At 44.1% G+C, this 113,207-nt stretch overlaps 4 protein-coding genes across 10 annotated transcripts; 2 read left to right on the forward strand and 2 right to left on the reverse strand.

Annotated features, from left to right (window-relative positions):
* Positions 1–30,990: 30,990 nt before the first annotated feature.
* Positions 30,991–31,701, reverse strand: LOC101921249 (tetraspanin-7-like). Its single transcript, XM_013304535.2, has one exon. The coding sequence runs from the start codon at positions 31,699–31,701 to the stop codon at positions 30,991–30,993; it is 711 nt and encodes a 236-aa protein (XP_013159989.2).
* A 15,869-nt stretch (positions 31,702–47,570) lies between these two features.
* Positions 47,571–82,119, forward strand: TRABD (TraB domain containing). Of its 3 annotated transcripts, none has more exons than XM_055808446.1 (10): positions 47,571–47,694; positions 59,069–59,131; positions 61,409–61,487; positions 64,122–64,288; positions 65,253–65,393; positions 69,931–70,041; positions 71,452–71,591; positions 73,863–74,035; positions 75,870–75,981; positions 78,880–82,119. In XM_055808446.1, exons 2-10 carry the CDS (start codon positions 59,108–59,110, stop codon positions 79,055–79,057), a joined length of 1,125 nt encoding a protein of 374 aa, XP_055664421.1. In that variant the 5' UTR covers positions 47,571–47,694; positions 59,069–59,107; the 3' UTR covers positions 79,058–82,119. The 3 variants fall into 3 exon arrangements, with proteins under 3 accessions (XP_055664421.1, XP_055664423.1, XP_055664424.1); XM_055808448.1 differs by having other exon boundaries at positions 47,578–47,698; XM_055808449.1 differs by lacking the exons at positions 47,571–47,694; positions 59,069–59,131 and adding an exon at positions 63,848–63,984 and having other exon boundaries at positions 61,471–61,487.
* A 3,112-nt stretch (positions 82,120–85,231) lies between these two features.
* Positions 85,232–91,645, reverse strand: LOC114013994 (uncharacterized). 5 transcript variants are annotated; one of them, XR_008747819.1, is made up of 2 exons: positions 91,581–91,645; positions 85,232–87,718 (listed from the first exon to the last, which is right to left on the reverse strand). XR_008747819.1 is itself a non-coding variant. In XM_055808444.1 (2 exons), exon 1 carries the CDS (start codon positions 91,388–91,390, stop codon positions 89,969–89,971), a length of 1,422 nt encoding a protein of 473 aa, XP_055664419.1. In that variant the 5' UTR covers positions 91,391–91,541; the 3' UTR covers positions 85,232–87,718; positions 88,104–89,968. The 5 variants fall into 5 exon arrangements, 3 of the variants coding, with proteins under 3 accessions (XP_055664419.1, XP_055664420.1, XP_055664418.1); XR_008747818.1 differs by having other exon boundaries at positions 91,573–91,608; XM_055808444.1 differs by lacking the exon at positions 91,581–91,645 and adding an exon at positions 88,104–91,541.
* Positions 91,646–91,815: 170 nt separating this feature from the next.
* On the forward strand, positions 91,816–108,051 carry SELENOO (selenoprotein O). Its single transcript, XM_055808450.1, is given in 10 exon segments — positions 91,816–92,416; positions 93,881–94,084; positions 95,038–95,218; positions 98,958–99,088; positions 99,496–99,776; positions 100,109–100,270; positions 102,429–102,463; positions 102,465–102,616; positions 103,703–103,859; positions 104,522–108,051. Coding segments are annotated over 10 exon segments (2,076 nt in total). The 5' UTR covers positions 91,816–91,838; the 3' UTR covers positions 104,717–108,051.
* The last annotated feature ends 5,156 nt before the right edge of the window (positions 108,052–113,207 follow it).

Consider the following 113,207-nt stretch of genomic DNA (forward strand, 5'->3'; position numbering starts at 1 on the left):
GCAGCTTATATACTCGGCATGACGCCATATGACTAGTTCAGGTCACCTGCCCTGGCTCTGTCCCCTCCCAGTCTCCCGTGCCCCTCCACCCCTCTGGCTGGCAGGGCCCAAGAAACTGAGAAGTCCTTGATTTGGTACAAACATCACCCAGCAACAACTAAAACCATCAGAGTGCTGTCAACACTTTTCTCACACCAAATCCAAACCACAGCCCTGCACCAGCTACTAAGAAGAAAATTAACCCTAACCCAGTGAAACCAGGACACCTGAACAGCCAAATACCAAACAGGCAGCAAGGCGCAGGGCACGTACGGCAGGCAGGGGAGGGGGTGCTGGGGACAGTTGAAGGACCTGGCTGTAACATCTCGAGGTCTCAGCACAGGGTGGTGTGGAGCTAATGGCGGCCATGGAGCTCAGTCCAGGGCAGCTGGGAAACGACGGCTGCAGTGGCTGCTGCTGGCTTGTCTGCTCCAGCCCTGGGGACATCAGTGTCCCCCTAGCAGAGCTGTCTGCGTGAGGCAGCTGTGGGATGAGCAGGGATCTAAGCAGTTCATACGCTGCCTGTGGCTCCAGGGCCATCGGTTGGTCACCTCTCTTCCAACCCGCTCCAATACAAGCTGCAGGGTGTTTGGCACCACCGCCTGCATGACTGATAGACTGGTGTGACTTTTTAAATAACAAATCTGTACCTGCATAGCCAGGGCCTCATTCCACCCCAGGTGCAGAAGGAATCTTTCTGCAGTGAGGCAGCCTAGAAGTGGAGCGTCACCTGTGACAGGACTGCAAGCAAGCTGTCTGCCTGGCCTGATGGACAGCTGCCATCCATTCAGAGTCACCTGAAAGCAATGGAGACTTTGGAGGTGAGCCAAATACCCCACTATATCCTATTCACTTAGATGAATACTGTAGTTATAATTAATTTTTCTGGAAAATTAAAAACATTATACTTCAGTACTTGTTAAACACCAATAAATAATTAGAAAAAAATATGGAAAATTGCCTTAAGAAAATCAGCAACCTATTAACAAAAGCAGAGTGAAAGAATAGGACCCTGAGGCCAGATTTAGGGAGATATAACTCCCTTATGCCACTGTACTTTCAATTGCCGGGAGGTAGCACGGTGGATTTCTTCCTGGTTGCAGCAGCTCAGCCCACAATGTTACAAATGCATGGGGAAGTCCTTGCGGTTGCCTGTTCGCTCTCCGTTTGGATCACACGTCGAGCAATAAATATCAACCATGCAGGTCTGTAGCTGAAACGATACATACCAACATATGTATACACCAGTGTCAGGCAAAGCAGACTATGTCTAAAAACCCAGGATGTGAACTTTGTGTAGTACATTGGAAAGAGCAACATTCAATAGCTAGAGGGGTCTTCATTATGCAGCAAACGGAGGGCTGGGTTCTCAGGCAGGTACACGTACCAGTCTAACGAGGGTGGTGTTTCCTAGGATGGTTTGCCCACTAAGGTTCACGTCCCCTATTCCTTCAAGAGCAGGACTCGAGTCTGTGTGGAGACACTGTCGTTCTCCATGATACTGCTGGTTTCTGTTGATTTAGGACCTGTTGGTGCCCTTGTAGAAATCAATATTAGATTTGATTGGATCAGCGTAAAGAAAGAAAGGAAAGCATATAGCTTTCCTCACGCCTGGGACAAGCTAAACCTAGAGAACACCCACTTCACCCAACTTTACCTACTGTGTTACAGGAGCGTTGTGCCATCCTCTTTCACAAGCTGGAGGCTGCAGATGTCAGGCCCCCATCCCCGAGTGTTAACACGCTAACTGCTGCTGAGGGCAGGATGGGGGCCTAGACACGGTATTTCACTGACCAAGCAAACAGAGAGCGCGTGCGGCTTGGTCTTGGCTGACGTGGGGTAAATAACTGATGCAGGCACCTAGCAAACACTGCCTTGCTGAACTGAAGGGAAAATGTTGGTGCCCTACCCACCGAGAGGAGCTTACCTAAAATGAATGAGCAAAGATGAGGAAGAAAGCCTCATTTTTAAATGTCCCTTTAGCCTGAATCGCATTAGCATTTCCATCTGCCTTGTCTCTGCCTAATGGTTTTTCAGCTTGACAGATCAGATGACTCACATTCTCCAAGGCTGCTTTCCCATTTACTTCACTGGGAAAAAGACCACATGCTGAAAGCACAGAAACTCCTTTCTTCAGCGAACTCCTATTCAGAGTATGTTTGACAACCGGAGAGGCAAGTGTGTCAGAAACATCTTTTGGGCTATATTTAGGTTGTGCAAACCCAGCAGATCAGCCATATCTGTCTCACAGCCAGCTAAAGTGCTTCTGTTGGGATATTTTTAGCGCAATAATGCTTTCTAGTATTGACATTACTAACGTTTACCTGTACTAAGTAAATGTACGCAAACACACACAGATTTATATACACTTAACTGTATACCTACAAATTCTATGTATACCTGTAAATTATCTGTTGCACAGAAATGTTCATCTTCTCGGTTTTGATTGTAAATAAGCTATATTTATTTCTTTTTTCTAAATTTCCCATTATGATGCATTAGACCCAGCCCAGCAACGTGTGCATCTTTCTTACTCCACTGGGATTTTCTGATACTCGGCACGCTGATGAAGATGCTCTATTCCCTGCAAGTTAGGTGTGCTGGGTAGTTTATACTTTTGTATTGACAATGAGTCAGGCCCTGATCTTGGGAGCTTTTTTCTGCACAGTGCTTCCTATGACTCCTTAGCACCAAACCACAGGACAGAATTTATCTCTGTGCTGGGGACGTGGTTAGTATAGCTGACAGCTGTTCTGCACACCCTTTGTAGCTCCAGAGCTGGCTCCCAAAGCCAGCATTGGACGCTAAGGCAAGCCAAGCAGAGCTGAAGTTCCTCTCACTTGTTGCTGGTTACCAGCCACCAGGTTGTCTGCCAGCAGGGACAGTGCTCACAGGCTCCGTGTCTGCAGGAGAGAGATGCTGCACTGAGGGCATTTCATCGCTAGCTTTAAGAAAGCTTGTCACTGCCCTTTCAGGCTTGCATCAGAAGGAGCACTAATGAAAAAGCAAGTCTGAGGGCATGACCCCAGGCTCCTAAAGCCACTGACTCAGTGAAAACTGGAGACAGCCTTAAACACACCTGACCTAGCACTGCCTAGGGGAAAATTCTTCCCTTCATATCACAGTCATAGAATAGTATTAATAGGACTAGTGAAAACTCCAGCCTTAACCTTTTGGTCAGAGGGTCCCAGAAGCTCTAGAGGTGCTTATCATCATTGTCCCCACCTTACGGATGCAGACACTGAAGCACAGGAAAGTGAAACGATTTGTCCCAAAGCTACTTAGGCTGTGTCTAGACTATCTAATCTAAAACTGAGAACATGCCCTAGGTAGGGTGCTGCCTTACCTGCCAGCATAAGCAGGTGAGGATGGGTTTGGGTGCTGCAGGAAGGCTCTCTGAATTGTTCTCCTAGAAGAAAGCACTTTTTTTTTTTTTTTGATTCTACCAGAAACATTTTGGATTATGTTTTGCTGTAAAGAAACAATGGGTTTTCTCATTAAAATCGTTCTGCTAAAATACAAGCCACAGAGCACACTGGGAGTTCTAAACAGGACAATTATTTTTCAGACACCTTCCAATATTTTCTGACTCTTAATGAGGAATATTCCACTCTGTCTGTAAACAGACTGTAACTAATGGGAAAACATTCTGTGCACAATTATTTACAAGCAACACATTTTCAGCTTTTCCTATTCTCTGAACAGTTTTAAAGCATTTCTTAGCTATTTTGCAACATTGTACAAACAGAAAAATTTATGAATGACTCTGCTACACCAATAAGGATTTCAGGGCTCGACAGGTCAGATTCAAAGAAATTCTGGCTTGCCAGTCCTGTTCTCCTCAGTGGTTATTGATGCTTCTGCCTTAATGCTTTACTAACTTGCTGTTTGTTCACAGAATGAATTTGCCCAGAGTCAGAGCCAGCTGAAGCTGAAAGAAGTTGTTGTGCCTCCTGCTGGGTGTCAAGAGCAAAGAAGTTTACTGACTGTTTTGGTTCACCAGAAATAATTTTGCTTTATACTCTCAGGCCTCATAGCATTCATCACTCTAGCTTTCCACAAACACATCCAGGGAGTGCACAGAATACAATAAATCCCTGGAAAAGGAATGCATGATTCACAAGGAAAATCTGATGTCTTGCATGAAATGAGACAGAAAACCGCCCCATAACCTGCGTTGCAGATGCTTGCCTGTAAAGAAAAATTGCATTGCATGCTTAAAAGATTAATACTGTTTCCCTCTTAGAGCTTTTATACTATGTCAATACATCCATGGCAGTTCACCACAGTTACTGCTCTGGGATAACAGGCCTGTGCCCAGACCCTGGAGCACACAGCACAGGAGACAGATGGGTACATTTTGTTGCTGAGGGAAAGAGCTTCTGAGAGCAGTTCAGGAACTTCTTTTGCAAAGTGATGGATGTGTTCATCCATGCAAACTTGGAAAAAAGGATATGCCACAATGGGGGCTAAGAAAACCCTGCACTCTTTGTCCTCTGTGTACAGTCATGCGGATTTCACATTGACAGTTTTATCCTGTTATTGGAAAGGAGTGACTAGATGTAGAGAAGAAATTAATAGCCTGGAGAAGAGAAGGCTGCAGTGAGACCTTATTGCAGCCTTTCAATACTTAAAGGGCACTTATAAGAAAGATGGATTCAGACTTTTTAATAGGGCCTGTAGCGATAGGACATGGGTAGTGTTTTTAGACTAGAAGAGAGTAGATTCAGCCTAGATGTAAGGAAGAAATAATCTAAACCAACAGAGCTGAGAACCTGAGGAACCAGGTATTCCAGCAGAGCAAAGGGGTGCTTCACATGACAACAAGAATGACAGAAGAGTCAAAGGAGCTTCTGGGAGAAGCTTTAAATATCATGAGAATGACTCCAAGGCAGTGTCAGAGAATATTGTAACACCTGGGAAGAAGACATGGAGTGAAGGGCCACAAAGATAACACAGGTGCTGAAGCATCTCTCCTATGAGTAAAAGCGGAGGCACTGGGACGATGTATATAAGCTAGGAAAGTGGTGGCTGTGAAAGGACTGGCATCCAGCACCCCCAAGGTCCTTGCCATCATGCAGACTCCTGACTCCAGGCCCCCTAGCAGCCTGGCTGCTCTCCTGCAAACTCCTCTCAGACCATATGAAATCAAGGGACTCTCTGCTGTGAAAAGCAGCATCAGCCTGAGAAAAGGCAGCAATAAAATATATATGCAGATAGGTATTTTCCCCTCTATATTCTAAACCAGGGGTGCTCAAACTACAGCCCGCGGGCTGGATACGGCCCCCCAGGGTCCCCAATCTGGCCCCCCGGTATTTACAGACCCCCCCGCCGGGGGTTGGGGGGGGAACCAAGCAGCCGCAGATGGCTGCCTGCCGCTTCATCCGCGCGCCGGCCCCCTGGTTAAACAGTTTGAGGACCCCTGTTCTAGAATCTTTGCAAAAGCCTGTTTAACTCTCTTTCCCACAGATTTGTCAGAATGTCCCACAGCAGCAGTCAAAGTATTTCTCTGCAGCCCTGTCTTTACTTATAAGAGTTGCTGGCTTGGCCTGCCACTACCTAATTTGCTCCAAACCATATTTCTACTCAAGTGCTGGGGAGGCCTGGTCTCCTGCCATAAGTCCTTTTGTTTTAATGAACGCTTACATTAAAGTAACCACAGGATGGGAACTGAGGGCAGATCCAAGAGCAAAGTCTTGGAAAGAGTCACTTGGACCTAAAGCAAGAGATATTTCTTTTCCTTATTTTCCCTTTTACCATCTAAATGCAGGTTTATGTTACACTGCAGCTCTGGGAAACACTAGAGGGCTGGCAAATGAGATGTCCTCCGCAAGCATGCTCCTCTTTTTCCCAGCAGACCAAGTATCTCTTCTGGAGGTTCTGGCCTGGACTTTATGCAGTTATAATTAAAACTTTATGTGTTTATATTGTGCTGGCTTCCTCAGCAAATACATACTAAAATTTTCACTGCAAATGGAAATTTGCATTTTGATTTTTACCCTAAGCAGTGAAACCAAAATCCATAAAAGATTATCCAATTTCTGCAAGTTTTGAGCTGTATAATTAAGTTTTGTAAGTTGTGTACTGAATTAAGATGTCTAAATCACCAGTTTTTTAAAAAAATGTTTCTTGTTTGGGCTAACAGTAATTTGCAAGATACTTGATGACAGGTTTCATGTGCAAAATCAAGGCAGGAGACCTCAAGATGAGGTAACTTGATAATTTGTTATGTGTTACTACCTAGTATTTGGGCAGCAGGACCACTGGGGAGCTGCTGTCATAGACCAGTAATACAATGGCAGCTCCGGCCAAGAAGCCAGCAAGCCTACAGCCATTGTGCTGCCCTTGCACAGGCAGCTTTGCCTGCTTGCCTGGGCATAGGGCTGCCCCTGCTTGGAGGGCTCCTGGGCAAGTGCTGAGCAGCCTCAACTTTTTAGGCATTAAAATGCACCCTGTGCTCCGGAGGGCTGGCCACTTCTTTGTTTCTGCAGGCCAAAATATTACCCGCTGAGAAATGAAAGCCCAGCGATCTGCTGCCTTGGCTATACAGTGCATGGGGGCACCAGAGAGACCGCTTGACCTGCTCGCTTCTGCAAGAGAGCAGGCGATGAGCAGAAAGTGCGTGAGTCAGAGCCCAGAGCTACCAAAGACAACGGTCATTCTCCAGAAATTCATCACAGCCAAAGGCTGTGCAGCCAGCGCTTGTCTTTTGTCAGGCAGGACACTATAACTTATTTCTGCTCCCGTCCCCTTCACCCAGAGTCCACAATCTGCGACATCCCTGCCGGCTGAGCCCTCCTCTGAAATTCTCCCTCTTTCTCTACCATATACCTCGTTGCACATAAAACCTGTTCTTCTAAAGCCGGTTCTTACAAATACTGTGCCTAGGTTTCACTGGTTACTCCTTTGTTAGCCAGTAATGCAGGGCCAGAGGGGCCAAGCAGTAAGCTGAAGCAGCTGGTGCCGGTCTCCTCACTGCTCCAGTACATGTGGTCTGGGAGCTGAAATTCAGGCGACATTTCGTGGGCTGCCCTGGACCAAACATTCCTACCAGGCGTTGCGCTGAGAGCTGTCATGTGTCTGAGCCCTTAGTTCTGTACCAGGGCTTAGTTTGTACCACAGGTGAGGCCTCTGGGGCTGTTTTCTCCCGGAGAAGCTGCGATCACAACAGATCTACCTTGCAAAACATACCGGCGCACAGCTGGCGGGTTCATCAGGGAATTTGCTCCAAACCCACACTGTTCCTCCAAGCCAAAATGCTGGAGCTGACGCCCTTGTTTTACTCTCTTCTCCCGTACTGTCCCTCCCGCAGCCACCTTACGCCGAGGCTACAGATCGTATCTTGGCTGTGCAGCACCTCGTCCGCCTCTGCCTGGCCTGAGCACCCACCCGCCTGCAGCACACCACCACAGCTGCCACAGAAGAGGCTGCAGAACTGTTTCCCCTTCCAGCAATGAAGAAAAGAGGCAGGACCGGCAGCTGCTAGTACTGTTCACTGGATCTGGAGAGCCAAACTCAGTGGAATTTACCAGTTCATGTGCAAGGTGAATTCTGCCCAGAGGGTAAGATTATGCATATGAGCCATCATGATGTTCAGCTTTGCCCATTGAATGTGGTAATGTTCAGCTACCATGAAGTAAGATTCAACTATGGATTTATCATGTGTTAACAACCTCTGTGTGGCAACTATGCATGTGCTTACTCTTGCCCCATGCTAAATGATAAATAAATCCCCCATTCTTTCTGAAGAACAAGCTTTACCTTACCATATGATAGACACATATGCAAGACTTGTTACCCCAGAGTACCTTAACACCTCCTAAATCCATGTCCTAACCTTCCCCCCCCCAGCTTCTTGTATTCTGTGGAGTAGACTCCACATTAGGAAACTCCTTAGAGACAGGAACACTTATGTCTCCATTGCAATTTTGAAATTTTAAATGTTCATTTACTGCTTTTCCTTAGGAAGCCAAAGACCATGTCACATGATACAAAATGTGTCCAAATAAGTTATGATTACGTTGAGCAATCTTATCAGGTTCAGAGTAAGAAATGACTACACAAATAGCTAGTTTTAATGATGTTTCCTCTGCAGATTTGTAGCAGAAATAAAGCCCCAAAGCATCTGGCTGCTGAGGAGCATTGTCAAGACTTGTTTAGCATGGATAACTGATACATACAAAATTTATGGCATAGAAGTTTCTATATCTGAATGCAAACTGAGAATTTAATGGTATCATTTCCATTTTCTTTCCCCTGAATGTTAATCAAGCAGCAAATGTATGAATAAGATAACATTGATTCTGTTAGCAGGCTGGCAATCAGCTAATTGACTTGCTCTGTGCGCTAGGTAATGCGTATGTGCTGGTCCAATTATCTAGTACTCCTGGAGAAATAATTCTTAGTATTTAGCAGAACTTTTTTCCAAAGATACATTACCTCCAAATGTCTCTGTTAAAATATCTTCCTCTTGATAGCTCCTTTAACTGCCTTCTGAAATGTTGATGTGTATCCACCCTTGTGCCGATATATTAAATCCTTTCCTTTTAATTAAAGAGTTCAAAACAAAAGCTTTACAAATGAAATGAAGTCAACACTCCTCTACATTAGCCTGTACCATTTGTTTTGTAATTACTTGGGTTGGACCAGGACCTGTTCCTGCCGTCTTGCCAAGCGTGAGTCCTGCTGGACAGTCAGGATGGGCTCGCTTGTCTTCAGCAAGACAAAGGCAGCAAATGTCTTGGCCTTTGTCCTCAGAAAGGCTGTGACTGAAAGGCTACCTACCTGCTGCGTGCTCTCCACCACAGCAATTTTGATCGGCTGGAGCCTGTGCTTCAGTGGCATAACTGAACCACTAATCCCAGGCCATAGAAATTCAGATGGAATTTAACGTAAACTGCTTTATTCAGACATAACTGGCACAGGACTTTTTTCATAATCTCAATTATTTTCATAATTTGTTAAGGTTAGCCAGAGATCTGAGAGATCATTACTTTAGTACACGTCAAGAGAAGAAGAAAATAAATAAAAACACAATTGTGTGAAATATTTTCTCAAGTAGTGCTCTTTCTCTGTCTCCTGCAAAAATGTTGGTATGAAAACACCTGATGTGTATACAGAAAAAGGGATGTACAGGACTGGAAATGAGAGGACAGCAGGTGTACGCATGAAATTACTAAATGAAAACTCAGTGATAACAACCAGCTTGCATTTTCCTGTCATAAAAGCAGCCTGTGCAAAATTAGAAGTTCACCTCTTCTGTTAGACTGTTAAGACAGGTAAAATAAAGACATGCGATATGCTGTCAGTGTCTGGGGAGCGCAACAGAACTGTCAGACAAGGTTTAGTGGTGGACTTGGCAGTGTTAGGTTTACAGTTGGACTCAATGATCTTAAAGGTCTTTTCAGACCTAAATGATTCTATGATTCTATAGCTAAACTGTCAAAATCAAATGCCAGGCTGCAACACTCCTCTATCAAATAAGTTTTTTATTGACCTTCCTCCTGCATCACCTCTCAGTTCTTTCCCCCTTCAACCCAGTGCTGAACAGTGTGGATAACAGGTGCTGCTTTTGGGAAAGGGGGTTGGGGGTGGAGAGCTCAGTGGGTTTTGATGGGGTATTAAGATTGTCACCTGTCTGGTGACAAATATTCGTTTATTATGAATATGTCTGTTGCCAGCTGAGTTTCCGTACACAAAGAGATTCATCTGAGCAAGTATAACTGCTCCTTCTCCGAGGGGTTTAATGTTTATTAACTCAAAGGTAGTAACACAGGCTAAGGCATACCTGCACTCTGCATCCCCATCCTCAAAGCATCTCGTTCAGTCAATAAATGGCATGTGCAAGCCTGCAGAAACCAGGCTCCTGCCAGGCTGCTTTGGGACTCTCAAACAAGGATTAAATACCTGTCTTACATGCAGGAGCCACTCCAGTGATGTTCTGGCTACTACCTGAGGCTGCATAAAAAAAAGAGACAGTCCTCCACCTCCGAGACTTTTAGGGTGGAATATATGAATAGGCAGGCACAACAGTAGTTACAATTCCACTCCCTTCCCATGGCTGATATGAAGCAAGGAATCCAGCTAATTAAGTTTCCAATAAAAAATACAATTAAAATGTACTTGGCAATTTTGGATCGGTGGATAAAAAAATTAAGTAGAGGGATTTTCTCCCCTTTTCTTAGGGTCCAGTGTTTTGAGGTAGGGTGGGGTTCATTCTTTCAGCGCCAGCTCTGCTTTACTGTTAAAACTCTCCTGATCATTAAGAATCTTGCAATAAGAAAGATTTTCTAGCCAGTAAGTCTGACACCGTACTGAGCTGGAGAGCAAGCCGAGGATCTGCAGTATGAATTGTATTGAGCTAAAAGGTGCTGTTCAATATTCACTTGCTGCCTGACGGGAGCTGACAGGTCTGCTCTGCTCAGCCGGAGGCTGGCTGGCCAGTGCTCTGTCCGTGTGGCAAGTATAGGTAACATAGCATTTCCACATACAGTACATAACAAGCATTTCTAATTAGCTTATGCCAGCTCCTTCCCCGCCCCCCACACCCCTCCCCAGGAGACTTTAATAGTGTTAACAGGAGCTACCTTCAGTACACACGTGCAAATGTCTCCATTATTAACTTCAAAATTGCCATTGATCACAATCACGGGCTGAGGTAGAAATGAAAGGTTCAGGAAGGAGCCACTTTCTATTCCCTCTGATAAAAAAGCTGATATTTCATATGTGATTTAACCAGTCCTGAATAGACTCACGAAATGTCCAGTTCTGTTGGTTAATATTATCACCGAATCCATTACTAATATCATTAGAGAAGATAAAATATTACAATATGTTAACTTGCTTTTGAGTGATTTTAACATCCAGTACCAGTATTTGTAACAATCTCAGCCATTTATCCTGGTAACTAATATCAATAACAGGCTTCCTAAATGAACTACAAGAACAATTAATCAGACAATACCTTAATTGTAGATTGCATTAATTATACATTCACCCAGTGACACCAATTAAAATTCAAGCCTTGTCTGAAGGTAAACTTAAGAATCAATAAATAAATTTTTAACATCTTAAAGCTAAAATCACCTTGTCATGGTTTAACCTCAGCCAGCAACACACCTTTTACGTTTTTTCTTATTAAGAGAGAATCACAACATTGGACTTGCAAGTAACTTGCAGACATGGTCATTTATCTCATTTTTTTCATACATACCCATTTTTTCTTATTACCCATTTGTAATCAACCAATGTACTTACACATCTTTGCACATGTTGTACAGTCTTGTCTACCAAGAGGTTTATAATCAGTTTGTCAGGAAGAAATTAATTTTTTTAAATTGCAACATCAAATGCAAAACTACCACAACGGCAGATGACAAAAATAGAGACAATATGTTTCCACAAAGCTTGTTTAATAGGATCTGAATTAATCTCAGTGATGGACAGGGAGTAGAAATTCTTCTATTAAGCCTTCTGCAAAGAGACACCCTCCTAGCAGTAAGCAGCAATGTTTATTCTTTCACTGTCACAAGTCATATGTAGCTGAAAACATTCCTTCCTCACTTGCAAGCCTTCACTCACAGCTTTGATAAATAACGTATTAAAATTGCACAGAAAGAACTTGGAACAGTTTTCCATGTACCTATCATGTGTGCTTTGTGTTTATGCTAATTTATTTTATAGGTTTAGAGTGCTCTCAGTGGTACTGCAATGAAATCAGTGCAGTTATTGTAATTGGATTTACCTTGCCGGAGGAAAGGTCAGGTTTCAAAGAAGAAAGAATTATTTTACCTTTCCCTTCATCAGCCAGACTCCTCACTGATGTATATGCATAAAGCTTCAATTTCCATCTCCTTTGTTGACTAACAATTTTACTGCATTCTGTCTGGAAAAAAAAAAAAAAAAGCCAGAGTAAGCTTCAGCTGAAAGCATTTTCAAGCTGCATTTAGAAATCATTTCACTCTTTTCTGAAGGGCAATCACCCCGAGTGAAGTGAAATGGCTTTCCTAATAGGGAGCAGTGACAATTTCAAAGCAAAATTTCAGGGGGAATGGAGAGAAGTCAGGCTGTAATTACACCTGGTGAAAATTACCCAGGACTGAAGGCTAATAGAGCATCTCTTTTTAAGTCCCACGGGAATGCTTAAGGGACTGAAGGTAGCAGAGAATTCCCATTATGGGACAGGAGTGGGTGATGTGGAACAGACAGACAAGAGCAGATACGCTGAAAGGCCAGAGATGGTGTACAGGATTTGGGCAGTCACAATGCAGATGCTGAGACTGGCTCTGTGTGAGCTACCTCCAAAATGCCAAGCAGGGTAACTGCTCACTGAGACATGATGCTGCAGCTGTGGGTTGGGCTGCTTTGGGGCCCAAGCCCATCTCTGCGGCCTCGCAGGTCCCTGCTTGCCCACATCAGCCCAAGCCAGCACTCAGGAGTTTCAGCATCTCTGTACAGTCTCACGTTCTCGTGCTCTAAAGTATCTGAGTAAGTACATTTATAGATATCCAGGGACCCCAACGCTTCCAGGGAAATTAAACAGCTTTTTCTAGGAAAGCTTTGTTGAATCACTCTAAAGTCAAACTTCCTTTTTTGAAAATACTGACTTTGCATAAACCAAATTTCTACCAATGTGCTAGGAGAGCAGTTTCACAACTGGCATACGTGGCTCCAGGTGAGGTAACTGAGCACACCTGGCAGCACAGCCGTGTGCAGGATGCATCCACAATGTGCAGCAAACACATTGCTGCTGGAGCCAGTTTTTCCCTCAGGTCTCTGTGTCTCTGGCTGCAAGAAGGATTAAACATTTTTTACTTGTATATTTTCTGATGGGCAAGGTCAGACTCTGAAAGGATGGGTATTGGATCACGTCACGCCTGAACACAAGCGTAAGTGACCCATGAAATTAAAGGCCATTTTCTGGCATTTGTTCAGGACAGCTCGAGTTTCCCAAAGGTAGATCAGCCTGGAAAGTCCTAGCAACAAAGAAACGATATTCATCTCTAGGTGGAAGAAATAGCTGAAGTAAAAATACATAAACAGGAAGAGCCTAACATGAGTCCAATGAAAGAGAAAAGTGGTGGTGGTTTGGTGGTTGGGTTTTTTTTTCACATCAGAGAACAAAATACAAAACAAGGAAAGAAAAATAATTCTATAGAGGTGCTATATCTTAAAATCTTTAAGGAACTGATATCATATAACATCAGTGATTGGGGCAGCTTATAGGGAGCATCAGACAACAGTATCTGCAAGTATCTCGAAGGATCTGGCTGCTGCTTAGGCTTTGGCAAGAATTTCAGTCATCCGAGTCTCCATGAGGAGGGGCCAGCCTGTGCAGAATCACCTCTTTCCACAGCTGTGGTCACAGAGGAGCTCCTCTGATACTTCCCCTCATTATAGGGTCCGAGACTGTTTACTCTGAGATCTTGGAGAGTACAAGTCTGCTGCCCTCCAAGTCTGAATCCATCCAGATTTGGTGACGCACTGAGCAAGGGTCTACATTAGACAGCTAGGGTCTGCCTCTGTTCTACAGGGTTTTGGAGGGGCTTCCCAGAACTCGCAGAGGGTATGACGTGGTACCCAGCCACCTAACCTACCCCTTGAAAATCAACTTGCTAGCTTGATATCCACTACCTTTTGGATTTCATTATGTCCACTGCATTGTTAAAAACTTGTTGGAGTGCCTACAGACATACAGGCACTCCTGTCTTTTTAATAACACTAATAAAGACATTTTCAGAAAATCAATATAACAGCATCAAGCTTAACAGCCCATTAGATAAATACCAAAAGCTGCGCAGTCACTGGGTGACTAAAAATTGCTCAGCCTGCTGGTCTCTAAAAAGGGAGACGAGAGTTACTTTTTAAACACAAAATCTGCAGATCACTGATGTTTGCATCACGCAAAAAATTAATGTCAACTTTCTAATGTCTAATACAATGATGTCAAGCACTGACTTCTTTTTTATCCTGTGAAAAGTGCCCTCTATGAAAATGTGAGCATGGACCATTTTAATCTGAATGACAAGCAGCGCTGTCAAGCATTGCAGTGATTTCTCCAACCTACCACACCTGCCTGGTATTTGGAGCCTTCAGTTATATCCGCAGTATCACCACAGGGTACAAGGTGGAGATTTGCAGGAGACAGAAAAAACAGCTCAGCATAGTACCTGCATAGTACAGTTCTTGTTGCCAGAAATGGCATTAATAATAGTGACATATCTGCCCTGTATTTTCTTCCAGTCAACTTTATAAACACGTAAAACAATCTGCCCAGAAATTAGATGCCTAGGAGCAAGGTAAACAACCGACTTCTTGTCTGTTCTTTACATAAGGGGCTTTATGTGCCCTACTTAGTGGGGAAAAAAAAAACAAACAAAAAAACCCCACACCACAATGATTTTGAAGCTGGTAATTGCATGCTTTAAATGGAGAAGTTTGTTTAAAATACAAGCAATAAACCAGGAAATCATTACAAAAGGGCATTATGAAAAGTTTTCTGGCATTAATAAGATAAACTTAAGTTACACAATATTGACATTTTCTCTAGTGTTCTCTAATCATGTTTTCAGAGAGATGTTCCACTCAACTATTGAATTACTCTATTTGTTCCAAATTTTAAATAGTGAGCTAAAGTATTTATCTTCTCCCACTTCTTACTTCTTACCAAAAAAGTGCTAACTGGATTTCACAATTTAGCTTTACTCACGCTCATTGAACGCAACAGGACACTGTCAGACAGTAAAGAAATTAGGAATATACTGCCTTGTACTTTGAGCTGGTTTCATTTCTAAGCATCCCAGCTTAATAAGTCTGTCAGGACAACTCTGATTTTCAGTAACCTCTTTATTCATCCCAGGGAGATCTGTGGCCCAGAACAGCCAAGCCTTTCCCTCTTGCATTCTCAGCATCTTTGTAGACCACAACAGCTGAAGTCTAAATGAGACATGGGCATGTGCCTGATCTGCCGTTTCTGACAGAAAATGTCTCTCACTGCTCTTTCTGCGTCCTTTACGCCTCTGGCATAGACCTACGAGTGAGGTAGGAAATGTCCATATTACCAATCCCTTTTCCTAACAGGGACTTGAGACATTATTAGCCAACAATGTACTGGTAACTTAGTACTTACTGTCTTTCCAAGTTATTTGTCAATTCACAAAGCCCTCTAGCTGCTAATCTCATTCATGTTGGAGATACAGCTCTGCCACTTGCATCACTAGACAAACAGCAAGATTAGGAGTGTGCAGGCTGCCGTTCTCACATTGTACATATTCCGGCCAGATGAAAACTGGTTTAGAAATGATTGACCAGTTCCAGATATCAGTGATTTTTTTTTCCCCCATGTACTGCCACTGTAAAGTCAGTAATCTTCACTGAGCATTTCTTAGAATCACAGAATGGTTTGGGTTGGAAAGGACCTTAAAGATCATCTACTTCCAACCCCTCTGCCATGGGCAGGGACACCTTCCACTAGACCAGGTTGCTCCAAGCCCCATCCAGCCTGGCCTTGAACACTTCCAGGGATGGGGCAGCCACAGCTTCTCTGTGTCAGTGCCTCACCAGCCTCATCATAAAAAAATTCTTCCTTATTTCTAATCTAAATCTACCCTCTCTCAGCTTAAAGCCATTACCTTTGGTCCTATCGCTACAAGCCCTTGTGAAAAGTCCCTCTCCAGCTTTCTTATAGGCCCCTTTTAGGTACTCAAGGCCACTACAAGGTCTGCCCAGAGTCTTCTCTTCTCCAGGCTGAACAACCCCAACTCTCTTAGCCTGCATTCACAGGAGAGGTGCTCCAGCCTTCTTATCATCTTTGTGGCTCTCCTCTGGAGTCACTCCAACAGGTCCACGTCCTTCTTATGTTGGGGGACCCAGAGCTCTAGGTAGTACTCCAGCCAGGGTCTCATGACAGTGGATTAGACAGGGAGAATCACCTCCCTCAACCTGCTGGCCATGGTTCTTTTGAGGCAGCCCAAGACATGGTTGGCCTTCTGGGCTGCAAGCGCACATTGCCAGGCCATGTCAAGCTTCCTATCCACTAGTACCCCCAAGTCATTCTCATCAGGGCTGCTCTCAGTCCATTCTCAGCCCAGCCTGTATTTGTGCTTGGGATTGCCCCAACCCACTTGCAGGACCTTGCACTTGGCCTTCTTGAACTTCATGAGGTTCGCACAAGTCCACCTCTCAAGCCTATCAAGGTCCCTCTGGATGGCATCCCCGCCCTCCAGTATGTCAACCACACTACGCAGCTTGATGTCACTGGAAAACTTGCTGAGGGTGCACTCGATCCCACTGTCCATGTCACCAAAAAAGGTGTTGAACGGTGCTGGTTCCAGTACAGACCCCTGAGGAACACCACTCATCACTGGTGTCCACTTGGACATCGAGCTGTTGACCGCAACTCTCTGAGTGCAACCATCCAGCCAATTCCTTATCCATTGAGTGGTCCATCCGCCAAATCCATGTCTCTCCAATTTAGAGACAAGAATGTCACGTGGGACAGTGTCAAATGCTTTGCACAAGTCCGGGTAGATGACAGTTGGGTAAAGTGCCCAGCAACAAAATGACAGCTATCTAAAGTGCCTGGCACTGAACATGTGAGAAAAGGTGACTGTACCACTGCCTCCTCTTTTGCATGTGTACACAAATGTATACATGCAAGGTATGAATGTCTTCAGGGAAATGTTTGTCCTCACAGGGTCAAGCTTAATGCCAGTGTTCAACTAAAACGTGACTTCATGAATTTGCTTGCAGCCCGCTGCTGCGCAAAGGACTTAACTGAAAGGAAACCTTCCTGCAGCGTCTGTAAAATTCCTGTTTCCAAAAAAGCATTGCCCAAGCAGGCAGTGTACTTCAGCCTAAGGGTACCTCCTGAGATGATACCTTTGGTCTCCTGCTTTCCAAAATGTGCCCACATGAACAAAAGTGCTCAACTATAACCTGAAGTCACACTGCTTAGTAAGTACAGTACCATGTTTTGAGCATCCAGTCATTCTGCTGAAGCTTACTGTAAACAAAACGTAGCTGAAATGTGCCAAAAATCAGTGTAGCATATTTTCAAGATCAAGTTTCTCTTATCAGGTTAGAATTTATAACACATTTGTAATCAGCTTTTATCCTGACCTCTTCAGAGTGCGTAACACATTCCCATGATGCAGAAAATAAAAATGCAGGACTGTGTTTAGCCACATTCTAGTCCAGAAGCTGCTGCATGCCAAGGCAAGGCCTCGAGAACACTTGACCGGTCCCGCCACATCTGTTACTACTTAGTGACTATTGTTTAACATTTGGTTACATTTTTCAAGAGGTTTCATTCAAACCTTCTATGAACCAGCGGTTTGACTGATGTACACAATGAGTACAGACACATCCAAGTTGGTAACCACAGTGAGTAAATCCCAGAAGCGGCATCCACAGATGCTTCGGTTAGCACTGTGGGAGCCATCACTGCAACCAGAAGCAGGCTTAGCTACGCCAGTGTGCGCTCTGCCCCAGCTGGATGGACCTGCCAGGAAGCTTCACGACCCAAGCTGGCAGACTTAGGTGGTGCTCTGCTGAGCTATAGGGACTCACCAGCCGGGATGTTTACGGGTTTCTCTGGGTTTCTGCTCCTGGCTGTGCCATGGTTCTTCAGTCCCTTCTAGGTGGAAAGCTTCCTCAAGAACGGGTGAATGAAGGACAGCTGCACAATAGGAACTCACACCACTTCATCCCAAGTGCCTCCACTCAGCACAGCTCCCAGTCAGTCAGCCCAGCCTGAGAATAAGAAATAGAAGATGATGAACAATGTATGAAATCTCCAGATATAAATGGAGACTGACTTGTCCTGAAATGGCTGCAGAAGGCAGTGAGAATCACCCCTGCTTCTTGTCTCTGACATAGCGGGACTGAAATGAAACACTCATCTTCCTGGCAAATACAGATAGATTGCCAGGATCTGTCTGGAGGTGCGATGAAGCGCCTGCCCAGCAGCAATATTCTGCACATGGTTTTTGCTTCTATAATGGTTGTTCTTTGCCCCACGCTTTTGCCTCAAACCTAAAGTGTGACTATCACGTCTCAGTTCCTACAAGTGACCGCTGTATGATTAAACCCAGGAGTGCAGGATCTGCAAATGTAGAGATCTGTGATAGCCAGAGAATTGTATATTTAGCATCCTAAAATCATGTCATGAGAAGGTTAAGACAGAATTTTGATGCCCCACCGAGCTTTTTCTTCTCCAAGCAGAACAAACCCAGCTCCTTCAGCCTCTCCTCATATATCATGCTCTCCAGCTCCCAAACAGGCTTGGTGGCCCTCAGCCAGATTAGTTCCAGCTGGCTGAGTCTTTCTTGTTTGAAACTGGAGGCTACTCCAGACACAACCTCACAAGTGCTACAAACAGAGAATTAATCTTTTCTCTGGACCTGATGGCTACAGTTTTGTTTACTACGGCCCAGAATGTGGTTGACCACCTTCGCCACAGAAGCACCCTGCTGACTCATTTGACTCACCCGCCACCGCTGCCAGGTTCTTTTCTGCAAAGCTGAAAATGGAACAAAGTACTAGAGCAGTGGACTTCAAAATTAATACCAAGGAGAATAATTTCACGTTTTATTCTTGTCCCTAGTATCTGTGCTTTTATGAATTGATAACCTCAGTTACATTCCCGTTTCTGATTAGCTCCTTATTTCTGAACATATGCTCACCCACACCAGCAAACAGCTCCTACATCAGCTATGATCGCTCATGATACTAGCACGGCGCAGCTGACATTGCGCTGACCCATTCTGTATGGAATTATCTGTTTATACAGACTACAAAAATACAGCACCAAAAGCTGTAAAATCACTGGGGGGACACTGCTTCCAGAAGCCCAGCATGGATTTGGGCAGCTGTGGTTGGATGGGCGGTGAAGTCTGCTTTCTCCTTGCTAACCAGCAGATGGGGGTGAGTTCTGCACAGCATCTGTCTGTTGCAGCTCCCTCCAAACTATCAAGCTGCAACAAGGTCTTTTACCATCTCATACCAGCATACTCTTCATACAGTCCCTCTGCTGCCTTCTCCTCATCTCACCTCATCCAGGGCATGTGTTCTCTCTCCTCTTGCTTCTTCCTCAGCTGCTCTCTCTTCATTGACTCTCAACCACTTAACAGAACCAGCCACAGCTGCACCTTATCTACATCGGCCAACCTGACACCCCCAAGCCAGCCCACAGCTGTATGTTATCAATGCTAATTAACCCAGCTTCATTCCTCTACATCTGTCCAAGGCAATTCCTCCGTAGCAAGATAATGCAAACACTTTCTTTTCCTTGTTGCCACCTATGTACACTCAGTAGGACTGCACTGCTCTGCCTGAATTAGGACAGACTGAAGAAGAGCGTTTTGCTTTGACCAGCACTTGTCAGCGACAGAATAAGAAGAGGCCGTTTCTCCCTTTCCTTCTTTTTCTTCTTCTCCTACTACTGCATTGTATCACAGCCGGCTGCTTTCAGAGATGCCAGCTGTTCTGTCAGATCAGCTTTATTGAATGAGGTGTCGAGAAGCAGGTAGGAAAACTCCCCCCACTTTTAACTGCAGAAAATTTCCCCCAAGAATAAAAAAATCTCAGCTTAGTCCAGTCAGTTGTGTAGGCATCTGCTCTCATAAGTGGCTTGCTTGGAGTCGCATCCCAGGAAACACCACGTGTCACAACCAGAGAGCCCTACAGGTCCCCTTTCTACATCCTGACCTCAGCCATCTCCCTTAAATGCCGTTGCAGCTCTCACAGGCCGCTGCTGCCATATGCCTGGCACTTCTGACTCGCCTCTGTCCCTCCCCAGCTCCTACCCTGCACAGAGACCTCTGGCTCTCCCCAGCAGCAGGTTTAAAAGCATCTTCTTGTCTCTGAGAAGGATAGCGGTATGCCATGGAAGAACCACAGTGTCGTGAAACAATGATGATAAATGCCAGGGAATCAATATACGTTTTATTTACTAAAAACACATCTTCAAGACACAAGGGGTCAGAAAAGTCCAAACAACAAGTCCCCAGAATGGCTCAAAATTGCCCTTTTACCTCTTCCTTTACTCAGTGGCTTGCCAAATTTAAACTAACATGGAAGAAAAAGCTGTAACATTATATCTAGGTCTTCCACAAAAAGTGCAAACCTGAAGTGCCCTTGAACAGCTTTTTGAAAAGTATAGGGGCACTCCTCAATATTGGAAAATCTGCTGACTTCTGGATGATAAGCACTAACACAACAATATTGAGGTCCAAAAGAAATTAAAGCATTGGCCTCTGTTAAAGGGTGTTTAACAAAAAAGGCTTGCTTGCTTTCTTTCTTTTTTTTTCTAGTAAGAGTACAGCCTTAGCAGAAAGTTGATAGTGCAATTTCCACAAGGTAAATACTCTTGGAAATAGAGTATCTTTTAGATCTACGAAGGGATAACTTACAAACCAGGTGCATAAAAGAGTAAATTTGATGGTTGTGGTTATGTTTTCTGTAATGACCAGCAAAAACATGTAAAATGTATAGTGAACCCTAGAAGTACATTTTTTACAGATTGTCCAATCCAACTGAAAAGAAATTCTAACCTATCTTATCTCAGATGGGAGGTGTATTATAGCTAAGGATGAGATTGCAAGGCATCTCATAAACTGCAGGAATTAGTGCTATTAACAGATGGGATAAAAATATTTGAAATTCTGTATTAAACATTAAGGGATTTTTTTTTTTCCTTTTGGGTCAGAACACAGCAAGAATTTGTTTCAGCTGCTTATGTTACACAGGGCTTTGTGCTAAGCTATGCTGATTATTGGGAACTCAACACCGAATGAAGCCACCCTCTGACAGACACCTTTGCTGTAATCATAGAATCATAAACTCATAGAATCATTTAGGTTGGAAAAGACCTTTAAGATCATCAAGTCCAACCATTAACTTAACACTGCCAAGTCCACCACTAAACCATGTCCCTAAGTGCCACATCTACACGTCTTTTAAACACCTCCAGGGACAGTGACTCAACCATTTCCCTGGGCAGCCTGTTCCAGCACTGGGCAACCCTTTCAGTGAATAAATTTTTCCTAATATGCAATCTAAATCTCCCCTGGCACAACTTGAGGCTGTTTCCTCTCATCCTATCACTTGTTACCCGGGAAAAGAGACTCACACCCAGCTCGCAACAACCTCGTTTCCGTCACAGTCTATGCCCCGATCAGAAGCAGGGACCTTAACAGAGCCAGGCAGCAAATACCACAGAAAGATGCTGCTCTCCACAATAAGCTTCTGTTTGAGCAAGGAGAGCACAGAGCTCACAGAGATTTTCATAGCACGCTGTGTAGGCACGTGTATCAGCAGCAATGCCATCTTCTCTGTTCCCATGCCCAAGTTTACAGGTTCACGTGGGCTTTGCACTTCATGTTTTCATTAATTCCTTCCGCAATCAGCAGTGCACAAGCCACTGATAACAGAGCACACCACAAACCTTCTGTGGGCTAATACCTGATGGGTTAGTGCCAGTGGCTCCAACCATGCACCTTTTACTGCGCTGGCTGGTCCACGTGGCCCTTCCAGGCTCTGGGAGGATAAGTGCCTTCCAAGAAAACACAGAGCAACTGTGGCTGATTCCTTGTATTTTAACCTGAATTAGCGCTATCCTTGGTGGAATTGTTCAGTTTCCAGTGATTCTGGCCGTACTGTGGAAAAAAGAGCAGACCTGATCAGAATTCCGGAAGGCACTATCTCTTTCTGCCAGCCCAGTCGTAACGTCTAACGGCTAGGCCTGGGGCAAATGGTATAAGGATATGTGCACACACTAGTGTACAGGTTGCAAAATCATGCTTTCTATGCTCGTGTATATAGGTCTCCATCAATAGTGCTATAAAATAAAAGAACCAAGGGGACCTGCTTCTGCAGAAAGAAAATTTTAAGTTCCCGGTGGCTTCCAGCTTTGTGCCAACCAGTTCTGAAAAAGAATCCCAGGACTCGGTATTGTAATAATTTGGATCAAGTTAAATATAAAAAAACCAATCTGACATTCAGGGTGTCAAATGCTTTTTACATCTCATTTGAAACAGAACAGTATGTCCTGAAAACATGTAAATACCAGATAGAAATAATCAATAGGATAAAAGCCAGGGTAAAGAACAAAGAAAATGTTGTTCCCAAAAATGTAACAATTAAGGAGCTGACCAGCAGTCTGCTGATTGTACTGCAATGTCATAATTAAAAGCTGGCGAGGAAGAAGCATCAGGGGAATTACATTAATAAAGCTTAGATGGCACCATTGAGCAAGCTCAGAAAAAGAAATGGCTTAAAGGCAAGCAATGCTTCTTATGTGATAGAAGGCTCTGCAGGCAAAAAGATTCATCTCTGTTTCATACAATAAATTAGAGGCAAACAAGATATTGCACAGTGTAAACTCAGCAAAAATTATACTGTCTGTTTTTTTAAAGGGTGAAATATGTAAGAAGCACTGGAGAAATCTTACTGGATCCACTTGCAGAGACAGAATAGTGTTTCAACACTGCTGCTAAGCCTCCTGCAAAAAGGTGATGAAAACTGCCTTGAGACAAAAATTAAGTAATAAATAAATATGAATGTCATAAGCACAGAAGAAACATCATGTAGAATGGAAATAAAGGATGACATCCCTAACACACTGGAAGCATGACATATACCACATATGCTATAAAGCTGGCTTCAAAACAGCACTCATCTCCATTTCTACTTCTTAGGGAGAGCTGTATTAATCAGGTGTATGTCTCCATGCACTCTATCAGGAGACTTAAAATTAATCTCTCAAACCATGAAACTAATTTTCTGGGAGTCTATCTGGAAGACAGATCTGAATTCTACCTCTGCTGTCTCCAGGAAGTATCTGATCACAAGTTTATTTTCTGATCAGTTTGCTCAATGGTACCTTCTAAACTTCGTTAATTAAATTATTAACATCGTCATTACAGCTGGTTCAAAATCACTTATTTTGCTTGTAAAATAATTAGTTTAGCTTCTACCTAAGTTTCCCAGAGTATTATCATTCTAACAAAAAAACCAGCAACAACAAACAATACTATCAAGCCAACAAAGACTATATGTAAGTAGTTGTAAGAAACAAATATTGTCTAATAGAAAAATATCTATCTGAAGTTATTGTTCTATTATGACTTTCTGCCATTCTTTTTGTTTAATTAAATTAAAAAAACATTGACTACTAGTGCTAGAAAGCTGCTGTTACAAAAGCCAGGCAGATGAAGAAGCTTCTTTTCAAAAAGCTGTCCAAGCAGGAGCTCAGACCTGGAAGGACTGCCTGACTCCTGGGGTGGGAAGCCAGAAAAGAAAGAGGAGTTAGTTCAAGGGACCCAGAACGCAGCAGAAAACTAACAACTGAGATAAACATTACAGATAGTAACATTCTGTGAATATGAAATTAAGTTACAGAGATACGTGGAAGGGCAAAACGGACAAGAAAGTGTGAGCATGCTACACTGGTGGGAAATTTTGCAGTATCATTGAGTTTTCAACTCTAGTTATTACCTAGCTAACCTGGTGTTTTCTTTACTCATTTCAGTAAAGAGAGCTATTCCAAATGATGAGATAGGTATATTTAGCTGTTGGATTTGTGCTTTTCTTTCATGAATATTTCGTTTGAACTCTGCACTAAAACTTCAGGTGCTAGTGTAGGTGGCAAGCCCCCACCTCTATCCCTTCTGAGAGTTCCTAAGCAAGAATGACAGTACCTAGGATTACTGGGATGCAAGCACACTATGTCAAGGAACATGACAATACTGCAGCACAAGAAACCAAACAGAAAGAAACCAAAGAGCAGAGAAACAGCCCTGGAAGATGCACTCAGAATAGTAATAAAGCAGTAGGACTACTCTAATTGATGCTGGCATTTTAACCAAGATACTATCAATCCCTACTCTCCAGTCAGTCCTAGAACTGACCAAATATGCTCCCAGCACCCAATCTTTGTGACCTGGAAGAACTGGAGCTATCAGAAATGATTAACACTAAGCATGAAAGATCCCTTTTCTTAGGTTTTATTATGAGACCTTATCACTGCTTTAAATTGTTGATACCTTAAGATGCATGCATCTCATGTAGACAGAGTAGAGCTGTAGAACTGTTATTTTAGGCACTCTAATAATGTGAATCACCAAGCAGTATTTGACATATTTGTTGCAAAGTTGGGATGTAATAGGATACAATTCCAAGAATCTCCAGTTCCAAGAAGTTGCCTGTCTTGGTCAATATGAGCATTGCTTTTCCCTTTATTTTGCTGTGGTCTTGCCTATGTGTCAAGATAATTGTTCAAAACCAACAAACACAAATGTTATATTCACAATGTATCAGTCTGCGTACTCTAATATGCTAAACCAGGAGTCATACATACAAAATGTGAATAGTCTGAGATCCCAACTTCAAACACGACTTCACTCAGAACGCTGCTGCTGTGAAGCTAGCCTGAATGACTCCAGACATTTGCAGAATGAGAGAACAGGAGAAGCAAGGCCTCACAGAAACTGCTTCAAGCAGCTTGGAGAAATCTTTATAGAATTAGAGCATCTGAAATAAAGTTTAATTTGATTATTTTAATCCTGTAGCCTGGAAAAGAATCTCTAGTAAATTCTATTACATGAATTAAAATAATTAACAAAAGATTTTCTCTCCACAATAGACACAATGAGTGTTCATTGCAAATGAAAGCTGATGTCAAGGACAGAATTATATGTTCCTTAGATAGATCCTTTTATTTCTGTCACTGCCTCATCACAAGCAAATCCACATACCTGACCAATAAATACAGACCTTCTGAAAAATGCATGTCTGTGTACTTGTGTTCTCTTTGATAACATGGGAGACTATATCCTTTGATATTTGAATTTTACTGGCCCAGAAAATAGGTCAGGACAATAGAGGGCACAAGAAAACAGGGTTAAATTGTGATACTTTAACTAGTTTCTCAGCAAACTACAATGGCATATTGAACAAATTGAAATTTATGGTTTTCAATCAAATCGATTTGGGTAGAAGCATGCACTTTTACCACTTTGAAGCATAGTGAGTGCCTGACCAATGAAGTATAAACCGAAGTAGAATTACACAGATCCGTTTAGACAGTTAACATTCTGGTGTCAAAAATTTTACCTTTCAAAGAGGGTCAGCCTCTGACACAGAAGGAAACAGTGAAGAACCACAGCAGATCCTACCGCTAGGTTGTTCTACACTCTACACTCTAGTTTGTTTTGCATGTCTTCCCATAATATCATCCTGAAAAGCTTAATATTCAAGGATATAATGTGACCCCCATTGACTTTTCAAGTTGCACAAAGTGGCATTAAAAAGTAACCACTACACACATCAGAAAGCTAATGGCAAAAGGCATTCACCCACAGTTAAATAATTTTTGTAGTTTATGCTAAAATTCCACTCAGAAAACGGTTTATGGCAGTGCAGAACTTACCACTGTTTTCTCCTCCCTTACAGTCTCACTGTCACCAAATGTGCCCTCACCTTTGGGCATTTTCTTTGGGTTTTTTTTTTCCCCCCCCTCCTTCAGGTTTCTAGTCAGATCTAAATTCTTTTACCTGTACTTCTGTCTCAAGCTATTCCTTCACACCCTGACACTGGACCAAAAAGCCCAAAAAACAATATGGCCACAAAACAAACCAATGTAAACTGTCTGCTTTCCTAGTGAAAAAAAAAAAAAAATATCTCTTCCCATAGGTAGATACTTTCTTCAATTGTTTGAAACAGAATTTGGGATGTTACGGGGAAGTGACTGTGCCTTTAATAAGCTCCCTGAGGTAAAGGTGTCTGGCTGGACAAAGGGGAAGGACTGGAGAAGTAACATCTATACAGATGTTCCCCTGATCCTTACAGGTATCTTTAGAAACCACAGAGATGTTTTTAAGTTACAAGTATCCTTCGACTTGGTGTGTTCCATGCTGATGCCAGCAGAGCTCAAACAAGTACAGTATCAAAGCCAGTGCTACCTTCCTGATGATTCCCGCTGTCTTCTAGGCTAGAGAGATTTCAGATGAAAAGAAAGTCTCAGACCCTGTAAGTTGGGTGACTTATGTTTTAAGTTTCTAACCAATATTTTGTGGTGCTTCAGAACAAGATCATGGTAAGACTTCCTAACCCGACCACCCAAACTTTCCATGGACATGCCTTTTTTATTGGAGCCCAAAATATTTGATTGGGAAAACACTGACTTTCCAGCTCTGCTCCCATGAAATCTGATTTATCAAAATCTCCTGTAGGTTGCTGGAGTTATAAAAAGAGCATCTTTACTATAATTCATCTTTGGAAATTATAGATGAATACTTTTCTTGTCAAGGGCTTTATATAATATCAGCTGCTATCAGCAAAGTCATTGAGGTCAAAAGCGACTGTATTTTCTCCAGAAGAAAGAAGTTAATGTTATAATAGGATAAATACATAAGTAAAGATGAGAACTACTTTTTAACATAAGAAATCTTCTTTCTTCCGTGATTCACCCAATCCTACTGCTATTGTTTAATTTTTCTGACCCTAGGAAAGCCATCTCTTCTCTAAAAATTCACAATCTGTTATAAATGCCACTTTTAGTCCTGGTTATCTGTAATGTGAAATTCAGCTACACACCAGTCTGGTAAATAAATGATGGTGGACAAAATATCAAAACACTTTTGAAGTTTGAAGGAGTTATATTCTTGGCATTCTAGATCAATGTTATAAAATAGTCCTTGTTTCATAAAAATGGTCTGATTTTACCACCCTGTTAATCCTAAATCTCAGTTTGTCCGAACAACAGAGCTATCGTATCTCCAACTGCTACACAGCTTGCCTCTACACTTAATTTGGTACGTTTTTAAATTGATTAAATAACCAGTGAAGTTAAAATTGAGATCAGCTTTTATTACACTATACCATTTTGATGAGTGACTTTACCCTGAAGAGGATGATCGAAAACAAATACATATTCCAGCAAGGGGTAGATGGTGCTGTCTAGTGCAACATTTTCCAGTTACAGCCATTCTGACCACCCAGAACAAAATTAACATTGAATCTAGGTAACTTTAAAAATTAAATTTAAATTTGGTCACAGAGCACGAATAATTCCAGACAACTGAAACAGCTACTGGGAATCTGCTAATCTGGGAATTAATTAGAGAAAAATGACATTTCTTCCACACATCTACAAAAGTTAATGTCTATTATTCTAGGAACTGGCAAAAAACATTCAACTAAAACTCACAGCCAGTCCATGAAATCTTTGGTGATATAAGTATACTTAATATTTATGGGGTCATTGCCAAAGTTTATCCTTTTTCAGTGAGTGTAGGCCAAAAGTGCAGAATTATGGCTTATATTTTTAATTATTCATTAAATTAAATCGGTGTCCTGAGATTCAGGTCTGGCCACCATAAAAACATGCACTTGTACACTAAAAATTTGGTTTATCATTCCTGTTTGATACTCCTAGCAACTTAAAAACACAACAAATCCACAGAAGTGGATATCTAAACAAGGTTTTGGTTGCATGTATTTTAACAGCATTCTTCATTCTACGTGTGAAGTAATCAGGGTCAGGATCAGAAATCATTTTAGTCATCCAGTGGAGCAAAAAAAGAGCAGTGCCATTATCTTGTAAATTTTCATAGCTTACTGCTTCCCATAAAGAAGGCCATTACAATAAACTCAGTGCAACTCCATGTCCCTTTCCCACACACTCCACAATGCCTGTTTTATTGCTTCTTTAATGGATCTTCTGAATAAAAAAACCTGCAATATGCTTCTGTCTTTACATTTCAGTGTACACTTCATTTCACTTGCACTTAGTTGAACCATGTGGAGACATAAAGAAATACAAACATTAAATTGGATTCGAAACAATGGCCTGTTTTGCTTGGAGCACTCCTTAAACTTTATTTCTGAAGTACCATTTCCCATACAAACTACACTTTTTGCCCTTTGTTAAAACTGTACAACATGACATTAATTTCCAGAAAATAACAGGAGTTCCACTAGTGCATAAAAGTGGTGTTAATACAAGGACATTTACAAACAAAAATAAAAAAATAATATTCTCTAGAACAATAAACATCCACGCTAAAAAATTAAGCATTGTTTTCTCTATAAAGAGAGTTTCCAAACACATTTCCAGAGTTCACCCATGCAGGTGAATAGCCAAATGACTGAGAAGCCTGTTTACATTGCACTCTTTACCTGGAGTGTGATTATCATAGCTATATAGCCACCTAATACCTGAAAAAAATGGACAGTTAAGATAAAACCACAGCTAACACCCAAGCACAACTTAACTGTCAATCCAGAATCCTAAACTCCATCCATGCAGACTAGATTCACTCTCCAAAAAAGGAAAACCCAGTTTCTCATCTTATACTTTTGACCTTGTGAGCTTTGGTTGAGAGAACTGACCCCGAGAGAATTATTTCCATGAGCAAAAATCATTTTTATGAATTTAGTAAAATCAGTTTGTGTACCTGGACTGCAGTGAGTGCTGGATAGTCTGTGCTGATCCTTGTAGATTTTTGCCTGTAAATACCATTCTGGATACCACAGTCCTCAGCTGAAACTTCATTTAAACTTTAGACTGTTTTGCAGATCTGGAGAGTAAAATGTCAGTTTTCCATGGAAGCAACTATTTATATGCTTTGGTTTGGGGTTTTTTTTTACATTCTCAACTACCATCAGGCTTGTGCAATTGCTAATATAAGTTGGGGGAATTCTCTTTATGTTCCCTGAAGAGGGTTGCTTCGCTCTGCAGGAATATTGCACCTTTATGAGGACAGTCCAACAAGTCAGGGGCTGTTATTAGCAGGCCAAATTGCAGCACTATCCCCACTCAGAAATAGTTAAAATCCTGCAGGTGGAACAAATTCACCATAGAATTGAGCAATCCCTCTCCCAAAAAAGAAGGCTGGTGGGAGGGAAAAAAACAAACAACAAAGGGCTTCACTATCACAAAAGACAGCGAAGTGGTAGCATTTCCTAATATTTTTAAATGGTATAAACGATTAAAAGCACTGAAGATACCTGAAATCAGAATCTTTCCAAGTGAATACGTTTGCCCTTGTTCAACCCCCAAGAGCATTGTCAAACAAAATCCTAGAAGCTTATTTTCAGAGGGAGAAAGCACAGAAATACCAAGGCAGGGTTCTTTTAGGTACAGAAACTGTGAGGATTTAAACAGTGGGACGAGAGTTAGCTCTGCATTTGATCTGCTGTTCCCCATGGAGAGGCAGTGCTGCCTCCCTTTGCTCTGCCTTTGCCTGCCTCACCAGGGTGAGCAGCTGCCTCAGCTGGCAGGGCCAGCTCCGTCTCCCAAAGCGAGCGGGAGAAAAGGCTCTCACCTTCTGCACAGGCGGGACGGACACTCTGCCTGACTCATCCTTGCAGTTGCTCTTCAGTGAGAGGAAAAGAGAAAGCCAGAATGCAGTCAAAAGTAGTAAAGGCAAGGAAGGAAGAAAATAAGCCAGGCCTTCCTCACTCCATGCATTCATTGCCCAGGTACCAGGGCTTCACTGCTAATCTCCTTTCCCCCAGGGTTACTCCACTCTTCACGTGAAGCTATCAGTCATCTTCATTCAAGATTTCCTGTCCTGCTCCTGTTTCTTGGCATTTGACCATTCTCCACAGCTTTGCTAGTCACATTCCTAAAAGACGCCATATTCTGGAGTTCCTCTGTGGTTCCTGCTTCTTTTCTGAAGTCCTCCCTTCGTAGTTTGCTGGGTAAGGAGGGGTATTCAGCAAGTCTTTGTGATGCGAGTCAGAGAAACATGTAGAAGTTCAGATCACAGGTTTTAAGGAAGTGGGAAGAAGCAAGGGTGAAGCTCTGAAAGTTCAGGATCTTCTAAAGTGTAGGGCTTGCTTTTCCTAAAGCTTCAAATGCAAGCCCAGCACTGTTGGGGGGAAAAAAAAATAACCTGTAGACTTACACAGCTGTCAGACTACACAGCAAGTTTTGCGATCCTCTGTTTAGTCTCAGGTTGTATAGATCTGGCTCCAAAAACGTCTCTTCAGAGACAGATCCTTTGAAAAAGTAAAAATGTCAGTCTGAGGGCTGGCTTTTAGAAATCCTTCTACAAAACAAAGTCTGTTCCGCTCACCCTGAAGGTAACAGCACAAGTCCAAAAGAAACTTCCGAAGGGCAACTCGCCCTTCCCTCCTCTTGCCACTCCTAGCCAGGTCTGATCCTAGAGCTTTTGCCATCCTCCTGGTATGACAGGGATCTGGGTTTAAGATCTTCTCAGCCCTGCAAAGACATAACCAGCAACGCACTGGCTAAGAGGACATCCTAAAGGAGCTGCAGCTCCACCTTTAGATGATGATCAGCACTGGAAACAGCACAGCGGGAAGAGCACTGGTGGCAGTCCGACAGCCTGAATCAGCACAGAGTGAAGGTAGGAAATCTCTGCAGCAGAGGGGTGCGTGCTGCTGGGCAGTCCCTCAAGCAGCCCTCGACGGCAGCTGCTGGCAGGGCGACCTGGGTGTCCCTGAACCGGGTCTGCCCCTTGTGCACTCCAGCAGTTTTCCAGTACCATCATTTTCCAGTCTCAGAAGAACACTCACCCAGTGTAATGCTGAGAAGCACCTCTCTTGCTCTCCCAGACCCTCTTCTCTTTCCTGGCCCCTATTTCAGTGTCCCAGGATGTTTACATCACCAGAAAACTGGTCAGCCTCGACCCAGGTGTCCCTGCTGCCCCAGAGGGTGCCGTCCGTCCACGCTGCCGGCACCTTCCACTGAAGCAGTCTGGAGGCTCCCGGGGGCCCGTGGGGACCAGCTCTGAGGGGGTGTGGGTATGTATGCCTGTGGCACTGATGCACCTGCCACAGGCTCCGGAGGAGGAACGGAGTCTGGAGGAGAAAGCTCAGATGGAAGGGAGGAATACGAAGGCAGGATTTTCCCAGTCGAGTGCACTCAGGTACGGGGGAAAGAGGGGAGCTGGGGGGATGAGGGGTAGGCCCGGGGGGACCTCAGCGAGGGGTGGTGATGCCCAGCAGGTGGGCAGGGATGCGGGCAGCCAGCAGGCAGGCCAGCACAATGCCGATGAGCTGCAGCAGCGCCAGCCCCAGGGCAGCCGTGGCAATATAAAACATGTTGCCGCTGACGAAGGCCGACACCTTGCTGAAGCAACCATCGCGGTGCAGCCCGTCGGGCAGGCCGCGCCGGCAACCCAGGCGGGCCCGGCAGCAGCTGAGGGGCACCGAGCTGTTCTGCTCCAGCGCCCAGGGCGAGGTGAGCCAGTCGCGGTAGCTCTCCACACCGCAGCAGGACAAGGCACGCTGCAACGCGTCCAGGGCGTCCGCCACCCCCTCGTCCTGCCCGTAGGCGAGCAGGGCCTGGCGCAGCCCTTCCTGGAAACCCCGCGCAACGTTCTGGCGGTAGAGAAGTGCCGAGAAACCCGCTGTCAGCCCGGCCGCCAGCACGGCGGTCAGGAAGGCACTGTAGGCACGCAGGAGGCCGCGGTGCTCCGTGGCAGCGCCGAAGCAGCCCAGGAAGCCCCAGACCATGGCGGCAGCACCAGCGGCCAAGAGGATGGCGGGGGCGCTGGGGTAGTCGTCGGCTGACAGTGCCAGGTAGCTCCCCAGAGACAGCTTGGCCCAGAGGCCGATGATGAGCATGGTCAGCCCCGCCGCCCAGAAGACGAAGCTGAAGGCCATGAGGGACAGCTTGAGCACCGTCATGGTGCCTCCGGGCGCTGGCACCGGTGGCCCGTGGTGGCGGCGGGCAGGCTGCGCCGGGCACGGTGACGGGGTCCTGCGGCCGTCGGTGCCACCGCTCCGCGAGGGAGGGAGGACAGAGCGCGGCGCCTCGGCGGGGTGCGGGCGGGGGCCGCCCTCGGTGCGGGGCCGCCCTCGGTGCGGGGCCGCCCTCGGTGCGGGGCCGCCCTCGGTGCGGGGCCGCCCTCGGTGCGGGGCCGCCCTCGGTGCGGGGCCCAGCAGCAGCCTCCCCCCCGCCGCAGCCAGCACCACTCGCGCCGCTCTTCCGCCCCGTCCCTTTTTCTGAGCGCCCGGCGCGGGGGCGCGGCCGCCGGCGGCGTGGGACGGGCCGGGGGTCCCCTCCCCTCCCCTCCCGTCCCCTCCCGTCCCCTCCCCTCCCCTCCCCTCCCCCTCCGCAGGGCAGCCGCCCCACGCCGGCGCTCCCCCCGCACGCCCGGCGCCGCAGCCGCGCTCCCCGCGGGGACAAGCGCGCGCGCCCCCGCCTCAGCGCCCCGTTCCGAGGTTTGGGGTGCAGCAGGGTGTGCGGGCCGGCGCTCCCCGCTGCCCGCGGCACTGCGGACCCTCAGGTGAAACGGTTCTGCAAACCGAAAGCTCGAGATTAACTTTTACTGGTATACGCTGCAGCCAAGGTTTGCTCTGGGCAAGGGACCGAACTTGTCCTCGGAAGCATTAAGTGAAATTTCATGTAGCGCCTAAAAGAACCCATAGATAATCCGCAGGAATCATAAGAGAGCTATTAAACGAGAGGTGTTGGGGTTTATTTCTTACACTGCATCAAGCTGTGCTATTAGGACACTTTGTAGAAACAAGCATAAATCTGTACGTGAATATTAACCAACTACACAGTCACTCGGTCCCGATTTTCCCAGCTGGAAACTTATTTTCCAGATAGCTTGACTCTGTTAAATATTCACTTGATTCAGCCCATGATAACACTGAGCCACAGAGAAGGCATTAAACGGCCGTGCAGGAATGTCCACAGATAATACTGCTGTATTACAAGTGGCCCAGGAAGGTCTGACATGAGATTCCACCGTCAGTGCAGTCTCATTGCAAAAGATAAAGTATTCCTGGAAGCCAGGTAAGCAAAAGATGAAAAGGAAACCATAAATGAGGCAGGATCTCAGGCAGAGGAAGAATTAGCATCTCCAGAGGTAATTCATTGCTTAGTGAGACTTTGACCACACTAAACAACCAAACAACAGCAACATCTTTAGCATTTCTCGGCAACACTGCAAGAGGTGTGTAGTACTCTTGAGTTCAAGATTTTGTACCATCTTCATTACTACAGGTCTTGGCACTGAATGCAGAAACTACTCAAAGGCATTGTGAGTTGGCTTTCGTATGTCTTCAGATGCTCAAGAAACAAATTTTGTTATATACTAACATACTATCAGACTTCTATGAAAAGTTTATATTGCTTTTAAAAAATCTTTTAATAAAACTTTTAATATTACAGTTTCATTAGTTGGTGAAAGAGCTTTAACCTGTGCAGTTTACAGGATCACTGTGCACTTAAAACTGTCAGTCATCCCCCTCCCCCAGCCTGTAATTCCTTATCCTAGGACAATGCTACTCTCATTTAAATTTCCACTGATACAGCTTTGGGTGAAATTGGGGGGGTTAGTTTGTATATGCAATAGTCACACCAAAAAATCAGGTCAGAGTACCCTGTTGTTCACATCTTTATCAAACTGCTTTGGGACTGCATTCTGAGGTTTAATTGTGTTCCAATGGTAATTTTCGTGTGGAAGTTTGAGAAAAACCTTTTGTTGGTTTCTTTCTGTTACAGAATCATGGAAGGAAAGGAGGTGCTTTATGTGCTACATTTTAACACATACATTTAATATACAACTGGAAACTCGTAGTTGTCAAAGCATTAATACAGCATACTCGTCATTGAAACATCATCTGTTCTTTATTAGAGGCCTTAATAATTTAATTAGCAGGAGAATGTTATCATTCCTGCATTTTATAGATTCCCTTCTTTTGCTTTCTAAAAAGATCAAGCTGTTCATCAGTTTCTTGACAGGCCAAGCCTGAGCTAGTTCCTTTGATTCTCAGATCTTCTCAGAAGATTCCCAGTTCTTCATGTCAAAATGATTTAGGAATGATGATTTCCAAGCTCTAGAAGTACTCCCCAGTACATTGCATTATATTACCCATTTTGGCACTAAATCACATGACTAATATCCACAGTGAAGAATAAAAGCTCATGGCAAAGACAGACTAGAGGTCTGCTGGTATGGAATTTCATAACCAATTGCTGAAAGGTGATGGTTTTCACGGTTTCACACCTAAGTGAACACATAGTGTTAGAAGGCTCTGAAGGTGACATTCGTGAGGCTATGTTTCTTCTGAAGCAGCCAGTCGCTGCCAGCCAGGCGGTTGTCAGCCATGAGGGGAAAAGTCCTCACTGTCCTTGGAACGGGCTGATCATTGCTGTGTTGTGATCTTCCAGCCACCTCTTTTTTCTCTTAGCATTTTACACCTTTTGGTAGCAGTGTTTTTTCCTTTTGAATCTTTGAACTGCTAACTATCCACATCTCAAAATTACCCACTGCCGTTTTGCCTTTCTTAACTTGCATGATTCTGTGTACTGTCTCACGATGGAGCGATTTTTTCAGAAGTTGATGCTATCAGAAGTAGGTGTTGGATCGCAGACAGCTGAAACCCATGGGAGAAGGGCTAGACTAGCTATCAGCCAGTGCTAATGAGGGGCTACTGCCCCTCTCACAGGACAAACCTGCGAATGCTCTCTCTGGATACTGTCTTAGCTACACTCATAAAAAACACAAAAAAGCCACCACTAAGTGGTGTTTTCTCTTACCCTTGCCCTTCCTTACAGTGAAAGCAGCTAGGCAAAATAGCTTTAGAACAGGCTTGTACAGCTATCCTGGGATGTATTACGCCAGGTGGGAGAGGTCAAAATATAGGGCAGATGGGCAGATCTGTTGTCACCCAGTTTCCTCTAGCACGTGTCAGAGATGAAGGATGGTGCTAAAGGTGCAGAAATCTAAAAGTATTTCTGTAAGGATGTTTTATGATCCAACAGTGCTGTTGTGAAGTATTTGGTGCATAGTAACTATTGGTTTCACTGGCAGTTAAGTGCTGAACTTCCTCTAAAAATCATGTTAAGCATTCAGTGTTAGAAGATGCCAGATGTTATCAGTATTTGTGCTTTTTTTAACCAGGGTGAAACAGGGATACAGGGCCAAATTCTGCCCATTCTCATAAGCTGTGCCACTGGAACTGTTTGGGTAAGTAAAGGAGATAGGACTGGGCTCCTTGAGTGTACATGAAGCCATAAACAATGAAACAGCTTCAGTGTCTGAAAAATAATCTTACTAGAATAGCTTGATTTTTCAGACATTGGCAGAATCATACAATTTGTTTACATCTTAGTAAGAAAACTGTTACAGAATTTCATGAAATGATACTAGTGAATAAATGTTCATGATACTGCAATGTAATATATGGACTGACAATTTGATGAAAGAGAAGTGACATTCCTTTACATGTCATTTTGGAAAGCAAAGTGTCATGGAATGATTGTAAGAAGTGAGGATTCAGAACTGCCTAACCCACTAGCGAGAGCAGCAATACCGATTATGAAAAAGTGGTTACAAACCTGGGCAGCAAATGCAGTGAAGCTGACCTTGGAAAATGCAAACTAATACATCTTAGAGAAAACTGGTACTTAGTGGCAGGAAAAATCCCGCCAAACAGTGCATCTGAAGGATACGTGGGTGATAGCAGATAGCTAATTAGGCAGCCTTTTGCAATACTATTTGGCAAGGAAAAGCAGTCTGCCTGAAGTATAAATTTTCCTCTTTCCTTACTGTTTTGGTTCGGGCATGCCGTAAGTATTACATTTATTCCCTGGCAGAGGTGTGATGATTTTAATATACTTTTCCATCTCCTCTTTCTGTGATTTTTTTTTTTTTTTGCCTAAGTTTACACTTGCAGTTCTCAAGGGACTACTTCCAATCAGTCCGTAACAGAGAGGAAAACAATGAAGGGATTCTTCATGGCTTCTCAAGGAAATGGTGTCCTTTTGTGGTCCCCAGTTCATGGCTGTTTAAGATAGCTCTGGCTACAAGAACAAGTGGCAGCACCGGCACAGAAAGCAAGATCAGGTAGTTAGGAGCGTTACCATAAAAATATGGGTAGCAAGAGAGGCTTCAGAAAAAGCAGTATTAGTTTAGTGTTCACAAGTGTGCTTTCCTTAGACACCTGAATGAGATTTCCATGTCATGACTCACAGAGAGGTACTATAGCTGCCAAAGCACCTGCATTTACTCACCTTGAGGAAAAACAGAACTCCTGTGATGTCACCATAGTGTCCTGCTGATGCTGTACTAGTGTACCGCTATACAATGTACCTGATGATGTAACTTACTATTATTGGTACTTTCTTGTCTGGTGATATGCCTAAGAGTTCCTCCCATGGACAAGAAGCCTACGGGGTGAGATCCTTGTAAATACCAAACAAAAAGTTTTCTTATGTTCAAGTATGATTTTGTGATGCTTTGTCATGTTGAGTGATCTCTTACACCATAAATTCAAGCCCATTGAAATTCAATACAACTGTTAATAGGAAAAGCAGTTATTCAGTGCGAGGGAAGTTAGCAAAATCCTGTTCAAATTCTTTTTATGGGAAATGGAATGGTATCTTTATTCTAAATTGAATCAAATGGAACAGAAGCCATAGTTTTACACTCTGCTGGTGCTGTGCAGCATGGATGTGGTGCAAGTCCAGGCTGGATTAGAAAAAAGATGGACTTGGAGAAAAGGAAAATTTTGCCTTAATCTCCTCATTAACTCTGGGAAGGGAATGTGTTAATGTTTCATAACACAACTGACTTCCAGCTGCAAATCCCTTCAGGGAAAAATCAATAGATTATGAAATACCACCTGCTCTTGGCCCCTTCACAAACACTTGATCCAAGAGGAAATCTTGGATAAACTGCTTATGCTCTATCAGCAAGACTGAGGGATGCAGCCTGAGCAGACCAAAGTGGCATTGGGGTTGGATTCCCACCAGCTTGCATAGCTGAGCAGGAGACATCCTTGCCAGCAGCAGGTATGATCCTAAGGCAGAACTCAGCCTGCTCTTTCTTGGAATGTACTTCACCAACAGTAGTAGCACAAGTGCTATTTTTAGTCACACTGAGTTTATTGTAGGAACTCAGGGATACAATCTCTTCTAGATCAGCTACTTTACTATTAATATCTATGATCAGAGCTTTTTGGGGTTAATGATTTACTTCTAATGTGTTTTTTAACCTTAAAATAAAGCACAAAATTTAATTTTAGCTGTAGCTTCCCCATAGCTACAGAGGATAATATAATCCATGCCTTGAGCAAGTCTCTCAAGGAAAATTCAATGCACTTTCCAGTTACCCCACAGAAAATTATGTGCTGAATATCAGATATGTTTCAACACTAGTATATCCAAATAGCATGCAGGCTACATAGGTGGGAAAGACTTCCAAAATACCAGGTCAGAGGAATTAAATAAGAAGTAGGTATTTAGGCTTTTCATTTCAGGGAGCAATGGAAAGACAACACAAGGCTAAACATTGCCAAAATTTATGCTTGATCTTAAAAATATTTGAATATATTACTACTAATTCTCAATTTCCACTTGTCGTTTTAGGAGTGGGTATTTTTTCACGTATTGGGAAAAAATTGACAGCAGTTAAGTGTACTTAGCAAGTCACCATTCATATAATGCCACATTTATCAATACAGATTTCCAAGACCTGCGGTAGCAAAAATCTATTCCACTTTTCATTTGGTTGGTATAATTTTGTATCACCTTTGCTGGTTTTGAAAGTTAAAGACCTTGCTCCTTTAAAACCCCTTTTTGTTTCCTAACTTACCATAAACAAATGCCATTATACTAATTGTGCACTAGCCGATCCAAAACAAAATAAATTAGGGTAAATTGGGAGTAACGTAGCAGAGCACAACGACCTCTCTGTAATTTTATCACAATACTGGAGGCTTCCAGTTCACAAATGCTGATGCAGGGTAGTGGTGTAATGGAGAAGACTATTCCTCTGTGGATGCACATGATGGACCGCAATACACCATGTAATATTATTTTGGTATGTTAATCAATGGACGGTAAACTTTTTTTGTGAATGCCCCATCCCTGGAAGTGTTCAAGGCCAGGTTGGATGGAGCTTTGAGCAACGTGGTCTAGTGGAAGGTGTCCCTGCCCATGACAGGGAGGTTGGAATTAGACGATCTTTTAAGGTCCCTCCCAACCTAAACCATTCTATTAATTTATGATTTTTAGTAATACTGTAAGTGTAGTTTTATAGAACGAGCATCTGTCATTGCTGATTGTATTAAAATTATAATGTATACAACCTGATATATAGAGGTGATTAATATATTGCCTTTAATGTATACGTATTTATAAATATCTACCAGTAGTCCCTTGCTTCCTACTAGTGCTTGGCACATGGTTAGTGGGGAGAAGGAATATTTGGTTACAAGTGAGCTTTGTGCTTACTGGGTGCCCGGCTCAGGAATTGGGAAATCTCATTAATAATTGCCACACCTGAAGCATCTAGCAGAAAATTGAGGTCCAGTAAAAAGGTAGGTATTCCACATGCACCAGCTGATTAATATCTGCTCATGTATCTTCTTTATCTCTGCCACTTTTCCAGATTTTGACAGATAATGCCATCACAGGTAGAGGACAAGGTGACCACGCACTGTCTGGACTGGTTAGAGAACACCATGGGGCACAGACTGTTATCCTGGGGTCACTGAAACCTGTGTCCTTGCTGAGGTGAATGGTCAGGGCATTTCTATAACACAACAACATTACAGCACCAGAGGATTTTCCAAGCCTTGGGGTCTGGATCCATGGTTCTACAGCTTCCCTGAATTACTCACATAGTGTGTGCTGTCCTCAAGCAAGCATCACTCTTGCCTGCTGTAAAGGTCATGAAAGACTTATTTAAAGGAAACAGTCTGCATGCCAACAACACACCACACTGATATCGTGGCCTTAATCAGGGCAATATCTGTCAGCCTGCCTGCCTTCTCTGATACTCTCAGATATGAAGAATCTTGTTCAGTTCTCCTGTGATGGTAAAATCTTAAACACTCTTACTATGATTGTCTTTGAAAAATTCCTGTTGCACTATTCATTAAATTACATAGCTTGCCTGTATGCAATAAAGCATTAATCAGCATGACATTGAACATGAGAATTACAGGCAGTTTTCCTGGAGTTTCATATAGGAAGGCCTGTGGAATACTTCTTTTCTTTTTTTTTTTTTTTTTTGAGACAATTGTCATGTACTTTTAAAGTTACTGGTCTTCATGGGTTCATGAGGAGAAAGTCCTGCTTAACCAAACTGATTTCCTTTTACAACAGTCACCCATCTAGTTGACCAAGGGAAGCCAGCAGATGTAGGGGTTTTTTGTCTCTCACAGTATCCTTCTAGACAAAACGTCCAGCACACAGCTAGACAAGTCCATAAGGTGTTGGGTGAACAACTGGCTGCTGGGTAGGTCTTAAAAGGTTACAGTAAATGGGGTTACATCAGGCTGGTGGCCAGTTACCAGTGAGGTTCCCCAGGTCTCAGTTTCAGGGCCAGTGCTTTCATGTTTCTATAAATGATCTGGATGCAGGAATTTAATGTCTCCTGCTGATAGCAAGGTTAACTACACTAGAAAAGGAGACCAAGCTCAATATTAGAACACTTAGAAGACACGGTTCTTAACTCTGGTGTGCCATCTGTGAACATTGCTTTAAAACAATTCCTTTTGTATGACGCCCAAGTCATATGTATCATATATGTTTATACTGTTGTATACTGTTGTAGTTTTGTATTGTTTTCCCAAGAGCAGCAGCAAATTTAGGCAGTAACCTGGCTGGGGACTATTTACTTTTTCAGATGGAGGAATTTTGTTGCAGGGCACAGGTAGCCCTTAAGCAAGTGGTTTAGGAAATTATTGCTGTTAGTTCCTAGATTCTCATCAGAGATGGAGGGACAGATTACAAGAGTGCTTCTAGGCCACTGTCATGCCAGGTAGGACAGATTTGCATAAACCCTCATTAAGTTCATTAGAGGCACTAAACTGACTGAAGGGTGGTAACTCTTTGAACCACACTACCGGCACCACAAGCCCTAGTGCAGGTGGATGCAAGCTGTCTGTTGTGATAGTTTTCACCTCTCTTTTTCCATAACCGAGTCCTTTTCAAACTTGTTGCCCTTGTTTCCCTAGCAAGTTCACCACCTTCTCAGAAAACATTTAGCTTAAAGTGAAATTGCTGCGTCCAGATCATAAGCATGTCCAAGACCTCTGTGTTCCACACCTTCAGCTCAAGTCCAACAAAGCAAATAAAGAGCATTTCTCTTTCTTGATGATGTCTCCTTTCTCTTCACTCTTATCCTTAGGTGTAAGGCCCAGGATTTTCTGCAGAAATTTGAATTGGTTTTATTTCTTGGAGCTTGTACTTCCTTGTTTCAAGGTCTGTTAGAGGACACAGACACAGGAACTGACATTTGACATTTTGGCTCAAATCCATGGAAAGTCATCAAATATTCTGATATGCAATTGGTATGACTTTGGATTTATGTTCTGATTCTGCATTATACAACTATTCCCTACTACTGAAACACGTTCACAAACACAAAGTAACATTAAGGCAGCCTAATGATTTTATTAGTCAATTTTTTTCAGGAGAAAGGCATTATGAAAGGAAAAGTGCTTAACTTCTGAAAGGTCCCATCTAATCTACGAAGACAAAAGCATCTGGGATTTGTGAATCAGAGTATTTCTAGGTATTAGTAATAAAGGGATTGAAATCACATGTCAGGCTTGACTTTTTTTAATCAACTGACAGAACTGAAGGAAATACAATATTAATGGTCTCCAGCCTTGGCGCACTCACAGCAAGCTCCTGGAGCGAGGTCCTGGAGCCACTGAAGTGTGGCTACACAACTTTGCCAGGGACTTCAGCTGGCCAAGCCTTGTCCTTAAACGAATGCATGTACACATGAAGAGTCTCAGAGCTTAGGCAAATAGGCGAGTTGATGAGCAGGCAAGATTATTACAGCACTTTCACTGATTCCCCATATGGACATTGTATGGGGGGAAGCCACTGCACCACCTACTCCAAGTTAACTTACTGTTTACTTTGAATGATCTGCTGGGGAGTCAGTGGAGAGCATGCAGCACTCCACTTGTTCAACCCCCAACTCACTTTGTTGCAGGACAAGCTGCCAGTCTTTATGTATGCCCCAAGGCTGGCGAGAAGGAAGGAATTTAACAGAAAAGTCCTGTTGCTAAACCAGGGGTTTCAGTGCAACTTTAAACCAAGGTTCTGGACTCATCCTTTTGTCTGCATTTGACTTTGACATCAGTAGTGATTTTCAGTCCTTCGTAGCCCAGCCTTTATCTTCAACTTGTTTCTTTATTTATTCACAGGGTTTACATCCAAAGTCTCCCATCATGCCATGCAGCTTTCAAATCTGAAGCAGACTAGTGTGCGTTAAGGATTGCAAACCAGCTTTAACCCAGACTTTTCTGCTCTGTAGCTCTAGTCCAACCTGATATTAGTTGAAGACAGCACTGTGTGATCTAATTGTTCCTGTATACTAGACTGTATATCACAGCTCCATTTTCTCTCGTTGTCTTCCAAAGCCTATAGGCATTAGGCTCTGCTGCAGGACTTCTGGTTTCCTCTGGCGAATAGAAACATTAACTTGTGCAATCCTAGGCTCCCTCACAGGGGCACATCTCTGATGTGCCTTCTTTTTCCAGCCTTTCCTGTAGAGAAGCACAAGCTCTGATTTGCCTCCTGGGTGATCCGTCTCCCTGGATGACGAAAGCCCAGAACGTGCCTCTCACATCCATCTGGCCGTCACAGCAGCACTGCATTGCCCGCTGCACATGCCTGCCACACAAACAAACCCAAAACCAGTCCTGAGCTGACACAGCTTCTGCTACCCAAGTTACTCACAGCTACTTCGAGTGCCTCTACATTGCACAGCATTGTGCTGTGCAGGTCAGCTGCAAATTTAATGGAAAGAGGGAAAGGAAGAGGATGGATGCAGAGCAAGAACCAGGGTGTTGTAGCCCTGCCACTCCCTCTGCCACCATCACCATCTTCCCACGTGCACGCTGCCGGCTGCACGCCTGCCTGCACCCACACCGACGTCTCCAGCACGGCAGCTGGAGCTGGACCTGGGGTTCCAAAATCTCGCTCACAGCCATCAGCTTTCCACAGTTTCCCTTTGCAGCAACCACTCGTGATGGGCTGACCCCAAGTGTCATGCAGATTTTAAGGATAAATTATAAAGTCCAGAGGCTGAGTTAGTCCAGTGTGCGGTTTGGTTATTCCAATGTGCCAGGTCAGCTTTGTTGGAGCCAGTTCTAGCCACCGTACAGCAGCTCAGTCATCAAAGCAGTGCTAAAGGAACAACTCTGAGACCTTCCCAGCGCTGCTGCGGGTCGTAGCCTTCAGGAGCAGATACGGGGATGCCCCGCCGGGCATCGGGTCTGGCTGGCAATCTCCATACGGCAGGCTGCGGCCACTGCCCTGCCCACCTCTGCATGAGCAACCAGAAGGCTGTTACCGCTTCTGCTCACAGCAGAACTGTGCTTCAGTTTCCCTCTCAGCACGTTGCATGCAGTTTAGATGATGCTGTTTTGAAGTAACATAAATATACTCCATACTCTCGACCTTAGCGAAATGAAGTATATTAGAGCTGGCCTGCGGGTGCTTTTTTCTGAATGATACAAGCAACGCAGTGAGACTGACATGACATAAATCTGTCTCACTCGCAGGGAAGCTGGTCAAATAAATCCTGTGGAGCTACTAGTCGTTCTACCCGTCTTCTTTTTTCCCTACTCACAGCCTTAAATGGATGGCCTCTCCGAAAATCACATTAGACAAGAAAAATGAAGGGGGGGTGGGGGGGTCCCCCGCTGCTCCGCGCGGAACTGCCGAGGGGCGCTGACGGCGGGAGGCCGCCAGAGGGCGCCGCAGCTCCGCGGCAGCAGCCCCTCGGCTGGCGGGCTGGCGGGCCGGCGGCAGCCGCGGGCCGGGCGCTCGCCCTGGCAGGCTCCCGGGGCTTGCAGGGCCGGGCAGCAGCGCCGGTGTCTCCCTGCCTCCGGCGCGGGCGGCCCCAGCCCGGTGGCGGCCGCAGCTGGCTGTCCTGGCCCGCAGGACGCTCCCTCCAGAAGCCTCCGGCTCTTGTCAGGCGCGGACGGACAGAACGGCGGCTGGCAGGGCAAGTCTTTGGTCACCACAAGTGACAGGAGGGGGGGTGGAGGAACGGAATCACTTTCATAATCAAATAAGCATTTTTAAGATCTTGCCCTTTATATTTCAGAGAGAAATGTCAGAAACGAGCCGGGTACCAAACATGGCGCATGCCTCCTGAGGTCAGGATTAGCCGGCAGCCACGACGCGGGGGCCGCGGTAGGCCGCCAGGTGTTGCAGCACTATCAAAACTGGCTGCACCAAGGCCTCTACCACCCCATACCAGGCTGACTTCAATAAGCAGTTCCCGTGCCTTGCCCTGGCACGGCCACCAATCCCCCACAAGGTTTCAAAGGTTCATCTACTATTCATGGTGTTTCTTCATATTCTTCAGGCCAGTCCACCCTGCTTCTTGCTTCTCCTCCATCCAGAGCACACTCTCTCTTCTGCATCCCCCAGGTCTCTCTTCATTGACTGCCCCTCTTCCATACCCCTTAGAGCTATTTAACCACTTAGCAGGAACCAGCCACAGCTGCACCTTAACCACATCAGCCAGCGCACCACCCCTGAAGCCAGCCCATAGCTGTATATGATCAATGTTAATTAACCCACCTTCATTCCTCTACAATTCCTCTACAGCCAGGCTTGTTTCCTGGCCTGTTTTCCCTGCTGCCCAGCCCACCTGTCCCGCCCGTACCCCTGCGGGCACCTGTGAGCTCCTGCAACGCAGACGGCAGTGGTCACACCGGGTGGGCAGGGGTCACACCACCGCCACCCTGCTCATGTGCTTGAACCGAGGGGTGGCCAGGATCCTGCTGAACTGGGGAGAGCCTTGGCAGAGATGGGTTCCAGTGCATTTTCCGGGCTGTACAGCCTGGTACCCGCCTCCATGGCCCAGAGCTAGGACTCAGAGAGAAAATTTTCAAACTCGCTAGTCTAGAGAAGGCAAAAGGAGACATGAAAATGTTTAAACAGGCGAAGGCTGCTACAAAGACATAGGGGAAAAAGCTGCCCTCCAGACCCACAGTAAGCAGGGCACAAACTACTGCGCTTGGCTGCAAGCAGTTTAGGTTGGATGCTTGAACAGCCTTCCTAACGCTCAAGGTTTTTTGTCATAAGGTGGTTTTGCGTGGTAATGGTGAATCATTTGTTATTGCACATTTTTAAGAACCTGTTGTGACAGGGACAGACATCTGCCCATCCAGGAAGCAGCCTGGTGACTTCCCCAGCAATCTGTTCAGGGGCCAACTCAAACGTCACACCAGGTCTCTATTCAAACCAGAGATCACTGAAGACAATTGAGCAACTCTAGCTAATGTCACCATCACTGCTATCAGTTCCTAAGAAACCTTATGTAAAAATAACTTGTCAAGAAAGAGAGAAAGAAGAGAGAGGATGGGATGGAAGGATGACGGAGGGATTGAGGGCAGGATAGAGGGCTGGCAGAAGCGCACTTAACTCCCCTCCTTGCCCCTGCCCCACCTGGAAACACCTGCACCTAAGAGTAGTGTCATGTGCATAAGGAAAATTCTGACTCTACACAATAAAACTACCTCATCTATACTGTGCTGTGGCTGGTAACTATTCAGTGAGGCTCAGTTTCAGGTTCTTGTTTTTTTTTTAAAAAAAGCATTTTAAATAGAGTTGAAATGCTGAAGGAATCTGTGAACCACCTGCCAAGCCCTCTTTTCACTACTGGCATCTACCGTTGACCTGAAAACAATCCCATGTCAATGGTGACATTTAAAGAAGAAGATACACAAAGTATTAAAGAAAAATGTTAAGAACTGGATTTATGTTACACTAGACCACTTAGCAGACACCAGTGACCCATCTTGCAATTGCTAATTAATAGGGCACTCAATTACCACAACCCTCTCCAAACACTGGAACACAATTTGCAGTTACACACACTCCTGCAGTGAACCAACAGCTGTCAGTAGGATCACTGGCACAGTCCTGGCAAGAGAGCACCTCTAATGATACCAGCGCATCTGCCCCCAGCAGAGCTGCAGAGCCCTGCGCCCCTGGGATCACCGGACACGGAAATGCCAAGGTCTTTGCAGTTTGATAAATTTCCTCCCATTTCAGTGCTTTCTCTCCACTTTCAGAAGCATTGTGCACCACAGACCAGGCTGAAACAGTGCAGGCAGAACCTGCAGCCACACTGTTTCATGTCAGTAGAGTACCTGCATCTTCCTTTGGTCCTTGTAAAGGTATGTTCAACCACTGCAGCTCTCGCTAAGCCAGCAAAGGAAACACTCCCTGAAGGTAACCATACACGAAAGCATCAACACTATTGACATAATCAGGGTGCAGCATCATGAGCTAAAGGAAAAACAGGCTAGCAAGATTCACAGTATTCCCATAAGCAGAGCAGTGGGCTTGCCAATCTGATCAGGTCAGGTGAGCTTTCCTGCAAGCTAAGGCAGTGCTTCCCAGTTCTAACCAAAAACTATTGCACCGTTGCAGCTGCAGCAGTGGGAAGCTTGGGGCCACATCTGTAGTCTATCAAGGAGCTTACAAAGTTTGCACAAAGCACCAGCACTGGTGTAGCAGGGGATGCTGCAGCTCAAAAAATTCTGGACTGTCACTCAGGATCTACAGCTTGAACCCAGTGCATTACACTGCACGTAACAGGTGCTTGAGCATGAGCCTGGCACATGCTGGTAGTTGAGCAAATCTGAGTAAGAGAAGATAAAATGTATGAGACTGGCTGTGTAAGGAACACTACTGTGGCTTAAGATTCAGGTTGCTGAGCAGTGGGACCTCTGTCACACGCTGCTTAGCCAATGCTACACAGTGTTACATTCGCTACCTGCCACGCTACAGCCCCACGGTGGATCCAGTGCCATGGAAAGCTCGTGGCTGGGCAAGGCCAATCCCTAGAAGAGGTGGGATTAGAAACAGACTCAGAAGCAAGCAGGTGTGGTCAACAAGGAGCGGCTGCATCTGGAAGCAGCAGTACTCAGAAGGGGGATGTCCTTGGATGCCAAGAAAACCATATGGTGCAATCCCCAAAAGCAGCAACCAATTTGCTCTTGCCCACTACAGTGTCCCATTTCTCTCAGTGACCTTCACCCACCAGTTGTGGGGAAAAAAAGAGGGGGGGGGGAAAGGTATTTGAAATCAGTGTACAGTACTAGATAAAAATGCCCAAAGTGGATTTTTCTTCTGTATCTGTCAGACCCTGGATGATTTGGGTTTTTTTTCCCAGAAGCGAAGGTCTGTATAGCTTATACCTTTACTTGGTTATATGTATTTTCAATGTTCACGTACGAAATGCCTGCTCTGTGCTTTTACAGAAAGTTGAAGCTATTATGGCATGAAACGGGAAGTGAGATTCCCAACTGTCTCAACATGCCTGTACTTGATTTCTACATACCACGTACTTCCAAAGCTCAGCCCAATCCTAAACTAATCCTGGCCATGGCATAAAATGTTTAAGAAAAGATCAGAAAATGTACCCTCAAGTCAGTTCTAATGAAACTGTATTTATATAATAAATGTGCTCAGACTAAACAGATGTTTTAGCCTTACTATTGCTGAACCTATCGGAAACAGAACAGAGAAGCAGGAAAAGGGACAGAGATGGTTTCAGAAAATAATCGGTAGCTATAATTGATTCTTGACACATTTTCTTGAAACAAAGTTTTCTTGACCAATAAAATACTTGTATGTGTCAGCTGAGTAATCTAAAGCATCATTGAATGCCGCTTCTGCTTGAGCAGGTTGTACGGATTTTTCAGGTTTCGTAGGTAAAACATTAACTATTCTCCAGTAGAAGAGGAAATGTCCACGGAAAGAGAGAAAGCAAATGCCGGAACAGCAGCGGTGAGCAGCAGGGCTGCACAGAGAGCAAGTACGTTCACAAGCGGGTTTGGAGATGGCGGAGCTTGATCTCCCTGCGTCTTCCATCTCCGCTAGACCCACGACCCACACCCCGTGCAGTCCCAGGCCCGAGGGTGCTCTCCTGCCCCCGATGCCTCTACACAGGCCCACCGCGCCTGCGGCGGCCAGCACCCAAAGCAGCCGCCCGGGCCGCCCTTGGGAGGTCGGTACCAAACCGTCCCCCCGGCGCCGAGCTCGGCGGGCCCGGGTCGGGTGCGAGAGGCTCCACAGCGCGGCTACAGCTGCCCTGGCAGCCGCCGCCTCAAAGCGGCCGCAGTTCAGTTCCCCGCCCGAAGGCCGCCTGCTCCCCAGGGCGGCTGAAGGAACTCGGGCACCCGCTGCCGGCGCCGCCGCACGCTCCCCGCTCCGCCGAGCCTTTCCCCGCGCCGGGGATCCCGCAGAGACGCCAGTACCCCCGGGCGGCCCCTTCACCGGCACAGACCCAAGCGGCCTCTACGAGCCGGCACACAAACCGGGCCGCAGAGCCGCCGGCCCGGGACGCGGCGCGGCCAGGAGGCGGGCGAGCGCCCGCGGCTGCCGGGCCCTGCGGCCCGTGCGCCCGCCCGTGCCCCTGGGAGCTGTAGTCCGCTGCCGCCCGCTGCCGCCCGCCGCCCCTCGCCGCCGCGGGGCCCGGAAGCAGCGGCGGACTACAAGGCCCAGGCTGCCCAGCGGCGCCGGGCCCGCCTCCCTTTATGAATGACTAATGCAGCATGTTGTCCGGCTGGCGTGCCCCTGGCGCCGGAGCTCCGCGGCGCCGCTGACGCCTCCTCCCGCAGCGTCCCGGCCAGCGGCGGGACCCGCCGACCCCGCCGCCGAGCACGGCAAGTGAGCGAGGCGAGGGCGGGGGGCGGCCGCGGTGCCCCGCTTCCCGCCGGGCCGGGGGGCGGCGGCGGGGCCATGTTGGGGCCGAGCCCCGGGGCGGGCGTGTGTGAGGGGGAGCAGCGGCGGCGGGGGGGGGGGGGGGGGGGGGTTATGGGGTTGGGGTGTTGTCGCATTTCTCCCCGAGCCCGGGGCCCCGCGGGAGGGGGAGGCGGCTGTGAGCGGCGGGGCCGCCTGCCCTCGCCGCCCGTCCCCTCACGTACGCCCGGCCCGGCCCTGCCCTTCCCGGTGGCCGGCGCGGAGGCGCCGTCGGGCAGCGCCCCGTGCGGGCGGGCAGGCGGCCGCTCGCGCCGCCGGGAGCGGTCCCCGGGCCTCGCGCCCGCGGCGGGCGGGACCCCAGCGCTGCCGGCGGCGCCTCGGCGGGCGCGGGGAAGGGCGGCCGGGGCCGGCTCGGTGCTGCCCCGCCGGTGACCCTGCGGGCTGAGGGGGCCCTCTCCGGGCGGGGGCGGCTTCCCGCCGGGCGGGACCGCCGCTCCTGAGCCGCGCAGCGGGGAGGCTCGTGTAAATCCCCGCTGAGGGGGAGGCTGGGAGACCGCTGCCCGCCCCCTCCCCGCCGGAGCCCTGCGAGGAGGCCCGGGGCAAGCGGGCACGGAAGCGGGGGAAACGCTTTTTTGGGGGGCCGTGTTTAAGGTCGCGGACCCGTGAGTGGATTCCCCAGCGGCCGCACCTTTCCGCTCGCCTCGTTGTGGCCGTGCCCTGGTGCGGGGCTGCGCGGGGGTGGCAGCGCGCCGCCGGCCGTGTGCGCCCGCGGGGGCTCCCGTGGTGAGGGCGTGGGGTCGGTGGTGGGCTTGGTTGTGAGGGTGAGCTGGAGAAGAGAAAAGCGAAGACCTGCAGGTTTTGTCTTCTTTCTTTTTCTGGTCTCTCTGAACAGTTGTGACTTTTTCAGACTGTCCATATTAGGCATCACACGCAGTAAACTGAAATAAGGATTTTGAATTCACCTCTAAAAATAGTTCCCATTAACCAAGCTCTCGAAAATAACTCGTGACCCAGGTGTAGCCTGAGCTTTTCTCTTGAGGAAAATACACGTACTGATGATCCTGTGCTCGGGTATCCATACAACAAAGGTGTTTATTTTTTGCTGGCTTTCAGAAGAAAGTGTTTTTGTTTGCTAAAACTTTGCAGAAAGTTGCAACAGCAACAGAGTGGTTGCTGCTGAGTTGTAAAAGCAAGGAGATGTGCTTTAGATGCTGCCTTGCATGTGTGGTGGTGTCAGTAGTAGTCCCAAAAAATACCAAAGGTGCCTGGAATGGCTTCACTTCTCCATTTTGTAGAGATGTGTATCAGCGCACCTACTGTTCAGCTCGTTAATGCACATATTCCTTCTTGGAAGGGTAACAGAGTAAAGCAAAAAAAAAATAATTTAAAAATACCAACCCAAAACAACAAGCCACAAAACCAAACAGATTTCAGGTGTTTTTCTGCCGTAGCAGGGAGTAGACCTTAGAGTAGGGGAAAAACACATGTATCTTTAATTATCCTAAGCTATATGAGTTTATTAATTGAAAATACTGGGTTATGGCTGTGGTATTGGTTTGTGCCCTGCTGTTTGTGGCTTTCAGTAGACTTTCAAGTTTCAGTGACTTTGAGTTGCTGATTATAAATTTGTCAGCTGTCGCAGTGTCTGGCACTCTTTGTTTTCTTAGCTGTAGACTCAGATATTCTTCAATTCAGTGTTAGGAGAGTTACATTTATTTTTCAGTGCATTCTTTCTTCCATATGGTGAATATGATGCAACATTGCTGCTGCCAGCACCACAGCTGTGAATAAACCAGTGGTATTGGCATCTTATTTGTGGAAGAGTCATGTGATTTTTTTTTTTTTTTTTTTTTTTTAAATAGTACTTCCCAGAAAGCATCTTCTTTTTCCTATTTGCTACTTGGGAAAAGTGAAGAAAGAGATTTGGGGTGGTCTTAGAAAATGAAAAAATGAGAGCAGGCCAGAGATAAGTGTGCTCCAGATTTAATGGGAGTGGTGTGTAGCTACAGCTGTCTGAAATAATATCGCAGCATGTGCTTTGCCAGCCAGTGCCAGTAGGTAGGAAGGATTCTGCAGCTCTCCTTGTCCTGTGAGGGACAGTCCATGCTGGTTAGCTGCACCAGTTGTCTCTCATAAGACAATTTAGTACAAGATCTCACCAATATGTTCTGTCAGTCATGGTTCTTGTTAGATGGGTTTTTGCAAATAGGTTTCCCATGTGAATAATCCCTGAGGTCACACCTTCGGTTATGAAGGTTTTTGTAAAGGGCCACTCAAATGTGAAATGCTAATACTAAACACAGCTAATACTGTGCTTCTGTATTTGAACTTTTAAACTCTGTGAGTGGGACTGAGTTTTTCCTGCCTGCGAAGTGACTCGGGGGCATATAACTTCAATAATAACTGCAGTTTATAGATTTGTATGAAAACATGCATGCACTTGGTGACAAGCTGTCTTCCTTTCCACTTCTTTTTCTCCTTCTGTCTCCTTCCTTTCCCCCTCTCATGTCTAGTTGACATGCTGTGCAGTTTGATTGAAATCACTGAGGAATGCAGGGACTTAGCATGTCCACATACAAGAGTTTAAGTGTCCTGATGACACCACATATCAGGCTGCAGAAGAGACTACACTGGCGCTCCAGGAGTTCATATTTTCCAGTGGTTAAGCCCTGCAGGCTGTCTGCAAAATAACCTTGTCTGTACGGACAGTGCAAAGTCACGCACATGTGTAGAGGTGCGTCTGTGCAGGAAGGGTGTGCATGCTTGTGAGAGGGAGCAAGAGCACAGCAACATGAATGCTGATGAAGTTGAAAACTCTAGTTACCTGTTCGGTACATCTGGAGATCCTGATCTTGCCTTGGTAGGATGTGTTATCCTATCAAGTGTTGTGCAACTGGGAGCCGTTTTTCAAAAGGACGGGTAAGGCAGCTAGTTACAGGGTAACCAATGAAGAAGGCCTGTGTGTGAGGAACCAGGATCAGGAGTTGCTGAGGGCTTTTCTCATTTCTTTGGAGGGTAGCGGATAGCAATGGAAACAGAGATAATCTTTTGAGGGAAGATCTGGTTTTAACTACTGAGCTGCTCAGGTGCTTTACACGTTAGATGAGTGGTGCAGCAGCTGGATGGAGTTGCAGGCAAGTTGACTTTCCTGGTTAGTGTGAATGTGTCTGTAGACTGAACAGTTAGTGCTAAATAGGGTTCCTGTGTCTGCAGCCCTCCAGGCTGGAATTAGCTTGCTTTCCTGCAGCTTTGTCTCTCAGGTCTGTCTCGAAACCTGACCCTCTTTCTTCAGTTCCCTGCTACAGTAGAGCTGTGTGTCTTTGCTTGTGGCCAGCACATAGGCCCGTGTCATGTAACAAATGTTTTCAGCTTTTTGATCAGGTAATGATTCAGATCGTTATAGGTAATGATCATCATAGGTAATGAAGTAGATCATCTTGCTCCCAGCTACTGTTTGGAGTCTAGGATGGAAGGGGCAGGCAGAAGAGCACTGATAAATAATGTGTTTGGCAGTTGGGCAAAATTATCTTGTCCTGCAAAGTCCCAATTCTATCATTGTAAGGACTGCATCTGAAAGTGTTCATAATGAGTGAAGGTGAGTGTTTGCCAGTACTCGACACCCAGCTTCTGCGTATCTCAGCAGACAGCCATTGACATATGAAATAAACGTGGGGTTTAAGAAGAGTTCTGCCACAGTTTTGTGGACCACAGTCAGGTATCTTCCAAGCCACTAGTTAGTTGTCCATGACAAAACTTCTGTACGCATCTCATTTGCTGGCTGCTTGTAGGTTATGAACAGAGAGTGGAGAATGTGCTTCTGGTAGAACTCCATAGACACTTTGCATGCAGCAGCTATGCTCTTTTACTGTTACTCTGCTTTGCAGAAGGGTTCCCCAGAATCAGAACTATGACTTGGTTCATAGTTTTGAATGGCCTGGAGGGAGATGTGTGGAGTGGATATCTCACCCCAGTCTGCTGATTGCAGGAGAGTCTAATAAAATTATTTCAGTTCCTAATCACCACTAAATTCCCGTGACTCTTGTTAGAATAAAATAGGAAGATGACTTGGACAGGTGTGTAGGTTGTAAACCAGCATGAGTTTCTGAGTGGCTGGCCAGACATGGGGCCCATGTCTCTTTGGTCTTTCTGCCCCGTGTTCTAAATTTAGCAACCACTTCACAGTCTCAAAACAGTAGGGATTTGACCAATTGTAAAACAGTAGGGATTTGACCGATCCTTTGTTTTCAGTTGTGCTCTGCATTAGCATCCTGATTCACCTGTACTTACTCATTTCATCTAGTAGCCCTAGTCAGTGTAATAGCAATGATTTCTAAAAGCACAAAACATGTATAAGAATACCCTTTTTTCTTTCACTGATAAACATATTTGCAGTGCATCAGTGTCCCAGGCCAGATATTCTAGTGTTCCAACACTTCCCTTTCAAATAGAGTTAATTTAGTTGCCTGTGACTTTTAGCTTTCAAAGTATGCAAATGGATGTTGGCTCCAATGTGAAGGTACCTGTATTTAGGCTGCATATATCAGCACAGTTTGTATTGCAGGAACACCTCGTTGATGCTCAGAGCGTAAAAATGTGTTTTGAAATTTATGAACTTCTGAGTCATGAGAAACCAGAGCCATGATCTACAACCATCTGTGATCACAGAACCAGTTACTCAGTTAAGTTTCAAAGGCGTGGGTTGTGTCAAAGAGATACATGCAATACGTACAGTAGGCCACCTTGGTGATGGTTTTGAAATACATTCCAATTTCTGAATTTTGCATTAATTGGCAGTCAGGTTTCAGCTGTTGCATCCTTCTGAGTATGAACTGTCTATAAACAGAGAAGAGACACTATTTGGAGCTGATGATTGTTTGTGAATGTTTATAAGATTCCTGTGCATAAGTGTGGAAGAAGCCTGGTCAATGTTAAATACTCTGCTTCCTTTGCAGAGGACGGTGCTGAGACATACTTGAATATCCATTGGTTTGGTTTTGCCTTGTTAGTAGGTTAAACATTAGGCATGGAAGATACTTTGTTAAGTATTCCAGATAGTGAGTAACGAGTGCAGTGGTCAGTGGGAGAAAAGATGTGTCTGTATTTTCTGAAGTATTGATGTGCCTCTTCTGCTTACATAAAATAAGTGGTCCTGTTAATTGGTAGCAGCATTCAAATGACATGAGCTTATGTAGCGCATAAGATGAATCTGAAGCGCACAGGCTGTACCAGCTAAACCAAATATCCATTGCTGGTGAAACTGCAGGTTTAGAGGATAAAAGGAACACAGCACACTTAGTGCATGTAGATGTAAGTAAACTTTTATTGCTGCATCTCCTGCTGGAGAGGATGGAGGCTGTGTTATAGCTAGGGATACTGGTATTAGAGAGCTGGGTCAGGAGGCTGTTGATGAAATAGTCACTTGCATGTGCCTTGGCTTACACCCAAGTGCAGGTCAGTTCTGGCTCAGTTACAGCATTACCTTTGTGAGGTGTGCTGTATTCTCACTGGAGAACGCTCACTTGATTGTTTGACAGCTTGCTCTTGAATCAAATCTAGTCCTTAGCCTACCTCTTCTCTTTCCCACAGTGACTCTAGGGTAACAAGGATGATGTTGGCATGTGACTGAGGAAGTGCTGTCTTGGGGAGATACAGGGAGATCTTCTGAAGGGCCAGCGATTAAAAACAAAAGGAAGATTCACATTGCAGAACTGAAATGCTTTGAAAGGTCCAGCAGCCTCCAAACTACTTTGTTTAGATACCAAACAACAGGTTCATACACCTTAGTTCCTTATTTGTAAAAAGGGAAGTACATACAATCCCATCTCGGAGGTTTAGTACTCCAAGTACTGAGAGATGATACCTTCTGCAATGGTAGTGAGTATTGTAACTGTTGAAAGCAGTAATACATGCATTTTGATTTTTGGGGGGGTGGGGGGGTGTCAAACATAAGAATCATACACTTTCCATTTCAATAAAAGGTGAAAGAAGTTGTGGTAGTTTTGGTGGCTCCTGATTTCCTACTAGTTATTCTGATGTGCATGCTGCAGCGTGTAGAAAATACAGAGCAATTATAAGGCTATAGAGAACTTTTTTTTTCCTCTTGCGATGTCAGTGTGTTGAGGAAAGCAAATGCTGCTTCTGAGTTTCTGTATAGCTCAGACAGAAGAAAACAACAAAAGTATTTTTAAAGAGTAGCTGACTAGGTTGTTTTGTAGGTAGGAGCAATGAGAGTTTTTAAAAAAGCTTTTTTATTGATTCAGTTAAATCACTGTCTGAAGGAAGCAAATTTAGATAAGACAATAAAGGAAGAAATTCAGCCTTACCATAGGAGGACATCTTAATGAACTGCCCATCCATCCATCCTCTGAGTTGTGGTTGAATTTACTCACTAACCTACCTAGTTGAGATAAAATGAGAAAGAGCATTTGTTCTTTAATGGTAGCTCATGTTTTAGTGCCTGTAACTTGCCTTATTAGAACACCTGACCTGTGATGTGAGTGTACCTCTTGTTGCCTTGAGACTGTGAGCTAAGGGAGTTTCAGATGCCTCGGTATGCAGCTAGGACCGAAACACTTTGGTCAGCTAAGATTACCCAGTATGCTAAACGAGCCAGTAGTTCACAAGCAGATTTCACACAAAGAGGAAGCTCTGCTGAAGCTGTTGCACATCGGGAAAGCTGGAGGACTGATGCCAAAAGCACAGCAGGGAGGTCTTTCTCACTCTGCTTTTGTCAGCCACTGTGCAGGATAAGTATTGCTAAGATCATGTGCTTACCTGTGTGTTCCTTTCTGAACTTGTGTTGCGGGGAAGAGAATAATCCCCAGAGTGTAGGTGAAAAGTATTGCCCCTGTTTCACTGCTGTTGTCAGTGTGGATGGCTGTCCGGCTGGTGCTGTCAGGACAAGATGACCTTGAAAGGAAATAAGTGCCTATCAGCGAGATGAGTAATGGCTTAATTTTCAGCTTCCAGTTCATTGGGTGGTCTCAAAAATTGCTGTTTGGTTGCCTACCTATCTTAAGAGTTGGGGAAAGGGCTTCACTTGTTCACGTGTGTACACATGAACAATTTTTAATCACCCAGTGAATGGCAGGCCCCCTAGGACTAGCAAAGATGAAAGAAGCGCAAGAATTGCACTTGCTGGGGAAAAAAGGTGATTGAATTGGGGCTTCAGTCATCAAGGAGTCCTTTCAAGAAAATTCCAGGGGAAAACCCCAGTCTTGGTGGGTCATACGGAGCCAGATCAGACCTCCTCCTCGTTTCTTCTGGCTCCCAGAAATTTCTTGGTGGCACTCCTAGCAGGAAGAATGAATGCCAGATTAAGACAGTCTCCTGGCAGATAAGAGAACAGAAATACTTTATAGTCTCTCATCTTCTCATCTAGAAGCTGTATCCCCCAGTTTGTCTGAAAGAAATGCACTGTCATATCTGAGACTTTCATTATGTGATTTATCTCATGAGGGCCTCTTAACAGGCCTTTGAAGTAGCTGGGAGAGGGATTTGATTGGTTTCACATGTTTGTGCCAGATCCCATGGTAAGTAGAACTTGAGGTTATGAGATGTTGTGGTGTACGTATTATGGAACACAGTAATTGTCTGAACAGCTTCTTTTGCCTGTGGCTTTACAACTTGGGGTTTAATTTCCTTCTGTTCCCTGTCAGGTTCTGCCAACATCCTCTTTCACACACACCACCCCCTGTAATCTTCAGTAGTCTTTTTTTTTTTTTTTTTTTTTCCTGGAGGAGCAGTGCTGTGCTTTGCACCTCTGGATGACTGTGAGACTCACCTCCCTGCCAGGTTTGTTTAAAATTCATTATGGGTTAGCAAGCACAGGCAAATAAGCTCTGCCTTGTTACCTTGTCTCACTTCTTTAGGAAGTTTACCTTTATTTAAAAAAAAAACAAAAAAACCCAACAACAACAACAAAAACAACAACCAACAACCCAAACCCATAAGACTGAAAAATCAAGCTCTAAGAAATCTGCAAATGCTTGGATTTAAGTTGCCCAGGTGCTTGCCAGGATTTGTTCTGAATTAGCACCTCTTCTGGCTGTTGGATGCAGTGGGAGGAAATGCGTACAGATTCATGTGCTTCAGTTCCTTGTCTGTGTAACAGCAAGGTATGCTCAGTCCTCTCTCAGAGGATTCAGGATTAGTGTTACAAGTATTATGGGATGTGGATGTCTGCTGTGAATACACTGATGTACAGGGACGGCAACTTTTCCATGTGGATGAGCTAGGTCAGGCCTTGAGTCCAAGGTATTTGACTAGTTCTCAGAATATGTATACTTTCTCCACTGTTGTCGATGAGGATGCTGAGTAGCCAGTCTTGTCTGTACTCTGGTGTTGACGTGCTTTGTGCCTATTGTTACTCACACTAAGCAAGGACTTGAACACATGGATTTTCATGGCAGTTGTTTGTTGACAACCAGTTTAAGAACATTCTTAATATTGATTGAACAATTAGAATTCCCAGTCGTGTTCTAAGTTAAAAATAAAATCCAGGTCTTCTGCATGGAACATTTCACCTTCAGTGGATCTGGAGCAGATCTCAGCATCTGAGAACAAGATCTCCTAGAAGAGAAAGCACTGGCAGACTTGCCTATTAATGTGCTGCGCAGTCTCTCATCTGACCATTGTGGTATTGTGCTGTGGGTTCCCTGAAGAGGCTGGAACCCCGCTACGGTGAATCTGTGAACCACACTGAGCAAACAGCTTTACTTTCTCCAAAGGTGTAGAGGTCAGATAAAAAGCAGTGCTAGTTTATGTGAATAAACATTTCTCTCCAATGTCAGACACAACATTTGCCCCGTAGTGAGAATGGGATGAGGTTTTCTAAAATGTCATTTGGTGGAAAAATCACTCTGTGCTTCTGAAGAAGTCTATAACTGAAACTTGCAGTTTACTATTTTTAAGAGCACTCCCATAGATAAAGAGACATGTTTTCAAACCCTGGCAGGCTTAACCAAGCTTAGAACTTTAGTTTGCATTTAGGGCAAGATGATTCACTGGCAGAAAAACACTAGTATTTTGCACATGAACCAGTTGAGAGCCAAGCCCAGAGCTGAGCATCAGAGTATTGGTGCACGCCTGACTGATGCTGGAGTTGGACAAATATTTTCTCAGAGGGCAGTGTTGGTTTCAGCATCTCCACTTTATATAGTCTCTTCAGTTTTGCCACCACAGTTGTTCCTGCAGCTGTTTGGTCATCTGAGCTTAAAATGCCTTGGTAGGGTGGGGAGAAAAAAGGTTGTTTTTTAACCTGAATCTGCTCTCTAGTCTGGTTTATTGCACAAGTCAACAAATAGTTAAACCAGTCTCTCAGAGACACAGGACTGGATAAAAACAGGCGCTGGGTTCACTTAAGCCCACGAGGCCACCAGATAGCTCTGGCCAGGCTGTCTGGGATGAGGTGTCAGTGGGCTGCTCTGTCCCCACGGAGGTTGCAGGTCTTGGGGCTGTGCTTCTGCTGTGCTTATTTGCAGCTGTCCACACCACGTGTAAATTGAGGAAACAGTGAAGCAGAAAAGAGAAGTTCGGTTCGCCTGCTCTTTCAGTTTACCCTGACATCCAAGTTTCTTTGACTTCTTGGAAGGAGGGAAGGCATGGTCCTGGTTTTAAATGTATATTATGCATTGTAGCAAAAACAACGGAGTACTTACGTTGCCTGTGCAGACTTCTTGCATGTTTTTGAATAAACAGTTTGTTACTGAACCTCTTGGACTGTTCGAAGTGTGTAATTTCTGTTTTAACGAGGTATTTGCCTCGCAGCTCAGGAGCTGTGTCCGTAGCTGGTGCCTGCTCGAGGCATGGGGCTCCTGGGCTTTGTGGGATTTTTGCTCCAAGGAGCACAGAGAAGCCGGGCTCTCGGCCACTCTGCATTTTGCTTGCCCAGCCTGCAGTTGTGATCTCTGGTTCTCTGGCCAACCACTAGCAGTGGACAACGCGAAGGCATGAATTGCTGAAATCCTGCTGTATCTGTGCAGAGGGAGGTATGCCAACTGTCTGAATTACACTTGCATGCTTCACGCTGCTCAGGCAAATGCTTTTTATAGAAACATATTTTAAGCAAAGCTAGAAAGCAGAACAACTAACTTGAAAACAAAGAAACCAGGATGCAGAGTGCTAATCAGACTCGAGGAGATTGTTGCATTTGGGGAAGTGGAGGAGGGGAGCCTTTTTTTCATGACATTCATGTGCTGGAATATGCTGTCACCTAGGCACCAGCCAGCTTGCTTTCCTTCAGCCTCACCTGGGTGGAGGGCAGGAGCTGAACCTGTCCCTCTGTTCTTCAGAGCAAGGCTGCGAACTTGTACGAATACATTTGTCAGGACTGCTCTCCAGCCTAATAAAATACAACAGTGTTCACACGTACTGTGAAACAGGTCAGTGGGAGGCAACCTAAAATGCCATGGTGAAGGAGCAGCGCTTTCAAGTGCTTCAGTTTTAGTGGGATAGCAGTAAGAATAAGCAGAATGTGCACAAGTCACGTGTTCGGTGTCTTGTGCAAGCCTCTTAGCATCAAACTCAAGTCATAGCATGCTGTCAGCTTCAGGGAGGAGTTTTGGACTTGGAAAATACGGATGGAAGAAGGAATCTTACAACTAGACAGGAAACCATTCCCAGGGTTTTTCACACAGGCATGATCTTACTGATGTTCTGACCCTGACATATTTGAAAACATACGTGCATGATAACATGGTGCAGATCAGATAATAATGTGTGTGGTGCTCTAGTTGGATATTAAGACCACAGCTGCTTTCCTGTTCTTTGTAGCAGTGAAGTCCTGGAAATACAGATAATCTCTAAAATTCACCTAAAAATTGTCTTGATGTAGTTTGTTCGGACAAAACAGAACTACTGATCTAGTTGAGCAAGAATTTTGCTATTGCTGAAACCATTTTGACAGTGATCCTGTATCAGTTACTTACAAGTGATCTAGAGGAAAAAGGCATTTTGCAGAATCTAAGACAGCAAAAGAGAAAAAAAATTTCTGAGTTCCTGTGAAGTCCACCCTTGTTTACCAAGATATTCTCAGTGTGTGCAAAAACAGGACTATGCTCTGTACTTAGAGCCAAGCAAAGAACCGGATTAAAACAGGGTAGTTCTACCCTACTGATGTGGGTGGTGGGGGTTGTTTGGTTTGGTTTGTTCTTTTTTTTAACAGAAGCAGAGTTGAAAAGGTGGCAATTGTGCATCTTTAGTTTGCCACTTTTATTCAGTTTTTATTAGAGATTGTAGAGACACGTGATTTCTGCTCGCCTCCCCCAGCTCCTGAACGAATATCCTGGGTTATGCCGTTAATTTTTAATTCTCTTCCATTCCTTTTACTTCTTGCAGTTCTTGTGTGGTTGGTGAAAATAAGCCTACACTGCAGGGATGCAAGAGGAGCAACAGCCTGAGGTAGGGCTTGGATCTGAAGTTTGTTTCTCAGTAGAATTGCAGGGAAGGTCAAGACTGAATCAGCCATGTACTTCCACTCCTCCTCAGGGAAGATCTACTGAGTCGGAGGGTTGAGACTACCAGTGTGGGACCCCTTTTAAAACTTGGGGTGGGCGGGCTGAATGCTTTTTTTTTTTTTTTTTTTTTTGGCCACATTTAGGTTCTTCTTTTCAGGGTCCTTTCCCTCCAATTACAAAAGCTAAAAAAGGTCTTTTGTGTTAACCTACTTGCCAGTGAGGAATTATAGAAAATAATCTAACCTATGAAAAACCTTGAGGAGGAAAAACTGTTTTGTGAGTAAATGACACAAATTGATTGTATACAAATGATCTCACAGTACACAGGTTTCCTTGCCAAATTAAGCTGAGGTGCATTTTTCTGCATTTGCTGTTCCTTTTCTTCTCCTTTCATATCCATGTATCTCAAAACCTTTTTCTGGTGTAGTAAGTGAAGAAGCTCAGGAGATTTTTTTTCATCTGAGATAGAAGAATGTAGGTTTGTGTGTCCTGTTAGTTAATTTGAGGCGGGGGCGGGGTGCAGAAGAGGAATGGCAGATACTTAATGCGGTGCTTAGTGCTTTTCCCACTGCAATGTTGTAATGTTACGATGACAAAGCCAGCATAAGTGACAGGATTAATTCCATATGTTACAGATGGATACATTTTTCCAAAATATTTTTGTGACTGGAGTTATGTATGCAAGCAGTAGAGTCAAGCCATATGTTGTGATCAAAAGCTGCGCTGGTGCTAAATTAGATTTGTGAATGTAATTGCAATTTGCGGTGTAATTGCAGTTTGCAGTTGTCAATGAACAGACTTTTGCTTTATAGTGAAAGGATGATATGTTGCTGTGAATGTTTTAAACTGCACTGTAAAGCTGGTGTACTTTTTGGTCTTACTCCCATGAAATGTATTCCAAATTTTGCCTTACTTTCAGTGGGGCCAAGGTAAGACACCCAGGATTTATTACCTGAAAATTGCAGCTTGGAACGCAAGAAAAAATTAATTAATCTTGAAATCTCTTAACGATTAGATGGGCTTTGTACAGTCCTGTTTTAAATCTTACCAGGTAAAGTACAAAGTAAACCAGTCATTCCAGCTAAAAAGCTGACATCCTTCAGGAGAGCTCGGCTGTCTGCTCTGCTTGCTGACTCACTAATACTTTTGTTTGGATTTATAAAAATTTAGTTTGAAGGTACTTGAATGTAGTACCTACATTCAGAATGTACTTGAATTACAGAAGGTAAAACAAGAATTTAGTTTGGAAGGTACTTGAATGGTGATAGATTCACTTGTCTCTAACTTTTTGACTTAATGTTGTTCAAGAATTCCAAATTCTCCCAGTAATAATCCTGATTCAACTTGGAATTACTGTAGTTGCCTGAAAATAGGTTATAGTTGAGCTTTCCCTGGTTCTTAAGTCTTTCTTTTCTGCACTAACTCTGTCTCTCCAGCTTGGATGACACAGGCTGGATGACAGGGATTGTTTGAATTCTATGCACAGGTTTTAAAACTTGCCTGCTAGTTAAAAATAAGGTTTTGTTAGCCAAAGACCTGCCTCATACTTCTAGTGACAATATTTAAAAGTCAGTCTTGGGGAATCTTTTCAGTTACCTTCAGATATTTTAGAGAAAAAAACTATGCAGATGCTATGCATCCTTTTGATTTTGATTTGATGTATATGAAGTCAACATACACATAAACTTTATAAGATTGGATGTCCATATTGTGTAATTTCCTTACACTTATTCCAACAGAATAATCATCTTGAGCAGACTGTTCTAGAATGGATGTGTGTATTCTTGTGAGTGCTGATTAATTTTTTCAGACTAATGGTGACTGCTAGTTGAGGCAAATTTGTCACCTTATAAATGGCAATGGTATAATAATCAGTGCACATTCTAGTTTCAACACAGAAAATGCTATGGTAGCATTAGAGGTAAATTTTTTTCTTTTTATTCTAAAATCAGATAATTTTTTTAAAACTCCATGTCAGGTATATATATTGCCTTTTAAAATAGGCATGAAATAGTTTTTAATGTGCACTTTCTCATACTTATCCAGCTAGGAGAAAAACAGTTGTAAAACTGCAGATGCTTTGAACTGTTGACACTTGCTTAAATTATTTACTTGCTTGAATATTTTATGTAGGTTCAAATCGAGCAAACTCACAAGGGGAAAGATGTATTAAAGCATTTCATTGTAATTTCCAGCCTCTTTTTGAATTTGTTTCATACAGGCTGCTGCAGATCCAATGTCCTCCTCTGATGCACCAGAAGATGGCCCAAAGGAAACGTCAAGTGTATCGCAGAATATCTGTATGTTTCTGGTTTGACTGGGGAGGGTGTATCACATTGGAAGTGTGTTAAGCTAAACAACCATGCCTTTTCCTTACCTAATGAGGATGTGGGTGTTAGCACAGAAGGGAGATGCAAGTGAGGTCATATCTGACTTCAGCTGTTCATGATTTGTAGAAAGGCCCAGTTGTGTAAACCAAATTTGGAAGGAGCAATGACATATCAATTGTCAATTTGTTGCTCCCACACTTTCAGAAGAAAGTAAATGTTTTTTGATTTAATAGATATACTCAGCTATTGTCTTAAGCTTAGTCATGCTCTCTAAGCCAGAGATGCATGAATACATGTTTGCTTCAGCATCTGGCATGTAGCATTATGATGTTGAATCAGTTGTCCCAAGTGGAATACTTTGCCCATGCTAGCATGACAGTGTTTTGATATGAAGGCCAAGACTGCAGGATGTTAGAATAGAAATGTACCAGGCAAAACTGTCTTACTGAAGCCCAGGAAGAGTATCAGTCCTTACCTTTTAGTGGTAAGGATCCGATAATGACAGACATTTCTTTCTCTGGAGGAGAAAACAAAGGCTTCTTAGGATTTGCTTTGTGTTTGTCATATACCATTGTAATGTTAATATATACAATGCTCATTTTGAATAACAGGAACATTCAGATTGTGTTTTCTGGCAAATGATAGGTTCTGAACCACCTTTGGGCAAATTAGCTCTTAACGGCAACATTAATATAATGCTGGAGTTGCTGAATAATCCCTAGGGATAGCAGCTTTCAGAACTAACAATCATGGGAGCAAACAGAGCCTTGACCAAAGCTATGGGAAAAGCATTCAGACCTAAAGAAGCAGATTAATTTTTTGTTGCTTTTTTCCTCTGGGTATAGAAGTTGGTTTAATAAAAACCATAACTGCTCCTGAGAATGTTTTCGTTGATTATGTCCCTAAATTATAACATCTGGTACTGCACTGTTAGCAGTTTTTCTTCATGTGATACAACATTCAGTCCAGTTCTGAATATACATATGAGGTGAAAGCTTGATAAATTGAAACCTTTTAAGGGTTACTGAATATGTGGAAACCACTTTCAACTGGGGGAAATCTGAGCCATAAATGGTGGTATGGCTTTAGGCTAGGAGAGTATTTGGGGAAGGTATCATGCACACTTCCCCTTTTCTGATATTATTCCTTAGATATCCACATTTGACCATTGTGGGAGGCAGGATATTTGCTGTTTTGCAAGTAGATTTTGGTTGATCTGCTATGGCTACTTTTACGATTATGTGACTGAGAGTGCTACAAATGCAATAGCCCTACCTCTTCTTCCTTTTACAGTCATGTTTTCCCCACCCCCTCGTTAGCATCGCCATCTGTTTTGGAAGACACGTGGTCTTAGATCAGACTGTACTGATGGCAACACACCATGTTCTTGGGTATTAACTGTGAAGTTAAGCTGCTAAAATGCTAAGGATGTTGGAGGGTGGCTTTTGGTTTGGGTTTTGGTTTTTTTTGGCAAAATTCTTGTGAGATAAGTATTTGTGGGACAGATCTGGGGCCAGAGCCACACAGTCAAACCAGATTAATGAAACGAATGAATGAATGTGTGGTAGGAGGCTGTAATTTATCTGCGTCTTTGACATCCTGCCTGAAAACTGTTCACTAACCTTTTTTTTTTCCCCTGGGATTATGATCCTGTTCCAGGCTTCTGGACCACTTGAGACCTCTGCTAACTTGTGCAGCAGCTTGCCAGAGAAAGAGAGTTGGTTGGAAACAAAACTCTGCTTTCCTACTTGATGCCATTTTTTTTCTCCTCCCCCCCCCCCCCCCCCCCAGATGCATTGCAGCTTAAAGATGAGTCATTTAAAGTTACTATTATTTCCCATTGATGTAAAACTGAAGCTTCTCTATCTCAGTTAATGAGGCTTTCTGGCATTTAACAAGCAGCTGCGATGGAACTGATAGATCTTCCTATTTTCCATGGCAAGCTGGACATAGATGGGCTGAACTCGTACCATTTTGGTCTTAAATGTTTGTTATTGAAACTAGGAAAGAATGGTTGGTTTCCTGACCTGAATACCTCTTAAGGTTTAATTTTCAGTTATATCTTGATCCTTGGTGTGTTAATCACAGAAAAGGCTAAGATTGGTACTGTAGGTATCCTATATGTGCCAGTATGTGCAAGTGACTTTACCAGCATACACCGGTGTACATGTGTTGCTATCATTTATACAGATAAAATCCCAAGAGGGAACGCTTTGATTCTAGAACTAAAGAAATGCTCTATTTTTTTTTTATTTTTTTTTTTTAATATATTTAGTGTATACCTTTTCTAAGTATTCTTTGCTTCTCTATCCACCTCACCTGCCACACAGCTTCTCTCTTTCCCTTACTGAACTGCGTGGACAACCTGTCCCAGTGTCCACAGGGTAGGAAACCTGGACTGAGACCCATGCTTGGAGGCAGCCTCTCCAGTGGTGGCACTCTCAATGATGTAGCCTCAGAACTGAATGTAAGATTACAGTGGTAAATCAATGGCCTTTTAGCTCTGCTCTGCTGTTTAGTGGTGACATTTTTATTTTCTGTTTTACATATCTGCACTTTATAGTCACATGTACTTTTCTTTTCTGTTTTTATTTACATTTATAGCTGATGCAGATGCATTTAAAATTCTCCTGGAGATGAAGATGAAGAAGAGGCAGAAAAAACCTACTTTACCAAGCACTGTGACTGAGCTTGACACAGAGGATGGTTCTAAAGTATATGTGGTTGGAACAGCCCACTTCAGTGACAGCAGCAAAAAAGATGTAGTGAAGGTAAATAGTAAGTGGGAACCCTTCAGCAGCATGTTTATAATGTTGTCAACTTTGCAGGATGAAGTCCAGCTCTCAGACTTGGTTCTGTGCTGTAACCTCCAGACTTTGATTTTTTTTTTTTTTTTTTGTGTTAGTTGTTGAAGGGCCAGCAGTGCTGTGGGGAGAAATAAGAGGCAGATACATTATCTCAGTTTTTTGAGCAATACATTGCTTTCCCATCTTATTTTTATTTGTCCTTAAAGAAAAACACAGATACAGTGCCAGCGTTAAAAGTGGAAGTCTCACTAGTGAAGCTTACCTTGCCTGTCATGGTACAGCATCACATCACACTGACAGTGTGTGCTTGTGGTTCTTGCATACTCACTGTGATGGGGATGTGCTGAGAAGATGCAAAGCCTAGAGCCGAAACTGCAGTTTATAGGTTTCCTGTGCCCTGGCTGTATAATACTGAGCTGTAAAACCATGCCACCCCAAACTTGGGTTCCGTTTCCAAGATGCAAATAGGTCCGAACATCTAGTGAAAGTAGGAACTATTTCATACTTTGCCTCATGCAAAGCATTCAGTTTGGAGTGGCTTTATTCTCCGGGCATTAGAGGGGGAGGAATCTTGTGCCAGAATCATCAACCCTGGTTCTTACAAAGCTTATTCTAACTCATATTGGAAATAATCGGAGTATGGTCAAATAAACTTTGTGAATCTGAGAAGTGTAACATTAAGTTTTTATTCCCCCCCTCCCCAGCACAATGTGTTCTCCACCTTCCCATCCCAAAGCATCTAGTAACTAAAGCATTTAGCTGTCATGTTCCTTACTGTTTTTCTCAATATGTAGCTATTTAGAGCAGTCTTTTTCACTGGGAGATGATTGCTGGAATGTACTTTTATTAGGTCCCTTTTCTAATAAAAGTATTGATACTGGTTGTTGATTGCTTCCTAAACTGGTGTAAATAAAATCATCTTTTTCAGACAATACAAGAAGTGCAGCCTGATGTAGTTGTAGTGGAACTATGCCAGTACAGAGTTTCTATGTTAAAGATGGATGAAAAGACATTACTAAAAGAAGCCAAAGAAATAAATCTGGAAAAACTTCAACAAGCTATAAAGCAGGTATGATTTCCACAGTCAGAATTAAAGGTTTACGTTAAGAGCAATTTGTCAAGTTGCAGCCAAACCCAGTGTTCTCACCAGCTGGGAACCTCATACTGTTGACCTAGGTGAGAGTACTATTAGGCAGTTAGGTTTGGGGTTTTTTTGTCAGCTGGAGTATTGAGGGCTTCAGTTCCACAATGTTTGGGCAGTTGTTGACATCAGCAGGAATCCTTCTGGTTTAACAGTTGCTGCATTTGCAGGACACAAGTCTAACTTCGTAATGCTGTGCTAATATATTTAAATAATAATATTATTATTGTTACTGTTGTTGTTGTTATTATTATTCTTCCTGTGATCTGCATCTGTATCACAGCTATTTAGGGAGCACTCGTTTTTGATATTGACTGTGTGATCTGTTTAGCTGCATTCCTTCATCCTAGTGTGTTGGTCTTTCTTTTTAGTTCTCATCCACTTTTCTTCTGAGTAGTTTCTAATTGACAGGCCTTGAGGGAGGTTTTTGAAAAATCTGGGCTGAAAAGTGTGGGTTTCTATCTTTTCCTGTTTGACGCAGCAGTCTGGGATGTGTGTGCAAAACAAGTGTTGTCCTGGATTTTTTCAGTTTCACCCAGTTAAGTAATTTTAAGCTAGGCACAGTGAAACAGCACAAAAGTGACTTTAAAATAGCAGGACATTTAACTAGAATGGCAGTATGTTGTCAATAGTAAAAAGTGTTTCCAGCGTCCAGTTGAATGAACAAATTCATAGGCTATTATCTTGGTTGTGTGGTAATTGTGTATTGGAATTGTTTTATTGATGTAATGGGGAATTTGTGGGCTTGCACCCCCTGTAAGAATACAATCTGCATCCATGCAGGAACACATGCAGTGGCTAGGGGCTAGTCTGCTTGTGTGTGTGCACAGTGTCTTAGTGCAGGCTTCCTGACTCGTAGAGTTGGGCAATAATGTGTCTTTCCTGTTTTCTCTATTTATGTCCTATCAAAGGAAAGAACGTTGCAAAACACTTGCATATTGCATGAGTTACTGCATCTATCTATTTATGTTAGGTACTGTGGATTGTTCCAATGCGTGTAGCCAAAAAAATACGTGTTCACAACAACCAGAGCAGCCACAGCTGGGGGTCTTCTGACCTCATAAACAAGCACAGAAGCCTTTTTTTAATATCAGAGCTAAACGCAACAGCTGTTGCTGTGTTTCTCTCTTAAAAGGAAAAGGACAACGAAAATAAAAGAGCACTTTTTTTTAATCTGTGATGTAAATTCATGTTGGCAGCTTTGTAATTAGCACTTCCTACCAGGGCTTGAAGCGATCTTGTATGCAGACAGTAGGAAACATAAACTCTGTAGGCTCCAAAGCCAGAGTATAATATAAAGATCCTTCGCATTGTTACAGTCCAGTCTTAGTCTCCTTTGGCACCAGGGATAATGCAAATAATGAAATTTGGACGTTGTGCCTTTTAAATAATGTATTTCTCCATCTATAGTCTCAACCAAAAAAAACCCCAGCCTTTCCTCTTTGATTCAGTAGCAGCATGGGTTATATAGGGAAGATCAGGGAAAACAGTCCAACTGTCTCATGCTCCTTTATAGCGCGTTTTTCTCTGGTAAAAGTCAAACCAGCTGGTAAGTTGCTCAGTTATACTTCAGTTGTCCTCTCGCATTGAAATGTGCATTTGGGCTCAAAAGTTAAACCAAAAGTCAAAACTGCTTGCAACTTTCATCCTTGAGTATCAAATTAGGAAAAGAAAACTGTGTCTTCATGTAATTACTTGTGTAAATCTTAAACAGTAAAATTGCATTTCATTGCTCTTAATTAAAGTTGGAAACTGAGCAATGTTAACATGAAACTTACACAGTTGCAACGGGTGACTGGTATTCAGAGCTTATCAAGCAGTTGTTGCAGGTTAAAAACAAGCCTTCCTCCAGCCCCTCCTTGAGTTTCAAAACCCTTGCAATTGTTTGCAGAGACCTGTTTACTTTCCATTAAGCAAAGCAACACAGTGCAGACTGATACCTGGCTCAAACACGGATTACCTGAAGATGCACAGCAACAACTGGCTTAAACCAAACTAGTAACAATAGTTTTGTTTAGCTTCTCCCCCAGCTTCCTGTTTCTGCTGTCCCTTCCGTGTCCGTACCATGGCCCCGTGTTAGTCTGAGCAGGGCTTGCTTTTTAGCTGCATCGTGTCCCTACGCAGCGGTATGATTGCTAGTCCTGACACAGGAAAAGTTGACAAACATTGTTACGGGGCAGAAGAGAAGGTGGGTTGGTGCCAGCAAAATCTTAGCTCAACCTCATGTTTTTCACCTACCTCTTTAGGCTGAAGTTACCTGTGCAGGAATATTGTGTAATGTTGTTTTTTTAACGTTTCTGACAGTGAAAAAGCTCTTGTTTTGCACTGTGTAATACAGCCTTTCATGTTTTGGTTACCTACAGGATTGTCCTGTCAAATAAAATGGATATAATGTGAATTGGTAGGTGATCCATATGGACAGGAACAGCCTGCTGTCAGTTGCTGCCTTCACCTGTGCTTTAAAGTCTAACCTCCAGTGTGCTTGGAGCAGTAGTAAAACCAGTTTCAGGCTCCAGCTGGACAAGGCTGTGTTTGCACAGGGTTGTGTCCGTGGGAATTAGGGGTTTTAAAAGAAGAAATCCAGAGGACTAAAATACAAATGGTTTGTTTCTGCCTGCAGTTCAGCAGTTAGTGCTGGATCTGTATACCGTTGGAGAGTAGCCCCCAGGCTGCCTCCTTAGGCTGTGTTCTGACTGCTGTTGAATGTTGGGCTGATAAAATTAGTATTTTGCTTTCTCCTGTGTGCTAATAGCTCTGCATCCCTCTGCCTGTGCAGTTAAGTTTCTTTCTACTTGTGCATTGCTTTGTGTTTATGGCTGTTGCATCTAACCTGTGAAACTATTGCCAGCCACTCGGGATTTAATGTTCTTTCGTGGTCAGCTTTCCTTTATCTAACATTGAATAATCTGGTACTGATAATAAAACTCGTATTGTTTTGCTCCCATCGTTTTATGTACATTTTGCTCTTTATCCCCTGACAGTATTTGGCTGGCCAGTTGTTGCTGGTTGCTGCTACGTATGGCTGCGGGCCACCTTTTATCTCCTTGATGCTGAGCAAACAGAGCAGGCACCGAGTTTCATGCAGGTTAAGAGCACAGATGTCTCGGGCACACTTGAAAGATGCATCCCTCTCTTAGCCAGCAGGATGAATCTTTCTATCACAGTGTAGAAATGCAACTTCAGACACATCAGTCCTGAAGGGGAGATCAGCCAGCAGATAACCTCAGGCAGCATTATCCTAGTTTTCTTTTCTTTATGGGCATCCTTTCTGAACTTCTGGAAAGCCTCGTCCCCCAGGCTTTTGAACTGATTCCCAAGGATGCTGAATTTTCTTTCTCTCACAGCCCTCTTTCTTCCTCATCTCCCTCCAGGAGCCCAGCACCCTGTCTTTCTGCCATGCTTGCTAGTTTGTAGCATGATAAAGCAGATAATCAGCTGGCTTTGAAAATAGTGCCTCTCTTTTGTCAGCTCTGGGCCTCAGTGACTCTTCAGTCCACTTAACTGCAGAAACAGTCTGCAGCCCTTGGAGAGGTCACACAAGCATCAGATCTGGCACAGGATGGGTCACTTGAGCATGACCCTGGGAGCAAGGAATGGAGGCCAGGACCTGTGGTAACTTCAGTCAATTACATTAACTCAAGCTATGCTGTGTCACCTCATCTTCATCCTTTTTGTAAAAGGATAGGGAAGGAAAAATTTTTACAAGTAATATAGAGGAGTTTTTTTTTTCTTCTTAAAAGTCTTGATTTTAGGTTTATGTTCAAAAAATAATAGGCTGTGTGAGGAGGGGCATTCCGTCTGCTTGTGGGAGTGAGCCATACTCAGGACTGAGGTCTTTTCTGAGGTCTTAGGTGCTGAAGTCACGCCCTGCGATTTCTTGCACAGTACTAGATTCTCTGTGGTATTTTTCTGCATCTGTTAACCTAACCAGTCCTCAGCTTAGTGTTTCCCAGGATCGTGGAAGTGTGTATGATTATACCACTAGCTGTTTCCCTTTCAGTATCTCTGTAACGTGGTGTTGATCGTACATTCAATGCAATATATTTTTGTGGTGCCTTATTTTCTTGTAACCGGATAGGTCAAGAAAAATCAAATGCACAATATGAGCTGTTTTGCCATTCGGCTATTCAGACACTCTTCAAGCTTCAAGGTGAAGTAAATACAGACTGAAGTGAGTCTGGCTGCCCGCCTTTCTTTTCTTACCTCTGCCATACATTTTTGTTTAAAGGGAGAATATTTTGGCCGCACACTGAAGTGAAAAGCTACTTCACAACTGATACAAACTGAAATAAAAGATCTATATTGATCAGCGAATTGGCTCCATAAAGTAGCTTCAGTGCTGCTTCTTCACTAAGATAATTAATGTTTTTTTCATGAATGTGAACAGTGCATTCTTCTTAGAAATCCACACAGTTTGTTGATGTTTTGAGGGTTTTTTTTAATGTTTTTCTCCCTCTTCCACCAGAATGGAGTCATGTCTGGATTGATGCAAATGCTGCTTCTGAAGGTTTCTGCTCACATCACAGAACAGCTGGGAATGGCCCCAGGAGGAGAATTCAGGGAGGCTTTCAAAGAGGTGTGAACTTGAAATCATTTTTCTGAGGTCAAATTACTGGCCTTCTGCTCCTAGAGTCAAATTAAATAAAACTGTTTGTTAGTGACTAGAAGAGAGCACTCTGGCCATACTTGTGCTGAAGCCTGTGAAGTAGTAAGAATAACCTTCAGCTTCAAAGTACAGAGGTTTGTAGCCCTAAGTGGCATGTAAGCAATTCCAAAAAGGCTTCAAATTATAAGGGTTTCTCCTGATGGTATTTCTGATGGCCTATGTTTTCATTCCATTAATAATTTATTTATCTTGTTCCTGTTAAATAATTGGGTTGGTTTGAATTCTGGATGTGGATCCTGGTCCCACTGTTAGCGGTTTCAGGCTGTGAAAACCAACTGCAAAGCATTAATAAGATCTAACACATTCATCTAGAAGGATTGGTTGGGGAAGTGAAGTATCTGGTTGGTTTGTAAGTCCTATCTGGTCTTTTGACATTCCCTTTTGTACTACTGCCAGTTGTGATACTGGGAAGTAATAGCTGGACTTCTACTGTGTATCCCAACTACTTTTTTTTTTTTTTTTTTTTTTTTTTGGTCTGGGAATACTGAGACACTATTTTCACTGTATGTATCCACCTTGCAGAATATATCTTGCTATTTTTATGTAAATTAGGCACTAGTAAGGACATCAGAGATAACAAAACTGTTAAAGAATCTGGCATAATTTGGTGTATTTATCCTTAAGCCTTGAAACAGTTTTCTCTTTAATGTTTTTCTGAGCATTCCAGACCAGAGTGAAACACTTTGAAGTGTTTCCCGTTTTGAAAGAAAAAAAATAAATAGCTCTGTCCTGTTTTAAAGTGATTGTTTGAAATTTTTAAGCAAGTATGCATAGGAAAGAGTTTTCTAGAAATTCTGTACTGTGCTAAGATTTGTCAGTCTGAGCTACAACAAAGTCTCCCTTTGCCTTATCATGTGGTATCTGGCATCAGTTCTTGTTTCATAAGCTCCTTCTTGAATGTATTTTGCCATGACAAATGGATAGGTTAGTGATCCTGACAAAACCTAGGTAAAAGCAAAATGACCACAGTTGTTTCACCTTAGACTTTATTGAGACCCACATAGATACTGAGTGCCCCATCTCTTCACCTTAAGTAATCTTAAGCAGAAGCTTTCTGTTTAGATAAAAGTAGCCTGAAGAGCGTGGCATTACAACTTAATGTTTTTACTGTAATACTTACTGCATCTTGTAGCTGATGTATTCCTTTATGAAGCAGTATTTTGGAAATTGTATTTACTGCAAAGCCAAAATATTTGTCAATATGTTGTGATGTATGACACTACTTGCTCTTTTGTAAGATACCTTGTATAACACAGTAAAAAAAAAAAATGTTCTCTTAATAAGGATGAAATGTTGACTAGTGATTTCTATCTTCTTCAGGCCAGTAAAGTACCTTTCTGTAAATTCCATCTTGGAGACCGGCCCATCCCTGTTACGTTTAAGAGAGCAATTGCTGCGCTTTCTTTCTGGCAAAAAGTCAAGCTTGCCTGGGGCCTTTGCTTCTTATCTGACCCAATCAGGTATGAATAAGCATCCCATACCTTAGAGTGAATTGTTCAGTTCTTCAGTGTGACTTTAGTACTAGCTGGAAGTCCTTGGTACCCAGCCTGATGCAGTGAAACTTGAAGTTAGTGAGATGGATAAATATGCAAACTACCCTGCAATAATCCATATTTTTTAAAAGAAAGCTGGCTTTCTCATCTTGCTCCAGTTCTTTTTTTAATTACCTTTTGAATCATTACTTCCAGATGAAGCAAAAGATTTGGTGCTGGAGAATTCCTAGGGTACTTAAGAATAAACTTTTTTAAATTACTTTTTTATTTTTACACTGAAAATAAAATATTCCCCACTACTCTGTGTGGGTATTGTTAAGTAGAGGAGACTAGGGCCTCAGTATACTAATTCATTCCTCCTTAGGATTTCCAGAGGACTTGGGCCTGCTGTGCTAATTCACATCTGGATCAGGGCAGCTCGAGAACTGAATCTGCTGTCTGAGCAGATTTTTGGAACAGGAAAAAATGTTTATAAAGTCTGTGGACAACATGTAGACTCTTTAATGATTATTGCCTTTATAAAGGCATGTTGTTCAGAAGTTTTGCCTTGGGCTAATATTTCTCAGACAGCTATTCTCTAGCTCACTGTGGCTTCCCCTGCCCTTTGGAGACATCCCTGTGCCAAGTTTACTTTCACAAGCAGGTGTGTGATAACTTGAATTGGGTGAGAACACATGCTCAGCTGTACTCCTAAATTCAGTCTGCTTCTAGACTCGTGTTCTTGGGAGGCTGGGCAGAAATGGATTCGCTGTATGTGGTCCCTGAATCTCAGTGCCTCTTTCATACCCTGTGGCCAGACCTCTGCACAGCTCATGGAGTGATCTATGGTGGTTTTTACAAGGTTTTGAAATTGGGTCAGGTTTCAAACTGTAGTTTTGTCATTCAAACTTCCTGTTTTCAAGTCTTAGCATTTACTTAATTGTCATTTCTTGTATAAATGCTTGCTGTTAGATTAATTTGTAAAATGAGTTTGACCTTCTTTCAAGCCATTAACTACAGTTTACGCACAAAGTAAGTTTTCTTACTTGCTATTCTAATACCAGCATGGAAATATTTGCAGGCTTTTGGGGGGGGGCGTTGGAGGATATATTTCTCTGCGACTTCGTCCAATCTTTTATCTATCCTAAGAACATTTTGGTTTTCAACTGCAATATTAAGATATTTGCAGTGTGTGCACACTAGCTTGCCACTGAAGTTTGGCCATAACATCTCAGTTGTACAATTGACTGATCTACTATATTGATTTTTAAAAATAATATGTGGTAGAGGTTGAAAAGGATTTATAATTGGGAAGTGGGGGGGAGGGCGGGGGGGAGCAGGGGGCTGGGGGAAGGGTATTGTGCACCCAGCCATCACATGAGATTCTGTGGAAAATGGAGTAATAATTCAACATCAAATTCTTGTCAGTCTGATGTTTCTATGATCTGTTGAAAGCTAGCAATACATTTCTCCTTTTCGTTGCTCTGTTAACATTTGTAGTGTCCTTTTGATCTTAGAAACTAAAGAAAGCATGTTTGGCATCATTCTCCCATAGACAGTGATGCAAAACCAGATGGTTCTGTTGCCACAAACTGACTGTTCCACAGTTGTGGGTGTAAACAGAAGGTTAGCGGCACCTGTGAAAAATACAAAAGCTCATGACATTTACTCCTGCGGTTTTTATTTGTTTACTTCCTATTCATTTCCTATTCTTCTGCTCAGGGAATTGATTTATAATTTTGACTTCCCAGCTGAAAACCTGTGGTTGACACTGGGAACCTGCAGAATTCTTCCCATCCCCTCGGACTGTGCCTTATGATGGGCTTTTTTTTGTTCCTTAAGCAGAGCCTCTGTGTGCTCAGAGATCAGCTCTGCTTCCTCGGGAGTGCTCTGTGTTGGTTCTTCTAAGCTTATTCATATACACTGAAAGTGGGGCACCATAACTATTTCCTTGGAAGCCCTAGTGCTTTTGCTCAGTTTGAGTTGTCAGCTTTTAAACTGGGAAGGGTAAAAATCCAGTTGAACTGCCTAAGGCAAGTGACCTCTCCTCTTCCCCTCACTGTAGAGGCGCATTGTTAGGTATCCAGTTTTACAGGTTTACAGAGGTGGTTTTGCTTTTGGAGAGGAGGACTAGGGGAAGAGAAGTGCAGAGCATGGGTTTAGGTGAATAATGTGTGTAATACCCAATTGTTTTTATTCGTTGGTTTGTCGGGCTTTAAAAGCATAACAGATACTGAGAAAACTTAACCTTTCTTTCAGTAAAGATGATGTGGAGAAGTGCAAACAGAAGGATTTACTGGAGCAGATGATGGCAGAAATGATTGGAGAATTCCCTGATCTTCATCGAACGATTGTCTCTGAACGAGATATTTACTTGACCTACATGCTGAAGCAAGCAGCAAAGCAGATAGAACTACCTCGAGCTTCAGAAGGTAATTGTTTTAAAGCAGATACCATAACCAGCAAGGTGGTATTTGTGTATTAGTCCAAAGTTCGGTTCTCAGGAAATCTGACATGTTCTGTTCATGTGTGCCACATGTCACATAAGTTTACAGTGCTTAAAAAACTAAAAAGGGCTATTACTTTTTATGTTGCAACCACCTAGAGCAGTAGACTCCCAAGTTATGATTCCCTTCTCATTGTGCTATTTAAAACTGGAAAATACTAATTAGCCTGACAACTTTTTCAAGAGGCAGGCATCTGATATTACAGCACAGCATGGGGCAGTCTAGGCTTTTGTTGTCTTACCTCACTTCCACTCTGTTATCTCACCAAATCCGTTGCCATCACTAGCTGCTCAGGAACATGTTTCTTGCTAAGTTAATTACCTCTAATTTTAGTGTTCGCCATAGTTTGCTTATTATAAATTGGGCTGCTAGAAGCCCTGTTGATGTGGCAATGATAATGAAACGTGTGACGCTGCATATTGCAGCAAGGTATAGGCATACAGCATAATTGCGTTTCTCTAGCCCTTGGAAGTATTTTTCTGCCATATGTGATCTGTGTGCCCTTCCTATATATAAGCATACTGAGGTATGGTTTACATCTTGTTTAATATCTTAAGAAGATACTGGTTGTAATCACTTCATTGCAGACCTCTGGCACTGTCTTGTGATTGGAAAAAATAGCAAGAGGATTACACTTGTGTTCTTGCATCTCACTTGCTTAATGTGCCTCAATGCTGCCTTCATAGAGTTTGTCCAAACACAGTTATTTCCTGTTAGCTCAGTCGATCAGGCTGAAAGAGGTTACAGATGCATTCAGATACTTGCTCCAAAGAGCATCTAGAAAATGTGTAATTTTTCAAAGAACTTCTTGAAAACGTGTGTAATAGTTCTAGTGTTTTCATTTTTCATTTTATTTTGAGGGGGGCTACTTTTCAGGGTTTTTTTCATTTCTATTTTTTACTTTTTCCTGGAAAAATCAAGGGTGGATATTTAAAGCAAGACAGTAAAACTTACTCACATTTTATATTTATGTATAATATTCCCCATAGGAAAGCAGCCTGATTGCTATTACTTAAATTTTTTTCTGTGAGTTATTTTTATTGTGGTGTGGACCATTTTTTCATTGGGGGAGAGGTAATCCCAAAACTTTCAGGAACATTTTAACTTCCACTGGGTGTTGTAGAATTTGGATGGTAGGTAGGAGGTAAGGTGAGAGCTGGCATGTGTTGCAGTGGTCTAATGGTGACTGGCCAGCTGCTGCACATGAATGGTGTGGGATTTGCTTTTACTTGCTGAGGCCCGGTCTGTAGCAGTAAATTTAACAGGGGCAGGTGTGGTCTCAAGTGCTGTTCTCCAATTTTTCATTTTGCTTGTTAGCTCAGGTCTTGTGTGCCAGCTGCTGCTGTCCAAAGTGGTGGAGAATGCTCTCTGTTCAGGAGACAGCAAAACCAGGGCTGTTCCTGATAAGCAGTACGGAGGCAGGACTCACACAGAGAAGGAAAAAAATTAATTTAGCTTGCATCTGCTGAGCCTCTCACCCTGAGCATGGAGTATGAGCCGTGGCCAGGCCTATTTACTGAAACAAACAATCCAGAAACGGTGCTGGCTTTTTTTGGTTTTTTTTCAGACTTGCAGTGTAAGAGGCAGTAGGTGACATGAGTATTAATTTTTAGTACATAGCAAAGTTTTATTATCTAGTAGTAAGAGTCCCTGCCTCTTGGAAAACTCAGTTTTATAATCTCACACATTACCTATTTTATTTACAGCCTGAAATTAATTCTTATACTGATGTGTTCCTTTCTCTCCATCTCTTTCTCAGCTGAACCTAGAAAATACATCCCAGCTGTTGTAGTTGGTGTTGTTGGGATGGGCCATGTACCTGGAATTGAAAAGAACTGGAACTCTGACTTAAACATCCAGGAAATAATGAGGTAACAGTTATCCTTTCCTATGCATTGACATAATGGTTTCTCTTGCTAAAAGACACCAGTAATTGGTTGGTTTGGGGTTTTTTTCGTTGTTTGTCACAGCTTGAGGAAACATCACTACTGTCATCCCTGCCCTGTCAGCTCACTGACTTGCTGTGCTGTGCTTGCAATTTGCGCTTACAGCAAAGGAAAAGAAAATATCAAAGGAAAAAATAAATAGTTCAATATCAAGGGAAGTAGATACGAGAAGATGCCCTTGTCTAGAAAGAAAAGTCATTGATCCACATTTGAGGCTTTTAAAATGAGAATTCAAATGAGGGCTGTAGAAGATGGTGAAAACAAAACCAGGGTTCCAGTCTAGCTTAGGTAAATATAAACTGCTGGCTTCAAAGATTTTGTTGCGTCAGGACAGTGCTGGCTTTGGCAAGCTTAGTATCACAGTTGCTCATAGCCTGTTTTTAACTATATATAAGCAGGAACATGTTTGAATGTATATACCTGAATATAGGCTGATGTAAGCCACCTATCTGGTGAAGTCTCGCTCCAAAGTACCTATTAAAATAGATGGGCTATGTGAAAGAAGGAATTGAACCAAAATGTTCAGACTATGTGTAACCTATAAAGCCAGAAAGGTCAGGACTTCAGAAATGTAGGAGGGGTTCTGGTAGTACTGGTTCTACAGTGGTTTAGGATAATAGAGCCTTTCAGCTATTGGCAGTGTAGTTCACTGTGTTTGTGTAAGCACCTCACCCATCTGTTCAGAGGCTCTGAAAAACAGAAAAGACTGTGACCCACCTAAGTGGTGTATTTAGGCATCTAAAACACGATTTAGAGAGACTTTTGGTGTCTGGATCCGGGAATGCAATGTAGAGAAGCCCTGCCTAGCCATTTGTAAGTCTTTTTCAAGGCTAAGCCTCTCCTAGATTCTCCTCTAGTCACAAACTAGATGTCCATATTCCTCTGCACCCTCGCAAATAACATGTAAAACGAGGTTGCCCAAATCCATATAATTGTGTGGTTAATGTTGGTTGCATTATGGACATCACAGAACTGAATAGCCCAAAGCCTGATTGTGTGCCTTCAAGTTTACATGAAGGGTCTTTTTCATAAAAGTTTAGGCTGTCTTGATTGCCTTTACTGTGCTAGTGCCGGAACTAAGTGGAAGAGTTACCTTTCATAAGAGTTATCTTTCATAAGATGTTAATATTGCATTAACTTGACTGTCTAAAATAGTATGAAGCAAATTACATTCGTAAGATTAACTATATCTCAGACGCATTTCTCTTTAAACTTTTCTACACATCCTGCTGTTGCACTGCAGTTGTGGAGCAGATACGTGGGGTTTTGTGTGTTAGTGGTTGCTGCCTCTCAAGTGAAAAGTTTTTAAGACTTCTACAGGTATTTAGTTAGGTTTTACAAGTTGCAAAGTGATCTTGGAAATTGTCTGGATAGAAACATACGTTTTTCAGACGTTCAGGTTTTATGTTCGTGCATTGAGCCTGACTGAGCGGGCCTTACTGTTTGCTTCAGCTTCTTGTGAATTGATTTATTTTTTTTAAATTGCCCTGAGAGGCTGGAATTGCAAAAGAATAGCATGTAAGAGGGTATAAAGGGATGCCTTTACCCCATCTTTTTTTCAGTGTGTTTGCTTTTTTAAAACACTTTCTGTATGCTCCTTTAATATGCAAAATGTTACCAGTAATAACCTTGCCCTAGTTTGAGCACGTGGGTGTACTCGGTTTAGTTGTACCCTAATGTCAGCACATCTGACCCGGTTTGAGTGTTTTTGCACTACTGTAGCTGATTGCTTCTGAATACCTTAGGAACGTTTTCTAGATAGAAATAAATGAGAACTTGTGGCTTCTTTGAAATGGCATGTAGAGACCTCTGTCACCTGTGAGAGAATTATCTGAGTTGCAGTGTGGGCGCAGGGCCGGCTGAGCTACTACAGAGCCTGTTAGTCAAGGTGCAGGGCTACGTGTGCATGTAGCATTATTTTGAAGGTAATACTAACTGTTTGCTTCGTACACCAAGTTAGTAAGACTGCTCGAAGGCAGGGGTGACCTGGTGTGCCTGTGCCCGTTGTCCTCTGCCCTCCTGGTTCCCGGTGGCTCTCTGCAGAGACTTCCAGATGGCTCTCTGAAGATCTTAAAGCCCAGCAATACCTGCCGTACTAGAGACGGCTTCATGCGAAGTCTCTCTGATTTGGCCACACTGTCCTCTGCAGAGCTCCGGAGGCCGAGGGCACTACAGGGGCTTGGCTGCCACACACTTAACCCTGGGAGCTGTAGCCTAGGCTGGTAAGGCTGTCTGGCAGCCAGGGGTACACCTTGCTGAAACACCCCTCCGAATCTGTGCAGGGGCCAGCCTGGCTTCAGACTTACCCCTTCTGGCCGCACAAACCTGACCGGGTCCTGACACATGTTATGGAGAATATCCAAGCTCTGTTTTCCTCCATTACCCTGAATGACAGTGAGTTGGCTGTACAGCTGTTGGACTTAAGCTGTGTCCTGTGTTTCTTCTGACTTCTGTCTTTGTGCAGAGATATGCATAGTAATATTAGAAACAGTTTGACAAACAGTATTAACTGCCAGTGTTCTTCAGGAAGTCTTGATGTTGTTATTTTGATGGAGTGATGAGCAAGTTAAGGTCCACAGCTATTAAGAGTGGCATTGTACATAGGTGGAGAAGGCTTTATTATTATTTTTGTTGTTGTTACTTAATTTAGATATAGCCCTTGAACATAAAAAAGAATGTGTTGTTCATTCATGACACGTCTGTTACCTGAAAGTTCCCTGCACTGTAAGGGGGAAAGGGAGAAAAGATCCTCATTTTGGTTGGAAAATATCTGTTGTTTCAGCTCTGTGGATATTAACATTGTTTCATATTTTTTTGCTTCAGCGTGCCTCCTCCATCAGCTTCAAGTAAGATTTTCAAATTTGTCATAAAAGCAACGGTTTTTGGACTGATGGGATATGGCTGCTACCGAATAGGTCAAAGGACAGTTCAGTTTATTCTCTCGATGCCAGCAGCACAGAGCTATCTTCAGAAGCTGACAGAAATAAGGTCTCAGCATTGAACATCAAGTGGAGGCACTATGTGAACAAGGTGGCTGAAAAAGGGTGACGGAGGCAACAAATGTGAACTGGACTGAAAGAAGAGTGAGATGAGGATTCTAGTCTGAGATGATTGATGCTGAGCAATGCTGAATTGCTGTATAATAAAAATTTGATACTAAAGTTACACCAGCTATGATCTGATGAATAGATTTGATTCCTGGTAAGCGTGTTGCATGAAACCACATGATTCCAGATTGAGGTAAAAGAAATATGTCCACAAGCGTATATATATTATATATATGCATACTGTATATATAATATATATTACTGATGATGTAGTACAGACAGCTTGAAGAGTGTATGTTCATGACTTCTTTTCCAGAGGAACAGAAGAACACAAAGTAACCTAATTGGCTGCCTCTGCTCCGAAGTTCAGGGACACTTGTCTTGAATGATTCTTTGTGGTTTTTTTTTCCTTGGGTATAATGATACCTAGTGGTCGTTTCTGGTGCCAGACACTTTTACACATAATTTAAAGGACATCTTCTCAATGTGTGTTTTATACTCAAAACATCTAGGCTTTTTTTAAACTTAAGAGCTTTCCAGAAATTTCAGAATTGTACAGGCTGTCATACATACACTGCTCAAATTTTTTACAAGCCTTACTGAAGAACAGGAACGTTGCCTTTAGAATGCATCCCTTATTACCACCACCAGTTGAATTGTCTTTCTCCTGCATAGAGACGGTATAGCCACGCCATCAGAATGCGATGTGATTTGTGTCAGATGTTTACAGGACACTCTGTTCCTTTAGATTAGCTTATTTAAACTGTATTATTTAGCCAAATCCTGCTGGATTCAGTATTGTAAATTTAAGAGACTAGAACTACTGTACAACTGACTTTTGTTTCTCGGACCTTTCATTATTGGGACAAGAAGTCTGGAATTGATAGTACCTGCCCCTCATTTTTGATACATGAAAATATTTTATTTATCAATGTAATTTCTGAGTGGATGAATATTTTAATGTATTTAATAGAAAAGCAATGTTCAATTTAGTTTTCCAAACTAGCTGTAGCATTTTATTTGGATTACCTGCTATTTATACCTGGAACTGTGGGTACTTCAGACTGCTGTGATTTTCTTTCTTAATTATCCAGGACAGCCATCCATCATCAATCTATTTCTTTAGTATTATTTTTTAATCTGATGTTCATATTTGATAGGAATTTTTTGGTACCATTTATATAGGATTGACAATGATTTTAAAGTGCCCTCTGCAATCAGCTAGTCCCAGTTCAACAATACAAATAACTGTAATGGTCATATCAACGTTTTAACCTGATGTATTAGAATGGAAGAGTCCCGTTTGCTCCTCAGGCTTATATGCAGTTGCTCATTGTTTGAAGTGAGGTTTGTGTCTGTATTAATTTCTTTTAAGGAACCAGTGTGTGAGGCAGGAGGAGGAAAAGGTGATGTTAGCTTTGTGTTTCTTTGGTTCTTTTCAGTTGGTTCAATAAAATCAACCAGCCGCTTTTTAGTACGGTATATCTCCAAACCCTTGTGTTGGAAATCATGCCGTTCAGTCTGTTTGCTGAAAGTATGTATATGTATCTTCTGTGCAGTGTTGTCTTTTTCAATCTTTTTAAATGAAATTAAGGGTCTGATGCTCCTCTGTGGGATTGCATTGACTTTGCTGGGAGCTGGTCTGTCCATGCAACCTCATGCTTTTCTGCCTTGCACTTTGAAAATTTTATGAGTTCCGGTGCAGCAAATCATTTAAGTGCATGTTTATCTTTAAACTTGTTAGATCTAACCCGATCCTGCAGAGCTCTTAAGACGATGCTAGGTGCTTTTCTGGATCTGGGCCTTACAGTTGTGCAGGAAAAAAACCTTAGCGAATGAGAATGGCAGCAATTCACGCTTCTTGGATACAAAGTGTAAATGATAATAGAGAATACAGTGGAGGTGGATCCTTTTTATTTTCCATCTATCAGTGCTTAAGAAACCACCAGCCATCTCTAGAAAGAGAAAAAGCAGCATTTGTAAACAATTTCTAGAAGACCAGAGTGACTGCCTGAATTTTGATTCCTGACTTTTTTTAAAAAAGGTTTAATGTATTGTTTACACTTCAGCAGTCCTATTTGCATAATTCTATTACATTGTATGTACATTTTTAAAAGATGAAAGGAAAAGCTTAAGCTCATTCTTCTCCTGGCTTTACTGACGTACCAAAATACTGTTTTGTTGGTTGTTTTTTTGAGAATTCTTAGCTGGTAGAATTCAATATATTGATGTTTTGCTTTAAGTTATCTACAGATTTTTAAGGTATCTGCAGATATTTTAAAAGCTCTGTAGATCTTTGATATCTGTGCTCAGGTAATTTTACACAGAGGAAAACAAATCTAAGGTAAATTTTAGATATGAGCCTTAAACTTGGGTGGGACTAATGCTAAATGATTGTCATGGAGCATTCTTGCAGACTTAATGTTTTATGCTTTTTAGCCACAATTTATTCCAGTGTAAGTCATCCATTCATTAAATTATTCTCACCAGTTAATACCGTAAGTCTATTGTTTCACTCCTTTTTACAAAGCATATTAGCGGATTCTTCAAGGAGCCTGTTTGTGGATGGAGAATTTGCAATTTATCTTCCCACTGTTGCAGACTGGCAGATCACATACATGCACTGTTTGCTCAGTGGCACTGGAAAGCCTGATGAATTTGCAGAACTAATAATCCTATAAATCCATACGTGAATGCTCAATGTTGTGTATTCAATGTGTTGTACTGTTTATGTAACATAATCAGTGTTTTAGGTCCATTCTTTTCTGTTCTAGTCAGCCCTTTCAGTGTTAACGGCATCCTGTAAAATTTAAATATTTGTGGAATTGTCCCAGCCCCACCTCAACCTTATGAAGCCATATTGTATTTTTTTGGTGACATGTACATCTGTTTTATGCATTTGTACATGTGATGTAAAATTGAAGTATTTTTAACAATGTGTGCCTTTACTCTAAAGTGATTTAAAGTAAACAGCAGTATGTTCTATGATAAAAAAAATAAAATATTTTAACCACCACTTCTGTTGAAGGCATTTATTTTCCTTATCAGTATTTTTACTGAGTACAAACACTGGTTAGCTAGATCTAGTACATGATAATTTCACCATCTAACACATCTTTCTGAACAAGACGATCAGTTGGAGTAAATACCTCCTACTGAGGGGCATGTGAGTGTAATGCTGAAGTAGGGAAACTGGTTTCTCTACCTATCATATGTAATGGGTTACGAGAGGAACGGATGAGTTTCCGTGCCCTAATGACCGTGCAGGGAGACTGACTTCCTAACGCCAGTACCTAAATTCAGAGTCCAGTTAGACATGATGAGTTGACACTTTTTGTTGTTGCTTTTCTTTTGTCTCTCCAGTGCTCAGTCATGCAAAGAGCTGATGGCCTTAGTCCCAGTCCAGCAAAGTGCTCAAACACTGGCCCAACAGTGAGCACAGTCACTTGTGCTTAAAGTGCTGTCCTCTGCATGGGAATTAAAGACCCTTTAAGTGGAAAAAGTGTTGAATTAGTGGCAAAAAGAGTTTATTTTTCAAATTGAGCCAGGTAAATCAGCATGACCATTACTTTTTTTTTAAAAAAAAAGCAAGCTAGCTATTAATAAAAAAAACCTGTATTCATACCAAGAGTAAGTATATCTAGCAAACTGTATTCTGTACAGATAAGGTACCAGCTGAATAGCCTGCTGATCGTGCACTTAGTCAATCAGTGGTCCATGCTTCTTGATTATACCTATGTGAAGCGAAGTGCAGTCCTGTTTTCCTTGATCAGGCAGAGTTCCCTTCGGTTGCGCTTGGAGCTAAGTCTGCAAAGAAGTGCTGGGCAAGCCATTTAGGTGGAAGAAAAAAAAATATATGTAGTCAAGTACTGTCCGTGGGACAGGCAGATGACGTGCTGCACAGTACATGAGCTATCGAGCCCTGCTCCGTCGGGCAGCCTCAGCTGGCTCCTGCACACGTGGGAGGCAGCTGCCTGCTTTCACCAGCATTATGTGCGTACTGCTGGCCCAGGTCAAGGTTATGATGTGTCTTTTCTATACCAAATACTGAATCAAAGTAAGAAAAAATATTTTTGAGGTGGATTAGTACTGCCCAGATTTCCACTGGGAGCTGTTTCTCTGTGTGTGTATTGTAAAACATCTAAAAGGCACTGAGAAATATATCCAGTTATCTCAAAGTGCCAGGCAGTAGCGGGAACTACACGTGGAAAAGAAACAACACGCTGTTGCTTCTGTAACTGAGATACTTATGTACATATTTTCCTGTTCCTTTCTAAAACTGAAATAAACTTTAATTTTTAGACTTGAGTGTTTTGAGCCCAATTTTATTGCAAGATTTGGGTTGGTTTTTTTTTTAAGTATTTGCAGAAGGGTCGCTTTTCCAGCTCTGACTGATGGACAGACTTCAGTGTGGTGCGTTCAGCTGGCTGTGGAAATGTGGGTGAAAGACATTGACTCACAGGACACAAGTAGCTCCAAAGATACAAAGTTGAAATCAGTCTGCTGACCTTTCCAGTGAAAAAATACAGCTGCTGTGCACGTCACCCCCTCAGCAGCGGGCCTTTCGTGTCCATTTGTGTGAGAAGGAGGACAGGTTCTGCAGGTCCGAGCTGAAGAGGCTGGCCCAGGGGTTACCTAATTATCCCCCCCGTGCTGTTTACCTCTGCCTTACCAACGGGTAGCAAGTGAAGCTTTCTGTACTCCAGGGAGGTGACGGCAGCAAAGATGGGGCTAGCCTTAGCCTTGCTCCCAGTGGGGAGGAGGGGGGCAGCTGGGGGTGCATGTGCTCTTTTCCGCTGCAACACCTTGCACTTGGGTCCTGCCACCTGGCTCCGCAGGTGGCTCATGCTGGGGGTGGCTGTCGTCCCAACGTGAGGAAATGCTTCTGCTTCTTTGACGGTTTATCTGTTGGTTCATTTAGTACTGTACCAGAATTCACCTCAAAAAATCTAGTGGCCTTAGTTTGAGCGGGGCGGGGGGGGGGGGGGAAAGATGCACACTACCACTTTCCCATTTGCCTCTCTAAGAGACTTGGTTTTCCCTTCTGACTCGGATGGAAAATAGCATTAATAGCAATATTTTAGTGCCATCTACCGCCCGCAGGTAGTTTACCAGGTACAGCTGTTCTCAAGTGAAGGTGTCTACCGGCCCCTAAGGCTACTCTTCAAAGGTGGTAAGTGTGCATACCCGAGAGGTTTGGGTTTTACTCACCAATGTGGTACTTGGTACCAACTGAAACGACACAAAACAGGAGCATGCTGAATAATTACTGACTTGTAGTATACACCCGTTTATCTTTCTTCTTGTGGTTGTACTGATAGTTGAGAGGCAGATGCCTGATGAATCAGCAAGAACATATTAACATTCACTAAAAAAAAAAAAAAAAAAAAATCGCTAAAAAGCACCGTTATGTTACTTCTAGGGTACTTTATGGAAAATACAGAATTACGTTGCAGGGAAGAATGTCCTTATTACACCTTAATTTTACTTTTTTGTAAGAATCATCATTTCAAAACAATTGAAATTAGCATGGATCGCTTCATTTGTAACATTTTGAGGACAGACTTAATTGGCCCATCGTACAATACCCAGTCCCAGCACACCTTTACTCTCCTAAAAGTTAAAATTTTTGTTTGTTGTCTTGAGGGACTGCTGCTCTTCTAAGGCAGCTGGAGCCTCTGCGGGCTTCTCACTCAAAACCACATTTATCATGAATGCATTGGCAGGCTCTTGGTGCCGCTCTCACGTGAGGGAGAGCAGGAGGGCTTGTGGAACCTGCAGTAGCCTTGATGGCTCATGGCCGTTATCAGCAATTTCTGCCTGGCCGCTGCGTACATGGATTTCTCCCTCTCCAACCATGCATAAGCAGGCCAGTAACGGCATTCCAGGGCACACGGCGGTCAGACCTTGTCCTAAGCTTGCTCTCCGTGATACCCAGGCCTGTCAGAGGAAGGCTTACGGCAGGCAGCACTCCCATGGTATGAGCCCCAGCCCTGCGGCTGTGCCAGGGTATGGCTCCCCTCCTCAGACCAGCTACCCAAGACAGAACCGAGGCACACTCTTTATTGCCTGGTGAACAGACGATATGGAAATGAGCAAAACAAAAAAATAGTAACTTAAGTACCATACCACTGATCAAGCTACGTATTTATGGAATCTGTAAGGCACAGCTATGAAGTTACAAACTCTTATTCATTAGATTAGAGAGACTAGATCTCTGATCCAAGATCTAACGGATCTCACACACAGCCAACCCACAATGACAGTTTTGTAAGTCCCGAGGTGCATGTTTGTTCCCCCATGCCATAACATACAGCCAGAGACCTGATGGAACAAGTCCAAGGGGTTATCCCAGGCGACACCTTCCAGCCTCCCAGGGCTTGAGTCTGCAGGTCAGTGTTACTACCAGCCGTCAGCATCCACACTCCGACCATCAGCAGGAGCCATCTGGTCTTCAGTAGACTTCATACCTCATCCTTCACTCTTCAGCATCAGGGCCCACTGTTTTTGCCACCTCCTCTCCTGTAACCAAACGCCTCCCAAATAAACAACCTGCCCCTGATGAATTAGTCTCCATTGGCCCCACAGCCATTTTGCTACAGCCATACCCAGCTGTGACAGTTCTGATGCCATTACACTGGCACTCGCAGCCTTACACTGTGTTACTGGCAGGGATACCCACTGCGGGCAGCCTGGCTCCCCACGACTCCCCCATAGCTGTCCCATTAGGTTTAGTTTACCTGCTGCAATACGCAACTATTCCACCTTAGCCTTGATTCCCATGCAAGCTAAGTGGCAGCAGGACCTTATCTGCCAGTTCACATACAGGAGAGCATCAGCAGAGGCATCTGTCACCCATCTGCCAGCACTGCTGGGGCCTCAGCTCTGTGCGGCTGCATGGTCCAGTGGGACCTCTTGCTCACAAGCCACCCCCTGGTCTGCCTGACCTCCTCCAAGGATGTTCAGACCACTCCAGGTGCTCATAAGCTCAACCCTTTCCAGCTGGAAGCCACCACAACTGTTAGGCTAGCAACGCATGCAAGATGTTCAGCTAGGCACATGAGCACATTCTTTCCTTTTGAAACGAGCAAAGCATATACAGAAAAATAAAGAACATGACTTCTATTAAAACCAGTAACAAGTACAGGATTAACTGCATTAAGTGCTGCATAGCAGTACTTTTGGAAACAAACCCACAGACACATACCAACAATGTAGAGTTCACAATTTCAGTCTCTGGTTCTGACAGGTCCTTACTTGCCCAAGGTGGTCCTCAGGCTTGCAACTTGTCTGCTCTCCGATTTCACGGCTCCCTTCTGTATGCTGTCATGCCAGCTGAACACCTCATCCCAGCGAGGCGTCTCAGCTCCCAGACAGATGTCCTTAGTCCCTCGATCTGGAACAAAACCCTGTTTTGAGAACAGGCAAATGAATGTACGCCACTGACAGATGTAGTGCCACATCTTTGGTCTTCTCCTGGAGCCACAGAGGTCATGTTATCCTCCTGCTCTCCCATTACAGGTGAGGTGACGCATACGCAGCCCGCACTGTTACCAAACACCACCAGCGTTCCCACACTGACTTCTCCACTGACATGTGACAATATCTCCGGTGGTCCACAACCAACAGTGCAGAACTAGTATGTACATTTCTTTTAGTTGTCCATTTGCAACAGCGGTTGGTGAAACTTCCCTTGTAATAAGGGATCTCGTTGTAATAACCATGAGAACAGAGCTAACCCATCTGAAAAAATTGTTTTAACAGCTAACAACTGAGCATGAGTACAATAGAGATATTATTGAATTTAATCGCTTCTAGTTTGTTGGTTTGTTTTTTTTAATTTGGCAGTTGCTTTTACCATGTGCCATATTTGGTTATCCCAGGTAGTTATCATTGCTGTTGCATCAAACGACAATCTGAAGTTTGTTATCCATCTACCTTGTATATGATCCAAAATTGCTGCCATTTTCATAAAATGAATTGCAGAATGGCCAAGGTTAGAAGGGACCTCTTCAAGCTGTTTGGTCCAAGCCCCTGCTCGAGCAGGGTCACCTAGAGCCAGCTGCCCAGGATAGTCTCCAGATAGCTTTTTAGTACCTCCAAGGTTGCAGACTTTGCAATCATAGGAGAGGCACAACCCACATACGTACAGGTCACACTCTGGATGCGTTCTGGAATAGTTCATGCCTCACACATCAATTCCCCATTTCTTTCCCCATCTTACAGAATTAACATTGATACTGTCCTACAGGGTTTGTAGATACTTGCAGATGGTGTGATTTTAGTTTTGGATAGGCTCAGTGGCCAAAACTAAATCTGCATCATTTGAACAATTTTGAGCGTATCAGGTGATGCAACTGCATCCCCTTATTGTTACACTGGTTGCAGAGGTACCAGTTGTATCCCATGCAACTTCTGTGGCTGACCCATGTGGGGACCCAAGCTGAATATCTAATTTATTAGTTCCATCTTTTTGTCCAGTCTTCGCTCTCTTACAGGTAAAGACACTTAATTGTGGAAGGACTATTAACAAACGCTTATTACTGGGAAACCAAACAGCTGAGGTCATCCCCATCATCTCCAGGTCTTGTATTAAAATTCCTTTGACATCTTTCCTGAAAGAAATAAAGTTATTAACAGCAGTGGTGATGTTTCACATCCAAACTATTGCTCTTACACCTAGAAGCCAGCAGAACACACTGAAACAGGGCCTGCAATGCTTTAACAATATTCCTGATGCTGACTTAACACAACACTAAGCACTTTGAAGAAGATAGTTTTCAGTGAGGGTCTCTGTGGTCCACACCTGTGATTGGTCTTTGGGATCAGATGTGGCTGTGGGACCTATCTCACACGTTAGAAACATTCTCTCCGATTTCCTGGCAGTGGGCCCCATCTACCAATGAAAACCCCCCTTCTCCGTTTCCATTTAGGTCTCTTGTTTCCCAACCAACAAGCCACAATCACGCCTAAATTTTCTCTGGGCCTTCCTCTTCGTACCTGGGATGTGCATAGGACCACATTTCCCACCAGGGGTTGATTTCCATGTTGCTTTATACTGGCATGCCAGTCCTCAGCTGTGAGACACCGGAGTGCGGCATGGGCCTGTGCTCCCTGCTCCAGGATCAAATCAGCATCGTAGGCACACAGCTGCTTACTGGCATCACCACAGAGGATGTCTGTCTGTGGGGCAGGGCCACAGACCAGCTCTTAAGGGCTGCAGCAGTACCTGGTGAGCACTTTGTTCCCATGGCCCAGCACACAGACAGAACTGCTCCAGCTTAGTCTTCTTTCTTCATCAATCAGCTTCCGTCTCTCCTTGATGGACCTATTAGCTCTTTCCATCACTCCGAAGGACTGTGCATGGTAGGAAATGTGAGTTAACTGACGTACCTCTACTCATCCCGGGAACTTCTGGACTGCTGCATCTGGTAAGTGGTTTCCTTTATCTCAATCAATTATGACTGCAGGACATTCGCTCAATACTTCATATACACACCAAACCACGGTGTTAGCAGCGGCCTCACCCACTGCTGTTGCCTCTGTCCATCTTGCTGTTCCATCAATAGCAAATAATACAAACCCTCCTTCAACCTCTTGAAGGGGGTCCACATAATCAATTTGTCACTTGTCCTGGTTTTGGCTGGGACAGAGTTCATTTTCTTATTGGTGGCTAGTGCAGTACCGTGTTTTGCATTTGGTGTGGGAACGGTTTGGTCAGACTTCTTGGTTTTTCAGGCAATGCCAGAGGGCTGGAGTGGCACAGGCACTGGGAAATTGGGAGGGGACACAGCCAGGACAGCTGACCTGAACTAGCCAAAGAGGTATTCCATACCATGGGACATCACGCTCAGTACATAAACTTGTGGGGGGATGCCCAGGCCTGCTTATCATTGCTCAGGGACTGGCTGGGCATCAGTCAGCAAAAGGTAAGTAGTTGTGCATTACTGGTTTTCTTTTCTCCCTTCCCTTTGAATTTCATTCCTTTCCCAGTCTCCGTCCTTTTCATTATAACTGTTATTATTATTATTGTTCTTTTGGTTCTATTTTATCTCAATTGTTAAACTGTTCTCATCTCAACCCTTGAGTTTTACATTCTTTTCCGATTCTCCTCTCCACCTCCCTGGGTGAGGAGGGAGGGAGCCAACGGCTGCGCGGCACTCTGTTACCAGCGGGTGTTAAACCACACCACTGTTCAAGTGCTGCCCACTCCCAGGGGCCAAAGGCATAATCCAGTGTGGATCTACAATTCACAGAATGGGTTGGGTTGGAAGGGACCTTTACAAATCAGCCAGGTCCAACCCCCAAGCTTACAAGGGGTTTCCGCCGACCACATATTGCACATCCACAGGCTTCCACAGTAATTGTGAAAAAAGGGATTTTAAATCCCGGTCTATTCAGCCTTCATTGCACCCCCTCAGCCTCCTCACAACCCTTCTGTGCTTTACTACCATATATATATATATATATAGGTACTAGGAGGGGAAGAAGTCTCCAGCACAATTCTCCTCTGGGCAGATCTACCTTGAACAGGAAACTCTTTCTGAAAATGTTTCCCCTCTTCCTTTTACCAGAATTATCTACCTATCCAGTTTATCCTCCTCTCCCCACAACTGGGCTTCTACTTCTTTCCCCCTTCTTTTTTCGCCTCCCACTCCCGATATCCAGATGGATTTAGCCAGAAGTGGAGGACCCCCGATTATCAAATAACATAGTCTTTGATCCCATAGCAATTAAGAAACTTCCCACCACCTCCCTTCAACAGCTGTCGTACCTCCACGCAGCCTCTCCTCCTGCACACCAGGTCAGTGCGGTGGAGGATAACTAGTGGAGGTTAATCGCACTGACAACAGGGGTTGGGGCTGCTAATCTTGAAGGTCCCCTGAGGGTGGGTGTAGCTTTTTCTTCGGGATAGGGGGAGGAGCTGAAGAATTCATCCGAGTCAGTTTTTCCCAAATCTCCTCTTGCTTCATCCCCTTTTCCTGAAGAATTTTCTTCATTTTGGCAATTAAAACTCCTGTGGGCTGACTATCCAGCTCTCCTTCACTCACCCCCTGGCTTATCAAGTACCTCCAAATTGTCCCTCTGGGAATGTATTTCCTCCCCTTCGCCTCCATGCCGTGCTTCTCTGCCATCCCTTTCCCCCCTCCCTCGGCTCCCATCAGGGTCCCCATGTTCTCCAAGGTAGCCATGCATTCACTAAGGGGGCGGCCGATTAAAGTAGACCCCAGGCTGATGAAAAGCGCCTTCTGCGGCTCGGGAGCACGGCAGGCCAGCACCCCCACGTCCCCCTGCTCCACGTTCACCCCAAAGACGTCAAAGTCGGGGGTCACCGGTTTCTTCCTTTGCTTCAACACTCGGAGTAAGACATTCCCACACACGTGGGCTGACGCCTCCTGGCCATCTCTCCAGGGCTCCCCCGCCGTGTTGTCTTTGAGGGGCTCGTACTCGCCCAGGTTTCTGATCACCAGCCTCAAGATCTCCCCGCCCAGCGTCTCGGCGGCCGGCAGGGCCCGGGTAATGGCCCTCACCTTGGGCCACGGCAGCCCGATGGCGGCCACCGCCCGCCTGGCCGCCTCGCGCGTGAAGGGCGCGCAGTGCTCCGAGGCCCACAGCCGGTTCACCCACACGGGCCACCCCTCCTTCTGCTTCCTCCACGCCTTCTCCTTCCCGGCCACATCCTCCGCTCCCCGCCCTCTCCCCGCCTCCGCCGGCTGCGCTTCCCCGGCACCCGCGGCGCCCGCGGCCGGCGCCGCCGCGCTCCAGCCGTCCCCACCCAACGCCTCGGGGTCCCCGTCCGCCTTGCTGAGCGCCACCGCCTTCCCGTGATCCACGCCCTTCCCCAGCGACAGCAGCGTGCCCAGGCACTGCACCTTCCTCCTCAGCCGGGCGTTCTCGGCCGCCTCGGCCCCCAGCGCCTCCCTCAGCTGCCGCAGCTGCTCGGCCTGCCGGCTCAGCGCCAGGGCGTCCCCGCGAGCCGCCCGCAGGTCGCCCCGCAGGCCCTGGATGCAGCGCTCCTTCTCCTCCACCGCCGCCTGCAGCACCCGGGCCAGGTCGAACAGCAGCCACTGCAGGGCCGCGCACTTCTTCTCCCCCTTGGGGTGGCTGGCGGCCACGTAATTCAGCCACAGCCTCTCCGCCGCTTTCAGGGTGGGCTCCTGCCCAACCTCCTTATAGTCCCACGGGTCTCCCCCGTGCTCCAGCATGGCCTCAACCAGCAGGCCCCCCTCCTCCGGGCTCAGGGAGCCTTCCGCCTCCTCCTTCCCTCCTCTCGTTAGCCAGGACATCCTAACCCCGCCGGGCTAGCCCCGGGCGAGCCCACGGCCGCCCCCCCCCCCCGCGGCTACCCCCTTCCGAGCCGGCGCCCGAGGCGCAGCGGAGGCGGACCGGCCGCCCGGGGCACCAGGGCGCAGGCAGAGCGGCAGCGCTGCCCCCGCACCCGCCGCGCTCCCTCCCCCGCGCCACCCACCCCGCAACCTGCTGGTAGCTCCTGGCAGTCTCTCCGGCCGGGTTAAGGCCGCCGCGCCGCAGGGCCGGCATTTATACCCGCCGCCCCCGCCCCGCTCCGGTGCCCACCCCGCCGTGAGCCACCCCCTCCCGCCTGCCCCCGCCTCCCGCCCAGGCCCCGCGGGCGCGGCCCCGCTGCCTCTCGGCCCCGCGCCGGGCGGCCGTCCCCCCGTGGGCGGGGCTCCCCGCGCCGCCGCCCGCCCCCGGGCCCACCCCGCCGGCAGCCGGATGGCCGCGGCGCTGCGCGGCTGCCGCCGTTTTCCCCGGGCGCTGCTGCTGCCGCCGGCGGGCGCGGGCCGGCCGGGCTCCCCGGGCGCCGCCATGCAGCAGCCCGCCGCTCTCCCGGCGCGGCCGGGCGGCCCCGAGGGCGGCGCGCAGGCGGGCGGCGGGGGCTGGCTGGGCGCCCTGCGCTTCGACAACCTGGCGCTGCGCTCGCTGCCGGTGGACGCCTCGGAGGACGGCGGGCCGCGGGCCGTCCCCGGCGCCTGCTTCTCCCGGGTGCGGCCCAGCCCGCTGGAGAACCCGCGGCTGGTGGCCATGTCGCTGCCGGCGCTGGCGCTGCTGGGGCTGGAGTCGCCGGCGGCCGACCGGGAGGCGGCGGAGGCCGAGGCGGCGCTGTACTTCAGCGGGAACCGGCTGCTGGCGGGCTCGGAGCCGGCGGCGCACTGCTACTGCGGCCACCAGTTCGGCAGCTTCGCGGGGCAGCTGGGCGACGGCGCCGCCATGTACCTGGGCGAGGTGCTGGGCCCGCGGGGCGAGCGCTGGGAGATCCAGCTCAAGGGCGCCGGCCTCACCCCCTTCTCCCGGTAAGGCCCCGCGGCGCGGCCCGGCGTGGGGGGGAGCGGGGCGGCGGCGGCCCGGCCCGGTGAGGGGAGGAGCGGCACCCCGGTGCCCCCCGCGAAGCCCCGGCGTGGCGTGGCGAGCTGGCGGTGCGGGGGGGGCCGGGGACCGGCTTCCCAATGGCCTTAGCCAGGTGCTTTTCCAGCTGGCTCAGTGCTGAGGGTCATTGCCCGAGGCAGAGGTCGTCTCTTAGGCCCTCCTGGGTTTTGTTCGGTTTTCTTGCGGTTTTTTCTTGTTGGTTTTTTTTGTTGTTGTTGTTTTGGTTTTGGTTTTTTTTTGCAATCTTGGCTGCAGCAAGTGCAATGCTTAAATGCCAAAGCAGAAGGTGGCAAAATTTTCCTCTGGAAAATAAGACTGTAATTGCATCTCCTTCAGGTCTGTGCCTGGTTATCCCCAGCTGCGGCTGTGCCGCCTTCGGGAGGGCGCAGGCTGCGATGAATGCGGGGACAGCGGTGTGTAACAGCCACCTGACTGCTTGCTGCCGTGTGGTCCTGTGGCCCATGCAAACGGTATTTAAAATGCAGGTGTTTGGTTTGTTTGTGCTGCTGGCCCCGCTGCCAGCAGCGCGTTTGCTCCATCCTTCCTGGCTCTGGGAGGGATGGGTGGAAGAGCCCCCAAGACGGCATACTGACCAAATCCCTGCAGAGGATGGATGTCTTCGTTAGCTGGTTTAGCCTGCATGGCTTTAAATCTCTCAGGTCGTTTGTCCCACTTGCAGTTCCTGTACTTTTTGTTCCAGCTGTGCAGGCTCAGTGACACCTTATTTCAGACATGTGGTGCTCTGAGGGCCACCTTCAGGGCTGTGAAAGTTCAGGAAATCACTGAAAATCCCAGACACGGTGGTAGCCTTGCAGGTCTGCCTGGGGCTGCTCTCCTGTGGCTTCTGAAGTGCTGGGAGTGTGAGCTGAGAACCACCTGCACCTGTTCTGTTTGCTTGAGGTCTGTTAAATAAGCTACTTTGCTGTCTGTTCAGGTTGGTTGGTTGTTTTTTTTTTTTCTTAAATAGGACTGCTATGCAGATTACTTACCCGGGAAGATCCAAAATGATACAGGTTTTCAAGAGGTGTAACAGTAGCCATTTTATTAAGAGGAAACCAGTGACTTATATAATAAAATAGCTATACTCGTTGAAAATTTTTTTAATTCTTTTGAAATACTATTGCATAACTAAAACAAAATTAATGGTTAGAAGGTATATGTGTAACTGGAAGACCACACATAACAGAAGAAAACAAACTTCCATTGCAAGTGTGTTAAGTCTGTCTAACTGAAATTGAGCTTTAACAGAAGTTTGAAGGTCCAGATTTTGTTCTCAGATCTGCCATTACTTTATCGTGTGACTGTGGGCAGAGCATGGCACTTCTAGTCTTTTGTTTCTCTACTGCTAAGGTACCTGCCTTTATAGCCTGAAAACTGTCCATGTCTTGCAGGCAAGCTGATGGTCGGAAAGTCCTGCGGTCAAGCATACGGGAATTCCTGTGCAGCGAGGCTATGTTTCACCTAGGAATACCGACAACAAGGGCTGGAACGTGTGTGACATCCGACTCGAAAGTTGTCCGTGATATATTTTATGATGGGAATCCAAAAAGTGAAAGGTGTACAGTTGTCCTGAGAATAGCTTCTACATTTATAAGGTAGGAGCCAATTTTGTTGGGTTTTTTTTTACTCTTTAGAACCAAGCACAGCAGTCTTTAAAATACCACTTTAAGTGTATTTCTATAACAGCACCATTTGCATGTTTCTAGTTCTGGAGGTTTGGAACTCATTATGCTGGGCTGTAGGAAGCTGCTGCTCTTGTCCATTAGGTGGGATGAGCTGGTGTCTGCACAGAGACAGATAAAACTAAGGTTTCTAACCTGGTAGAAAGAACAGCTAAGTTCTGCAGACCTCTGAAGAGATTTTTCATGTTTATGCCTGCATGGAATACATGGGGGTTTTGGTGTTGCTAGTAGTGACGGATTGTAGCTCCACCCTGAACTCCAAAGCTATTCGGAGGTAGTACTGTCAAAGTTTGGGTGCACTTTCTCTGCCTGAGAAGTGTATGAGGTTCCTGCTCCAACACAAAACGTTAGGAGTTTCAGGAAGTAACAGAATATTAGAGGAAGGCGAGGCATAAGGAATATATGCATGTGTATATATTGTATGTGTGCGCGTATATACATATGTGGAAAAATCTATCTTGTACGCTTGATGTATGGTCCAGTAATTTAAATGTCCTATTCCTGTATATTTACTCAGGATAAATTACTCAGAATTTTGCTGTAGAAGTGGTTGTAGAAGCATTGTACATCGTAATGTAGAAGCATTTAACAAGCTGGTTTTTGGTACCAGGTAGGGTCTCGCTTGATCTGTCAGTTTGGCTACAGGTGGATGTAAGTGCTTCCTTGTGTTGAGTCGCTGAGCCTCGCTAGGTTCAGCGTAGGAATCTTGCAGGTTTTTTCTCTCAGTTGAAGGATTGGTGTTAAACTCAAGAGATAATGGAGTGTTGTTGCAACAACCGTAGGTGTTACAAGTTACTACATGTACTGTCGGATTAAGTTAATAGTATCAGATAATAGGAAAACATGTTTTTATTATTTTAAAACAGATTTGGTTCTTTTGAAATTTTTAAACCTACTGATGAATACACAGGACGCAAGGGTCCCAGTGTTAACCGAAATGATATTCGGATACAGATGCTTGATTATGTGATCAGCACTTTCTATCCAGAAATCCAGGAGGCTTATTCAGACAACAGTATTCAGAGGAATGCTGCTTTCTTCAAAGAGGTAAGAAAGATCAGATTCTCTTCACAAATCCATAGTCATCTTTAGGAGCTCCATCGGCAAGTACAGATGACTGGAATCTTTTAATACCTTGTATCATTCACTTATTTGAACTATTCTTTTCTTTGTTTTCACTGACAAGTAGTTCTATTAAGAGTCTTCTTCAATGTTGCTATTGATCAAACCAATGAAAGTGGTTTAATGTTTTTAATAGTGGTTCATGGTTTTTCTGCTCTGGGAGAGCTTCCCAAGAATTGTCTCCGTTTGTTGAGAGTGTTTCAGGCTGCGAGGGGAAGTTCTGACCCTGACTATCCAATGATGAGTTGACAGGTACCTAAGACTTGCAAGACATCGTCTTGTAAAATACTGATAACGTGGAGTCATTTCCTGTCTCTCATTTTCCAAATTACAAACAAGATTTCGTTGACTGCAAATCACTAAACATTTCAATTCTAAAGATCAAAAGACGATCAAGGGCTTGCCTGAGGAAATTGCAAAACCTCCTGTTTTGGTAATGGTAAGATCAGGTGAGATAAATTGTGTAGTGTCAGGTCATCCTGCAGTGGTGCAGAGGAGAGGCTGGGTGATTTCTGAGATACCTATTTCAACCTGTTTTCAATTACTGTACAAATTTATATCTTAACAATTACTGGAGATCCATAGTAAAATCTGAACCGTAACATTAATGAATGTAGAATTGCTGTATTTCTCTCTAAAGTAAAACATAGCTAAATTAATTGTTATCTATGCTTTATCCTCTGAGTATATCTTTTTTTCTCACTGTTGGTACTGTATTGCTGTTCTTGACATTGAAGTTCTGTTACTATATTCCTGTGTCTCAGTGAGCAAAGAAGGGATTTGGGATAAGAGAGTAAGATGCTTCTCTTTGCCTTGTAGCGATTAGTATATAGTAATGCTACCCTTGCAGAAGGGATTCAGTTTGAAATTGCTGGAGAACTATAATAAAGGCTCTGACTTGGATCACCTGAAGTTCAAGTAAAATTACAAACCAAATAGGAATGCTGTAACTAGACAGTAAACGGAATAATTAAAAAAATACCAGTCTAATACAATTGACTAGTCTACATAAAAGCAGTTGTGGTGCTTTGAAATCTGAAGCGATCTGGTAGGGACTAAGGGGATGTCTGCGACATGATGCGTGTTTGTAACAGACCAATAAGAGGTCAAAAGGCAGGCTTGGAATCTGATATTCTCTAAATTTTATGGGCTCTGAATTTGTGGGTGTTCTGTTTCTGTTTTGGAGGTGGGGTTTTGGACATATTTTGGTTTTGTGGGGGTTTTGTTTATTTTTTTGCTTTAACGCAACCTATGCATACTAGCATTAGTTCTTCAGAAGCAAGCTGTGGCTTGGCCTACCACTGGGTGCCGAAGAGTTTAACTTCACTGGCCAGGCATTTTGTGTTTGGTTGGAGTTGAGACCTGTGGCTTGTCACCCGCTATGTGCATGTCCAGCACTGTAGTTGATGGCACGTTTACTTTCTGATGCCGGAAAAGTCATGGGAATTGGGGTTCTTTGCAAACATCCGTGCCCAGTCCTGCTTCTTCCTGCTTTTGGCTGCTTTTCTTGGCCCAGTTACTACTGGTCTCTTCCCCACCACCCTGGCATTCTTTCCTTATTGCCCCCATCTCAACATTTTTTTGTTTGTTTCCATGTTCCACACCTGTGTGCATATTGCCTCTTCATGATTTCTCTCCTCCTTGGTGAAGACTTCCCATATATTCTCCACCTGAAAAAAAGCACCCCAGTCCCTCACCTAACCTGACAAACACATCCATCTTTTTTTTTTTTTTTTTTTTAAATAATGGGAAAGTGCTGTCAGCTCAACTCCAACGTGCTTTTTCTTTCTTTTGGCACTGTGTAAGAAATGGAAGAAAAAAAAGTACAAGTGATTGCATTTGACACCACTGTCTAGGAAGCAAACACCATTATCGGTACTTATTCGAAAAATTTGTGGGGGGTGTTCAAATTTAAATGAGCATGTCCTTGGGATAGTGCTCTTATTTATATATATGCCGTACTTGTTTTTTGGTATGGCTAGCGGTAGAAAAATGTGATCAAAAAGAATAGAGGTAAAAGTCAGTGCAAAGCTGTCTTTCTAATCAATATATCCATCTTTGAGTGGCACCCAGGCTTTCAGGTGCTCTCATTAGAGGGATTCCTTTTTTTACCAGAACACTGACAGCACGTGATGCATCCGTACAAAGACATCCAGCAGTGATGAATTGCCTTACTGCTGGAGTGCTTTCATCCCAACCCTGGTGGTCAGTGGTTTTTTTATTTTGAAGTTTTACCATCTTTCTGGCACAGAGCCATCTGCAGGGTGTGTCTCCCTTACTGGTTTATGGCATACCAGTAATCACTTTTGGACACATGCAGCTGATTGCCAGCTGCCCTGTGAGACAGCATTTGGAAAAAATGGATAGGGAACCTAACACAAGAATATTGTAAAAAGTGAGATCTTGTGGATGAACGGAAAGCTTCTGTTCCAAGCATCGTTTGTGGGTTTTACTACTTGTCAGATTATCGCTGGGCAAGCTTTTTTTTTAATTTTTCTTTCCTATCTAACTGCACGTTTAAAAAAAAAGAAAAATGGAAAAATTCTGGGTTTGAGGACTGAGGCATAAAACTAATATTTCCTCTGTTAACTAGATTTTTTTTTAAACCTCAGTAAAGTACACTTACACTGCAGCCTGGAGAGAATAGTTGCTTTAAACTTCTGTACATTGATAGCTATTTGGGAAGATAGGTGATCTTTAGCTATGAAAACAGTTTGATTTAAAAATTTTAGCTAATGGTTACATACAATTTTTATTTACAGCAATTCAGTAAAGTATTCGGAAATACTGAGGTTTATTTAAAAGCCAGGTTAGCTTCCTGAATTTTAGATTTTGTAAGGCATATCTAGTTGGTAGTTGACAGGTGGGCTAATTTAATTAAATAACTAGAACTATTTTAAAATGTTACATTATTTGAAGAATGGGGCAAATGCAGTGATTGCAGTCAAGGATTCCATAACAATGACTCTTAGTTAAGCAATGGAAAAACTCTGGTGAAGCATGCATTCAGTGAAGAACTGCCTTTAAATAAAATTGTCATTCTTGGAATAGTTTTACTTAACCTTGTAGGTTTTTTTCCACTCTCATCAAATTGGGAGAAGTGCTTATCAGTGCTAGAACTTGTTAGCAGGGAATAATCTTTTGTGTAAACCACTTGCCTCCCTGTAAATCACTCCTATGTACCAGGTAAACCAAAAGACTAATTTTACATTGAGCTTTGTTGCATATAGTTAATTTTATTTCTTAGTCTTTGCTTGTGTTTTCTTCTGCCTGTAGTTAAAGGGTCTTTAAAATGAGTAGTAAGCCAAAGATTGTATTTATATAGTGACTGAAATAGTATACAAGTCTGGTGTCAAACGGTTTACCTTCCTTCAGCGTTCTGTCTCCAGTATGATTTACAGCTGTCCAATTGACTTGCAAGTCAGGCATGGAAGGAAAGAAGGCAAACAGAAATGGGAGACTGAGAAAATGGGCAGTTACTAACAGGAGGAGAGAAGCAAGTTGTCCTTGACACATATGTACATTTGTGTGTATGGTATACTGTCAGAGTCTGCTTCCATTGGAGCTGTAGAAACATCAGTTCAGACTAGGAAATGCTTGGAAATACTTAAATGTATTTGAAATACGTTGTGTTGAAAAATGAAAAAAATAAATTCTCTTTTAGATAACAAAACGGACAGCAAGATTGGTTGCTGAATGGCAATGTGTTGGGTTTTGCCATGGTGTGCTGAATACAGATAATATGAGCATAGTTGGACTAACCATTGACTATGGCCCTTTTGGATTTATGGACAGGTCAGTGTGGCATAATTATTGTAAGTGTGGGTATGTATTTGCTATGTGTAACAATCCCGATGTTCATGATTGCTTTAACATTTTGACTCTAAAGTAGATTTATGAGCCCTCTTTATAGCAAAGGCGATTAAGTTAGTTCTAGTTGTCCTGTAATTCTTATTTTCCACTTCTCTTTAACTGTATCCACAGCATCTCTACCTGTTAGACTGTTCTTATGGCCTGTGGGGTTTCTCAGTGTTTGAAAGGTCAGGAAAGTATCTAATGAAGTAACTTTGGGTAAAGAATCAAGAAGGAGTGTTCCCTTTTGAATTTTTTAGTTTCCTAGAGAAGGCTGAAATACTAAAAATAGTACTTATTGCAGTATTTGTGTCCAGATAATTAGAAGAATGCTGTTTCTTCATTTGCAGATATGACCCTGAGCACATTTGCAATGGTTCTGATAATACAGGGCGCTATGCTTACAACAAGCAGCCAGAGATTTGCAAGTGGAACCTGGGGAAGCTTGCTGAGGCTCTAGTTCCAGAGCTGCCCTTGGAAATAAGTGAACTCATCCTGGAAGAGGAATATGACGCAGAATTTGAGAAACATTATTTGCAGAAGATGAGGAAGAAACTAGGTCTAATCCAGCTGGAATTAGAAGAAGATGGTAAATTGGTGTCTGAGCTCCTTGAAACTATGCATCTCACAGGTTGGTGAAGAGCACAGAAGATTATTATTTAATTAGTCATCAGTGTCTGTAATCAAATCAAAATGTAGTTTAGAAAGCAGCCTCATGCAACTGCATTGTTATCTGAGAAAAGAACAAAAGACTGAAAAATAATTGCCTTCCTTGTGATGTGTGGGGCAGTTGTCGCCTTGTACAGGGCTCGTGCTGTCTCACGTTTGCACCCTCACTAAGGGAGCAGTTTGCCTCTTCAGAGTGGTGACCTGTACTGCGGTGGGGGGAGTTCGGAAGGAGATATGGGACCTGTTTTCCTGCCGATTTATTAGTTGCATTACTCACAAAATTAACTTTTTCAGGTGGGGACTTCACAAATATTTTCTACTTGCTGAGTTCATTCTCAGTAGACTCTGATTCTTCAGAATTGGAAAATTTCATAGAAGAGCTTACGAATCAGTGTGCTTCTGTGGAAGAACTGAAAGTTGTTTTCAAGCCACAGATGGATCCAAGGTAATACTCATGCTTTTAATTTCATTATAACTGTAATGAATTCTGCATGCTATGTAATATTTCTCAGTTAAGTAGATGCATCATAATCTACAGCAGTGCAAATTCTTGTGTGCTTGTGACTGGTGAATGCTCAGCAGTGGCTTCCAGCAGCTGGCTCATGGGCTAAAGTTGTCCGAGCTTTCATATGGCATTTTTTTTTTTTTTTTTCCCCTCTACTGTCTCTGCTGGCTAAGGCAGTGAGCGTGCCAGATAGTGAAGTGATACAGAAATGTTTTGTAGAAGGAATGGGTTTGAACAATAACGCTACTGTGTTCTGCCAGTGTATTGCCAGCAAACAATCACTCTCAGCCACCAATGGTCTGGCCTAAATATAACCTACGTGCACGCTTCAGGCTCTGAAAATTGTGTGGGTGCTCTCCATGTCCCGTTTGATGGGCCACATTCTGTAGTCTAGTTACTCTGTGGAAAGTTAGTAAGTTTTGTTCAACTGCTGCTTATAATGGTGATTGTAGCAGCAGTTTTTCACTTTTTTTGGAGCAGTGGAAAACAAGGAATGAGTGTGACCCATTAATCTGTCATTTTTTTTCTAGCATCTTCCCGGGGCGGGGGTGGGGGGAATTAAAGTGGGGGTATTTTGGGTACTGTTTTCCTCCCCCCCCCCCCCCCCCCCCCCCCCCCCGCCCCCGGTTAATACGTGTTACGTGAAGGTGGCGAACCTGCCAAATTCTTCAGCTTTTTCTGTGTGTTGATATCATGGTTAACAACTTGCAGAATAGCTGGGAGTTGAGAAAATGGACTGGGGTGAGACGTGTTCATACAAGTTTGGTGCTGTGCCAAGACAGCTGGCTGTAGCCATTTATAATTCTGGAGGTATTGCTGGTTATTTAAGTTTTTTGTGATGATACGCTAAAATGAAAGGGACATAAATTAAAGTGGAGGATACGGCTTAATTCTGTTCCGGGTTTCAGCTGCTTTGAAATTGCAAGCAGCTTATCATACAATATGAAGATAGCCGGTGTGATAGAGGTGAGACAATATTTTTTTTTTAAACGCTGCATTCAGGCTTAGAGGAACATGAAAAGTAGCTATAAATCATCATGATATATATGTAAGACTTTAGAGGGGAATGGTACTGTGTTAAAGTGAGTGCATAAGTGATTTTTTTAATCATAGCACTTGGATATTGTAGACATGGGCATGTCAGATGGTAAATCATATTTGGATAGTACTTTATATAAACTCAGAAATCAAAGCACATAGCTTATCTCTGCTTACTACAAGTAGGAAAATATAATCTGATATAATGAGTTGTCTGTTTTGAAGCCAGGGAATAACATTTCTCCTTTGTTTATAAATGCATTCATAGAAGGAAATAAAAAACTTAGTTTATCTTGATATGCTGCAGCTTATACTATTTTTTTTTTTTCCCCCACTTTATGCTGTAGTGCAGTTATTAATCCAGGAAAAAAACTGTTAGCTAGCATGGTATTGAAAAATAAGGTGAAGCTATGGTACAGCACCAGCTAACACAGTCGAATGTAAAAAGATAGAATCCTAGTCAAACCTGCAGCAAAATAGCCTGGATATTATTAAGAATTTATTACCACAAAGTAGTTCTCGTTCTGTGATTTAGACTGGCTAATTAAAAAAATTAAATAAACTGTTGTCTCATATGGCTTAAATGAGGTACCTTTCCCCTTACTATTTGGGGTTTTATTAGTACTGGTAAAAATCAGTAGGTGTTAAATCTTTATTCACATGCTGTTACAGTATTAATGTTAGGAAAAGAAATTTTCAGGAGCACAAACCCTATGGATTCTGTATTATCTTCGACACCTAAGTAAGATCAAATTCCTTATTCCAAATTTCTGTCAGAGTTACAAGGGTATTTGGTAAGAATTGCACATTTAAACCCAACTGGTAATTCTGAAAATGCACCTTATGCGCCACAGGAGTGTGAATTAAACACACTGTAGAGGGGGAAGGAACAGTAAAAGTAGCATAATTTGTGATAAAAAAAATTGTTCTATTAATTATGAAGTACTGTTACTTAACCTCTCTAGTGAAATCATGGGTTATTGTGAATGTTTTTGTATCTACTTTATGGTTGCAAAAAGATGGTTCTTGATGAGCAGCTCAACTTTATGTGTTTGTTCCTTTTGTTCCCAGACAAACTGTCAATGATGCTAATGTTGGCACAGTCCTAATCCTCAGCTGTTTGCATTAATTGGAACAAAAGCTAATATAAATAAAGAATTAGAACGCATTGAACAATTCTCTAAACTGCAGCAGTTAACAGCAGCTGATTTACTCAGCAGAAATAAAAGACACTGGAAAGAGTGGTTGGAGAAATACAGGTAAGGTTTCTCGTTATTCACAGCAGTGTATTTTAGTAGTTCATTTTATTTTGAGAGCAATGTGTCTGTCTCATGAAGCACACACCCTGTCTTGACATATATAGATTGGGAGGGATGTGGAGGGCATGCGACTCAGAATATTAAGTACTTCCAAGATCGGTGTCTGTGTTGCTGTGAAAGTTCAAGGGTATCTCTGTATTTAGTCTGCTAGATTTTGGGGAGGAACAGGGGCACAGAAATCACTTAGCATCAAATCTAGTATTAAAAGTGCTTCAAGAGTGTAGGTGTCGGTTCTAGCAGAGGTTACTTTCAGTTGTGAGCTTTCGAGTGCTCAGTAACTACAATTAACTGGCCTCCAAGAATTTTATCCTTTTAAAATGTTTTTCTGAAAGAAAAATCTATGTATTAATGTAGAAAGCAAGTGGAGGTATTTTTAATCAGAGTAACTGTAAAAGAAATCATGGCCAGGAAAAAAATGTCCAGAGTATTCCAATAGGATAACTTAAAAGCCTAAAAACTTAGTGTTAGCAGAAAATTTTTGAATAAAGATAACATCTTACTAGAGCATTAGTTGTTTCTGCTGTGTGGATTGGGTCAGGACTCCTTTTGTCACCTGGTTGCCTGTGATCTTGTTCTCCAGTGAGGCCGAGAGTTCTGGCAAGCATTGCTGCTAAAAGGTAGAACAAACTGCCTCAGCTGTATGCACCCCTGTACTTTTATCAGAACATCAAAAACTTTAACTAATAAACAAGCAGAGAAGTACTTAAAAGACGATCTGAATGTGGTGGGTTTTGTGGAGCAGTGCAGAACAGACCATGCGCCAGTGTCTCAATCTGACTTTTTCAGAGAATAGGCACCATGTGCCCACTTCCTTGAGCCCTGTCAGGAGCTCCTGATGGTTTATAATGCTGCTTTTAAATGAAGTGGTGTTTTGTATTCTAATGTCATGCTGCATTTTATAAACTGAGGGGACTATAGGTGATGTACTTAAGAACTGCAAACTAAGGATCTCAAGGCAAGGGAATGTGTCAACTTTTACATATGATTCTTGATCCAAACCGGTTGTTTTCACTCGCTTGATTTCAGAGTCCGTTTGCAAAAAGAAATAGAAAATGTTAGTGATGCTGATGCCTGGAACGCTGATCGTGTGAAGGTTATGAATTCAAACAATCCAAAATATATCTTGAGAAATTATATTGCCCAGAATGCCATAGAAGCAGCAGAAAATGGGGATTTCTCAGAGGTAACATTTCTCTAGGCTTGTATGGATGTGTAGTGGTGCTGTTGATGACTGACATTATGCTGGGTGAGATTCATTCTGGCATCTTGGGCAGCAAGGGGATTCGGAGTGGGAATTTACTGTTTGGAAGGTCTTTATTATTTTTGAGGAAGCTGTAATTTTAATGACTGCAGAACAAAGAAAGGAATTGAAAATCTAAATCTGAACTTGACCAGCTTTTGTAGCGCAAGACACTTAACCCTGCTTTTACAGTCTTCAGGATGGTGTTTACCTTGGGAGGCAGCTGGGGATTAATTTATACTTGTTCCTTGCTGTGCTGTTATCTTTCAAAACTTATGGCTTTCACCTGTGGAGTCCAGCACCTGGATTGTTACCTGCAGCATATGGGAAAATTAATTTGTTTTGAGAAATGAATGACACGAACTTGTATTCAATACTGAATTTCAAGTTATTTGAGCTTGAGTTCCATACAGATACAAACTCAGCCAGTTACAATCTTAGTTCTCAGCTTATTTGATATGTGTAGTGTTCATCTATTTAATATTTGGCTTGTCTGGAGTTGGTGCATTAAATACAATATACCGGATCATTATTTGGTGTGAGGTTCTTCTCTACATAGTTTTGCCTTTCTAAATTCTCATACCCATGCTCTGTTTTCTCTCTAGGTAAGAAATGTACTGAAACTCTTGGAGAATCCATTCCAAGAAGCAGAAGGTTTCCGGGAGGTAAAGGAAGAGGCAGAAGAGGAGGGAGCAACTGCTACGGCAGCTGCTTGTGCTCAAGAGACCAGAAGCAGGCTACCATATTGCAGTAAACCTCCGCTGTGGGCTTCAGAGCTCTGTGTTACATGATCTTCCTAACTGCCTTGTTTGGTTTTTTGCTGTAAACTGAAGACTCTGATTCTCCTTCAGCAGTGAAGAATTCAGCAAGGCAAACATCAAAGTGCTATTAAGTTATTGAAACAACCCTACATTTGGATGCATCTGCAACAGTCTCCAACTGTGCTTAATCTGAAGCAATCATGGATCATTGGAACAAACCAATAACAAACGACAGTCCATATACATCAGTAATGTAAACATTTTGGGACTGAAAGTCTTTCCTTTATTCATGCCGCATTGCAAGTAGAAAGCAGTATTTTATGTTGAGGCAAACTGAATTTCAAACATCCAAATGGAGTTGTTATGTGAAGACAAAAATAGCAAGTCAGGAATCTGATCTGTTTTTGTCTGATGTCTTAACTAATAGTACTTCTAACATTTATTTGCTGCTTTCTCTATGCAGGGACTTTTAGTCCTCTTTTAATGGAGAAATAGATTGTGTTGCTTGTTTGAAGCTATGTTTCGTTTAAGTAGTTCATTTCTTGTGAACCTTCAGACTGATATTTAATCATTATCTATTATCAGAGAATTTGTGCAGGCTAGGGTTTGGGGGGAGCAATTGAATTTTTAAAAAAATACCTTAAGAGCAGAATTAAGGGAGACTATACATTTGCACTTGAAAATCTCGGTGGTAAAGTTTATTCAGGTTCAGTATGTTTGCATACAACACGTGTAAATATTTACTAAAATCATGAGTGCAGTTTGTAAGCCAGTTGACTCGGGCAAGGTCAGTTAGCCAGATCAGCGTGAACTTTAAACTATTCCAGTCCTCAGATCCAGGTTCATTGTCTGTTTATTTGCGTGCTCTTACAGAGTCTCCTTGTATGAGAAGCATGCAGGTGGGGTACCTGTTCGTTCACCCTGGTCAGTGGGATTCTTCTGGTCTTGCACCATTTAGTTTGTTTCCACGATCTTTGAAAATCTCTATGCTGAAAGTCTTCATTCAGGAACGTGCTGTTTGAGCCTGTATAAAAGATTATAGAGGATATGGGAAGAGGATGGGAGTTGACTTACTTGCAAGTTACTTGTCAGTAGTGTTTCAGTTGAGATTTCAGGAGAAAGTTGGTTGCCATTATTGCCACATCATCAAAAAAATGTTGTTCCGTAGTTAGTTATACTTAGCTTTTTGAACTTCTTTCTAAAGAACTCTATTACTGGTTCAGATACCTGAAATCTTCGAAAAATTTTAGCTTAATGCAAAGGTTTCTCTTTTCCAAAGAGACCACCGTCTTACACTGTGAGTTTAATGTACTCTAGTAAATTCTTCCTCCACCCCTGTGCAAGCTTGGTGTTAGCTCAGGTTGAATTGTGCTCTTAAGTCTTCCTCAAAATACAAGCTATTGAAGAACAGAGAACAGTTGGGCTGCTGCTTATCCACCTGTACTAATAATCAGTTTGTCCTCCTTGCTGCCACAGTACATAGGTGATGCTTTGAATGTAAGCATTCATTCTGTCTTGCCTTTGACCCGGAGAAGCTGATGCCGAGTGATGATTTGTGACAAACTAGAATCTCTGACAAACACGGTGCTTACTGTGACATTTTGGAGTCCGTACAAAGGAGGACAAACCTGAAGGTGTATTTACCTTTCCATGATGTACTTTAAAGAGGAAGTACCTTGATGAAGTGGACAACAAGTAATGCTAGCTGGTGCAGCTGGCCAGCCTTTAGAAATAATCCATTTGGAGGAGTTTGAGACTTTCCTCAGGGGTTATCCTTCCTCTGAACTTGGGGGTACTGGAACCAAGCCATTTAACGGAAACTTTTAACAGAAAGTCAGTGCCTGGTAAAAAGGACTGCACTGGGGAAGTGTGCTGGCAGTTTGAAAGATGCTTCAGACATACCCCTGACACGTTTGCAGAACCAGTGGTCCCTCGTGGTGTGCCTGGTCCAGAAGGGAGCGATGGGGGCAAAGTTGCTGCAAGTGAATCAACGTAACTCTGTGCTGATTTTGTTCCTCAATTTATGTCTTTCCTTTTGGGAGGCAGAGGAGAACAGTATTTTGGAGGAGCTCTGCCCAAGCTTTTGGCTTAACAGAATGGTCTAAAAAGTAATAATTTCACACCGTGCCCAAGGGATCAAGTCTTCCTAATGACATTCTGATAATAATTTGGGGGTTTTGAGTAGATCTCTATTAATAATGGTACAGAGAAGGAGGATGATATTACAACTGTGTGTTTGTACACAGGAGAATTTGAATTAACTACCAAATTGTTTTCTATGTAAAGATACAAATTATTGCACATCTATAATGCCAAAATCATGGAGAGAGATGCTTTGAAATAATTTGCTAGCAGTTTTATCCTTAGGAAAATCGAATGTAACGGTGGAGAATGAAAGTGTGGTGGTGCTTCCTGCTAAATCCATTCTTTGCTTACATATAGATCAAGTGCAAGAGGTCTTGAAGTGATGAATGCAGACCCTTGATGTGGCTGCTTTGGCACGCCACTCAGTATTTGTAATTGACGCCATATGTTCACCGATGGGTGGAAATACCAAGAAGGTATTCGCACAGTCTAACTGCACTGACATTCAACTGCTTGGCTTCTCAATGCATGCAATGATATCGATGCTTTGTATCTGAAGAAGTGTGATAATCTGGAGCCAAGTGGAATGCTTGTGCTCTTCCAGCACTCTCATATCAAAAGGCAGGTAGCAATTTCAGCTCTGATAGTGAGTTTCTTCTGTTCTTGTTTCTGGAGCGGTGTGGAAGCAGGAGGTTGTTTAGGACAGTTAGACCGTATTTTGTCCAGGGAAGAACCTTATCTCTTAGCTCAGTTCTTCAGAGAGAAGGGAATACAGCTTATAACATTTCTGAGTCTAAATACTTGAACCATAAATTGCTTCGTGATTTTTACAGCTTGTATTCGCAATAGGTAAACCTGAAAATAATATTTCTTATTGGTCAGATATTCTGCTTGTATAAAAGCCATGGACTTGTGCTCAGAATGAATTGGTGACTCTTCACATCAACAGCTTTTCAGTGGAAACACTTGTTTACACTTAGTCTGTGTCTGTACAGCCTGAACTACCCTTGCATGAAAGCAAGTGGTACCCAAAATACGAAACTGAAATGAGAAGCTCTTGGAGAGATGTCTCTGGATAGTCTCACATGGTAGTGGGACTCCTCTCATGACTTCGTAAGACTTCACCCTAGTTCTGCTTCATGAGCTTGTAGATCTACACTTGCCCAATGTTTTACTGTCAGCTCTCACTTTGAAATGTGTTGTGGGTGGGATTTTTCTTTTCTCCAATAAGTGCTATGGCTTTCTTTGATTCTTTTATTTAAAAAAAATTAAAAAACATTCAATTTTAATATTCTTGTTCATGCCTGTTTTCTGAAAGAGTTTTGTTGTTAACTATACTGTCTGCAGACTTAATTTCTTTAGAAGTATTCACTTTGTGTTATCAGATGGCCAGGTTGTATCACAGAAACCTCACTTTGTATTTTTGCGGTGTTTTCTGAGAGTGGATTATCACAGGGGTGGTTTCCTGACCTGTCAGCGAACTTGGTGGTATGTCTGGAGCAAGGTAAGAACCCTCACCACTTTCAAAGAGAAACCTCCCTCCAAGTTACTTGGCCATGAGACCTGCGCTGCCACCTTTTTTATTCTTCCTTGCATCACTGGAATTAAACTCACTACCTGATGTCAGCAGGTACAGGATGTGATTTTTAAACTCTGCTCACAGAAATAGGTCTTTGGGTAGAAAATGACGCATTTTTGTTGTGGTTTAACCACAGCCAGCAGCTAAGTACCATGCAGCTGCTTGCTCACCGCTCCTCTGCCCGGCCCTCAGCAGGATGGGGAGGAGAATCAGGAAAAAGGTGAAACTCGGGGGTTGAGGTAAGAACAATTCAATAGTTGAAATAAAATAAAAAGAATAACAGTTGTGATGTGAAGGAGAGAGAAGGGGAGAGGAATAAAATCCAAAGGGAAGGAGGGGATAAACCCCCCACCGAGTGATGCACAATACAGTTGCTTACCACCCACTGACCAATGCCCAGCCAGTCCCCCAGCAGTGATCGGCTCATCCTGGCCAACCCCTCGAGTTTATACACTCAGCATGATGCCGTATGGGCTGGAATATCTTTGGGCAGTTCAGACCAGCTGTCCTGGCTCTGTCCCCTCCTAATGTCCCGTGCCCCTCCACCCCTCTCGCCGGCAGGGCCTGAGAAACTGAGAAGTTCTTGACTTAGTACAAACATCACCCAGCAACAATCAAAGCCATCAGAGTGCTGTCAGCACTGCTCTCACACCAGAGCCAAAACACAGCCCTGCACCAGCTACTAAGAGGAAAATTAACTCAATCCCAGCGGAAACCAGGGAAATTTTGTTTTAAGTTTATTTAAACTGGGTTGAGTAGTTTATGCAGATATTTTTGTTTTTCAAAGATGTTCTCTGTGATACCACGACTCTTCAGAGCGGAGAGCATCTAGTACAGAGCGTGCTGGATGAGACGGATGCCCTGGCATGTGGCCCTGTTACCGTTTCCTCACGTGGATCAGGATCTCGCAATCTGTAAACCGTTCTGCAGCATTCGGAGCCTCTTACTCCTTCAGCCCGAGTACAGGGGACCTCCCGGTGAGCTGTGGGGCCCAGAGGCTCAGGAAGCAATTCGATGGGGAGGATCACTTTCTACTTACTCCAAAGCTAGTTATTGGCAGAGCCAAGGGTTTTACATAGTCCTCCGTGTGGCTTTAAACCAAAACCTCATTAATGTTACATTCGCGTTTTAACAGATTACTTTGGTTGTTCATGGCTTGCTTGAGCAAAGCATATGCCTCTTCCGTGGTGGTGGGGGGTGGGGAGGGGGCAGAGAAAGGGAAAATGTGGGTTTGAAGGGGAGAAATATTTGCACTGGCAGCCAGAGGAGCGGTGGCATGTGCTTGTTCTGAGCCTTGACGGTGGTGTAGTCAAAAACTGGTTCTGGGCAGAGTAGCACAGACTCTGTGGTGTGCGTAGGACAGACGGAGAGGACTGGGTTTCTTCAGCCTCAGGAGAAGGCTAAGGAGAAACGCTGTGCTGGGGGAGTGTAGAGAAGGTAGAGCGGACTCTTCTCAAGGGAGCACGGTAGTAGGATGAGAGACGATGAACAGAGTTGCAAGATGGGAAATTGAGTAGATATAAATATTATTTTTTTTCTACCATAAGGGCAGTGAAACTTGAAACAAGCTGCCCAGAGGTGGTAGGATCTCAATCCTTGGTGATTCTTAGAATGTCACTAGAACAGGCTGCTCAGGGCCTCGGCCGGGTGGACCTGTGCTAAGCAGGGATAGAACTAGATGACTTCCAGAGATCCTGGCCAGCCTGTGTTACTCTGTGAACGTTCTGGGGCTGACTAGCCTAGTGCAGTTCAGTGCAGGGTTTCTTACCTTTGGGAAGATCTCATCTGGGGACACTGGCAGCAGCTAGTTGCTGTCTGGGGCCTCTAATGATACAGGAGGTTCAGAGGGGTTTTAACTGGAGTTCTGCGTGGCTCTTCGTCTGTACTGTGCTTGGCCACCCAGATCCTCACGCAGTGGGATCTGCTTGCTCGCAGGCTAGGCCTGTTCAGAAAGGGGAGAGTGAGCAGTCTTTGCAAGTAAGTTGGAGAAGGGGATAGAAAAGTGGTTTTTAGGTGTTAGTAAAAGTATTGAGTAACTTGTTCTGCTGATCAGTTGGGAATGTGGAGAACCATCTTGAGGTAGTGCTGGGCCATCGCCCAGCTCTGACACAGCTTGCTTTCCCACCTGAATATACGTGTGGCTCCTCAGGGTGCTTCAGCTGGGGTAAATCTCTGCACTTCAAAGTACGTGTTGAACAGGGCTGTTTCTGGTATTCTGCATTTCGGTTTGCCTGTGATGGAAATGGGTTTAGGCCAAACCTGCTGCTTCTCCCTTTGCATGGAGTGCATCCAAGCAAAGGGTTGAAAATTTAGGCCTCGATTATCCTGGATTTACTTGGACAGATCCATGCTTCACACACTTGGGTGTGTATTTCCACACAGCACCCTTCGTTGGATCACGTACCACCACACACAGTCTGCTGGGTTACGCTAGATCGTGCTCAAGCAGCCACGATGCCCTTCCTTAGCGGCCCTTCAGCTCTGTTACACAGGTGGACGGGACGCAGGCAGCCTGACTTCTGACCAGAGTCAGTATGAGATGGGCAGAGGCAACAAACTGCACTTACCCTTCCAGAGCCAGGTGATACGTGAAGGTAATGGGTGTAAACCCGGCAGGAGGGTTTCACCGTGCTGTCACATCCAGTGTAAGGTCACACAGCTGAGGCTATATTTTAAATAATGCATCCAATATATATGTTACATCTTCTTTTCATTTGGCTTTATGCTTCATGCATTTAGAGTGGGAGGTTTTTCTCCGTGCAGTGGCAGTTCTCGGTTGCTCTCAACTGTATAAAAATGTTGTGTTTGGTCCCTCTGCCCTGCCTCTTAGCACCCCGATTCTCTCCCACCCCGAATCAGCCTTGCAACTGATGGGTGCAGCTCCCCTGCGATGTGGGACAGGTGCCGTGGATATAAATCAAAGGACATGAGGGATAGCGATAAACTTTCAGACAGACCTGAGTATTGATTGCCTCTTCTTCTGTGCATAATAAATAAGCAGTCATGCAGGTTTTACAGCTTCTGCTTAATTAACAGGGGAATAGAAACCCAAGGGAAAAAGTCGTGCTTATCTGTTTCTGTAGCCAAGGCATGCAAAAAATCTGAAGGTCTGTACTGTTCCTTTCCTCCCCTGCTGCTGTTTTGGTTTTGCAAGGACAGTGCCGCAGCACTGCAGAGCTCTTGCTAAGCTTGCGTTAGGCAGGTAAACTCAGCGGTGAGATTTAATGACACTTTGTGCAAGCATAAGGAGAAACATTTTTGGTAGGGTAAGCTGACCTACAAAGCTTATTTCATGTGTTTTCTATTCTGGAGTTGATTTTTTTTTTTAAAAAAAGTTGTCATTGTAATACTGTAGAACAATAGATACATTGATATATAAATAACTTTTGCTTCCATTTTTCTTTGGGGGGAAAAAAAAAGGTTGCACAAATACAAAACTATTACCACTTTTAAGGTAGAGAATCTAAATCACTAAGCAATTAAGTGCTTTGCTGGCGATGGCAAAGCTCTGCTGGCTCCCAGGCCCGGCTGGTGACTGAGGTTTTCCATCCCCTAAGCAGCAACCCGTTGTGGTGCGTGAGCTGAACACAGAAATGAAAAGGGCCCCCGAGCTGACGTTGTGGGCAGCGGGTGGGGGTCAGTCACAGGCAGCTTCTACCTCTTCCGTCAGGGTCGTCCAAGCAGTGGTGCAGGGACACTTGCTGGCTGCATGGGGGCTTCTGCCTGGCCTCTGCCTTTCCACGGTTGCTGTCGGACAGGAAACTCTTACCTGAAATACTCCGTTTGCGAATTAATGAACTTGGCACCAGCACTGGCATTACCACACTCCTGTAAACTGGCTTCTGCCCTCTGTTCTTTCCAGTCACAGGGAAAAAACAAAAGGTGATCCATCCACCTGCAGCTCTTCCCCAGAAGTGGAGACGGCAAATCCACCTTCAATGGATATGAAGCCAGGGCAAAAGGAGGCCAAGGAGGGAGCGCCCTTCGGCTGCCTCTGACAGCCCCGTACACTGGGAGCTGAGCTGGCTGTGCGTCCTTCACCTTTCCACCTCTAATTAGGAGGTACTAGTGCCAAGGTGTGGATCAAAACTGTGATTTGTAGATGCTTCTGGATGACTTTCAGTCCACTGCGCTTAGAAGTTCTATTGTGCAGAAAAGCACAGAGCTACTACAACCATTTCTACACTGAAGTGTTCAGGTAACACCACGAAGTTGAAAATACACTTTAGTCTTTCTAGTCTGAGGTGGGTTTTGGTATTTCCTAACTGTCCTTTCTAAGCAAGCAATTATTTCCTGCACCAAATTGATTTTACTTTGTGCAGTGTCTGGACAGGATGGAGTTAACTTTCTTCATACCCACCTGTATGGGCCTGTGTTTTACATTTGCAGCTACACCAGGGCTGGTAACAGGGCAGTGTTTTGGCTGTTGCTGGTGCTTGCACAAGGTCAAGGCTGTGTCTTGCTCTGCTCTGCCGCTGCCCGGGAGGTAGGTGAGAAGCTGGAAGGGGATGGAGCTAACCTGAACTGCCTGAAGGGCTATTCCCTGCCCTATAGTGTCTTGCTTATCAATAAAAAGGGGGGAGTGGGAGGGTGATGTTTCTTACTTTCCATATTTTCTGCCTTTTTTTTTTTTTTCCCCCTAAAAGCTTGGCTGTAAAGGAAGCAGGTCATCACTTGTAGGACTGCACCTAACACTAGGTGCATCAAAGTGGGTGGATTTGGTAAAATGATCAGCATTACAGAGCTCAGCGTGAGGACAGGGAGGGTGATGCAAACAAATTCACGTAGCAGCATTTAAGCTGAATCAAAAATATCACAGAATAGTTTAGGTTGGAACAGGTCTCTGGAGATAGCCTAATACAACTC

The sequence above is a fragment of the Falco peregrinus genome, chromosome 6 (assembly GCF_023634155.1).
Source record: "Falco peregrinus isolate bFalPer1 chromosome 6, bFalPer1.pri, whole genome shotgun sequence".
NCBI lineage: Eukaryota > Metazoa > Chordata > Aves > Falconiformes > Falconidae > Falco > Falco peregrinus.

What these genes read in the sequence shown, in the direction of transcription:
- LOC101921249 (XM_013304535.2), bottom strand. Translation starts at nt 31,701, where the DNA reads ATGACGGTGCTCAAGCTGTCCCTCATGGCCTTCAGCTTCGTCTTCTGG.
- TRABD (XM_055808446.1), top strand. Translation starts at nt 59,108, where the DNA reads ATGCAAGAGGAGCAACAGCCTGAG. An exon ending in GCAAAAAAGATGTAGTGAAG is followed by an intron (nt 64,289 to 65,252) that starts GTAAATAGTAAG and finishes CATCTTTTTCAG; the next exon opens with ACAATACAAGAAGTGCAGCC. An exon ending in TCAGGGAGGCTTTCAAAGAG is followed by an intron (nt 70,042 to 71,451) that starts GTGTGAACTTGA and finishes TATCTTCTTCAG; the next exon opens with GCCAGTAAAGTACCTTTCTG.
- LOC114013994 (XM_055808444.1), bottom strand. Translation starts at nt 91,390, where the DNA reads ATGTCCTGGCTAACGAGAGGAGGGAAGGAGGAGGCGGAAGGCTCCCTG.